The following is a 121896-nucleotide window of genomic DNA, read 5'->3' as shown; positions in this document are numbered from 1 at the left end:
TTAATTAAATTTTTGACTTGTTATCAGTCATGCATAAACTTAAAAGTAGACATTCTTAAATATGGTCATAGCCCTCTTAAATCAACAATATTTAGTACTCTGGCATGAATATGGCAATGAAGTCTTGAATGTGTACTAACCAAAAGATAAACTAAATCAAAATATGTTCTGCTTTACCATATCTCTTTTTATTTTATATTCCATCACATATCTCTTACAGGAAAAGAAGGATACACATGTAGCAATGTAAGTGTTTGTGTGTATCAAGCATTCCAAAAATGTTTCTTTGGGTCCTAGGGAATTCATCTCAAATGCTGAATTAAAACTTTCAAAAGCAGAATGAAGGTTTCTTACAAATTCTGCTGTAGAAAACAAGTTTAATAATTAACATAAAGAACATACCTTTTCAGTTACAGTGATAACCAACAACACAAAATTAAGCTTCTCCAACAAAATCAGCATTTTTCAACAGGACATTGGTAAAAAGTTATCAAATGTGTAACATCATACACCCGCAGTGTTACAAAAACAGTCCTAAAGCATTATTGTGGGCTTAGCAAGGAATCAAGCCAGGACTGGAATAAATGTGATGAAAAATGCTAGATGTTTGCAATGTGGGCAGTGAGCAACATGTGTTTGAAATGGGGCTGATTTGTACTTTTAGTATACTTGTGTAATTCCTATTTCCCCTTTGCCAGGATGCTTAATATGAAACTGTGTAGCTAAATGCATTGATTGCCACTGAGACTGAATCTTAGTAACTAAAAATAAATAAAAACAATCCAGGTCTTACCCCTATCACAAATATGTTTGCTTTACATACAGATCCCCTACCCAGAATGCACAAGGTTGTCTGCCTACAAAGGTCACAATGGTAGTTAGGTAAGGAGCAATGTAACACTTTGTAAGGGGGGATTAAAGGAGAAGTCTCAAGTGTCACCAAGTAGAGGAGCTCTGCTGTTTCCAGGAGGGTAAGGCAGAAATTTGAAAGAGAATAGCCAGAATGCCAGTCTAGTGAGCCTTTTGAAAATCAGTAAATTGAGATGCCCAGCATAGTAAGTATTTAATAATAAAGATGATGTAATGAAAAGGGACGGTGATAGACTATGTATTCCTAGGATATGCTTCAGAACCTTGTAAGAATGATTTGGGAGCTCAGGTGTTCAAGAACAATAAATTACACATTCGGTCATAAACAGAGTTTCCTTTTGTTTCCAGTGATGATAAATATAATATATTGATGATCTATTTTGCCTGGGAGTAACTAAAGAAGGATGTTTGCTTTTCATGACAACCAGGGTAGGCCTCCTTAAGGAATACAAAGTAAAGTATTCCATGAAAACCATATATTTAGTAGTTGTAAGTTACCTCCAGTAGAGAAGATGAGAGATTTTTCCATACTTTAAAAATGAAATATTTTCATATTTCATTTTCTTGAGTAACTGCTGTTTGTACCTTTTGGTGGAAGTAGAGTATCAAGAATGTGATCTTTCTCCATTGGCAGGATTGTGGCAACAGAGTGAAGCAACAATGACAGGATGAACCGACTTCATGTAGAAAGGAAACCACTTCTGGTACCTATAGGCGAAGAAACAAAACGTGAAGGAGAAAATAGTTAGTGTTTGGAAATTATAGAATTGGGGTTTTTTTTACTGGGGTGGTGGGAAAGGGAGAGTTAAAAGCAACAGGGACAATTCTGTGATCCTTAAAAGATCATCCCGTTCAATTCCACACTCAAAGTGAGAAACCAAGTTTCAACTTCAGTGGGAAATCTGATGCCTGATCTCTTGTCTCTACTTCTATGTCATTCAATGCAGGTAAAACTTTCCAAGGTCTGAAAAAGGGGGACATGCTGGGTGTTGGGGAAATTTAGAGCTGTTTCTTTGATCTAAATATAATTTCTCTTGTTGCTTGCAAAAGTTAAAAAAATTAAAATTCCTCTAAGAGGATGGGGAGACATTTGTTTCTGTCACTTCCATCCTTCAAAGATGCAGTTGGCAAGGCATTAAGATGCTGAATATTCTGTTGCCTCCTTCCTAGGACTGAGAGAGGATAACTGGCCCAGGGTCACCCAGCTGGCTTTGTGCCTAAGGCAGGACTAGAACTCATGATCTCCGAGTTTCTAACCTGATACCTTAACATTACACCAGAATGGCTCTTTATATAGCAAGAAAACCAAATAAGAATTTCCCATCCCAATTAATATATTTAGAAATAATTCCCTCTATACATCATCTGCAGTGGTGACAAATGGTCTTATGCACTGCTTGAGATGATCGGTGAATCAGTGAATCCTATGGAATTCTATTTCTGATTCCCTTTTGCTATTGATATTCTAGTAGCCACGAACTCAACTGTTTTAAGCTATCTGTTCCCAGTTGGGAATTTGATTAATGGACTTTGAAGAAGCAGGGTAGAAAGCAGGGTATCAGGGTAGAGTGAACTTTTGAACTTTGGTATTGGAGAAGACTCCTAAGAACACCACAGACAGCCAAGAAAACAAACACCGATCATCAAACAAATCAACCCAGAGTTCTCACTCAAGGAGCAAATAATCAGACTCAAATTATACTTTGGATACATTATGTGAAGACCTAGCTCTCTGGAGAAGTCTATAAAGCTGGGAAAGGTAACAGGAAAGAAGAGGGTGACCAGCAGCAAGGTGGATGAACTCAGTTACAGCAGCAATGGGGGCACTGTTGGAAGACCTGAAGGACCAGGTTGGGAACAGATCCACCTGGATGTGGTTGGTAAGAGCTGGCACCAGCTTGATGGGACATACCCAAACTTTAATGCAACTGAAGACATAAACTTCTAAAATGAAGTCCAACCTACTTTCTACTTAAGAATTAGTTTACCAGAGTTTTAAATTCTGTAGTATATAAAGTATAAATTATGTACAAGTCCCAATTTTCCATAAGTGAGTTTCGTAAGGGGATGTCTAATAACTTGACTATAGGCAGAGAGAGAAGTTCTGCTCAGTTCAGCAGGACATACTCCCATACTCCCACACTCCCACACTCCCACACTCCCACATACAGATGTATAAGATCATTCCGTATTTTAAAATGTCCATGTGAGCAACTGGATTAGCTATTGCTAGAGATGGGATTCTAGGCTACAGTAAATGGACATATGGTCTAAAATAGTTATGGATCAAAATGAATGACATATGATAGTCTGTGTTTACCCTCCAGTAGATATGGAATGTGTATGGGTGAAGGGAATATTTTATCCTAGAATGTATGCGTATACTCATAAAAACAATTATATATCTAAATCTGTAATATACGAAAATGATTTGATGAAATTAATTTGTGTATAAATTATAGAAATTTTGGTTCAATCTGAGGTGTAGTTAAAACATTCAAGGGGTCCAAAGATAATTTGGACTTCCCTCTCTGAGAATAAAGAAATAACTCCAAATTTTGTCAGAAATCTTTTTTTCCTCCCAAGAGTTTCTATAGTCTTTTCCAATATTAGAAACTCTGACATCGGAAAGATGGGGAAATGGGTATGGCAAAACTTGTTTAGGAGTATCTCAGGAAAGACTGTGGATGTTCTGAATCCAAACCATTACCAGTCCTCCATTACTATTTTGACAAGAATGTTTTAAAAAATTAAGGAGCATGAAGAGGGCAGGAATGGACAGCACACAAAAGACTCCCTGAGTGTTTCCCAACTGCTGAATTAGACTGACCCCTTGAATCGGTAGAAAACTAAACTCATATGAAATGTGTTGCTCCTATTACCAATGCCTACTGTTCACCATTTAGGGAGAAGATAGCAAAAAGGCAGTAGGCAAGGCTTATCAGGCTCTGAAATGTAGGGGACAAGCCTAGTAAAGCAGCCAATAAGGTGTGCTGTGACCCCAGCCATGACTGGTCACCTGACTTCACTTCCTTCCAATGTTGTTATACCCCATGCAGCTGCCACCGAATGCTGTTGACTGAAGAGGGCATGCATCACTCCTGGGTTTGCCATGAGATGAAAGCAACATCATAGGAACAGGGCAACAAAAGGTTGTTGCCAGGCTATGGTTCAGCATAAATAACAATAACAATAATAATTTATTCAACTTGTATAGACCTGACCTGTAGGCAGCATGCCAATGTGAATGCTGATTTGAGCATTCAGAGAAGGCCCGCCTGTTAGTCTGATTTATCTCATGTAAGTAAAAATTCACTCCGACTTTAGTTTCTTTCCATCATGGTTCCTCTGAAAAGTTGTGTCCTGTCCCATGCTTATTTTCTCTGTAACAGGTTTAACACAGTCTGAACTCCCTCCTGAAAAAATCCTGAAAATTGCTTTGGACAATTGCCTTCCCGTAGTTTCCTGCCACCATGGGATGTTTCCGGGTATGTTTCCAGTATCTTTGCACTGGAGTGTTGAGCGGTACACTCGTTTAAAGAATATTGCGAAATATTTCATGTGAGCAATGCATTTTGACTGGGAATACATAGTGGAAGAAAGTTATAGCAATTGTATCTGGTCAAAGGAGCAAAAATTGAGTCCTCAGTGTGCACTGAATGGATGTGCCATGAAGTCAGTTTTTTACTCCAGGCAGCTGCCTGGACAAATCCCGCAGTTTTCTTGGCAAGATTTTGGAAGTGATTTGCCATTGCCTCCTTCCTAGGGCTGACTGACCCAAGATCACCTAGCTGGCTTTATGCCTAGGCGGGACTAGAACTCATGGTCTCCAAGTTTCTAACCTGATACCTTAACCACTCCACCAAATTGACTCTCTCAGTGTGCACTATAGCACTAATATTTCTACAGGCCAGCCTCTGGTTCCTTCTTTACTTAAAAAAAAAAATCCGTTATTATAATTAAAAGAATGAGAAGCTGCCATACTTAGGTCCTCCAGCAGCATCTTCACTTATTCCAGGAATAACTCTAGGTCCCGAATCATCCCAAAACTCTAAAAAAATGATGAGGAGCTGCATTTTAATGTACACACTTGCCCAGAAAAAGGCTAAAGTTAAAACATGGATAGTAGAAAATGTCCTGTGGAAGAGAGAGAAGGGAGGTAGCATTTTGTTAAATTGATATTTTCCAACTGGTTATGTCCCCATGGCAGTGATTTTATGAGTTGGATCCTCCCCACAGACCTTTGTAAGAATGTTCCTAACGTGTTATCAGAATTACAAATGTGCCCATCCACCCCAAAAAATGGAAGACTCCAGAATAAAGGATTAGAGCTTTGGGCTGTGCTCCTATGATCCCAACCATCACAGGATAGTCATCCAACTTGAGAGGGGGTAACAGATATCAGATTCCTTTTCCTGTCTCGCGGTCAAATGCTAGTTGATTTCTACATCAAGACATTCCAACATGAGGGAGACTATAACTGAGGTGTGTCAAGAGGTTGGACACAGAGAGCAATGAAGCCATTCAAGCACCTCACAACCACAACTCCCACTCTGACAAAATATTCAGATTAGGCCTGGGATTGGTCTGAGTACATGCTATCACATTCCTTACAACTGGAAGACAAAGATTAAAAATCACAGTGCTGCAAGTAATGGGAAGGAAAAACATCATTGCTTTTGCATCCTCTTACTCAGATTTCTCTGAGACAAAGTACTTTGGATGGGAGGCAGGGATTATTAGACAAAAGGAGTGATTTTGACTCCAGATTAGGAAGTTAGAAAATTAAAAGCTGATATCTTTTTACATGATCTATGAGGACGTGGTCAGAAAGCAAGAACCTGAAGGGCAAAATGTCCCTGAAACAAATTTTATAATCTGTGTGTGCTATGGCCCAATACAGGAACTCCTCAGTTAACGACTGTCCTGTTTAGGGACTGTTCGAATTTACAGTGGTGCTGAAAAAGTAAGTTTATGACTGCTCCTCAAAGTTACGGAAGTTGCACCGTCCCCATGGTCACGTGATTGCAATTCAGTGCGCATTTATGATGGTCACAGTGTCCCACAGTCATGTGATCACATTTATGAACTTCACAGCCAGCTTCCGACAAGCAAAGTCAGTGGAGAAGCCACCAGTAAGTCACAAGTTGCAGTCACGTGACACCTCACTTAATGACTGCGGGTGATTCACTTAATGACTGCAGTGGAACTGACGTAAGTCAGACGCGGTCATGAGATGTTTCACTTGATGACTGTGTTGCTTAGTGATGGAGTTGCTGGACCCAGTTGCAGTTGTTAAGTAATGACTACCTGTACTGTCAGCATGATCATATGATTGAAAGCATGGGAAGAGAGGGGGAAAAATTTCCTCCCATGTATGTAAAGGTTGATTTAGAACAATAACCCCCAAATAACATTTCTGAAAGAACTACTGCCACCATTCCTGGCTTTCAGCTTTTCTCAGGTGGAATGTCCCTCATTATAACTCCATTTGTTTCCAATAACCTCTCTTGGCAACATTCCAAGAGAAGAAATACTGACGAAAGCTTCATTCCATACTGATAGATACTAAGATAAAAGTAAGACTTGAGGAAATGCTCACAAAGACTTGGGCGATGGTTGCTCATTGTTGTTATTTTTTGCTAACCTCAGTGGAAAATATGGGAGATGAAGAGCATAATAAAGAGTTTGTGCATTTCAGGGAAGCTTATGTAGTGTTCAAAACTCTGATTTCTATGAGTTTGGGTATTTATGCCTGCTGAAGATGTGAGACTAGATTCAATGTAGACAGAGGTATTACTTCAGTGATAACTTGTTTTTTCCTTCCTTCCTTTGGGCAAAATCTGGCCTGTGGCAAAGATCACCTGTGTGGGTGCTCTGGGCCCCTGACATCAGGAAGTTTTGTTTGTGAAGTCATTGTTTTAATTTCTCACAATGCCCCACTCTGGCACTGTGTCAAGTGGCCCTAAGCAGCGTGGAAAATTTAGATGGCTTGCCAGACTGGGCCACGACTGCTATCAGGTATGCCCACAACCAAGAGGGACCACCAGAGAGCACTCTGGCCAGGAATCCTTTAGTCCTGAAGCTAGTCTGAATTGCTAGCTGCTGACTCTATGGAAGGCCACATCTGTACATAATGAATCTGCTTCATTTTTTTTCCTCCAATATATAACCTATACATAGGCTTCAATCATAAGCCTTCAATCATAAGCAGTAGGGGTGTACATGTATGATGATGCTTGCACAAATTGCCGAGAGGATGGTCAGTCAGCATTGACTAGTTAGTTCCCTCACTAGTGCTCAGATATTTTAATTTTCCTCCCTCAGAAACAAAAACTCTTGAGAAAATTCAATTCAGCCCTAAACATACAAGCACTGAGGTGAACATATTAATTTAAAGCGGGGTTCATGACCCACAGGAAAATGGATCACCGGTTGTTAGAGATCAAATCATTGTTAATGTCAGCAGAAAACTATTGAATATTCAGGGATACCTGGGAGGATTACTGCATTGTTTCTTCCTCCTCCTCCGCAGCATCCCTGCTAAGATCAGGAAACCAGCAGTCTTGAATAGGATAACTGGGAGGAAATTGACTTCATACCCTCTGGGAAGTTCACAGGGAAGTAGGGGTGCCCATACTGGGCATGACGTAGGATAAAATGAATATGTTTGAAACCTCACTTTTGGATTTCCATACTTGCCCAAATATTGAATATGGATTGATGTCTAAGAGTATGTTGGGAGCAAGCTTGTGAGGATTTCTTTTTCAGGGTCTCTGTTTACTATAATTTTTATTGACTTATAAAGTGTACAAATAATCTCTGTAAGGAAAACTTATTAATTTTAATCCAAGCTATTCAAAAAGAAGCTATATATTTAAAAAGAACAGGACATAATATAAAAGAAAAAGATACGTCAAAAGAAAAAGAGAAAAATAAAGATAAAATAAATTAAAATAAAAAGCAAACAATACAAAAAGAGAAAACCACAATAACGCCCTAATATTTCAATGCTTTTGTACAACAGTGATAATACTATCATGGTTGTATAAATCACTATGAATCAAATTTTAAAATGAAAATTGAATCTCGTTCATATAGAATCAAGTTGTCCAATCTTTTTCCACCAATAAAAGGCCAGTTCAAAGGCTGAGTTGATGGATTTCATCAAGCCACCCTTTATAAACTTGTATGCACATGTTCTTTCAAGAATACCAAGCGCTCTATATCCAAAGTGTTCATGAACAGCTGAGTTCCAAATTTTTGGTTTATATTTCAACAACACATTAATATTGTCCAACCTTAACTTCCACTCAAGGACTTGGTTCATCATCATAACATATAGAGAAGATCAGAATGGGTACACTAATATCTCCAGCATAAAAAGGATGATAACCAACTTCTCTTGAACATCCATTGAAGAGTCTAATGAGCCCCCAAAAAATTTCTGTTTGAGCTAACTAGTTACTTGATGTTTCTTAAAACCTGAGATAATTGTTTCTCATGCTTTAAATCCATAGCCATTTACTTGCATAGGGCCAAGGTAAGCTGCAAATTAAGAAGTGTCTGTATTGTAGATAGGCAAAATGATAATCTTCTCTAGCTGTGATAATTCTAATGCTGGATAAATTTAGGGAGGCAAAGGAAGAAGGGTTGAAGCGTGGCTGTAGCCAGCTAGGAAGAGTTAGATACCTGATTTCCAGCACTACATATAGCTGCTTCTTTTTCTGCACAGATTATCCATGTCTCTATGATGAATATCAATAAGAATCACCAAATAAGCTCATTTTTTCAGTGCAGTTCTGATTCTACACTGCTCTGCTTTTATTTAACCATTTCTGTAACATAGCCTTTCTTTTTGTATTTTCAGAGCTGACTCCGAGACCGGTGGAAGAATTGCCTCCTCCACCCAAAATAGACAAATACAAACTTGCAAGATTTTTAACAGATAAAGCCATCAGGGTATATACAATAGCAATATTTTAAAAATAGTATTCTGTATTATAGCATGTCTATCCCATTTTTGGCATTAAACCATTTAAAAATATTTCACAAACATGTTTAAATAAATATGGCACTACTGTTCCTGAAATAAGAAGAAAAAGGGAAAATACTGAATGAACAAATAGAGTGTCGACAAAAGTGAGAGCAGGGTTGGCATCTGTATTTTTAAATACAGCTCTATATTTTTACTAATTATTCATGCTCAGTATAATGTCCATATTTTTTCTTTCTTCTAAAAGGTTCTTAAAAGCAGGAATCTTGCCAATTTTTTCCCCTCAGAGACTTTAAAGTGATTTGAAAAGGAATTCTTACTTCAGTGCATTCTCCATGTTTTCAGATCTGTCAAACGTCCGCAAGATCTAATTAATCAGAGATGACGATGGGCGAAAAAGAGTATCTGCGTATATATTGTAGGATGGTTCTGTCAACTGATGTTCAAAGTTCTTCACGTTTGCTCTCTGCCCCCAGCAAATTGCCATTATGTGTCGGTGAGGTGGCGCCTGAGCTAATCTAGATTGGCTTTGAGGTCCCTTTCTTCAGTGACTCCTATCAATGCTTCGCTGATAGCATAGACTCAGAATCAGGCCTGAAAAGATCCAGCTGCCCTAAGTATCCAATGATATCACTGGGATATCATGTTGGTATGGCAAGGATACATAAATAGGAGAATTTAGCTCTCCCTGGCATGCTGTCCCCCTCAGATGACTGTCGATGGCAAGTGGAACATGAGAGGGAAAGGACCCCACACCAAACCTGCTTCTTATAATCTCACGGACCCAGATGCTCACTTGCAGCTGCAGACTCCCCAATCAGGTTGGGATTCTTCCTTGTCCTGATGGGATTCTTCTGTGTATAGCTAATTTTGCATTTCTGGAGAGAGGAGTACCCTACCATAATGATTTTGGGACAAGAAAAGTATCATAGCAGCTGCAGCTTTGCCCTCACCTACAATACACAAAAACTCAAGCATGTATGTTTCCTGGTTATTATCTGTGAAAGCTGCACACAGCTTGGGAGCAAGAACCTCTGACTCTTCCCTCAGGTACTGCTGAACTATAACTCCTGATATTCCTCACTGGCCATCTGTCTTGGGACTGTTGGGAGCTCTACTTTAGCAACTTGGAAGGCCACAGATTCCCCATTCCTATTATAGTTAGTCCTCATTACAGCATGTATTATTTTATTTTGCCTTTCTTCAACAGAGAATGATTTCTTGTTTGTGGAGAAGGAAACAGAGTCCTTCTTACTCACCACACAGAGTATCTTGCTTTCTGTGATGGCTGTCAAGTACTATAGTTCCCATTCACTTTTATAACTATCAACCAGCCAATCCAGCTTGATACCCATCTCATGCCTTCTGATATTTTCCCACCTGAGTGCCATCACCTCATCCATTTCACATGAGATTATCTTTGGTTTTGAGGGTTGCTTTGTGTCTCATAACCATCTCTTGTCTGAGAACTTTTGTGTGTGTATGTGTGTCTTCTTAGAGTCCTCATTCTGATAGGTTTTTATGTGCTGACATGTGGGAAAGAGAAGAGGACATCTACCAGCACAAAGACTTCTATATCACCTGTTTTGAGTGGTTGTCATGTATTCCATCTTTCATATATATCTCTTCATACTTTCACACAAATACATGGTATACAATGCACAGTATAGTTGCAGACATATAGGGCCAGCAACACTGGTAACAAGATGGTGACAACTCCATCTTGGGAGTTGAGGGGATTTAGATTGGAGTCATGAGTGGCCCAACATCCTTGGAGGCAGTCCCAGAGATGTCCAAAAGTTGTTACCAAATGGTTTCTTTTAATGTGACAGAAGGGGTAAATTATTATCCATTAACCATAATTTTATTAGGTTTAATTTTAATTAAATTACATTTGTAAAAAATCCATTTTAGTTAGAAAAAAAAGAAAACCTATCTCAAATTAAGTTTTTGTCCTGGCTGTGTGTGCTACTCTTTGGCCCGATAGGCCATCACAGTCCAAGTGGAGCCTTCAGCCAGTTTAGGGCAACACTAATCTGCTTGGAAGCATTAAGGGCAATACAGTGGTGGCAGAGAATCTGCAAGGTATGGTAAAAAAGGTTAAGATGCCACCCATGATAGTGCAATCAAAGCTTCACAGTTTTTTATGTGCATTGAAGATTTTTTTTTGAGAGACTTTTTAAAAATTAACTAAATACAAAAAACAAAGAAAAAGAACACATCACTGCAGACCTCTTTTGACCACTGCTTTATATTAACATCGGCTCTGAAACCTATTTCTTTATGATTCCAGGAAAAGAGAATTTTTACCATCTGTGGTCCTTACCCAGTAATCCGCTCCTCTTTAAGAAAGAGAGGATGGGTGGAAAGAAAGCTCATTCTTAAATATGACACTCAGGGCCACAAAGATGATGGAAATGAAGCAGAATGTGACAACAGTGATAAAAATGGTAATAGATCTTTTAACTGTTTTTTTCTTTTTTCTTTTTTTTCTTTGCTTAGAAATGCATAGTAGTTGATTTGAATTTCCTTTGAAATAAGCTTTTCTACTCTACTTTCAGGGTTGGTAACCTTTAATGGAGACAGCTGTCATGGAAAAGTGGAGAATTCTTTGAGATTCACTTTATGTCCATATGCTTTTTCAGACGTATTTCTCTCTTGACCCTAAGCTAAGAATTGGTGGTTTATTATTTACTAGTCTTCCTTGATGATGGGTATACCTACTGTGAGGTCACAGAATGCTCACAAGTATTCTAATTGGTGAAGAGGGAGAACTGCCAGTCAGGGAATGTTGTGAATGAGTGCAGTTGTTGGGAAATGAAAGGTTGGCTAAAAACAACTGCCTATGGACAGCACATTTTGTATGCTGTTACTGGAAACAAATTTTATATTTTCCTATAAATGAGCCCTACCATATCTGTACTGCAAAAATTGAGACAATCACGGCAACTGGATTAAAGTTTTCTCTATCTGTTTGCTGCCATCTTTAGCTACAAATATGTAACAGACCTGAATTCTATACCTTGGATTTAGTCTTCTCTCCTACTCAGTGTTGAAGCATGTAATAGTGTTCCAGTTGGTAAATTTGCCTTTTCATTTCAAAGTTAATGACAGTGGTTCACAGTCTAAAACTGAATATGGACACTAGAAAGGGATCTGATGGTGAAGCCTGACAACAAAGTTCTGATTAACCGCTGTTATCTCATGTCTTGATTTTTCTAGTAACATTTTTAGAAATAATACTGAAGTGAGGCTTTTCATTCTTGGGATATAGCTTTCAGAACATTAAAAACATTTAACGTATACTTCAGTGTTCTGTTATAGACTAACCTTATTTGAACCTTACAGAATTTTTAATTCACAACAATAACGTATTTTCAATATGCTTTGCTGCAACCTATTTAACTTTTTATTTTATTTTTTAAAGAAAATAAAGCTGTCTTGCATGAAGAAGAAAATCATTTAAACAATGCAAATGACATCCATGATATAATGGTAAGATTATAGAGATAATTATGTTATTGTAAGTTTTAATATTTTTGTCAGTACAGAAAGTAGAGTCTCAGCCCCACCAACCCATTTCTCCTGTCATAGCAGAGGAAAAACAACATATATTTTGGTTTCAGCCTCTCTTCCTTACACGGGGCCATCATGATAATTTAATTCAGTTGCTCAGCTACATTTATTTAAGGGATTTCATCCTGACACTTAACACAGCCCCTATGGGAGACAAAGAGGCTCTTTCAAATGAACAGTTCTTCATGTTTCCACACAAAAGATGTTGAGCAGTTATTCTACCGTTCCATTCTAATGAATTTTTCAGTGGGGAAAAATGAGGGAAAAAAGTAGAGAGAAAAAGAATACAGCAGTGTTACCAATGAAAAATGACATTGTAGGGACCTGTGAATAATTATGTTCATGAGGTAGGGCAATTGCATGATAAAAAATTTGTCTGGAAATTTTACATGAGAGTTGTGGGATTAATGTCTTAAATATTTTGGGACCAGGTCATTAGGAAACTGTTTGCATTCTTAAAATCTGCCACAGCTTTAAGATGGATATCTGAGTCCTGATCTATGGTCTTCCATGTAAGAGGTAGCCATTGGCTGTCATGGATCCAATTCCACCAGATGCAGAAATGCAAGAAGAATTCTTATCTCTCTTTCAGTTAAATCTGATTTGTTTCACTAGCCTTATCTCTATCCAGTTCCACAGAGATAGCAGTTACATACTTTATTCTGTCTCAGTAGACTAACAATTTTTCATGGCATCTAAAATACCCAATATATCGGGTAGAAGTACACTGATATGAATCATATGCTTAAATAAGCATGTGCAAGTTGTCTGCTTTTTATTTTGGCAAAGTCCTTATCTGGAATGTGCTCTCCAGCCACACTGAAAGCTCCATGCACATTTTTTGATAAAAATAACGCCATTCTCTCTCATGTCTGGAAAATGGTTATTTACTGCAAATTATATCTTTAAAGGTGAATTGCAGCCAGGTATAGGTGATTAGAACTATGTGCCTCTAATATAGTTCCAAGTTCGGCAATTGGTCAGGACTAATGGAATGTATGGAAATCCACTATAGTTTCATAACAGGCATCGCCACACAACGCTAACATAGCCACCATTCCTGTCTCCCAATTCTGCCAATAGTACTCACATTATTGTCCTGGCCGCTGAGGATCTTCTTCAGTTGATTAGTACTTTTTCCTTCTCCCCAGCTGGTGGAACACAAAAATGGACATTCCCACCAGCACTCCATCCTCCCAACTCCTTCATTGCCTCATCAAGTTTATTTTGCAATGAGGGTGGAAGGAGAAGCATGTAGTCACCTATTGTTGGAGGGAGCAGTGAATCCATCAGAATGTTCACATGGATCGCTCCAAAGTGCCCTTTCCTAGTTTCTAGTAGGGGCAACTCTTCACCCTGCAGCTCCAGAGGAAATTCTACAAAAGTAACTTGGCAGCATTTCCTCTGTAGCAGGATCTGAAGGGATGACCTTTCAAAGTTCATTGAGTCAGCTTGCAAAGACTCACAAAAGTCCCACAACATTATAGGAACACAGGTTTGGCACAGTCCTTGCACGTGAAAGGGACTGATGACTGATTGCCTTCTTTGATGATTAAGGAAGGATATAAATTTAACAAAGAAATTAACTGAACTTATTCCTTGATAGATATTCATAAAGTTTGCTGCCTGAGAATCAATATGCTTTGATTTGGAGGCCAGGCTCTGCAGTGAATCTGACTCTAATCCTGATTTCAATCCAGATCACAGTAAATTTACCACTTTCCATGGGGAGGTTTTTCTTGTAATATGAATGCCTCTTTCCATCAATCTTCCATGGTAACGTTGCTTTATTGTTCTATGTAACAACCGTAGCCTTGGATCCTCATGGAATTTCTCATTCCATAGTTACTGCACAGACAGGAATTCCTATAACATGAAATGAAGGTTTTGTTTCAATTCGTTAAATTCAAACATGGGTTATCAAAGAGTATTGGGTTAAGTGGATAATATTTTCCATGTGGAAACATAACACAGTCTTCTTTGGGCCAGTCTAGGTTGGTAAGAAATGAAGAAACTTCTTTTTACTGGACTATTAAAAAGGATGCAGTTGATTACTACAATCTCCACATTGATCAGATGCTGAACCATTATGCAAGAACTGGCTCTTTTACAACCAAAGTAAGTATGTAAATAGTAGTGGAAAGGGTAACATATCAACAAAGCGTTTAAGGTATGTTTTTTTTTAATTTAGTAAGCTTGACTCATTTCCAGAGGCATGGGAGTCAGAGTATCCTTTCCAATCAATTCAATTAAATCCTAACCTATAGAACAGTGTTTCTTAACTTTGGCAACTTTAAGATGGGTGGACTTCAACTTCCAGAATTCCCAGCTGGCCGGGAAGGGAAAAATAATCTTAAAATTATATTGTTCTTCCTTTTGGGTAGCTTAACTAGCTGACATAAGAGAAACATGTTTCTAAGGAGGCCTAGAGATCAGCCTGATAACTCCAAGGAGGTTTAGATGAACTTGTGTTGACAGAAATCATAACATGATTGCGGGGGGGGGAGGCATATAGGGTAATTTGTATATGATCTAGGGGTGCATTTTCACCATGCCCCTGGCAGCTAATTTGTGATGCATATGACAAAAATGAACTTACAATTTATGAGCCTGAGGACATGGATAATATATTTATAGCTGTCTAGTCTCCCACAGGTTCTCTTGACTCCTGTCCATTTTGGCTTATACAGACTAGGGCTGAGAAGGACTGACTGGTTTGATCTAGGACAGTAGTTCTTAAACTGGTGGAAATTACCTCCAGGGGGAAGATTTGGGCATATTCTGGGGGCAATGAAGTAATTTGTAATTGCTTGTTTGTGAATTGGAACTGCTACTTGTGTAAAACAAGAGGGTTTTTTTTGTGTGTGTAGGAGTAATGACATTATTTGAGACCAGAAAAAGTAGTAATTGAGTCAAACAGTTTTAAGAACCACTGATCTAGGAAGTAGTAAATATGTCTTTGGATAAGTGGCTGGTGATGCTGGTCTTAAAGTAGGCAGCAGTTCACCCATTCCTGAAGCAGCGGTTCCTGAATATAGGGGATCTCACCAGCTATAGTCAATCACATATACACTTTTTGGGGAAGGAGCATGTTGTATGAGAAGATGGTGTCTGGGCAACTGCAGATATTCTTGGAGGGCCCCAATTATCTTGATCATCAATCTGGTTCCATTGCCTGTTTTGGGGACTGAATCAGCCATGGTTTTCCTACTTATGTTAACCTCCTGCAGGGGAGAGATGGGGGAGCGTTACTGTTGATCCTGATTGATCTTTCAGTGGTTTTTGATTCCACTGACCATGATATCCCACTGGATTTTCTATAAGTTGGGGACTTTGTTATGGTAGTTCTGTTCCTACTTGCTGAAACAGACTCAAAGAGTAGTATTGGGTGACTATGCCTTCGCATTCTGGGAGCTATACTGGGGGTGATTTGTGGTACTATTGGGTCCCTAGTGCTATTTAAAATATATATGAAGCCAATGAGGGCACTCATCAGGAATTCTGGGTCCTGCTTATGCTGGTTACACTCAGCTCTATTCCACAGCATTTAAATCAGGAAAGGCTTGACATGCTCTGAACCTATCTCTGGATATAATGAAGGGATGGATGATGGGAAATAAAGTAGCTTTGAATCCTTGTGAATAGATGCTTCTTGGATACAGAAATTGCATGTATGTGGGAGGAGGATTGCCTGTTCTAACAGGGATTACACTTCCTTAGAAGAAGAAGCATGTAGTTTGAGGACGTTCCTAGAGTAATTGTTCTCATTGGAGCCCAGCAATCAGAAGCAACAATTAACAATTTTGCTTGGTTTATCAACTATGCTTTTGCTATTGTTGTAGTTATTATTTAATATATTTTTATACTGTTTCATATACACTTAAAGCACTTTATGCACAGTAAAAATAAATTAAAGAAGTACTTTACCAAATATAAAATATGCAATAAAATGAATTAAAAATAGTATTAAAAACATATAGTAAAAAAGGAGAGAGGAAAGAAAATAAAAGCAGAAGCCAAATTCATCCAAAGAAGACCTAAGTAAACAGACAGATCTTCTTTAATGATATCTACAGGATGTAATAGTGGCACTTAACAGATTTCAGGGGAGAGAGCATTCTAGAGTCTAGATGCCATCACAGAGAAACCTTCCCAATGATCAGTCGCTAGATGGTCCTTGAGGCATAACAGCAAAACCTCCCTTGATAATCTCAGAGATCAGCCAAGTTTGTAATTGAGAAGGCGGTAGATACTGGTCCCAAGACACTTATATATTATAAACAAAAACTTGACTCTGGCTCAGCAACTTGTCAATAGCCCAGATGCTTCAACAGATGTGGAACATGAACATGGCCAGATGCCCTATTCAGTGATCTGACTGCCAGATTCTACATCAGCTGCAGCTTGCAGACCAAGCACAAGGATAGCTCCAATAGAATGCTCTGCAATAAACTAAGCATTACTAGTACATGAACTATTTTGGTTGGTTTATTAACTATACCCATTCCTGGATAGGGCTAGTTTACTATTGTCCATATGCATTTAAACAGCAAAACACAGATAATTTATATATATATTTTATTTATAGATAGGACTATGTTTGCACATGAGAAATTTGCCATGGTATGTATCAGCGAACCCAAACAGTTTCTTTCCTCGGTGTTACGCCATCTGCATAGACAGTGAGAAATCTGATTTTATCGGTGAGTTATTTTAAATTTCCTCCATTTTAGCCCTGAAAACTCGCCAGTGGAGGAGTTTTGTTGGTGTGGCTGCCAATAGACAACAGAAATCTATAACACTCCTGCTGTTTTTACCACATGTATTAGCTGAACACCCATTCCAGTCCAATGGAAATTAGGAAAAATATTGTCATTCATATTGATGCATCAACACTACAATCTTAGTATGTTTGGGTGGAAATAATATCCACTGAGATGAATAGGATTCACTCTTAGTTAAGCGTGTGTAAAAATTGCAGCTTTCATGACATTTATTGCCTTAAAGTAAGTAGGAATGTTTTATAAGCTCACTTTAAACTGTGTACATAATTTTGCATTCTGCAGGAGATTTAGTAATTCTCATAGATTGATTTAAGAAAATAGCTGCAAGACTTAATGTTGATTTAGCACACTGATGTGGATTATACGTAATGGTTCATTCAAATAGGTAAAACGTGACAAAAATATCTACTTGAGATTATTTCTTTATATAATATGCTGTTGAAATCAGAGTGATTCAAAAAGTGACATGATTATAGAAGTTCTTAGAACCTGACAGTATCTGGATCAGAAGATACGTCTAGAACCCTAGGAATTGTAATTCTATTTGGGGATGAGGGCTATCAGTGAGAAAAGCATCTGAGTAGTTTGTAATTTGGTATGATCTATTGCTTATAGAGAATGCATTTATTTTTCTACAGCATTATGTGATCCCATGAGCTGTCCTAAAGTTCTTTAAACCTTAGATTATATTTATGTGCAAAATTGTGCACTTGGCTATGACACTATGGCTAAGGTTCTCCTATTACTTGATAGTCAAGTATTATAATCAGCTCTTGTTTTCCATGGCTGCATCCATCTTTTTTTTTTTTTTTCTTTCAAACAAAAATCCTGCAAGGTAGGAATAGCAAGAAAATGATTTTGCAGATTTGGAATGGAGAATGTGTAATAGAGACATTGGAGAACTTGTCCATGTTGAAGGTGGCTGGGCTTCTTCTTTTCTTTATTGCTTGTGATCAGAACCACTCAGTGGAATGGCCAGGAAGATCTTAAGGTCAAATGGGGGTTTGAAGTTAGGCTTTTTTTTAAATGTATCACTTAGCATTTTTTTATATGTCATCACTTTTAATGTGTATTATGGCTAGGGTCTTCAAGAACTGAGGGGCTGTGGAAATATCTGAAAGGGCCTGCTTATGATGCATTATTCCTAGCAAAGAATTGCAAGTTAACTCCCTTCTCTTAAAAGATCATTCATTTTAATAATGATTCAACATTAACGTTCATATTCCTAATCGTATTATTCTTTAGGAAAAAAAGATGTATGACTGTATTAGATATACACTTTTGCTAAAATAGATTGTACTCCGGGTTTTCTGCACCTGCATTGAATTGTTAGTTGTGTTACTCCAGACAATTTCCATTCTTGTTTTTGAAAAGAAAAAGACAAGACTACTTTAAACATTCACACTGTACTAAGATCTTCTCCTCATATGCGCAACAAGACTGAACTATACCAGTTGGCAGAGTGGATTAGACAGAACTATCATCTGGAGATGCTTCCAATTCATTTTACACTTGTAGCCATCACATATTTTCCCAGTGCTGCTTCAGATCTTAGTATTTCCTCCATAGTGATAGAAACTGAGGCCCTGTTCTCTGGTGTTCAACCAGATCCATTCCACCTGGCTGATTTTAGCATATAATGTATATAAAAAGTAGGATTTTCAGTCATACATCTCCAAGGTCACATCTAGTTTGGCAGACTGCCCTTGGGGAAATGGGGCCAAGTGTTTGATTGCATTTAATAATGGTTTTAGATGGATTTGGTGATGTTTTCACCATATCCTTCTAGTTCTGCTCTGTGCTTTATCATTTAGAAAGTTTGCTGCTTAATAGAAATGTCATGTATTTCAGATGACTTCAGAAAAACAGCAGCCTCCTGCATAATCAAATGGGTTGTCAATTTACATATTTCTGATGACTGGTCGTCTAAAGAAAACAGTGATAGAGAAGATGTGATTCAGATTACAGGTATTAGTTAGAATTGTGACTGTTACTACAGTTGAATAAATGTCCATTTGTGACAGTGTCAGTTTTGCCTTCTTATTTCAACTATTTATTTAAATGAAGTCTACCGAACATACCATTTTCTCTTGCAAATTTTGAGCTGCATATTTTTTATTTATTTATTTTATTTATTTATTTAACTTGTCCCCGCCCATCTCCCCACAATGGGGGACTCTGGGCGGCTTACAATACACTAATGTATCCCAATAACAGGGTCCTTCTAAAGAAGCCTTGAGTAGAGATAGATTGAACTGCATACAGAGTGTACATCACTGATAAGCATTTTGCCTTGAATTCCTAGGTTATGACGTAAAGAAAGTTAAGGAGCTTCCTGGAGAACTTGTAGAAATGGCATGCAAAGTGTGTGAAACCTATCTTGAGCAATTTGAACATGAAGACATTGATACAGATACAGATAATGTTCCAGTACTTTCGGACAAAGAATGGAATCAGTTTATTGACCAGTACTATTCTCTCATTCAGTAAGTGTTGACTTCCACATCTGTTGACTGAAAATTACTGTCAGTGTCATGTTCTATCCTTTATCTTGGTTTTAGTTTTACAGACCTTTCTTTGGGGAAACTAGAATCTCATACATGCAGACTATATACCATAGGGTTTTCATCGTATGGTTTTTGTTTGATTAATTGGTTACATTTCTGTATAGATAAACCTGTTGTTCAAAGGCAAAACCATATATTCTTTTGTAAAAAAATGCAGATACCTATTGACAAAGATATTTCTGAGTGTGTGAGAAATGCTTCGCTAAGAGCATATGTATCACCTGCAAATCTTAAATGTAACCCTACTTACACTGGTGAAACAAAAACATGAAGTCACTAAAGAACAGTACTTGCTGCTTTTCCTAGTTGTTTTCCTTAAACTTAAGATGGAATTCCTTCCCATGTCGGGATTTTCCAGTGCTAGAATGTGCCAGCAGTGGAGGCTGGTAGGAAGGATGGCAGGAAAAATCACAGTGGGCTTATTTGCACTGTCTTAGATGCTCCGCCACCAAGGACAAGAAACAGATAATATCTGTTTTGGAGGACAGAAACAGATAATATCAGCTTTTACTCACCTGCCTCCAACTGCAAATTCAGTTCAAATTCAAACCCACTTCCAGGTGGGTTTTCCTGTTACGTCACCTCAAGTGTTTTTTGGGCTGGAGTGCTTTACTTCCTTACAGGCTAATTCCAGCAGAAGAAGGAAACCTGAGGTATAATTTCCCTGATCTAAGAGCTTCTATTATAACAGGAGCTAAGAGTGTTACCTTGTACAGTGTGTAAGAGGTTGTCAGTCAAAACCCAGCAGAAATTTTATTACCTTCATCTGGCAAGCTTTCCTTAGCTAGCTGAGGGCTTTAAAAAAGAAAAGAAACCTGTAGGTTCCATGGTTACAACATGTTTCCAGTCAGTTGAGGAAAAAAGAGTTTCACATTGTGAATTTCATACACACACACACACACACATGCACACGCAAACACACACACACATATATACACATACACACACACACATATATACACACATGCACACGCAAACACACACATATATACACATACATACACACAAATATACACACACACATACATATATACATACATATACATATACATATACATACACACACACATCAATGTGTGCATTATTGTAAAGTAAAGCATATAATAGAGTTTAGTTTAACTGGGGAAGGTATGAAGGTATTTAGAGCTGGGGAAGGTATGAAGAGCTGTTAAGGAAGGACTTGCACAAGAGATTACACAGTCCAGAGACTGGAGGAAGTATGAAAAAGAAACTCAAAATAATCCTGCCTTGATTTGTTTGGTATAAGATGGGACAGAAGGAAACTTGGACAGATTTTCAAGAGTCTATTATTATACCCAACAACAATAAAGTAGCATTCTTGGAATCTCTGTGGTATTTGTTTCTTGACCGGGGCTATCTTGAAGGACTGACAAGCAGAATTAAAAGTGAAGCAGGTACAGTGCCAAGAAAATGCCAAGTCTTGGGCTCCCAAAATGTCTCTGTAGTTCCACATGGTTCCACAGGCATTCTTAGGAAATAAAATATGGAACTTTGTTTTTATACATGACAACCACAGTGAGATTATTAGATTATTATATGCACAAAGGTGGAAAGATTCCGTACTAGCCTCAATGCAGGAATGGTTGGTGAAGATAATGGAACTTGCAGAAATGGCCAAACTGACTTCTTTGATTAGAGAAAAGACAATATCTACATTTATTGCTGACTGGAAACCCCTTATGGACTTTTTGTGTGAAACAGAAAACAATGAACTTAAGGTTTATGGTTTTGATGATTAGACAGGATAGATTATAGAAAGAAGAGAGTTATGTTGTAACCATAGAGCCAGAGGTAAATTTATAATTGTACTTACAACTGCTGTAAAGAAAATTGGAAGCTACTTCTTTGTATTTTCTTTCTTTACTTTTGTACTTTAGCTCTTTCTTTGATCTCCTTTTTCTTTTCTTTTTCTTACTTTATATTAGTTTCTATTAGTTTTTTATTTTCTTTCTTAAAAGTTTTAATAAAATTATATATATATAAAAAGGAAAAGAAAATATGGTAACGGTTCAGTGCTACCTGTGCAGAAGAGACCACGGTCTAATAAGCTGGAATGGGGGGGGGGGGACTTTTTCTGCAGGATAGAAGGAATAACAAGGAGCATCCTTACCTTCCTGTGAATGATTACTTTATGACTTGCTAAACCTTCCAGTGCAATACGTTTGTGAAGAACAAAACCTCCTTCCCTCTCATGGTAGACCTTTTGTAAGAAAGCCTACAAGCTTTCAAAGTTGCCCGCTGCCCCAGAAATATGGGAGAACTTTGATCTGTAAAAACTTTAATATATACTTGAGCTACATTGACATCTACTCGTTTGCCCAAAGGAATGCTTGAATTGAAGCTACATCTTAATTCTCTAACTCCTTCTTTAAAATGTTATACGGTACTCCAAATAATTTGCAATTGTAATAATTTTAAATAAAACATTTGTTACATAGTTGTTTCATTTTTGTTGTTTGTTTACAGTGAAGGGGCAGTTATTTGTAATGCAGACAGTTATTTTATTCAGTGTCAAAATATTTTGCACAAAATTAGGCTAGTTAACCCACAGCAAGAGATTGATGGTCTTCACAACATCTGGATAATTAAACCTGGAGCAAAGTCCCGTGGCAGAGGTAGGATTATGGTTCTTTGACAAATAGAGATAATTTGTTTATTGTGTGGTAAACGTGTGGAAATTTTTTCTGAATCTTATATATGTTCAGTAGAGAAGCTATTAGGGAAGATCAAGTATCTGTCATTATGGTCTTATTTCTTAGGTTAGAAAAAAAGATGGTCAATCTGTTTCTACTTTTTAAAATATTTCTTCATACAGATAATACAGTTTTACAGAGGTCAATGAACATTTCCTTCTCTTTGAAGTAATTCTTTTTCTTGTTAAAAAATATTCTGTCTTCCTAGAAAGAAGATTGCATTGCTTTTAAGTTTATTCTTTTCTCAGTTACTATTAAATGTGAGCAACTGATCACACATTCCATAATAAAAAAAACCTAAGCTTTTGCAGAGCTATTTGGTGAGAATAATTTTATACCTTAAAATCAAGAAGTTGCAAAACTAATGAGAAATTACCAAAGAAATGAATGTGATACTGATAATGCTACCTAGTTAGGTAATGAAACATTCAAAAAATAAAACCAAGATCAGCAAACACCAAGATCCCAACAAAAAATGTTAAATGCTGCTGTATCCAGATCTAGACTCCTAACAAACTACATTCTAACACGATCTTCCCATTCCTGGTTTGTTAAAGAGCAACACAATAGTAATGTTAGCTAAACATTTGATTGAAAGCAGGTAATAGTGATCAGGCAGCACAATGTTTATGAATAATATGCAATATTCTTATCAATTCTGGTGTACCCTGATGTCCAAAACATAATTCTCCTGTTTTTTCCTCTTCCAGAAATAGTATGCAAAAACCGACTAGATGAAATATTGAAACTAGTTGAACCAACTGATCAGTTTCCATCTAAAGATCATAAGTGGGTTGTTCAAAAGTATATAGAGACACCACTCCTTATTTATGATACAAAATTTGATATTAGACAGTGGTTTCTTGTGACAGATTGGAACCCCTTGACTCTATGGTTCTACAAAGAAAGCTATCTGAGATTTTCAACTCAACGGTTTTCCTTAGATAATCTTCACAGGTAACCAAGAGTATATTCTAATTTTGATTGCATGACCATCAGCCATAACAGCACAGGTAACCAAACAATATGTGATTATGTGTATGGAAAATATCCTATAGAGGGATTTATTTCAGGTAAACATGACAGAATCTTGATCTTGCTTTTTTGGTACATTGGCTATTATGAAATTATTACTGCATCATTGAACCCAGTGTGGGATGCTACAGAATGCTCTTGCTGTAGCTTATCCATATTTTTAAATTATTTAGAATTAGTCTGTCTGGACTTTAGATACGCAATTGCATATGGAAGCATTCCTGACTGAATAAGAATTTCAAGTTTGATCTCATTTGTATGAAGAATGAAGATAATATTATTTTATCTTCTTAAAACTCAGCTTAACTGAGGCAAAAACATAATTGTATTTGAGCTCATGGAATCTATCCTAAGCAAGGATGTTCCCAGAAAAATGAATGAATTAGTGAGGTGACTCCCTTATTTTTAACATCCTTTTATCTTTTGTTCTATTTTGATTTTTATATTTTTAATGCATTGATTGTTTTTAGCTTTGTTGTACACTTCCCAGAGTCGCCTGTGGTGAGATGGACAGTTATATAAATAGTTTTAATCAATCTATCAATCAATAAATTAAATGCAATCAGTTTACAAAATTCTGGAGAACTAAGATATTTTGGTTCCTGAAGTAGAACGCAAATGGAAGTCTATCCTATAAGTACACCCTTAGTCCAGTTCTTTAAAAATGTCAGATGCCAATTTTTGCCTTTGTCTACTTCCCAACTCTCTACATCAAGTTGAAATGCAGAGCAAGTTGTTGTTGTTACTATTATTACTGCAAGGCAGAATTGACCCTGTTACCAAAAATGTGCTTTAAGATGACTAACCATCTCCACTGCCCCCCTCCCCTTCCAAATCACTCCAGATGCTAGATTATTTAGGTGATACAATCCCGTATCAGAAGCAAAGTTTTTCTAATACTTTAATTTTACATTACATCACAGAATAATTTAAATAAACTGATGATCACATTATTTTTTTTAAATGATGCTGAACTACAGTAGTCCTTTCTGGTTAGTACCTAGTATGGTATTTTTTTTAAGTACAAGAAAAGAATTAAGCAAATTCAATGTATCAACCTTACATTTTCTCTCTGGTATTTATGTTCATATTATATATTTTTGTATCACCTCTTTACAAGTGTAATTTGTCCAATGCAATTTCCACAGCTCCATTCATCTTTGCAATAATTCCATCCAGAAAAATTACAAAAATGCACCAGATCGTAGTTCTCAGTTACCATATCACAACATGTGGACCAGCAGCAAATTCCAAGAGTATTTGCAGAAGAGAGGCCTTGGCCATGTTTGGTGCAATATTATCTATCCATCTATGAAAAAAACCTTAATATATACAATGAAGATGGCTCAGGACCAGGTTGAACCACGGAGGAGCAGCTTTGAACTCTATGGAGCAGATTTCATTCTTGGAAGTGATTTCAAACCTTGGTTGATTGAAATCAACAGTAGCCCAACTATGTATCCTTCTACTCCAATTACGCTGGACTTGTGTGCCAAGGTGCAAGAAGACACAATCAAGGTTGTGATTGATAAGAAGCTTGACAAAAATTGTGAGACTGGAAATTTTGAACTTCTCTGGAGACAAGTAAGAAATGTTACATTTTGTTCCCTAGCTGAGTAGAATACAAAATACTCAGTTTGATTATAATTATATCTATAATCATGGTTAGAGAAATTAGAATCATGGTTTCAGAATGTAAATCTTAAAACAATAATAATAAAGACATATCAGAATCTGCTTCCAGAAAAAGGTCCCTGAAAAGCCCTTCATGCAAATCTTAAATTTCAGTAAGCTTGGAACAGAATTTTGACATATTAGAATGCCGATCTAGTGTAGGAATTACACTACTGTATTTCCCTGGCTCCCTTTAATGAATTCTAATGGTAGTGGCTTGTCTTTTTTAGGCTTACTAATATAAAGTTAAACTATTTTGTTGCTATTCTTAGCATTCATCCCATGGGGTTGGAGGTTCCACTTATTTTTGCATTGTGCTTGCCTCGTTCTTATAGCAAAACTATCAATGCATGATGCAACAAGAGGTTCTGTTTATCAGTCAGCTTGTCACAGACCCTGATGCCAGTTAGGGCTAAGAGGAAGTGACTGGCCCAAGGTAATTTAACTGATTGCCATGCCTAAAGGAGGACAAAAACTTAGGTCTTCCCATTCCTGGTTGCCTCCCTAGCTACTCCACTATGCTAGTTCTCATAAAGTTAAACTATACATTACATTAAATACATTGTGTGCAGCTATTTTGAAAACTCCTCTAAAATTAAATCCAACCCCCCAAATAATCAACTGGCACTTTTTTAATGCTCCTACTTAACATGGTTGTGGAGAAATTTTGCAGAAGTTGTGAGGAGAGGAAGTTTAAACTTCCCCCTTTGCGCATGGTGGCCTCAGACAGGTTTGGGCCCATGCATGCTTATACCAGTGTAAAAGGCATCAAACCACTAATTATTCAGCATAGTCAAATGAAGGTTAACATATAGTCTTGGCAAGGAATGATAGCTGTGATTATATCATGCACCTCTCAAAACATCAGGCCCTGGCACTGAGTATGAGGGCTAGTGCCAGGGAGATGTTTTCCAAGCTTTTGGGAAATAAATTGAGGCTGGAAAAATAAACTGGATGTTCAACAGATGTCCAGAAGAGTCCTAATTACTTTTAGATGGGAACTGACAGACCTTTTCCATCTCTACATCAATCCATATCTGAGAGAACAAGCATCTCTCAACTAATGCTTATTTTGATAAGTCAAAAGTGTAATACCAACCAACACTTTTTTTCCCCTGTAGCCCATGTTGGATCTGCCACCATTTAATCCTACAGATCTCTTTGTGGAGGGAATCAGTGTTAAGAGACTGAAAAAGCAAGTGATCGCCAGTGATTTTAATTTTCTTGAACCCCTGTTGAATGTAATGCAGCCTGCAACTATTCAGGAAAGTAAAGGAGACTCCATTCCACCTGTCAACGAGAAGCAAAACATAAAAGTGAAACATAGAAATAGCACTCCTTGCACCTTGCCAAAGACCCTCAAGAAGATGCCTGAGAAAAGCCCTAAAGCAAAAACCATCCACAAAAAACATGTCAAAACCATAGACTTTCCTCGCATAACTGATGTCCGGGAAGCAGCAGTCATGCCTGATAAAAAAAAGACCAGAGCAATTAAAGAACCCAGCCAGCAGACTGGAACTCAAGCAGCCGCCACCTTTCCAAATTCAAATTCATTAGACTGGGCATTACTTCAGCCCTCTAAAGATACAGGTAAAATGAATATGTAAATCTTATATATGTATATGTATATATGTATATGTATATATATACACACACACATTTATTACCATATATATGATAAAATCAATATTATAAAATATCACCATTGTCAGTCAATAAACTGATAAACTATATAATAGAATAAAGATTTGCCAAGCTAAAAATAAGATTGGGCAGAGGGGAGGGATTTCGAGGTAGGTATTCTGAAGCTGTTAGATATATCTGAACAATTGAACTATCTCAATTTTACTCAAATAATTCTGAAACATTTCCCAGTTCTCCCACTTAGTAAACCACCTCTGTATTGTTGCCAAGATAGCTGCATATTCATCTCCATGTAAGTCACCAGGAGTCAGGCTTGACTCAAAGTCGATATAACCTTACACGCCTCTGTATACATATCTTTAGGTGAAACATGTTGCTGTGGGGCAGAGGTCAAGCATCATCTTCTCTGTGCCACATTTCCCTCCTCCTGTCTGCACTAGGAAATGTAGAGACATCTTGTGAATTCTGCTGTGAAGCAACTACCTCCTTCATTGCACTTTCAGATTGTGAAAGTGGGAATGCCTCCTTTCCCATTCTTGCATTCCCAATCAGGTTGAAGCTCTTCTGTTTTTCTTTTCTTAAAAATATCTTAGAAGGTCCAGCCACAAATGTCCTAAAATTGCATCTGCTTTGCTTAAGACGTATACCCATAACAAATTAATATGATATCTTTCTTTCAAATAAACAAGGACATTCATAGCTGACTCGGGAAACCTCTTATAAATAAGAATGATTCCTCTTAAAGGAGAAGCAGTTAGTTCTTAGGGGAATTGCTAAATGGGATAATCCCCACTTCCTGGTTTATTGAGGACTAACTTCTTCACAATCAAGCCATTGAAGCCTGATTCTGCACACTTGCAACATGAGACTGCATCTTCATGCAGGAAGGTAATATCATTTTAACATGTGAAAAGGAGAATGTGCAAAAATGGTATTTTCTTCATGATTAAATGAAATTTTACAGTCTCCCACCTCCCTATATCGTAGACTCAGCCATGTCCTTTTCCCAATTGGCTAGAGATGCTGTGGGAAGGGTCAGTGAAACAGCACTACATTTCACTGCCCGTTATAGTTGTGGTGGTAAATTGCTCATTACTTTATTTCAGTGTTGTCCAAACTTGGCCACTTTAAGATGAGTGGACTTCAACTCCCAGAATTCCCCAGCCAGCCATGCTGGCTGGGGAATTCTGGGAGTTGAAGTCTACTCATCTTAAAGTGGCCAAGTTTGGACAACACTGCTTTATTTCTTGCATTTCCCCCAGGGGATTACTCAGGCAGCTTTCTGTGCTGTTATATCACCATCAGTAAGGATCCAACATGCATGACTTTTAAATTACATCTATTGATGACTGTAGAGATGCACTTAGACTGTTGGCAAGATACATACAAAACATCAGCCAGTTTTTCTTCCCTTCTTTTTTCCCCTTGATTGGGCAAACTCAAAAACCTGAACGCTATTTTCCAACCTTGGGTTGGATTATGACTGTATACATTACTTGTTAATTATGACAATGCTAAAAACGACTGCTGTAAAATTACCATAGGGACGTATTTGTGTGACTTGTATATTGTTGCTGTTAATAAGGCATGATGGGCTTTACTCTTTTACTGGTTCATTTTGTTGACGAAACAAAGTGCAAATCCCCATAGGCTGTCGAAGTAATAACAAAGAGGGGGTGAAGGAAGATTAGCTTCATGTGAACCATGAATAATACCATACACTGGTTAAACATGTATATGCTTGTATGGTGAACAATTAAGTAACGAGGTAGCATCTAAGCCTGGGAAATTGTTGGGAACCCAACTTCTGATAGTTAGGTGGAGAAGGCTTTATATGTATTTCATTTAAGAGACCAAACACCCTTAATCCAAGAACCATTTCTCTTTTAGACCTGTGTTTTGTAGAAACACATTAAACGGGACACGGTAAGCTATGTGGTTCAGTGTTGATGGGAGTTATTGTTTGCTCTCTATTTAAAGGTCTACAGAACAAAACCAAGAAGACTCCATGCCTAGTTTGTGGAGATGGTTTCCAGTCCGAGAAAGCTTGTAAACACTGCAGCTCTTTTTGTGCAACTGTATTACAAGGAGGTTCATACTTACCTATGAGTCCGTGTTCTCCTCCTGAAAAGATGGCAAAGGACAGGATGACTGTCCCGTGTTATGGGTTTCCAAAATACTTTTGACTCTATTCAAAGTGCCTTGAGATAGTGTTTTTTTAAAACCAATTCCCTAAAAGATAAAACAGAGCTCAAGAACCATCCTTGTGTTTTAAAAAAAGTCCTCGTAAAACACCAAACAGCCCCACCGATTATCGAATATTTATAGCCAATTCTGTGATAGGAATTTGTCAAGACATTGTTATTAATATAAATACTGCAATTTTACATCTTTGGAGAGCACCTTAAAAGCAGATGAGCCTTATCAGTATTTGGATGGATATATTTAAATAGGAAAAGCTGCTTTTAGAAAGATGATTGGCACCAGGGAGGTACTGGGCTTGGTAGACAGAAATGGTTTGTAAGGTTCTTCCACACTGAAGCCTTAAGGTGATTGATGCCTGTGTATCAACTGTCTGGAAATGAAGCCAGCTTTCCAGATTTCAGCCCCTTTGCCCACTCTGGTCATAGTGACGGCTCATGTTCTTTCTGAACCATGTTCACCATGGCTTTTGATTGGTGGATTACTCCTCTTCTTTATCTCTCTTGGAGAAGGAAGGAAGGAAGGAAGGAAGGAAGGAAGGAAGGAAGGAAGGAAGGAAGGAAGGAAGGAAGGAAGGAAGGAAGGCAGGCATGCCATGGTCAGTAGAGGTCCTTGGGAATGGGGGGTCTTGGGAATGGAGGGAAGGGGGTCTTGCTGCCACCTTGCACTGTGACCAGATGGAGTGGAGGGACTGGTCTACAGTAGGCAAACCAGACACCAGTGATTGACCTAGCATAACCTGGAAAACACTCCTTTTGACATAAAGGAGGAAAAAATGAGGGAAGATTGCCTAAGAGATTATAGGCCTCCATTAATGGTGATGCAAATCAAGTTAGCATTTTGTTAAGAAGGGACTGCTGTATTGACTTGTAGCTTTGTCAGTAGTTAATCTGTGTGGAAAAACACTCTGAGTGAGTTAGGATATTAAGAGATTGCAGATCTGCAAAGGCATGAAAAATCTGATGAGATACTGGCATACTGGTCTCTGCTTGCTTTACACTTTAGAAAGCTGTTTTCTGACTCTGCCCAAATTCCATATCTGAATTAGGAAAAGTAGTTAGGATAGAATCTTAAGTAAACAGATGAACCAGATGACAAGCTTTGATGTGACTTGGAAGTTTGGGCTTCTATTATTTCTCACTCCTCTGCTCAGACTCATGCCCTGGTCATCTCATGACTGGGCTATTGCAATGTGCTGTACATGGGGCTGCCCTTGAAGACCATATGGAAGCTACAGCTAGTACAAAATGCAGCAGTGCGAGCAATAATGGGAGTCTCCTGGTATGTCCAAGTGTCACCACTGCTATGTGAGTTGCATTGGTTGCCAGTTGGCTTCCGGGTGCAATTCAAGGTGCTGGTCATTACCTATAAAGCCCTTCATGGCATAGGGCCTGGATACCTGAGGGACCACCTACCTCCAGCTGTTTCTGCCTGCCCAATATGTTCCGGCAGAGTGGGTATGCTCCAAGTCCCTTCTATTAAACATTGTCATCTTATGGGACGGAGGAAGCATGTTTTCTCTGTCACAGCCCCTGCCTTCTGGGACAGCATGCTCCCAGAGATATAGGGAGTACCCTCTCTCCTAGGGTTCCAAAAAGCACTTAAGACCTGGCTTTTGGTTTGATTTGTTATGGTTTGATTGGTTTAGTCTGGGCTGCCTGTAGGTTTGTATGTTTTTAACTGTTTTTATTGTTTTGTATTTGCATTTGTAAGGTGCCCAGAGTCTATGGGAGTGGTTGGCTATAATATATTTAAAATAACAACAACAACAATAACAACAACAGCAGCAATAATAATAATACTGCTTTCCTATATTTCATGTGGGAATGTTTATGGTCTATCTCAAAGAGAATTTGAGGTTTAGGCTGCAAACATTTATAGGTATGAATTCATATATACACATTAATTGATTGGTCAATCTAAAATATCGGATTTCTTTTTAGTGAACCATTTGCTCAGAAATGGCAACCTTAGAATACTAGGCTAAAGCAGATAGGATAATTGATGGTTGGGTACCCATTGCACTAAACAACAACAGCTAAAGAAAGTACCATTGGAAAAGAAATAACTTTTCCTTATTTTTTATTTTCCTTTCAATAACATATCTCCACTATTATTTTTGCTGGCAGTCAGTTGAACTTTGAAATGGTGCTTCTCCAGGATTGGGGCTTTTGTTTATTCAGACTTTCTGAAATGTCTGTCCATACCATATGGTCTCCAACAGTGCAAATAGCTCAGACCTTTCCATGGACAATTGAGTCCCTTTGCACTTATCAGTGTAATAAAATTTTGGGGAAAGCTTGTACTCTTCAGAATTGTTTGGAATACAATACCCAGAATTCCCATCCCATCCAACTCCTAAATACAAAGAATTATGAAGAATCCTGGGAATAGGTCAAGTGGTCAGTAGTCAAAGAAAACCTGATAAATGACAAATAAGCCTGGATTAGTCTTTTGAAATCTGTGTATTTAATATTTTTATGCTGATTTTTCGGATATCGTTATCTGTTTGTTTTTGTACAATACAACAAGGATGGATTAATGCTTGAACTTCCTTCTTAATAGAAGACATCAGTGAGTCAAGACTGCTATTTTAAGGCAACATGTTTTCAACACGTCTGCCCTGAAAATCTGTGCCTGGTAATGCATCGGAAGTGTGTTTAGATAATTCCATCATGGTTAGAATTCTATTTATCACCTTCCACGTTCCTTGTATTACTTATATGCTGATTAACATTTATATTTGCTTACATTCAGCTGTATCAGGATCTACGAAGTTTCAGATGGCTGTCAGCACATTTTTTTAGGTTTTTTGTTACATTCTTATTTAACCATTTTAAAGATGCTGAGAATAGACGTATTGTCCTAAAGGTTCTTTTCACTTATAATATTTATTTAACTTTTAGGGTTAGATACCCTCCTCTAGTGAGAACTTTCTGCAATTGTGCAATAAATCAAGGGATAGGCAAGTCTCCATAACCTGGCTTTAAAGAACAAGGGGTTTCATTTTCTCTTTTTCTCCACCACTCTTTTGTGGGTGCCTGTTGTTCATTTAAAATGGTAAGTATACATCATAAACATTTACAGTATATGTATAATGTAGACAAAACATCTGAGAGTGATCTTCATATAAAAGGATAACAAAACTGAAAAATATATTTACTGGCTTCAGGATTAAGTCCTGAAATTTGTTTTAAGTACCAAGTCATGACAATATTTGTATTTTTAAAAAAAAAAGAAATTAGCAAAAAGTCGGGTGTATCACATGCTCTTCTGAATCATTCCTAGATTTTTAACCTTGTAGGCAATGTAAGGTTTCACATTGTGACTGGCACTAATACAGCGTGACTCTTATCACTGCATATTACTCATGAAATAAATAGATTGTCTTGAAGCAAGTATCTAGTTTGGACAGGAAGACATGTTACTGTCTGGATTTTATGTGAGACACAGACTTGGAAAAAATAATTACATGGACGTATTATGGAATTAGGCTATTTCGGATTTTCCTACAGCTAAGTTCTCGTAACCCTTTGGTCCAAAATTAGAGGTAAGGATTGAATCAGCGCCTTGTCCATTGATTGAGGACTGAGAGTCTGTATTTGTACAATACCTTGAACTACGAACCAGCCAACCACATTCTAGCCATGAGCAATGTTTTTTTCTCCCCTTCAAAACAAGTGGATTGCCACACATCAGGAATTCCGCTGCCCTTCTCCATACATATGTTTGTATTGCATTTGATCATGGCTCAGATTCCTAGAGTCTTGATTAATGATTATGATATGTTTTGCTGGTTAATCAGTTTTGAAGTGCTAAAGGACCAGAAGGAATGGTCACTAGCAAAATTCTCTCTCATCCATGAATAGAAGCAACCAAGGTAGAAGAGTGTGTGCAATGGTATGTGTATGCGTGCATGATTTTAGGGTTAGCCATAACAATCTTGAGATTTGCTCCATGGTATGCTGAAAACAAACCAGCAGAGGGCTTGTTGCTTGACTAATACAATTTCACAGAATTTCTATCAGGCCTTCAAAGCCCTGACTTTTCAAACCATGCCAGTGGTAGTGATTCGTGGGAGACACCATCAGATCCCACTGATATAAAATTTCTGTACATACTGTAAATCCCATAATGAAGATCTACCTTATTACCACTATCACCCAATATTAAGAAGTTTTTTGGCCTTTAACTAATTAATCCCTGCATTGGATGCAGCGAAGGCTCATACTACATTTAAAAGTGTTGTAAACTAAGGAATGAGCAAGAAATACAAATGACTGCATTGCTGCCAAAAAGGTTCAGATGCCTTTGACAACTAGCCTGAAGATAAACTATATTTGGCTGGGAAATGTAACCCTTTTTGTAAAACCTAAATGAGGCTTTTGTTGGAAAATTAGTGTGGATAATTTCCAGATGAGTTTGTACCTAGGGCACTCCCAGTCAATCCCTCAAATCAAGATCACAGCAAGCACATATACCACTCAATATAGCTAGCAAAAAATGTAACTTGATGTTTATTAAACATCAGCAAATATCAACACAGTTAATTAGTCTAATGGGGTAAAAGGCAGGCAAAAGCAGGGGGTGGGGGTGGAGAGTGACATGAACAACAGTTTATCCTATATCTCTCTAGCTCTTTTTCTATCTGTCTGCACAGAACTTTCCAGCACTACTAGAAACAATACAGCACTGTGGGTAATTAACATGGACAGCCCCAAAAGGAGTAGCCTTTGGTTATTCCAGTCTTAACAGTAGCAGAATGAGATGGAAAGTAGGACTCTAGGTGATCCCTCCTCTATTTGGCCCCGTGAAGAAATAATTTGGTGGACAAGGGTGATGGATCCAACAGTTTTGCTCTCTTCTGTGCAGTTCCCCTTAACCCATCTCTTTCCTCTCCCCCCGCCTTTCTTTTACCCATTTGTTCTTGAAAGAGAGAGGGAAAAATGCAAGCATTTTACAGGTCAGTTCCTTGACGGCTATAGCAACTGCTTGTCAAGAGATCCCCTCACACTGGTGAATAAGCTGCTTTATTAGAAGGCTAATTTGATTTTTGCATCTTGTTCTGGGTAAACCTCATGTTTTCACTGTAGCAGCACATTTAATAAACCTGGAATGGAAGCAGTTACTGTCACTAGTTTGAATAATGCTTAAGAGGGCTCTGGAGGATGGAGAGAGCACTAAACAACATTTGATAGTTCTGAAGTATGCAGAAGTAGATGTGACTGGTGTATTGAAGCACTTAGTTTGCATCTGCACTGTGCTCCACCTGTTTATCTGGCCCAAAATGCAAATTTACTTTATACCAGTGAGCCTCCAGAATCTTATTTCCACAAGGAACTGAAGAAATGAACAGTTAAAACAGGTGTGAGAGGCCATGTCAAGCTTTACCCCATAGTCAGAAATAAACCATTTTGGCAAGCTCACAATTTCAGATAATATTTAATGAAGAAACTAGAGAGCTGTAAGCAAATAATTTCAGCAAGTGTTGTAATTTAAGAACAAGCCTTATACATAGAAACAGTGTCCAAGCTCTTGTAGGCTTGGTTTTCCTTCTTACTGTGCTTGGCCCCTTCTTTTGAATGGGTTGGTCTTATTTTTGTAACTCTTAGATATGATACTGTGCTGTTCCCTGCCGGCTGTGAGAGAACTAATTTCCTCAGCCACCTGCCTAAGATAGCTTGGCTAGAGGAGAAGAACCCTAATAGTTGGGTTCCCACAGCATACTAGGCTAAAATGTGCTATGGCAACACTGAACTGAAATAGTGAATTGAAATAGTTCATTATCAACTGAAATAGTATCTACAACTGAATTGGAGAGTCCCCTGGGCAGAAAAATAGATTACAAAGTGGATAAAGAACACTATACTATATTATGATGAAGGAAGGAAGATGTTTCTCTTTGATTTGGTTCTAGCAGGCCCTGCTAGAGGTAGCAGGTGGGCTTTTTAGATAATAGTTGAAAGCCCAACCCTGCTGTTGTGGGATCCATTTTCTTGTACTTCAGTGAACCATGGATGGCTTAAAGTCTCTAAATGCCTCCGAGCAATATCAGTGGGGAGGTTGCATGGCACATCATGTTATAGTGGGGTTGGCTAGTTTGCAACTATATATATATATATGTGCAAATCTCATCTCTGTGGTTAATTTGTGGCTTGGACAAATCTGAATAGATTAACTCAATCTTGATTTAGTTCCCCAACATTTGCATATCTTGGGAATGCAGTTCTTAGAAAGCTCATCTCCTAAATTCTACTATCTTGCTATGTGCACCTTACTAAATATGTATATAGTAATTGAAAGAATAATAAATGCATCTCGTTTATCCCTGCCTCAAATTCCCCTGTTGTCTACTCTGAATTCTCTTAAGTTTATAAGTAGATTATGAGTCCCTTGGGGCAAGGAACTCTGCCCCTTGTCTTTGCTGATGCTTCCTGCTAGATATGCTTCTTGGGTATGGAGAGATCCAGCCCTCACTTCATTGTTCAGGGAAAAAGCACACAGTTCCAAACAACTCAGCTATCTTCACTTTACCATGAAAAAGACTGGGAAGGGCAAGCTGTCCAAGTTTTTTGGGGTAATTCTTGTTATGTCCATCAGAATTTGCTCAATCTGTAGGGCACTCATGATGTATTCTTTAGATTCAATAAGGTAGAGTGGCTAAAGTGGTAAACTAGAAGCAGAGATGTCCAGGTTCAACATTTCCACTCAGGCACTGAAGTTTCTGCTTTGCCAGACACAGCTTCTTGCTCTAACCTGATTCATAGAGTTATTGTTCAGTTAGAATTGATGGGGGAAGATAATTGCTTACAGCATCTTGAACTACTTGGGGAAAAGGGGAAATGTAAACATAAAGCAAAATACATCAAAAAAGGAAGGAAAAAAATGCAAGTGGGAAGAAACAAGTCCATATCTTTTCATGGTTACTTACAACATGGCATCTTATGGACAGCCTGAAATAAACTCTAATCATCAACATACTTAAAATAGAATGAATTCATTTTTCAGAATTTAGAAGTCTGTTCTTATTATAGCTCAACAAACATCCTTGTACAATTATATCTGTCCTTGTAATGATCTATTGATAATTATGTTAAGCTTGAACAAGAGAAAATATTTACATAGTAGCTGCAAACAACAACAAAGCAATGTTGATTGAAAATTAAAGCTATTAAATTCAGAAAAGGAGCCTAGGATGTGTTATAGCTTCCAGTAACAACTGAACTTTCCTATGACTCATCTTTGAATGCTGATTTCTAAGCAAAAGGAGGAGTTATTTTCAAAGGTACTGAGGGGGGGTGGGACTTAACACATTTCAGAGTATTTAAATGCCTTGTGAGAGTAAAACAGCTGTATCTTCAGGACAAATGGAAGTGTGATCTTTTTTAAAAAACAGTAGTCATCATAATAAAATCCAGAAAAGAAAGTAACTTAAAAAAAAAGCTTAACAATCCCAAAGATGAAGTTTAGGTGGCAGATTTTTGCAATATTTTGGGGAACATATGGCTATCAGCTCATTCCCAGGATTAAAGAATGTGGAGTCACATGTTCACAGGTATGTTACAATTTGATCTATATCTGCCGTCTCTAAATAGCATCATCTCTTGATTACCTGATTCATAGAGATACATATGTATTTGTTCAAGTCTTGTGTCTACAGAAAAAGATGTCAATCTTTGAGGCTTAAGATTTTTCTAAAGTATAAATCTGTGTGGTGCTAGAATTCAGAAGAAAAACTCATGGTTATGTTTGCAAAGAATTAATAGCTTTGTTACATTGTATTTTGGGGTTGGTAATTCTTGAATTCATATTGCTTGTATTGGATGCTACATTCTTATTAGCATAAAATATCAGTCATATTTCTAGATACTGAAAATATATATAAAATGACAAAGAGAAATCAGAAAAAGAATGTAGCACATTGTTATGTCTCCATTTATTTTGATTAATATCAAATCATTAATTCATCTGTTAGAATTTCTAAATTGAATGAAAATATCTTGATACAAATCAAAATAAAAAGCTGGATATTAAACTATTTTTACATAGTAATGATGTAAACTAGTGATTTGAATATGTAGTGCTTAGATTTGTGATCTTTCTGGGCACCAACTGTGTTGTTTTTTAAAACATATTATTTCTACTGCATTTGTCTTGAGAATGCTGGTTTTCTAAATTAGCTCCACCGGAGGGCAGTCTTGCAGATGGTTTGAATTAGGAGTCAAATGGTGAAACAAGGCTAACAGATGCTTGAAAACCAAGTTGTCAACCACAAAGTGTTTGGATGTGTTTGCTAACAGAATGCCAGAAGCAGAACTGGAAGTCCAATGCTGGTGAGGATTTTTCCTGGGAGCAGGAATGCTTCCATCTGTCCTGAAAGAAAGAAACTCACCAAGGTCATTGCCTTCAAGGCAGGCAGAGTTAGCTCTGTGGGCTGATTATTTGGTGTCATTACTTTTAGAGAAGAAAGGCTGAACTCTTTGGATTGTTTAAATGTTTGGCATCAGTTGATTCCTGTCTGGAAAAAAAAAACTGATGTGAATTATCATTGTTGCATACTAGAATGATTTGTGAGGCCCAATGTGTAGGAGTCGAACCACACACCCACATTCTGCCTTTGGTATCTCATTATGAGAGGCTGTCAGCTGAAGTTGTTGATCAACACAATTCACAAATCTCGCGTTGAATGGACCTTAGGCAATGCAATGATTGATTAATCAGTGGTTGCTGATCCACATAGGCAGTTTCATCTAGCACTACATGTGATTCAGATTAACACTGTGCACCACTTTGGATTTAAAGAGAAAAGTGATTTGGAGTGTGTCAAGACACAACTATAGTCTCTACCTGCAACTTCTTAAACCAAAAGTGTTATTTGGGATGTGCAGCAGCTGTGGAAGGCAGCTGCATGAGTCCAAGAAAAAGCAGAGATGCATTAAGAAGTGGCAAGAAGGTGCTAAACCATGCTCCAAAGAACCTTTTTCCCTTTAAATCCAAAGCACTGCCTAGTCCTATTTCAGGTGATTTTTTAATGAATTGTTTCATGTGGCTGAACCAGCTCAGGTGTGTTCTCATGGACTGAGATGTTGGAATAGGATTGGGGAGACCCAGTTTTGAGTCTAGCTCAGCCATGGAAACTCATTCCCTCTTGTGACCAACATACTTTTCAAATGTCACAGGGGACAAAAAGGAAAGAAGATTGTCCCATCAGCTTCCCTTGAGGTCCAGAAGAAAATCTGGGGATATAAATCTAAACAAACCCAAGAAATCCTTGCCTGAAGTACATGTACCTGACAAACTCTGCTCTTGCCTACAAACCTTCATGTCAGAATAACTGATACTACAGGACTTGTGCTTTTCCTACAAATACTGTAGGTATTCATTCATATAGCCACACCAATGTTGGGATGTCAGGGAGAAAGGGAGAACAGCAATGGCACCCATGGTGATCCCATGCTACTGTTTTATGTGCATTGAACATGAAAGGTACTATTGATTCAAATCTATCTGAAAGGGTCCTTAGAAAACTTTGCCAATCTAGTCTCCCTTAAATGTTTTGAGTCTGTAATTCCCTAAATTGCTAATAACCTGGAAGTCCAAATTGGGAAAGCTGCTATGTACACGATTGCATTGTTAATAAGCTACATTACCTAATGTTCTTTTTAAAACAGAACTTACAGGGAAATCCCCTGATTTGACTTGTATCCTGGTGCTGTTAATTTTGCAACTCACTTCTGGTGGACATTGTGTGGAGAATGGATGTTTTTGCTACCCTGTGATTCTTGAGACTTGGGGATGGGGGTGAGTGATGTGCTGAAAGTGATAAATGCTCACAAACATGAATTTCTTTTCCTTTATTTCCCTTGATTAAAATACATTTTTAAAGGAGGAAATAGCAATATTTTAATGGGATTTCCCTGCCAGAGGAAAGTTGATTAAAAAGTAGTTAATGAATCATGAGGGAGCTCTTTCCCAATCAGGTCTGACTTCAGTCTTGTCACCTTTGGTACAGTTCACCTTAATGACCTGTGTGTTGTAACCTGCACAATCTGAGCAGCTAGAGAAAACAGCTTTAAAGTAAAAGTAGAGCCAGATTCAAAGATTTGCCTGTAAACTGGCCTGGTGTTGATTCATGTCAGAAGTTTTTGCTGATTCATTTTGAAAGAGGATTCAGATTAAGGCTAAACACACTTACTGATCAGAACAAAGGAAAGAACTCGTTTATCATTGACTCATCAGAGTTGAACAAATCAGCCAATTGTTTGCAGTTTGGCTTTTCCAAAGGAGGGCTGGGCAGGGCAAAAAGGAAGCATTTGTAAACGTGTTCTTATTCTGATTATTCTTAGTAATGTTCACCATAATACCTCACCAAACTCCCCATCTAGGAATAGTCTATTTCAGTGTTTCTCAACCTTGGCCACTTGAAGATGTGTGGACTTGGCTGGGGAATTCTGGGAGCTGAAGTCCACACATCTTCAAGTGGCCAAGGTTGAGAAATACTGATCTGTTATGTTTCTTTGCCACTTCTTCAAAAAATGTGGAATTTAGAGTTGCAGTTTAAAGACACTGATTGGGACAGCTGAACGTATTCCCTCAGAAATCAAGTCCCATAGCACATCATTTGGTTTAATTCAGGGAGCTGCGAACTCAGTGAGAATGTAGTATTGTGAAATCTTTGGTTGTCTACTAAGTAGGATTTTCATGAAGGTGTAAAAAAATAGTTTGTACTATCCTTGTTTTCCCCAAAGAATTTTCTTTGCATGCACAAGCCCTTTGCACCTTCCCAATTGTTTAATTTCTATGCCTCCTTGCAGTTCTATTACCCCTTGTAGTACAAATTCACTGGTTTTCCAAAGGTCTAATTCTTCTAAGCTGCTTTGCTTGTTACAGTCCTTCTCAGCTTATCTCTGACTAGTAAAGTTCCCAATCTTCTGTTTCTCCTGTGTTTTTCTGACTCTCTCTCTGTTTCCAGCCTCTTCTTTCTGTTCTTTACTTTTCCCAGTGTCAGATTTAAGACTCACCCCCAGACCCTACTAAAATCCCTGACAGCATTTTGGAAGTCCATGTGGAAGTAAGTCTAATGGAATTCAATGAAGCTTCCTTGTAGGGAAGTGTGTGCTATGACACTCTAGCTGGAGTGAATGGGACTCAAATGTAGCACCTGTCTGCAACTCTTTAAAGCAGCTGTGTCTTTTTCTAGAATCAAGCATTGCCTTGCAGAAAGGCTGGTGCTTTGATGAAGAACCAAGAGCCGCTGTGCTCAGACTTCCTCTGAATCATTTTGGGAAAAGGCAAAGCCTTACTAAACATAAGGGAGATATTTAACATCCCACCTATTTTTTATTTATTTAAACATGTGCATACCACCCACTCGAGAGACTCTTGGTAATTTACAAGAACCGTAACCCATCAAACATACTGTAAGACCATCTGGAAATGAATCAATTTAAAAAGTCCCAACCAAAAAACAGTAATTAAAAACAAATCATATGAAAAAACATCATATTGGAACAATAAATCATAAGCACCAATTGGTGCCACACACTGGTTCTTAGTGAATAAAAAGACAGAAGAATTTTTAAGAAGTGCATCTTTAGTGGGGATTTTGAAATCCTTTCAAGGCCTGAAAGGATTTCTAAAAAGAGGAAAAAACACGTAACAGCAGGGGTGAACTAAATGTTACATCCTTTTGAGCAAAGCAGATAATTCCTTGTTCCAACTGCAGGCCTCAAAATTAAAAATACAAAGAATGGCATTGACTTCAGACAAGTTCACACAATGCATTTTTCTGTCTATGTGACAATTCTCTGGGTATGTGGTTATGCAGATTCATTTGGGATATAGCTTGTCTCCATGAAAGTGCTACTATAAGCATTTTTGCACTGTTTCTTCCGCATTGCTGTGTGCATTTATAGGCCCAAACACATACTCCAGAGACTGCCAGCTTTTCATCAAGAATACACATCTTCTTCACCTTTTCTCCTCTGAATAATAAACATGTATTTTTTAACAAAGAGTTATCCCAGTAATAGGGAAGGTGCCATTGTACTCATGTCTTGGTTCAGTGTGGGACCAAAGATTTAGTGAATTTGGCCAATCCAGCCAGATGGGGTGACTTGCTGCTAAATGAAGAGAGATTACATCATTAGCGTATGAGCTGAGAAAACATACGTAGAATTGGGGCAATTCCTCCTGTGGCCCCAGCTTCTGCTTGCTTGGTTTACATATTAACTTTGTGTCCATGGCCATGACTGTCATACAAATTACTTAGCAGAACAACAAGAGCATTGTGTGAGCCAGGCAAACAATTTCTGAAAATATATATATTGGAAAAATGAACACATTTCAGATCCTGTTCTTTTCAGATAAAATTTATGGGATGAATCTCATTTTAGAAAACTAGAAAACCCGTGACCCACTGGGTCATCGTTTCAGAGATAAGTCCTTACTTAAACAGAGAAACAGAATGACCAAGGGCAAAAAAGCAGTGGGAGTGTGACCGACTTGTGACTTGCTACCAGCTTCCCCATTGATTTTGCTTGCGGAAAGCTGGCAGGAAGCATCAGAAATACCCCTCCCTCCCTCCCTCCCTTCCGCCATTTGCCCTCCCCTCACGGCTCTCAGAGCCCTGGTGAAGCCGCCGCCTCCTCCTCCTCCTCCTCCTCCTCCTTGGTTGATCCATGTAACTGTCTGCCACTTTGTTGAGGGGAGGTGGAACAAAGGGAGCTGCAGACTGTGAGGAAAACTGCACTCTTGCACCCCATTCTAGTGTGTCCCGAAAGGTCCCCTCCCTCAAGGGAGGAAGAAGGCTCACCCATTGACCAGCACCCCCCACCAAGCTAGCCCTACCTCACCAGCAAGCATCCAAGTCACTCCCTCATCCTTCCCTCTTAACCACCATTAAGAGATGTCAAATTTCTGCCTCGTTTCCAAAGCAGCCAATTGCTGCTTGCCTGTCACGCTTTGCTGCCAGCTGATTGGGCACATGGGATAGAGGGAGACAGGAAAGAGGTCAGGGATACACCCATGACGATCACATAACCTGGGCTGATTGTGGTGGTGTGGCAGTGCAGCAGTGCTGAAGCAGCCACAGATTTCCCAAATTTCAATCCCATGGGAGTACGGGTCCTGGATTTTGGACACATTCTGTACGTTAGCCCATTTGAGGTACCTTGGTTCAAAAATTGTTGCCCTATGACACCCTGTTTCGCCCAGTGGAAGGTTATAGTCATGAAAGTTTTAGTAGTATATAGACAGAAAAAGGACCTTTAAGGTGTGGAATACCACGTTAAGCTGTTTACTGTAGGCCTGGAGATCTCCCCAGACATGGGACAACAAATGGCCAAAATTCAACAGCAAAGTTTTGTTTTACAGAAATAGGAAGTAAAATAGGAAGGGTTCCTGCTTTAAAAGAGAAGACACTCCAATATCTATCCCCCCACCATCCCAATGGCTGAAAATGTCAGTCCTGTGCCTTCTGGAGATGTCACTGTGACATTGCTGGGGCTCCTGCAGGCTTCATCCCACATCTAGGGTAGATGGGAATAAACAGTCCTTGGCTACCAAGAGTTGGTTAAAATATGTAAGAAGATTATCTTGGGGGCCTTTATCTACTTCTCTCTTGAAAATGTGTTACAAGACAAACTAGAAGAAACCTAGTTAGACCAAAATTCTGACTTGTCTAGAGTTACAGGGAGGGAGAGAAAAGTGCCTATTTCCACTGAATTTTTTTTATTACTGTAGAATAAGAAAACCTCCCTCTAGGCACTAGTACATCTTCAGTTTAGTGGGAAAGAACTGATGATGACCTACATTTGTCTAACATGAAAGAGAAACAGTTTTGCTTTTTTATCCTGTATATTGTTTAAAGTCACAACTGGTCCTAGAAAGGATGAGTGTTCTATGCTGCCCTTACACGCCCAGGTACTCTTTGAATCATTATGTCAATTTGGATCAGCACAAGGTATCCTCATGTTCTTTTCTTAGAACAAAATTGAGGAAATGGGATTGAAATCCACTCAGTACCTTGTGAATTTTATTTCCTCCTTTTTGATCCTACACACTAACACTTCCTTATTTTTTTGCCAAGTTCCTTCTCATTCCAGACTGCAATCTAACAGTTTATTCCCTTTGTCTAGCCTAGCGATTTATGGATCACAAAAGAGATTTTATTTTTAAACTTTGCTTTTTGCATGTAATAAGCTATCCACTTCAAAGATGAACACCCATCATGCTTTCTATTCTGACTTTTTAAAATAATATCCTGGAGGAAGATTTCCCAATCACCTAAAATACTGATCTCTGGCTTTCTGTCAAACATAAAACAATAAGAAAAAGTGAGTCTTACTTTTGTAGTGCAAACTGTCTAGTCTTTCCTAGAAACTTGTAATGTTATTGCAGATTTTATGTTTATTTCTGACTGTTTAATATCACCTGTTGCATTTTATCTCATTTTTGGTACTGTACAAACTTTTCATCTGTCACAGTTGATTGAGACAATTATTTTTCTGGCCTATTTCCTAAATTATTTTAGGAAACTCTAATTTCTTTCTGTACAATCAGAAATGGCTAGAGCATTTTAATGACCAAAAGAAAGGGAGAGGGATGAAAACTATCTGCTGAAGTTATTATTTATACAATACCAACAATGAAGACACTCATAACTAAAAACAAGAAATACATAGATCTGCATAAAATATTCCATATGTGAATTTATCTACACAGGTAAAAAAACCCCCAAAACAATTAATTGCTTTAATTTAAATAGAAATGCAATAGATCTCACAATAATAGAGAAGATTACCACCAGGCTGACCGTATATATGTACAATCTGCTATCCAGGTGGAACATATGGACAACTTCTATGTTGTTTGTCTTTCTTTTTAATGGAAATTTGATTTTAGGTGGCACTGTTTCATTTCCAGATTAAAAGCTGCTCAACCACCTGATTGTGCTAGCAGGAGAAGAAATGATGCGGTTGAGATAACAATAAAATGTGACTCCCTGTCTTGGTTTCATATCACAAGTTTATAAAAACAATCTGCAAAACATTTGTATTTGATTTATTCTTGGTAGTTGTAGTTCCAACTTGCTCAGGCCTAAAGTTGATTTATATAAGACTTTGTGGGCAAATGAATCCTCACAAATCCAGCATTGTTGACAGCACTTTCATATCTCCAATGCCACATCGGACACAATATTGTGAAACAAAGACTGACGTATACAGATTGTGAAATGATCCTAACTGAGCATTGATTCTACTTGTTCCAGTTTATGAGTTGTACCTTGTAGCACATTCCTTTGCTTAGTAGTTAGAGGCATGACCTACTGTCTTCAGGAGAGCTTATTCCCTAGGGGAATATGTAGTGGCATGCCACCTTTCCACTCTTTTGGGTAAGGTAAATTGTCTTGGACAGGAAGCTCTTATATGGCTAATCTATTTTGGGGTCATTGAATGGAGTCCTTAGATGAAATAGCAGACAAGAGACAGAGTGTATGCTTCTGAATGTGCTTCTGAGCACCATTGGTCTCTATTAGACAACTACTACTCTTTCATAATGTTGCATCTTCAGAATGATTTGGTTGCTTTAGGTGAGCTAAGTTTTGGCCACAACAGTTGACTTCGCTGGCCTGCTCTGTGAACTAGCATGGTGGTCAAAGTGGAGGCCTAGCATACTTGCTGAATTAGCTCATGGAGATAAAATGCACTGAGTTAGCACCTTTGAACTGCACATCCTTCTAGAAATTGCATTGTTACCTCTTAACTTGTATTACCATACTTCAGAATCTTTTCTTTGAAAAGGAAGCTATTTTTCACATACTATCTTTTCAAGGCTTTACAGGCACATTACTTTAAGCATTTTTCTTCATGAGTTTCTTGTGTATTTTAGCTATCATTCATGAAGAGGGCTATATTTTGTCTTGTTTTCGTTTTAAGCTTCCTGGTTTGCAGGCTATTCTTTTATTGTACTCCCCCAAGACAGTTTAAACTTGCTTCTGTATGACTTGACTTCATGATGGTAGAGAATGGTGGTAGAGGAGGTGGTGGCGCTGCAGCTCCAGAGGATCCTGGATGAAATGGATTATCTGGACCCCTTCCAGTTGGGTTTTAGGCCTGGATATGGAACAGAAATGGCATTGGTCACACTTTTATGTGATCTCTGGCGGGACCAGGATGGGGGTAGTGAATCCAACCTGGCTCTTCTTGACCTCTCGGTGGCTTTTGATACCATCAACCATGGAATCCTTTTGGGTCAGCTGTAGGAGTTGCGGGTGGAGGGCACAGTTTTATGTTGGTTCATCTCCTTCCTCCAAGGCCAGTCCCAATCAGTGTTGATAGGGAGTGAGAGGACCAGCCTGCAGCCCCTGCTTTGTGGGGTGCCGCAGGGCTCAGGGCTCTCTCTGCTCCTTTTTAACATCTACATGAAGCTGCTGGGTAAGGTCATCCATCACCATGGGATGAGGTATCATCAGTACGCTGATGATACTCAATTATGCATCTCTGTCCCAGGTAAATTAAGTGATGCTGTGAATGCTCTTTCCTGGTGCCTGGAGGCTGTGGGGGGCTGGATGGGGAACAACAGGCTTCAACTGAACCCTGGTAAGATAGATTGGCTGTAGGTTTGGGGCTCTTCTGTATCTGGAGTTTTACCATCTTTGGTTCTGGATTGGGTTGCACTACCCCAGACAGACCCAGTGTGCAAACTTGAGGAGCAGGTGGCAGTTGCGGCTAGGAGGGCCTTCGGTCCACTTTGTATTGATTTTTTCTTTCCTGGATTGGGAAGCCCTTCTCTTGGTCACTCATGCACTGGTCATCTCCTGCGTGGACTATTGCAATGTGTTCTACATGGGGCTATGCTTGAAAAGTATCTGGAAGCTGCAGCTGCTGCAGAATGTGGCACTGGAGGCAGTTATGGGTGCCCCTAGGGCTGCACATGTAACACCTCTGCTGTGAGAGCTGCACTGGGTGCTGGTTTGCTTCCAGGTCCAATTCAAGGTGTTGGTTATGACCTTTAAAGCTCTTCATGGCATGGGCCCAGGTTATTTGAGGAACCGTCTTGTCCAGGTTACATCAGCCTGTCCCTCCCGGTCTGGCAGGAAGGGCACGTTGCGGACCCTGTTGGCTAGAGAGTTTCAACTGGCAGGGTCTAGGAGGAGAGTCTTTTCTGCTGTCACCCCCACCCTGTGGAGTATCTTGCCCCCGAGGTGAGATTGACCCCCACTGTTCTGGCCTTCCAGAAGAGTGTTAAGTCCTGGCTCTGCCAACTAGGTTGGGGATCCAATGGGGGCTTCCAGCACTGGAGATGCCTGGTGACTTGAGGATGCTCTCTTTGTCTTTTAACTTTGTTTTGTAGTTTTAAAACTCTTTTTATGCTTATTTGTGAGCTGCCTAGAGTCACTTATATAGTGAGATAGGCGACGTATAAATTTGATTTATAAATAAATATAAATTAATAAATAACAAATTGAATTAAGGGACTGTCCCAAGTACTAACTGAATCTATTTTTCATTCTGCAAAGGCTGCCGTGTAATCTATACTGCCTAGTAATTTGTGGAAGGAAATTTCTTAGGATCAGGCTGTGGCAGGGTTCCCACATCTTATGTTATTATCATGATAAGAGTAAACTACAGTGGGTGGGTTCACATCTCATGTTATCCATAAATCATGGCTGGGATTATATAACATGTAGACCAAGCCAATTAAATCATACTATGGCTTAATCCTATGTTTCAACACTATCTGTAAAGCCCAGGTCAATTTAACATTCTGAAAAATTGCCCCATAATTTTTTAAAAATATAAATGATACCCACATCTTTGAGGCCACATCTTAGCTTATTAATGTTATGTGTACTTTCATGGGACTTACACCCTGCTGGCTGGGTGTGCACATTGCAGTTGGTTTAGTTTAGGCTTAGTTCAGTATATGAAGCCAGCCAATTGTAGCTTAGTCAAAAACCTACAATCATGGCTGCATATAATGAGCCATTGTGGCTTAGTCAACAACCTATAATCATGGCTGCATATAATGAGCAAGCCTGGTCAGTAAGCAAACTTGTTGTCTTTGTGATCTCAAGGGTGGGGTATGAGAGATAGAATTGTTTTGTAGTTCAGCTTTTCAATATATTTTTGGAGTTTAGGCTTAGCCACAGAAAACTATCATACACAATTTGCCTGTAATAAGCTTAAAAGGGATTAAATATAGATAGTCCTCACTTAAGGAATGGCCTGTTTAGCAACTGTTTAAAGTTACAATGCCATTGAAAAAGTAACTTTACGACTGGTCCTCGCAATTATGACTGTTGCAGCATCCCACAATCACGTGATTGCCATATGTGTGCTTCACAGCTGGCTTCCGACAAGCAGAGTCAATGGAAAAGCTGGCAGTAAAATCGCAAGTCATGGTCATGTGATGTCTTGCTCAACGATTGTGGCAGAAGTGAGGTTGTAAGCCCATCCCACCTATGTAATGTCTTGCTTAATGACTGCATCACTTAGCAACAGAGTTGCCAGTCTCAGTTGTGGTCATTAAGTAAGTTTTAAACAGTTAGATTTGTATTATTGTTTTATAAAGTATACGAGCAAGCAAAACACAGAAATACTGATAGAAAGACTGATGGAAGTTACCCTCAGATATTCTTTTGATATCACTTTGATTTGACTTCCTAACCCTGTCCAAGTGCTGCTAAATAAATATTCAGCTGGTAGATTAAGTCCACAGTGAAAAAGACTTATAATGAAGAGTTTGCACATTAATTTCATGTTCCTTAATACATCCACTTGATTTTAATATGGAATATGGTCATATTTCTCAATGAGTAATATGGGTAGCATTGATGGTAGATAGACATCATCATCATCATCATTATTATTATTATTATTATTGAGAAGAAAGAAAAAGAACAGAAGTGCTTTAACCAAAAAGTGAAAGAAATACAACAAAGAAAAAATATGTTAATCTTCATTATAACAGTAAAGAATTACAATTTTATATATACTTATCTAATGTAAATATTATTCAAGTACGTATATATTTCTAATACATTTATATATAAATAATGGTAGACAGACATAATCTGGGTGGGATTTGTATGTGTGTGTATAGATAGATGCATGGATGTGTGAAAGTGTTTGTGTATATATTTTCTTAGAAAAAGTGGCATTTTTCTTTTATAGGTTCTTTTATAGAGTGATACCACTTAACAATAGAAGAGAATATATGTAGCTCATGGTTGAACTGTGGAGTACTTGGTGCTCTCTGAACTTGATTGTTTGTATGCAGATGTTTCATTACCCAACTAGGTAACATGATCAGTGCGAGTGAGTGTGGGGTTTGCTGCTGTTACCTAGCTGGGTAATGAAACATCTGCAAGCAAACAACCAAGCTCAGAGAGCACCAAGGACTCCATGGTACCACTTAAGATATGAAACGTTGTGAACCACTGAATATGGTAGAGTATGGGAAAGGTGTAAATAATTTTGATATAGTACTACTTCTTTAAGAAATGATGGGCATATGAAATGAATGTATCTGCACATTCATTTAAATATGTGACCACAACTTTCAGTCTCTATGTTACTTGATAACATTTACTTATCAATGACCACACAGGACATGACTAAGCTGAATGTTCCATTTTCTTTACTCCACTTTATTGGCTGAAAGTTAGGGCTAAACATTGAGCATGAAAATTTCACTTCATACATCTGTTAATTAAACGTTTTTGAGAAGTTACAGAAAGAGATGTGGGTCAGTGGGTGGCTGTGTTATCAAGCCACTGGTTCATCTATGACTGACTTCCATATCATGATCTTCTCTAGATATGTTGGCCTCCAGCTCCCATGAATCCTAACCAGTAATCTGGTTGAGAAATTTAAAATGCGGGTCAACTTATTTGGAGAACAGCGGAATGGAGAAGGCTGATTTGGACTAATATGATCTATTCCAGTTGATTAGAAAACCTCTATGTCTTAGTTTCTCTTGTTCACAGAAGCTCATACTGTGCTACATTTCCTACTCTATTTTTACTACAGTTAGCTAAACAGAGTACATGGACATTACTTTAATGATTAAGTATGGCTCATGTTTTTCAACTCACTGTGTTAGGTGTTCCTAAAAGCTGAAATCATCTGTTTAAGAATCACTGGATGTGAGAGCATATTGCTGAAAACCCAAGGCAAACCCCCCCAAAACACAACAGAGCAGGAAGTATATCAAATACAGTTAATTTAATCTGTGTATGGTTATATATAAAAGGCAAATGAAATTATGTTTGAAATTCACATTTAAAATATATATAATTTAAGCGTCGCCCTGCTTAATAGGCAAGGAAATCATGGTATTTGGCCATTCCATTTTGCTTAAGTATCTGCCATGAAGAAGAACGCATGAACTTTTCCAGCTGTCTGTTCCACCATCAAATATTCCTTATCATTAAAATGCTTCTCCTTTCAAATTCTACCCATTAATGCCAGGCTTTATCTCTGAAGCAACAGTGTTCAAGTCTGCTCAACCTCTTAGGAGTCAATAGATAACTATCATGGCTCCCTTAATCTTCTGTTCCCTGGGCTATACATACCCAGTTCCTATAATCATTTTCATAGGACCTGCTTTTCAGATGCCTCACCCTGAACATGTGTCAGGTAGTCTACACAGTTCTTAAAATCTTTAAAGGTTGTACTTTGTATTCCAGATGCCTTCTGACAGGCAGAATAAAGGATGACTAACAAAATGTATATCCTCCTCATGCCTTTATTGTGTATATTTTTGTTGAACTATACTATTGACTTCAATTGCGACATGAATTATATTGCTCCTTGGTTCTTTAGCTTTTTACAGCTATAATTTCCAAAATTATCTGTCTAGCGTTCCTCCTCATGACAAGCATTTTTGGTAATGAGTTATCTCATGCCAGAAGTCTGGTGATTTCATTATAAGTATGTGGGAAGTGAAGTTGTAATGAGTCTCACATCCTCTTAGTGCCTTATTTTTAAAATCCAATAAGAAAACAATTTATTTAACGTCTCTTCTTATACCATTTAGGATTTGAATTAAGAATTAATGGAATATCTAATTCTACAACCGGCTCAAATAATGCTCATTTTGTGGTATTATTTAAACATTGCTAGGTCTGGTTGCAAATCTCTGCATGAAAATATAATCCATAGATCTGCTATAGTTGTGTGCAAAAATGGATTTATGTATCTGTCAAATCTGTATTCTGTCCATCTTGTTTCAGCTCATGGACTCCATGAGTGATAACGTGAGTGATAACCACCTGCTCTATCTATGTTATGATATTATGGATTTTCATTAGTTAGAGAGAAAGTAGGTAGAGGCATAAATCAGAGGAGGAGCTATCTCGGCTGAGCCAATAAATCATCTCATTCTGTCGGCCATTCTTCCCCAACCTGGTGTCCTTCAAGTGAGATTAACTTCAATATTTATCATTCAACATGCTGAAGGGAACTGATGGGAACTGAAATTAGATGTATCGGAAAGGGACCATTCATTCTTGGGGAAGAATGATGTGAAAAAATATGAAAGAAAGACCAATAGTTACATAATAGTAGAAAGTAAGGTTGTCCCCCACCCCCACCCCAAGAAGATATGGCCTCTCCTTTGTTGAACTTCATTTTTATTTTGCCCTCTGACTCATGAAGAATCACAACTTCTAACAATATAATCACATACTGGGTAATTCCTTGTTGAAGCCTGTTCTTAAGATTGGATCTCAGTTACTCACCTATACCCATCCAATATTTAAAGTTGCAATACTTTAAGATTAAGAGATCCTTAATTGAGGTTGAATGTGGAGATTATTCTTTCCAAACAAATATTTGGCTTGAGGGGGGAAAAATGCCCTTTTTGGAACATTTTGTGAATTGCAAATACTTTCATGTGCCAGAATTTTCAAACTCATAGTACACTCTGTTCTTCAATTATTTAATAATTATTTTTCTGAATTTTTTTTCTGTGGTTGTTTTTGTTTGTATTTGAAAAATGTTTCTAATGCTTTTATTTGAGGCTGCATTTGCATAACATGCTAAGCCACTGTAGTGGCTTAAAGAGTGCATGTGGCACCATTTTGTCTTCCATTTCATGTGACTTATTTACCAGGAGCAGAAGCTTACCTACAATGCATTGTATTGATTGTCATACTATGTTAAAGGATAGTTAATGAACAATTTGTTTCTCAGATATAAAGGACAAAAAATGCTATTTTGACAACCAGGTCAATGAGCTTTAGCCTAAAAAATTAATTTATTTTGAGAGAAGGCAAGAGTAAATGTAATCTGAAAACAGATGTTCCAGATAGAACAAAGGAACTATTGGGTGTCTGCAGAACGTAGTGAAAAGTCAAGATGGTGGGCATGATGGTGCAATCAAAACTCCATCTGTTTTTTTATATTTTTGACCATATCCTGCAGGTACCCTGGGGACTAATTTGGACTTATTGTGCAGGGTTACTTCCTATGACGTGGCTGTGCTATGCCTTTCAAATATATTGATAATTTTGAGATTGTTGTTTTTGTTACATAGAAAGCAAATGTGATTCTGAAGAAAAATGTTCAAATTGTTATTAGAGAATGTTACTGTTGGGCCCATTCAAAGCTCATAACCTAAGTGCAATCTTTTGAAATTGCCACATCTCTTTATCAACAACATGTTACAAAAAAACATGTGGGAAGATTGATGATGCTTAAGTAATTAAATTGGTATGGGGAAAGGAAGGAAAATCCTGTAGACATGCAAAATAGATGATTACTTGGTGGAATTTGGGTCTGTACTCTTGTATTTCTTTACAAAATAAAATATTTTCATTATGCTGACAGTCATTAGTGCTTTTCCGCATACTACTTTTCTGGAGTTTCGATATTCCAGTATTGATAAGTAGTATGTGTAAAATAGCCACTGTATGGAAAGGAATGTGGCAGCATTTCATGGGCTGCTTCATGAACAGTATGTATGTATGTGCATAATGGATGTAGGAGCAGAGCAAAAACTATGGTGATGGATCATAAACAGTCTGCAGGTAGTGCCTTATCAGGTACTATAATATCACTGGACTCAAGGCAGTTCTTGAACCATGCCAAGACAGAAGATCAATCTGAAGTAATCTGAGAGGGCATCTTTCTGCTTCCAGGTTGCTACAGAATGCACAATTTCTCATACTGTGGTCAGCAGTCTAAATTCCTGGTGAAGAAGCTCTGTGTTGAGATAGAGTTTACTTTACCAAGTGAAGACTTGCATTTGTGTACCTTATGACAGATTATGTGGACTCCAGCCACATAATTCAAGTGACCTCTAAGAACTAATATGTATTTTGATACGAATAATGCATGAGTACTATTTGCCTTCTTTTATTCCTTAGATATACTATTTAAATTAATATATTTTAATTTTCTCCTCCATAGGGATTTCATTGCAAACATCAATTTTCTAGTAAGTATTACATTTTCATTGTTCTTAAGTTCAGGAAAGCAAAACTTTTGAATGACTAATCAGACTGAAAGCTCATCAATTGAAATTTCCTTCCAACTTGTGGACTTTTCCATTCATCCTCAAGTGTCTTGGATCACGTCAGGATGTAAGCTTTTGCAAGGAAGGTCTAAATAGTAGGTTTGTGTCTCATAGGAACTTTTTAAAAAAATAAGGCTTGATTCTCAACTACAAAATGTATTATCACCCCTCCATGAAAACTAAACCAGAAAACTTCTACACAAGAATTTTGATTTTGTCACCCAGTGTCCCTCAAAGAAAATATCAGTACCTACATGAGTATTGCTAATGAACAATCATGGGCATACTCATTTGTCATATGTCAATGGTTTGTTTTTCTACACCAACTTTTATGGATGGAAATTATTGTACAAATAGCTATCAAAACCACTATTAAAACAGAATTTTTGGAATGGGGTAAAAGTTCTAGACCAGAGATGGAGAATATATCGAGCCCCAAAAATTACTGAACTGTACATCCTGACATCCATCACCAGTGGTCAAGCTGTTAGATGTTGTTGGACGTTCCAACTCCATTTGACTGTAACTCTTGTTATAGGCCAAATATTTAATTCAGATACAATCTAGAATGATTTGGCCCACCCCTCTCCTGAGGGGTGTGATAAGATATATTTTTGATTGTGTGTGCATGTGTATCACCACTTAAAATCGTTTTGTTACCATACAGCAGACTTAGTATTCTGCCTGGTATATTCAAGAAGATGGATATCTTTTTCTTCTTTTTCTTCATCTGTTGTGGCCTATGGTATACAAGCTGTACTATTCAGGCACAGTATAGTCTGGGGAATCAAGTGAATAAAGACAAGCACATAAAAAGATTATAGGAATTATCAAATCTTGTAAAAATTCTTCACAGCCTGGGCTATCTATGATTTTATTAGAGTAAGTTGTTCTCTCTCAGCTTTTATGCCCTTCGCTCTTCAGTTTATTTTCAGAAGTTTCCTCATTGTCTCTCTAAGGACTTTTGCTCATGGCCACTTGCAGGCGCATTCCTCCAGTCCTTCAGTCAGCAGGAAAGTATGCTGGCACAGACTGCTCTGCTTCAATTGCTGAGCCCTATTTTGTCTCAGTGATGAGGCCACCCAGTGGTGCTGTCTGTACATAGTTAATGTTAAGGAAACAGTTGGTGGATTCCCCTAGTTTAATTTCCTCCTCAATGGGGATCACCTACTGATGGGAAAAACATCCACTCATCACCATTCGTACTATGGGTTGGGACTGGGGTTGGGAGAGGAGACATATTTTATCAGGTGGCTAAACGGAGAGTGCTGACCTATGAAATGGAATGGGGTCCCACTAGCTTCACTGGGCAGTCCTCTTCTTCTAACGAAGTGATCCTCAGTGTGGCAGTGCCTGTCACCTGAAAATCAGATGAGCTGGTGGGGAAGCAAGGTGGAATGGGGGTGATCTCTCTTCACCACAAACCACCTCCTAGTGTCAGCTTTTATTTTGGCTGTATAATTAAATGGATGCAAAATATGAATAGCAATCAAATATATTGTTATAGAGATGAAGCAGTGGGAATTTCAATGGAAAAAGAATATTGTGTTCATTTTGAATGTCAGAGAGAATTGGTATATGACGTTTTATCACTAATATATTATTCTAGTCATGACTGCTAAAATGAGCAGCTCCTTTCCCCCCAAATGCTGGAAATGCAATAGATGCTGGTTGTAGATCTCCCAAATGCTGGAAATTATACAACAGATTGGATCTTTCTTTCAAATGTGGTAGCAATATAGCAAAGCTCAACAGTACTGGAAATTAATTCATTGTAGAATGAATTTTATAAGTTGTAATTCCATTTCAACTCAAGCATTTCTATTAAACCACACATTTCTTCAAAATATACTGAACTGGCATTGTATATGATAATAGCTGCAAGTATTTTATATGCTTTTATTGGAAAAGATCCTTCTTCTCCTCTATGGAAGAATGGTTAATTGAACTGTGGGAATATGTGTTGATGTCCACAATAACTTCATATCTAAAAAAAATCTTCTGTACAATTCAGTCATATTGGGAAACCATTTTTGCACATCCCAAATTTGTTGTTCTGGTTGATCAGTTTTTTGGGAAGCATTTAACCAGTGGATTTTTGATTCCCAAGTCATATTTTGTGACTTGAGAATATATTAATTAATTAATTAATTAACTAAGAGTCAGTTTGGTGTAATGGTTAACGGCACCAGGCTAGAAACCAAGAGACCATGTGTTCTAGTTCTCCCTTAGGTATGAAGCCATCTGGGTGTCTTCAGGCCAGTTACTTTCTCTCAGCCCTAGGAAGAAGGCAATGATGAACTGCTTCTGAAAATGTGGCCAAGAAAACTGCGGGGACTTGTCCAGGCAGTCTCCAGGAGTCAAGAATGACTTGAAGTCACACACACGCATATACAAAAAATGAATTGGCAGAGAAGGCTTGACCTCTGGCCACCATATTGGCCTGTAGCTGACGCATGTACAAATCATCTTGCCCAATATTGTCATATTTGGTTGTAACCTAAATTGGCCCAAGGCATTATGCCCAATGCACATACAGTCCCTTCCTCCAAGGAAGACTCTTGATTAGTCTAAAATCCTCCTTTGTGTGAAAGTATCGTATGTTCTGATGGATTATATAACTAGCAAAAGATGTGACTGAACTATGGGTCTACAGTGCTCTGCTTGACTAGTGAATGTCTGTCCTACCCTACCTATTAGTGTATGAGGGGTTATCATAGGAGCATCTGTTGAGTTTTTCTTTAATGTTTTAAGATATTATTTAGCCATTTCAAGTTTGTTTTTTACACAGAGGCGCATATATACATATATTTGGTATCTTCACAGCTGGGATTATGAGCAGTTTCTGCCGTCCTGCACCTGCCTCCATTTCTCCAGCCAATCTGAAAAACATGAAGCTTGAGACTACAATGCAGTGTGAAGATCACAGGCAATGCTCTCTCCACTTAAGTGTCAAGGGAAACCTGCAACTTGACGGTAAGTCAGATTTGACAGGGAATCTGGGTAATAACTGAGAGCTCTTGTTTGGTAGAAGAGCATGTGCAGAAAACCCCAACTCTGCTTCTAGTTCCCTAGGTAGATCTGGGAAGAACTGATGTCCAATTACCTGGAGAGTTATTGCCACTCAGTGCAGATGACAGACGGGGAAACCCAGGGCATTCTTTGGGCCCCAAGACAATCCTTTCAGATGGGGCTCCCATCACAATATAGGTAAAGAAGGTAAAGAGCTGGCAGCTCCATCTGATGGTACAGACTTGTTCTGGTGCCCAGGGCTTGCATACACAAGCTGCTCTTGGGTGTGGAGCATTCTCTTGGCACTATCCATCCCCAAGAGAATGCCCCACACCCCTAATCCTTTGCTGCTATCTAGTGATCATCCATATTCTTGCAATTCAGGTTTGGTAGTGCGAGTTATGATGCAAGTGTGAAGGGGGCATGATGCATGCGAGTGAGCGAAGGTGGGAAGGAGGGTGCGGTGCATGCAAGTGAGTGAGCTAAAGGGAAAGGAGGGCACAGTGCATGTGTGCAAGTGAAGGGGGGAAGGAGGGTGCAGTGCATGTGAGTGAGCGAAGAAAGGCCGGGTGGGCAGGGGAGACTTACCCAAGCAAGTTGCGACCTCCCCTGCCAGCTTCCCTATTGACTTTGCTTGTGGGAAACTGGCAGGGAAGGTTGCAAATGGCAATCACATGATTGCAGGGTACTTGACAACTGGTCGTAAGTGCGAACGGGTTGCTGAGCACCCAGATTGTGATCACATGACTGCAGGGGTGCTGCAATGGCTGTAACTTTGGGGACCAGTCATAAGTTCATTTTTTCAGCACCATCGTAATTTTGAATGGTTGTAATTTAAGAACTACCTGTAATCAACATACACTAAGGCAATTTGCTACAATTGCCAGCAAGCACTGAAGCAATATGAAGTTCAACAGAATGAGTTTCAGCTCAGTACCATGGGAGAATATTCCTTGGGTACTTAAGTATGCCTCCAAACCCCAGATTCCCATTAAGAAACTTCTTTTATAATTAAATGAATGCAACTGGAGAGAAATCAAGAAAGCTAGTTGTATCAAAGAAAATAAACACAGCAGTTTTTGCACAGCCTGTATCAAACAACTGTAAATAAATATTGCCAGCTTGCATGAAGATAACGTGATTCCATATAGGTATTTAATGAAAAACTCCTTTCTAGCAGAAATTTTAGCAGAGGTAAAGTAGGAGAATCATATTTCTAATCAACTTTGACCTTGATGGATTTGGTCAAGCTGGATTGGCATTTATAGACATTGGCTACTAATATATTTTTGCTCCATGAAAAGTAGAATTAAAAAGCGGCAACTATTGCTGTTTTCTCCCACATTTTGTATGGTAGAACTTTGAGGAGCACTTACAACTTTCAATAGTGAAGTGGCTCATTTGTGATTGGTCTACAGCAGTGTTTTTCAACCTTTAAGATGTTGAAAAGGTTGAAAGTTTTTTTTCAAGCTTTAAGATGTGTGGACTTCAGTTCCCAGAATTCCCCAGCCAGCTTGGGGAATTCTGGGAGTGGAAGTCCACACGTCTTAAAGTTGACAAGGTTGAGAAACACAGCTCTAGAGGTTCTGAAAGGCCAAATTATTATGCTATTTGATCCAGAGGGCTTTTTATCTCTCTGGTTCATTCATAAAGTTTTGTTTTTCTCTTTCACAATAATCTATTGGATATGGGTAATAATTCCCTCCCCTCAAAGTTTGTTTGTTTGAATTCTGAATTTGCATGTGTTTCTACACTGTTTTCAGAAAATATTTATGGCGTGCAAATTTGTTATCTCCTGTTGGTTACTCAAAAATCTAAGTGTGTGAATGTGAAGATTTCCAGGAGTGTACATGCCCAACCTGAGGGAAACAAGGTACAGATTTCAGTTGTTTCTGTCATTTTATTAGAGAGTTGAAATCTTGGAGGAAATGCTAACATTAAGTAGAGTAGGAAGAGGGTGATATGGTGGCTCTGAATATAAGGTCTGGAAGTGATTTTTTTTTTCTTTTAAGCTAATAGAGCAAAATTGTATGTTGAAAAATAAATATGAAGTTCCTGATTTCTCATTTTATTTTATAATGCTATGAGGTTATTTGCAGAACAGAATGGGATAGTGTCAGCCCTTCAAGATAGTTCAAACAAAAAGCACCAGCCATGAGTACTAACACTACTTTTATTGTAAGATTACAGTAACAGAATCTTGCAAGTCTAAAAGTACCTCTCCCCTCTCTTATTTTTACTCTCCCGCAAACTAAGGAGAGTCCCTTCTGATATGCTTTCTCCACCCCCAACTCTCCTTTGGACTCAGATTTCTTTTACTTGACGGTTGTCTAGGCTGCGGCTCTTCCTCCTGTCTCCCAAAGTCATTCCCACAGACCATTGCAGATGGGAAGATTCATGGATTCATATCTGCCAACCATCACTGAGACTGCAGACAAACCAAGTTTTATTTATTTATCTAATAAATTTATATGGCAGCCCATCTCACTGAATGTGACTCTGGGCAGCATACACATAACCCTTAAAATAATGTCATAGCTATTTAAAGAATTAAAAATATAAATAAAAGCAAGATTGCAGGAGAAGTACATCCATCTAAACACAATGTAATCATCATACAGATTCCCCATGGGATCCCCTAGGCTGCTGCAAAAGCCATGTTTTCAATGCCTTCTGAAAGGCTAACAGGGATGAGGCTAACCTCACCTCAAGGGAGATGATGTGCCAGAGGGCAGACCCACCGCAGAAAAGGCACGTCATCTGGGTACCATCAGATGGAACTCTTTAGCAGACGGGACCTGCAACATACCCGTCCTGCTGGACCTGATGGGATGGATTGATATGACTGGGAAAAAGTGGTCCCTCAAATAGCCTGGCCCCATGCCATGTAGGACTTTAAAGGTCAAAACCAGCACCTTGAATTGCACCTGGAAGCAAACAGGCAGCCAGTGCAGCTCATGGAACAGAGATGTAACAGGTATCATCCTGGGGCACACATAACTGTCCACACAGCTGCATTCTGCACCAGTTGAAGCTTCTGGATACTCTTCAAGGGCAGCCCTATGTATAGTGCATCACAGTAATCCACTCTGGAGGTGACCAGAGCATGAGTGACTGTGAGTAGACCTTTGCGATTCAAGAAAGGGTGCAATTGGTGCACAACACAAAGATGTGCAAAGGTCCTCCTAGTCATGACCATCACCTGCTCCTTGAGCAGGAGCCATGAGTCTAGAAGGATCCTCAGATTGTGCACTGGGTCTGTTTGGGGTAGTGCCACCCCATCCAGCACCAAAGATGGTAAAGACCCAGTTCCATAAGTCCCCAAAACCCAGAGCCACTCAATCTTGCCAGGGTTCAGTTGAAGCCTGTTGTCCCCCATCCAGACCCCCACAGTCTCCAGGCACTGGGACAAGACATCATTAGCATTGCTTAGTTCGCCAGGGATAAAGCTAAAGAAGTTGCTTTGCAGGGAAGGAGATAGTGAAATGCTTCACTTGCTGGTTCATCCCTGTACATGCCCCACTGCCACTAATGCTGTAGACTGGAAGGAGGAATGGATTGTGCTGAGGGGAACTGGAAAATGAAGACTGTGAAGATTGGCCCTCATGGGGCCTATGGGAGGAGTCGAGAAGGAAAAAAAGTCAACTGTACTGTGACATCATTATGCCAGTGACACAGTTCATATCATTATGCAATGACAGCATGACAGGTGTAACGTTATTTTGCCATCATCATGGCTCCCCATCTCCTGTGTTGGCTCTGGAAGTTATTTTTGGATTAGAAGATATCTATCCATGCTAGGCAGTTCTTGCATTTTAGTTTATTTTCCACAGTATTATATTAGCCAAATGGTTGCCTGGCGAAAGGAAGACTGAAAGTATTTAAATTATTTAAAATGGGATCCCTAGCACAAGTACAAAAGGAGCAAGAATTGCTCATAATTGTTCCCACATTCACTGACTGATTAATGTCTGTCTCAGAGGATATTAGATTCATGTTTGCATTGTGGTATGAAATTTACCATAATGACTATGTGTGGGCTATGCATGTTGCATGTCATTGCTCCCAGATGGATTTATTTAAAAGAATATCCCTAAAAAGATGAATAAAACCACTGTTCCTAAGAAACTTAATTATATCCCACACTACCCACTCTGCACTTTCATAGAATATATTGAGTGTCCCTCTCTTGTTTCGAAAGGTCAGAAGTTCCAACCAATCTGCCAATTCCTGAAATCTTGATTTGGCAATATACTTTTACAGACCTCTTCTCTCTCTCTTTTAAAAAAAAAACAACGAATATATTTTTGTGGTTAGGAAATATTACTATAGAAAGGACATCTAGGGATTTTCCAGAAATGCTTGCAACTCCTCAAAATACTTTGAACCTCATATTGATTTATGGTTAGAGGTTTGAAAATTTCCTCAATTAAACAAAGTAGATGCTTTTAGTATATACATTTATATCCGCATGCTTGTCTGGGCTTAGTTGAATTGATTGGATACATCATTTAACGCAGGGGCGAACAAGAAATATAAACCCAGATCCAAGGCCAACAGCAATTATATATGGGCAATTTCCTGCAAAGAAAGCCAAATCAGAGCCAATGTTGGAATGCAGCATAAACTTCTACATGTTTTACTTTGAAGTAAACCCTCCTCTATTCTTTATGGCTTGTTCCTGGGTTCACAGATGGGGGTCCCAGCTTAAGTGACAAAAGTTGTAAGGATATACCTTCACGTGTTAATATTTTAACATCAGTACATTTGTATAGTAGACATAGTGCCATTTTATCAGAATCCAAATCTCTGAGTTTAATATAAGATGCAATCCGGGTTGTTGCTCATGTATCCAGTCACATTTTCTTCAATGGAGGGACTGGAGCTGCTCCCTGGATCTTCAGTGGATGGGCAAGTCCTAGCAGTATGTCAGAACTTCCACAATTTCAAGCAGGTTGCTGGATAGTTCCAGCTGTCAAAACTCTGCTGAGTTCTGTAAAGTTGGCATTTTATCCATGTGTTGCTTGAAACGGGACGGTGTTTGGAATCTGAGAACATAATTAAGTGCAATCTGGGAAATTATTCCCCTAGATCTGCCAGAATTATTCAGGGTGAGAAAAATAGAATAAAAACTACACATAACTTCCATAAACTTGAAAAAAATAATTTTAGTGGAATGCCTGTTTCCTTGTGTTCTCATTTTGTGAAGTTGTGTATAAACTGAAAATTCCTTTCATGCCAAACAGGTGAAAGTGCAGTTCAATTGCTTTGAAGTCAGCGTGGGACAACATCTCTATGTAACCATGACAACACTTCCAAATTACTGTGGAGTTAAACAAACTCAAGAATATTATGTTGAAGGTAGGAAACAGTAAAAAATGTTGATCTTGTGTGTGTACATGCATGCATGCTAATACTAAAATGAAGATGATGCTGACACAAAAATTAGTATTTTTCACAAATCAGAGCTGTAACACTAAATGGTCCTGAACATACTTGCTAAAAAGCAAAAGTCACAGTTCTTTAGACCTTATCTTAGGATCAGGATATTGAGTTAGATGGTTGTTATTTAGTTGTGACAAGAGTATTTTGTAATCTAAAAGTTGTTGCTGTACTAATGGTTGTACCAGAAATCCCTGGGCATCTGAAGAACAACTTGTAGTTTACCAGCAAAAATCCAGTTACCTCCATGTTCAGTTAGGGCTTCATGTCAATAGAATAAGAAGAAAATGAACCTTTAATCAAGCAGATTATCTACTTCTAAACTTTAGGGTGTCCATCTTAGTAGCAGAGCAATTATCTTGTGCTTAAGTAGTAGTATTATTACTCGTGACCTTAAAAACTTGGTAGCTCAAAAATTTATTCCCATGACTATATAACGTGCATTTGGTGAAAATAAAAACAAATTGCCAGCTATTTTCACTAGAGTTTTTTGTTTAGCTTATTTGGATATACAATACTGCTTTTTGAAATAGCCGTTAAAGGCTATGCAAAGCTTTGACAGGTCGCTTTGCTTCTGTGAAGGTTTGTGCAAAGTCCCAAGAGCTATCTCACAAAACAACATGCCCCTCCACCCTTACCACCAGCTTCTAACATCAAAGGGCTGCTTTCCTTTGCTTCACCTGGGAGTTGAGGCGTCCTCCAGCAGTTCCAACTGCCAAAAGAGGCTTCTGCTAACACACCGCATATCTCCCAGCCTCTGGAATGGCTGGATGTGGCAACTTGCACATCTGGAGTTTCTCATTCTGCAGTCTAGAGCATCTCAGTGAGATGAAGCCAAGCTAGTAATGGAGGAAAGGAGACTTTGTCTCACTAAGAACTTTAAATGCAGTTTGCCCTGTTGGGGTCTGTTCCTATAGTTAGGAAGCACACATCTGATGGGTTGTGGAGAAAAGAAAGATATACTTGTCTTTGTCCTCCACCTATCATGGTCCTTCTGATCTTTCACCTCCTCCAATCCACATTTTGCCCCCATTCTTTGCAACAGTAACAGCTCCTACCACCTACCCACACACTGACTTTTATACAATGAACAATAATTTAATTGCCCCCAGGAAGGATTTAGCAATTTCTCAGAAAGATCTGTGGAAATCATAAGCAGGGAAAGAATACTGTAAACCTCTTCCTGGAGGATGACTCCCAGACTTCTGGAGAAGGTTTTTGTCCAGTGTTCTAGTGATGGGAAGGAGGGAAGCTTGGGTTTCCACAGAGGTGACAAATCCAGTGGTTGTCCCAAAAAGGAAAAGGCATGTGGTGGTGATGGGTGACTCATTGCTGAGAAGAATGGATTCAGCAATTTTACTGTCCAGACATGATATCAACAAGGGAAGAGGAGGAGGACAAAAAAAGGTTGGAGCTCTGATGGTGTTTTCAACCATATTTCCAACTGTATGTCATAACCCAAGGAAGGAAGAAAAGATTCTGGGGGTGAACTCTTGGCTTAAGGAATGGTGTCATTGAGAAAACATTGAATTCCTGGACCATAGGGTACACTATGTTCAGGAAGGACTTTTGGTGAGAGATGGGATGCACCTTACAAAGACTGAGAAGAATGAGTTTAGAAGACATCTTTCTCAGATCATCTGGCAGGCTATAAACTGAATCTGAAGGGGGAGGGAGACCAGTATCTAGAACCAAAGCCCAAAGACAGTAAACCTTATAAATAAAGGAGGATGTAGTAAGAAGGAAAAGGTGCTCAGGAATACACCAAGAGATGCAGCAACCAAACCTAAGAATGGCAGTATTAAAAGGCTTGGATGCTTGTATATCAGTGCACGGAGCACGGGGAACAAACAGGAAGAACTTGAAGTCCTAGTGTGTAGAAGCAAATATGACATTGGTATTACTGGAACTTGGTGGGATGGAACTTGGAATATAGTACTAGAAGGGTATAATTTGTTCAAAGCAACAGACCTGACAAAAGGGGAGGGGGTGCATTATACAGGAAAAATGACTATACTTGCATGGAAATATGTGACACCAAGGGTGAAAACCTTTGTGAAAGCATCTGGGTGAAGAGAAAAAGACAATAACAGCACTGTTGTGAGTGTACTACAGGCTCCCCTGTAGTATACACTGCCCAACCAAGCAGAAGATATGGAGGAAATATTTGCAAATCAGATGGCCAAGATATCCAAGAAACACACCACTGTGTTAATAGGGGATTTCAACTACCATAATGTCAACTGGAAATCAGACTCTGAATAAGTGGCAGATCCAACATGTTCTTGGTGTGTCTTGCAGACAACTTTATCATTGGAGATGGAAATTAGAGGATAAGCTATACTGGACTTAATACTTACTAACAGGGAAGAAATGGCAGAGAAAGTGGAAGTTGTAGGAACTTTGGGAGACAGCGACCATGTGATTCTAGAATTCACCATATTGCAAAGAGAGAGAGAACTTAAGGTAGCTGGATTAGTATTCTAGATTTCAAGAGAGCTGACTTCAATAAGCTCAGGGAAAAAGTAGGAAGGATTCCCTGAATGGAAATCCTGAAGGGAAAAACAGTCCAGGAGGATAGAAAATTAAGAAAAATGATATAATTAAGACCCAAACAATATCAAAGAGAAAGAAAAATGATGATGAGACTGATGTGGTTACATAAAGAGCTCTCTGATAAACTGAGAAACAAAAAGGACAAGTTTAAAAACAGGGAAGAGGGGCACGTAACAAAAGCAGAGTATCAGGAAATAGCTCAAATAGTTAAGGATGGAGTCAGGTAGGATAAGATTCAGAATGAACTGAGGCTTGTAATGAATGCCAAAAGTAAGGAAAAAAGAGGTTATTTGGGTATGTGTATGTGGAAGAGCATACACAAGAACCTGTAATAGGGTAGAACAGGAGCAAAGTCAAGGAAGTGGATGGTCTGCTCATCAGAGAAGATGCCAATATGGTGACAAACAATAGGGAGAGGTCTGAATTACTTAATTCTATTTTATATCTGTTTTTTTGCAAAAGGAAAAAGTGATTGAACCTGTCAGAAGTGGCACTATGGGGTACAAAAGAGAAATGCAGGTCAAAATAGGCAAGGAAGTAATGACAAAGCACCTAGTTGCTGCGAATGAATTCAAGATGCTGGGGCTGGATAGATTTCATCCCAGGGTGTTAAAGGAGCTGGCGGATCTGATCACAGAACCACTCTCTGTAATCTTTGAGAACTTCTGGAGTACAGGAGAAGTGCCTGGAGATTGAAGAGCTAACAATCTTTTAAAAAGGGGGAAAAGTAGAGCCAGGAAACTATAGACCAATCAGCTTGACATCAACGCTGAGGAAAATCCTAGAAAAGATTATCCATGTTATGGCCCTGCTGGATATATCCTCTGGTGAGGAGGATGGGGAGGAGGTAGAATCAGGTGCATCTACAGACGACAGTCTTGGCATAGGTGATGCTAGTAGTGGTGAAGCCAATGACCTCATTTTGGTTGAAGCAGATCCATTAAGCCCCCAGAACTCTTTGCCTGCACCCAATGACAGCCTCTCAGGATCTCAGGTTCAGCCACCCATTCCTAAACAGTGGTGTGTGATAGATTCCACAGCAGAGAGTAGAACTCTGCAGATCTGAGAGTTTTGCAAAGAAGCAAGCCAACATAAGAGTAAACTGCCCCAGCTATGTATTGAGAAGAAGCTAAGCATGGCTGATTTATTGGCCTCACTCCCTGGGAGCAGATGCTGAGAACAACTTTTCAAGTCTCAGCTCTGTCATGTTTACCTTGCCATGCCATGCTTAGCACGCTGGATTCCACTTCGCTGTGTTTCTTGTCTTGTCCCTTGGATTTGTCACTTGTTCATTGGATTCCTGGTCTTGACTTGTGCCAAGCCTGTGACTATGTTTATGGTTGCCATCTTAACATATTGGTAAAAAGGACTCTTCTAAAAGTTCTGCCTGAGCTTGCATATTGCTGGATTGTGGCAGGCATCCAGCTTGCTATCTTGTTGGCTGGCACCCAGCAGTGCTGGCACAGAAAAATCAAATAATGGATTTGCAAGCCCTTAGAAAGGAACAAAGTGATTGCTAGAAGTATTGGTGTATTAGAAATAGATTGTCCAAAAAAAAAAAAAAAACCCCAATAAATTTGACTGGCACAAAGTGATTAGATTAGAAAACCAAGGGGTTGCTGGAATGTAATGTACCTAGACTACAGTACAGCATTTGATAAAATTGACAATAGCCGCCTCCTTGATAAAATGGAACCAATAGATTTGCAGTTGGTTGAACAACTGTACCCAATGCATAGTCCTTAATGGATCTATGTGTACATAGAGAGAGAGAGATGCAGTGGGGTAATTCAGGATTCTGTCCAAGGTCCAGGGCTCTTCAACATTTTTATTAGTGACAAACAAGGAGATAGGATGCTCAGCAAATCTGCAGATGACACTAAAACTGGGTAACTCCTCAAAAGACAGCTCAAGATTCAAAAGAATCTTCATAGACTTGCACATCTATCCAACAAAATGTGGTTTAATTGTGAGAATTGTAAAGTTCTGCACTTAGGTAGGAAAAACCTGATGGACAGGTACAGGATAAATGTTCCTGAAAGGATCTGGGCATCCAAGTAGACCACAAATTAGCATGAGCCAGCACTGTGCCGCAAAAGAGCCAATGCACTCTTGGGCTGTGTCAACAGAAGTATAATGTCAGATTCCTGGGAAGTGATAATTTCACTCTATGTTACATTGGTCAGGTTGCACCTGGAATATTGTGTCCACTTTTGGTCACCACAACACAAGAAGGATGCTGAGGAACTGGAAAGAGTGCAGAAAAGCACAGGAAAGATAGTGAGGAGCTTGGAGGCTAAATGCTATGAAGAATGGTTAGCCCAAAGAAGGGAGACATGATAACATCTTGAAATACTTGAAGGACTGTGTGGAGTTATTCTCTGTAGTTCTCAAGGGTAGGACAAGAACTAATTGGTGGAAGTTTTATAGAAAGAGATCCAAACTCAAAATAAGGAAGAATTTGCTGACTGTGAAAGTTATTGAGTTGTAGAACAGCCTGGCCTCTTGCCAGCTGTGTGTACATAATCACTGGAGGTTTTCAAGCAAAAGTTGGACAGCCATTTGTCTGGGACAGTCTGAGGATTCCTGCCCTTGGTAGGGAATGGCAGTAGAAGATTTCGGAGGTCCCTTCCACACCCTATGTAGCTATAAAATCAAAATCACAGAAACAGATGGACATTTAGCATACCTTCTGCAAGTCCATAAAACTTAAATGTATACGAACCTGAGCTGGTGGTTTAGTCACGCAGTTCTGTAGCATGGCTTCTGAGAATTTCATCCATTTGCTTTTTGACTTGTTGCTCAGTCGTAAGAGAGAGGGCAGTGATGTAGAACAGCTACTTACCAAGAAGAACAAAGACGAAATACCAGCTCAGAAAAGGTTACATCGGAGCAAGTGATTGTTAGAAGCAGATTTCTTTTGCAACCACTCTTGCTTCCTGTCTATTTCCTAATGGGCAGCTACAGCAGTGCATGGAAAGTAGCTGAATCAAACCAAAAAGCTGAGTTCAGATGTAACACCAAGTCAGATTAGTATGAAAAAGCTAGGTTCAGTATGTCATCAATAAACCATGTTTTCAAATTATGATTTCTTGCCTGAAAACAAATCATGGCCTTTTTCATTAGCTGGGTTTAGATACCATAAGCCACCAATAAGCAAACCACATCATAGCATAGCATTATGGGTGAGTATAGCCAAAAAGACTTGTTGCAGAATTGCTTCAAGCTTACTTTAAGACAAGTAAGCAAAAGTTGAAAGCAGAGGAGGAAAAAAAAAGAAATTAGAATAAAAAGCAGACTTATTGTGATGTCAGTCTGTCTTACCTACCTACCTGCCTAATGATATAGGTATCAGACCCCCCCACACACACACATATCCCCATCCACATTTATATCAGATTCAAAGTCACAAACATGCAAAGTCTGAATGAACTTGTGTTGCATTCAGAGACTCTGAGTATATGCAGACTTCCAAAATCTGATTACAGCATGATGTAATTGGCAATTTCACCTTTAGTAACAAATTTATGTAATACATTTACAAAATAACCATCTGGGGAAAGGATGATGGAGATTTTCAATTTTTTAAAAATGTGCCTAACAGCAAAATGTATCTCTATATCCTATATCTATATCTGTCTATCTCAGAACAAGTGAATAATGTGATTCCATGTGAACCTACAAAATTAAGCAAATTTATTTCTCCCTACTTCCTTCTTTTCCTCCCTCCCAGGTAGTTTCACAATCGTACTAAGTTACGTTTCTATAATAGCTTAAATAAACCACATCATTAGGTTCACAGAACACACTATTCCAAAACCAGAGGAATCACATAATGGTTTAGCATAATGTGTGAATCTAGTCTCTCTCTTTCTCTCTCACACATATAGACCCAGAAGCAGAAAGACTCTAGGAATATAATTATATTTGGGAATTTTTTTTCTGTCCTGGTTGTCGCTCCAACTGAAGTCCCCTATTTATATCATATTTGAATCAATTAAATATTTGCAATCTGTCTACTATTAAAGGATTTCCACTGACATGATCAGTCCTCAAGAATATAAAGTAGCAGATGTCTTAAGAAAATAAACAAGTTGAAAATCTGTTTTATATTTTGCAGACTGCAGAAACAATGATGTGGGGGAAAATATTCCAGATTGTTTTGGTAAGTTAAAGCCTTGGAGGTCTAAATCAGTAGCATATTTAGTAGTCTATTAAATATTTCATTAACAAGAAGACATGGGTGTTTTCTACCAAATTCAGCCTGATTCCTGAAAACCGGTTCTTAAATTCTTCTTTTTCTTCTGAAGCTGGTCATCTGGAGTTGAATCAAGAGGTCCACAAGTAAGACACAATAAGGACTGGAACGCAGGTGTAGCACAACTGGCTAAGAAAATCAGGGAGCACAAGAGAAAAATGGTGTATTGACCCATTTCTCTAAAAATAATAAGGGAGATTTTCTAGTACAAGCTTTCCCATCTCCTTTCTCCAGCAGAAATTCTCCTTCAGTTGGTGAAATCTCCACCAGCAGTCTACTGCTCCTAATTGCCTCTCTGCAAAGCCAGGAGCAATTTGTTTTGCAGAGTTTCTACCTTCCATATAGACCCGCAGTCATAGAACCAGATTCTCCTTTCCACAACTAGTTACCATAGCACCCATATTCCCTATTTTTAAGATTCAAAGGGAAGAGTTACAGACCAACTGTTGCCTAATATAGATAACTTCCCGGCTAAACGGTGTTGTTCAAATTCCATTAATCAAATGAGTAACTACAGTTTGTGCTAATTTAGAAGTGATGTAGTAAACTGCCAAAACTAAATAAGAGCTGAAGATTGTTATATTTATATGTGTCTCACAAATGCACATAAACTGTTGGTATCTGGTTGTAGTTTCCTTCTAGCCAGTAACAGGAGAACAATGGAGCAATCTGGCCAGCTCGAACATGGAAGTGCCTAGACCAGCTACCTGGTTTTCTGATTTGAGCTTTGTTGTACTTTTCATCCTAAGTTTAGTTTAGCTGACTTGCAACTTGGATGTGTCTCTTTTTTTACCAGATGGAGAAGAGAGCAATGGCTGAACACCTGGTAGTACAAAAAGACAGTCCCATATGTATCTCTTGAGATTAGGGATCTAGAGTTTTACAGCTTCCTTGTCAAAAATAAATGTGATTAAAAATCTGTATGTAATTATTAAAGACCCACTTTGGTGTAATGGTTAAAGGCACTGGGAGATGGTGAGTTCTAGACCTGCCTTAAGCACAAAGACAGCTAGGTGACCTTGGGCCAGTCACTGTCTCTCAGCCCTAGGAAGGAGGCAATGGCAAATCGCTTCTGAAATCTTGCGAAGAAAACTGCAGGGACATGTCCAGGCAGTTGCCAGGAGTAACAGTGACTCAAAGGCACACACACACACACAAAGTTATTATTACAAAATGTATGTGGTTTACAGTACTTTACTTAATATTAGCCATTGAGGAACTTTCTTCTGATTGGTCATACATAGGATTGCTCTGTAAGCCATTTTTCACCTACAGTCTCAGAGACATTTCATGTCAGATGAAGAGTTTACAGCTGATGTTACAATTTTATTTATATTTACTTCTCAATACTTCCAGATAGATTTGCATAAGATTGTAGACCAACATTTTAATAATGACTGAAATCATATTTCCTACACAAATGTCACTCATATTGCAAATGTAGTTTAAAGTCTTCAATCATCTTGACCTGTATCGACACACAATAATTCTTGGCTACAGAAAATGCAAACATCAATCAGTACAATTACAATTTTTGCTTTGTTGTAAATTTCAGTGAGCAAAATGGTTTATAATGTGGACAGAACAAGAAAAACCATTTCAGTGAATATTTCAGATGTCCAAAACACAGACTATTACGTCCGTTTATGCCATCAAAGATTTGTATGTGAAGATATGGGGCCTACCACTTTGGTAAGTGCTTGAAAGAAGCTGAAATGTTTTATGAAATTAGTTCAGCTAGCAAAACATAGAGTTTCTTATCTTACTGAAGGCATTTAAAGGATAACATAATTCCATGGGGGTTCCAGGATGAACAGAAATATATGTTTTTAAAATTTATCATTTTCCCTTTTTTCTTAACACCTGCACCTTTCTTTCTTTCATCTTTTTCTCTTGCTGTTTTCTTCTCCCATTGCCTCCAGAATTTGAGGGCATCTAATTGTGAGAAGTTAGATGAACGGAAATTCTAAGGACTTCTAAATGCAAATGATAAGTTTTGGACTCATTGCACTATAAAGAGTTTATATAACAGAATGCCATTTTATAAAACTTGGTGGAAAAAATATATGGGATAGGATATAGGATAGGAATTGTTGGGAGTCAGGTGACACACAAATTTGATAAATTAGGGATGGGGAAGAGAAGAACAAGGATGCATAGGCATCATTCCTAGTGTGATCTGGATTTTGTGGCTGTATTGGAAATCACTTAGATCTTTGGTCAATATTATGAATAAGAATGCCTAAAAGACAGCTATGTTCAGTTCTGTGCAACCTATGTTAATGACTAAAGCTTATTGTGGGAATAGGATGCTTTACCTGAGAAAAAGAAAGAATAATAAAATACAAGAAAAGAGGCCCATAACATTACTCATGATGCTGAGATATTATAGAGGGAAATGTTTCTGTCTTTTGTAATATCAGAATGGGATCCTCAATAGAACTTAATGCAGGGTGATACAGGAAAAATGAAAGGAAGTATTTCTTCATTTGAACTGTAGTCAAACTATACAATTTTGTAGCTACCAAAATATACAGTGGTAGCTGCCAACTTGGCCAGCTTTAAAACTAGCTTAGATTAGTTCATCATAGGTAAGCCCATTTGTAGCTATTAGTTATGAGAGCTGTGGATTAAGGTCAATATCAGAGAACAAAAAAACTTGACCATTCTGTCTTTCATTCTTCCTTTCCTTTGGATTGCCAAGACTGCTGCTTATTCTGTCTGAGGACATACAGGAGGTCAGAGAGACCGCCTCCACCCTGATGCAAAAGATCTCTTCTAATAGGTGCCACCAGTGATTTCCTAAATCACTAGATTGGATAGATCAAAAGTGCCCTCTTCCTTAATACCTTGCTTTTCAAATATACAGAAATGAATAGCTGTTGCATTAACAAGGTTAAGAAATATTAAATACATGGTTGTGCTATTGAGCATAAACAATAAAAACATTAAGGTAAGAAAGTTAACAAAACAAGATAGTTTGTTGCTTGGTGCTGGAAATATAAATAGGATGGAACACTAGACTGGAATAAGATGTGTCAATAAATGCCTGATCTTCTCAAGGTGTTAACCTTGTCTACTTAATCTGTAATCAGTAAAGAGGGGAATTTAGAATAGTAGGCATCTTGAGCAGCAAAAATGTTAGTGAACAACCAACAAAACACACACAGAAAGAAAACATAATTGCAGCCATCTCACTAATCTTTTCCCTTACATTGGAAACTCTTCTCAAAGACAATAGGACACTCTGTTTCCATCACTCTGCCCTCTATTTCCTTCCCTCCCAATGACTTCATAAGGTTTCCTACATAAATCTTCTTTCCTCAACCAGATCTTCAACTGAGAACTTCACCCTTTTCCTCCCAATTGAAAATTCCTCCTAATTTTCAGAATTATGTGCAATTAGGAGCCTCCAACAATTTCTGCCCCCTTCTCCCAATAATGTCTTTGTGTCCTACTTATGGATTTCCCACAGTTATTCTTATGGTCAATACTGGAACATAATGATGGATTAGATAGGCCCTAGCACTGAAGATATTACCTAGCCAGGTAACGAAATGTTTGCAAGAAAACAACCAAGCTCAGAGAACCCCAAGGACTCCACAGATAGGCCCTTTGAGTCATTTACTAGATTTCTTGGCATGTTCTTATGTCAGTAAACATAGGCTGACCCTTATTCATTTTGGATTATATTATCTGCTTTTAATTTTTCATCTAATGCTAAAGAAAGTATATGCAAATACATATAACTACCACTGTTGGAAAGCAAAGATGGGCAATCCTTTGGAGGTCAGAGTGCATTTAATTTGGGAGGGAGGCTGAGGGGTGTAACTGGGGTTCAAAAATGTGAAGTGAATGGGTTCTTACAAGTGGACTAGGATTTCTCTCCATCTCTTTTGAGTGGGAAGTTGGGTTCTTCGTTCCAAAACTGTTCCGAGTCTGTTTTAGAATTACACTGTGGTTTCCCTATGTTTCTTGCTTCAAAGTAACTGGTAACTAAAATTGGAGTTGCATTTGGAGGATGTTCTTGTGGCTGTGTAAAGGGGCTTTAAGTGGCTATAGCTGTTGTAAAGAAAGTGGAACAAATGCACAACTTTGGCACAACTGCCTTTGGCACAACTGCAGAAGCATTTTCCTCCTTCCCAAGTAATCACCACAATTTAAATATATGCAGAGATTTTACTTTGAATAAATCAAAAGACAGCCTTAATCCTACCATGATCCTAGAATGATTCATAGCTAACTGCAAAGTTTTGGAATATTAAGCTTAAAGTGCTCAAGAAAACATCCTGAGCCAGCTTGAAGCACCATTGGGTGGAACAGCAAAATGACTGGAGATTTGAATAGGCACATACAAGTTTCTGAAGCTCTCCTCTCTGTGCAAAAAGTTTGACCTACCACTTGCTGTTTTATAATTTCAGATTCAGGGAAAGGACTTGGTGAAATCCGTTACTTTACAGTACACCCAACTGCTGCCTTGTCTGTGTATTGAGGTAAATGTTTCCAGGAATTTTCCAAACGCCCTTTCAGGGGTGTCTACAGGGTTTGGTCAACTTACATAAAAACCAGGCAGCACTTTGATTATGCCATTGTAGCCACAATCTTGACGTTTCTGACTATACCCTGCAGACAGCTCTGGGATCATCACTTAGGGCAGAGGGCGAATCCTAAATGGAAACACCCCTCCCCCATGACACATATGTAACAATCCTCTCATAATGGTTTGACATTAGTATTACATCAGTTTTCAATATTTAATAATTATTTAAAAAGTGCCTAAATCATGGTTTGCTTGATTATGAATAGAGAAGTTAATTTTATTTAGGTATTTTCTAGAGAATAACTGATATTTTATTTTTGATTTATTCCTGCCTATGACATATTTATGTTACTTGGATGACTACCTAACATTCCTTAGGAGAAAGGCCATATAGAATGTGTCATACGGGCAATACTTGACTGAAAATCAATTAAAAACTGATGGACATTTGAACTAATGCATGCATGTTTGGATTACAGGCATGGCCAGCGATTTTAGATGCACGAAGAATGCAGTTGTGCCCATTTAAGAATGGCAAGTGAAATGTGCTTCCTGCTTTTTTTGAGTGGTGACTATGCTATTTTACAAACATATGCTAATAGTGGCAAGAATAATGTCACATATAGTTGGCTTTTTTTTTTTTTACTAAATAATCTGCACTTGAGTCATTTGAGTGGGCAGCATAAACACATTGTAAAAATAAACAAACCAATAAATAAATCTGATTTCTTTTCTATAGATGCGTACCTACATTTGCTTGTTCAACTTCATAAGGATTTTGGAGTGAGCACTAGAAAACAAACAAAACCTGACTTGCTTTATTATTTTTTTAATAATGGGAATAATTCCAAAAATCTCAGCATTTGTGCTACTATTACTAAAACAGGCACATAACATTCACTGATCATTCTGATCGAATTGTAGAGAAGGCCGTGGACTCAGGTCAAATGCCAGAATAGGCATAGTATAGTATATATGATATCTATATCTAATGATGCCATGTAACATCAATTATACATATGAAATAGCTCAGTAGAGCATCACATTCTGTGGTTTATCCTCCTTTTCTCCTGTGCTGTGAGCAGAACTGCAGGATTTTTATTAACTTGAAATACAATAGATTAGAAATGAAACAATTGGTCTGGAAATGGCTTTGAAAGAGACTGCTGACAAAATCATCTTGAACTGTGATAGTGCAGATTGTGCATGATTTATAACATCTATAGCTAAGGACCAAAGTACATCTTAGAGAGAATTCTGAATATTTTCCCTGAAATTCTGTTTGTATATATAGATGTGGTGAATTAAAAACAAGCATTGGAGATTTTAAATTGGAGCAGAAGAAGGGAAAATAGGAAGGAGTGACTAATCTCTCTGTTCAGGTTGTTTGTCCCTCGAAGCTAGCCATACCACCTCTGGGCTGTGAAAATCTTAATGACCACCAAATGGGAGCAAAGAGTTACGAAAATGCTGCCTCTGCCACCTTCTCATGGTCATCCAGAGTTATGCAGCCCAGATATGGAACACCCACTTCAAACAACCTTTTTGCTCACAGGATTAAAAAGTAGAAGTACTCATCTTGTTCACCTTTGCTTTCAGAAAAGCAAAGCAATGAGAATGAGCTATTTCAAAGGACAAAGAGTCACTGGGGATTATGAAGAAGTCTCCCATCACAGATGCCAAGTAGGAAGTAGCAGCAAGTGCTGAAATGGTCCACACAGGACAGGAGACCCTGGCTCTTCCCTAGGGGCATCGTCAGCTGGCTCTTCCAGTAGCTACAAGCTTCTTCCAACTCTTAGAAGTGCTAGTGGAGGCTGTGGGATAATGGGACGCGCTTTGCTGAGACGAATCAAAGCCACAATGCACAAGGCTGATGCTAACTATTGCGTGCACACTACAGTCTTAAGCATATACTTAAGAAAACATTTAGGGCATAATGTAATTTATGGAGTCTCATTAAAGCCAGTGAAGTGATATAACCTGAAACATCTTTATTAAGTTAATGGTTAAGGTCATTTCTTGGTTTGCCAGAGCAGCACCACTACTGAGAGAGTTGCACTGGTGGTCAAGATGCTTGTTGTTATAGTTAAAGCCTGGCATGGGTCAGGCCCTGGATATTTGCAGGACCCTCTTTTCCCAGTGGTTTCTGCCCATCCAATAAGATCTAGTAGGGACTTCTGAATTCCATCTTTGAGGGATTCCCATCATCAGGGACCATAAAAGTGTGGTTTTTCTGAGGCTGCCCTGCCCCTCTGTTTTGGAATAGTGCTGTCCCTGAAGGTGGATCAGCACTAATCCTGTCGGCATTCAGAAAGCTACCAAGACTTAGCTCTTCTGGAAAACACCTGGGGACTGATGATAGGGTGGTTCTCCTCCCTGCAGGAGCCAGAACATCTAGGAAAAAGTTTTTGGATTGGTGAGCTGATACTTTTTAAATTCTTTCAATATATTTCTGTACCATTTTTAAACTCCTCAGAATGTTTTTGGAACTGAGTGGTGTATAAATTCCTGAAAATGAATGAATGTCCAGATATGAAATATTATAAACCCTATTTATCCCCTCTTTCCACTTTCACTCAAATAAAGTTGACACAATAAATTAAAAGCTCATTTGATATTTAGCCAGAACAATGGTATTCTAATGATTCACAAACCATGTTTTCATTGTGGACTGATTTTTATTTATTTTTTTTAGCTAGAAGAGCTCTCAGAATCTACTTGTCTAAATTGATTTAGCACGTAGCAGATATTCTTATCTCTTATGCTGTGATTTGTATAAGCTTATAAAGAGGGAACAAAATGTACTATTTGAAGTCAGCAGGTTGAAGTGTGGTATGTAAGGGTGAAGCATGATAATAAACAATATGGCTTCATGACTATTTTTTGCCACTGATAATAAAGTTTGCTAAATCAGGTTAGGCTTACTAACATTCGCAGCTGGCATAATAAAATGTGTAACAGTAATAGTAGAAATTAACTCTGAAAAAACCCTGGTATGCCTCGGGTTACATGAAGTTTTCTTCCAAAATTGTACATGCAGGTCTGCATTAACCTTTACACAAAACAAGCATGTGCTTAGGGCACCAAGGCTAGGGGGCACCAGAGTTTTTTCTCCTCGCTATCATGCCCTTAACTCTTTTACTGCCACACTCAGCTTTAGTCAGATTTTTTGTAATTGTCTTTATCTGCCATGTTTGACTTTAATCTGCATTGCTAAAAAGGTTTTCTTTGGCATAGTGAGTGACTAAAGCTTAAAGGTTTGGTTTGAAGGTGCCATCAGATACCACATTTGTTCCCATTTCATGGAGTAAGAGCTTCAAGGGGCACCGTTGTCGGGCATCAGTTGGGGTTAATCCAGTCTTGTGGAAATGCAAATAAAAGCAAAAAACAAAAACAAAGCCCCTCCATAACTTTATAAAGACCATACTTTATGACAAAATGAACTAATTCTGCAACATTATTTGATATGGGTTTCAAATTCTTGGTGATTATTACAAAAAGGCTATTTTTTTTTTCATGGCAAATCTGCTAAAATTATTAACATGGCCTGTCAGGCTGCAATGGAACTCAAGGATTCTTACACGTTTTCTGACTCTGTCAATACTGTGCAGTTAAGTTGAGACTTAATGGTCAAAGATGTGAATGCTAGTGAAGGGAAACTGCAGAGTTGCCTTTATACTCCACAATTCAGAATTTTTTGCTCTTTACTCTAAAATTGAATCACAGTGGTTTATTTCTATGGGAGAGAGTAGCTTGTTCTCATTAAGATTAAATAGCAAGTCCCACCTCCACTATTGAACAAGATCTGACAAAACAACATTCCTGAGTTTGTGGAGGTTTCTATTTATGTTCAACCAAACATGAGTTGAAGTCTTGCTTGGACATTACTCCACCAGCACAGAAGGGTGGAAATTGGGCAGGTGAGGAAACAGATGTGGAGGGGGGCAAGATTTGCATGTCCTTTGACATCCATTTCCCCTTTTAATCTTCATGAGCATAGGCTAAGTGTTTGCATAACTCTGATAATGATCAACTTCAAAGTTCTTGGGTTATACTGTATTACAAATTTTGGGTGCTTCCTTATTGATTTTTTGTGGTGGACACTCCCAACTTGGGATCCTAGTATTTCAGCTCCCATGATCCTTGACTGTTGGGCAGGAATGCATTCACAGCATGAAGCAAGAGATTTAAGGGGGAAAAATCCATTGCATGATCCCAAACTACCACACAGAAGAAAATCTCTGACCTATGTTTTTACAGTACTAATGATGAGTTCCACAAGTCACAAGTAGAGTGCATAGTTCTTTTTTCTGTGCAAGAATTGACTAGGTTCATGCTTCACAAGGTTCAGATCAGGACTATCACATCTTTGCTGCAAAAATCTAGAAGAGTACAGGATGGCAGCAAAGATATGGAAAACTCTTAATTATTTGATATGCTCTTGAGGTCATCAGGTTTTTTTAAACTCGGATATGATAGCCCAATGAAGTCACAACTTTCTCCACCCTATATTATCCCACATAATAGGCATATAGTATAGCAGCAGTTGGGAAAAATGATTCAGATCAGCATTCTGAATGTTACTTATTTTTATACTGTCTTTGTTTTCTTCATGTCTTTGTCTTAGATACTAAGACCCTGTGGGATAATATTGTTTATCAACCTGCCACACAAACACTGGCTTGGGAAGCTGCCTGTCCTGTTCATGTTACTGTCAGCCTTTGTCAACTGATGAAGACTAATGATCAGTGTGTTAATCTAGAGAACACTGTCAATATTGCCTCAGAGAAAGTAAGCAATAATAAAAAAGAAAATGTTCACTACATAGGGGGCAAACTTGTTGCCCAAATGTTGTCACACTATTGGCTGTCATGAAAGTTTCTGAGTTGCATGAAACTTCATTCAGTTCAATTGACCATTTTAGCCAGATTTACTAGACAACATTTTTAGATTGTCAGACTCCTATAATTAAGCCTTACAGAGTACTCAATGGCCCATGCAAATAAAAACAGAGGACAAATCTAGTTAAACCTATCTTTCTGATATCTGACTCAGTTATAAGGCCAAAAATACACATTCCAATCCATCCTTCTCCAAACCAAAAGGGGGAAAAAAAGGAAAACCCAACCTGGATTGCTCTAGATTGTAAATATACAGTGCATCCCCTTTGACACATCTCTTGCTTCTCTAAAATTTGGAACACACAGATATCCTGTTGTAAACAGTGAAGATACTGCATTATATTCTTTGATGTGCACACCGAGCAACATCTGAATCAAGGCACACATACAGCCAGTGCTATTTCCCTTTCACAAAACTGGCACTAATGAAAGCATTACCAAAGACTTTGAATTGGTGTGATATGCATGCAAACATAAATTGATAATGCAGAAGCATATCTGCAAATAAACATCAATTAACAATAGAGAATCTTTTCATGAGTGTAAATTACACTCTTTGTACAATTAACATACCATGCATATTATCAACTTTGGAGAGGGTGAGTCAAGATATAGGGTATGCTGAAAATCCACTATGTTTCATTCTGTTGATTTTTTAAAATGAAAAATCTGCATGGTAATGGAAGAATGATCACACTTTGTTAAGAACATAAAATAAACAAAGCACTTTCCTTCTTCGCTTTTCAAAAATGCTCCACATGCTGTCAAGAATTCTGAGCTCTCTACAAAGACTCCTACTTTATATCAATGCTTCATAAATGCCCGTGTGACTGTATGAAAACATGTACTGTATTCCTCAAGCCAGGAGAGGAACCTTATTTTGGCTTGCCTTACCATGTTGCAAGAATAGAAAGAACCTTTTCTGCAGCAGTTCTGGACTCTCCAACTCAAGCCTCCTCTTTACATATCACTTTCTGAAATGCCAGAAACAGGATAATATGACAAGGAAGTGGGACTTTCAAGGAAGCGATGATATAGAGAAGTCCACTCTATTGCTGTGAATGCAGATTATTTTAAAAGGAGAAGAATAACCCCCCTTTGCTACTTGAATACTTAACAAAGTAAATAAAACACCTGTCCCCCACACCCAGTAAACTTTAAAATGTCTTATAGAGAAATCAAAAATAGTGGGATTTCATGTGTGATTAGTATTTATTTCATTATGGGTTCCAGTGGGAACACGTTGCCAAGTTTGTATCCAATGGCTTCCATACTGCAATTCTTATGCATTCCTAGTCAATGTAGCATCTGCTTTTTCATGCCCCGCACCCTTGGTGCATAAATGATGTAACAAATGTCTCCATTGTTCCAAATTTCAACTACTCATTAGAAGAAGGTTCCCAATGGGCAGGGGGACTAATTAGTAGTGACATAGTCTACTTTGGGAGTGCTTATTTCTTTGACTTATTTAAACAGGCTTTGAAAGGGTCATCTGTTAAGGATGCCACAGTTAAAAGAGTCTTGTCTATCTCCTAACAGCAAAGCACAACCAGAAATAAAGAGTCACAATGAGTAGCTAGGTTTATTGTCAAGTACTGGGGTATTATATAAATTCTTCAAAACTGAGTAAGGACCAAAGACTAGCACTCATTTATTAGTGAATTCATTAAGGTGGGGTCTTGAGAACCTCTTTTTTCTAGAAGGCAAGTCTGAAGGGCTAACTATCCTTTTTCTAGGTGAGACTGACCTTAACATATCCCTCTGCTCATTGTTAATAATGTTTTGAGATACTCCCATTCCTTCCCTAGCTCAGAGATTTCCTTTACAAATCCTACAGCAGCGATCAGATCAGATAGCCTCCAATAGTCATTAGAAATCTAACATTCTTGTTCAAGTACTGAATAGCTTCAATGTGCATGGAGGAGTTGTGGAGACAAATACAGACATGGACTAAGGCCAGCAAATATTGATTTCCCCCTTCACTACAATTTGGTCAATATACATGATAGATCATTAAAATTTCATTGAATGTTCTTGTTCTGATGTTTGTCTTTACATGGTCGGCTAACAATCTAATAATCTTTTCCCAATCAGGTGAAATATTCCCGAGTTGATACACATCCAGGCCTTTGCATGAAGGTATATTATTTCCTAACAACTTATACATTTGTCCAATTGTCACATCTAAGTGAGAGGTTATAACCTTTATGCTGGTCTTTGACCATAATAAATATTTGATTTGATTTGACAGTTATGACCTTTGTAGTGTGCAAGCCAAAAATAATTATTTTCCCTCATCCTATCTTCCCTGTTGTTCAGTGTTATTAAAGTACTGACAGTTTAGAAGTTGTAGAAAAAGCATGGATATTCTGATTCATTTAATTGCATAATTTAATTTACCAGGATCCTAAACTGCAATTCTAAACACAGTGAGATTGAATAAACTGTACTATAAAAAGAAAAGAAAAATCTTATTTTTGTGGAAGTTTGAAAGGAGTTCCACAGCACAAATATAAACATTTTGATCCTGGATCTAGGATATCTCAAAATACAATAAATCAGACCACACTTTCTTTGAGGTATTGACAGGAAGATTGTCAAAGGACCAAATAGGATATTAAATGTGTCTACTGCATTCAAAATTCAAGGTTTTTTAAAATTGCCAATTATTTCTTCTGGAGGAGTATGAAACTGGTAATTTAGCAGATGTGGTAGGGAACTTTCTCCCACCAGGAATCCTGAGGACAGTCTCTTTTTTGAACATGGCATTTGATTTGGGTGTCCATGGTGGTGATGGGGGCAACCCTCCATTGAAATCAGTGTAAGATGGTTTTTTTGAAGCAAATGCCAGTTTCAGAGGAAGAATTTGTCTTAGCCTTATAGCAGGGGGGAAAAGAACTCCACAGCTTCTTCCCATCCTTTTGGAGCCAATTTCAATAGCTAATGCTGCTTGAACTGTACAAATGCACATGACAAGTGTAAAAAGATGTTTAGTGCCTTTATATGTTAGCGTGTAATCATCTTTCAGAGACAACTTGGAAGAAAGAAGCAGGACTATAATGCAAACCCTTCCATTGACCTAGATTGCTAATTATACATAAAAAATTGTTGTAGAAAGAGGTATCCAACTATATGGCCTGGATCACCTATTATTGCAAACAGTGGTTTAACAATTGGTTCACACAATTCACTAAGCCATAAATCATGGTTTTGCAAAAAGCAATGGGTAACTTGTATCAAATTATCACTACCCAAATCATTCTGGATAGTTTTGGCTTAGCATGATTGATGCACTCAGCTGATGTGTGCCAGAAAGCTATAGATATGGTAATGAATTGATGCAAATCATAAATTTGAATATGACATAAATAATTATTGTTATAAATCCATTATTCCTCCCACCCTTCAGTAAAATATCCAGGAAGAGTTTCACGTTTAATCCTATGGACATTTGTTTAAAAGTTTATCTGAATGGGTTCAGTGGGTTTACCCACAGTTGCTCTATTATTTCTTTGGCTTTGTGAACCCTATAAGCAGCATTGTCATTCTGCCTGTTAGGAAGATAGAAATTCAGCCCATTCAACATTTTGCTTCAGTTCATTGCAATGGCAAATTCAGGCTGGTTAACCAAACTAAATGCTAATTTCTTTTAAAACATTTTTAGTTTGCAACTGAGCACAACATCTGGGTTAAATGCCCATTCACTCATGGACAATTTCAAGGTAAAATATTGATTGTAATGTAAACCTTCTCCTACATTTGTAATGGATTAAATGACTAACAATAATCAAAGCATATGAAACTGTTTAGTCTATACCTAGCATAACATGTAACTGATTTCATTAGCTTTTTAGATTTGAAGGATTTTAAGTAGTGAGGGAATGTATCTTTTGATTTGCAATATTTTCCACTGTATAAAGTGTACCCTTTAGAATAAATCAAACATTTCTTAAGCTATGGGGGAGCTCATTAAAGCACAACTTTATTTTTTATTGTACCTCATCATCTACTGAATTGAACTAGCTGCTGGCTTTCATCATGTTCCATAAACTTACCATTCAGAATTTCCATCACAAAAACTGCAGTGAAATATTAAGTTTATTTCACCTAATCCAATAACTTCCTAACTTAAATGAAAAGTTTAGTTTATGAGTCCCCTGATCCTCTCCGTCCCTTTTAGGTAGAGTGTCCTTATAGGGAAACCAGACAGGACTCATCCATTGCCTGAGTAAGAAAGCAGACAATTTTTTAAATCTGAACAAGCAGTTAATTCAAATGATATGTTTTCAATAGATTTTTCCTCATATAAGGAACATTTTAAAACAAACTGCTTTTTATGATTATAAAACTACAAACACAGATCCACTGAGAGATAGGAATCATTTAATAAACACCTAAACTCCTATCTATTTATTTGCTACTTCTGTATATTAAATGGTTGAAGGAGATACCCAGAACCTGAAGGGCGAGTATCACCCCCCAAGATCACGTCATCTACATGATATCCGTATTATCTGAAAGAGGTCTATTCACATACATCTCTATTCCATAAACTCCCTCCAAAAACTAATTAGGGTTCAGTTTTTCATTCTAATGGAAAACATCTGTACATTGCCCACTTCAGACTGATACTGATTGTACATCAGTCATGCAAGTTGAGCTGGAATTTGCACCTAGGGAAGTTTAGATTACCTTTTCCAGTTACTCCTTTCACATGTTTGGTACATCCCAATGTGTGCATAAATTACTAATTAAGAGCTCTGAGCTTAACTTAATTTTGGGTGACATTGTAAAGTGCACGAAAGCACCACAACCACGCTACAGTCTTTGCTGACATTCACCCCAGAGCTAGTAAACTCTAGAGGGAACTGAATTTTGATTTTTTTTTTTCCAATAGCTTTCTTGGGACCACATGGCCAAGTTAGGCATTTTCACCAACTGGGTTTTAAATTAAATCTAGTTATTGAATATGGAAGTTTTAGAATGCAGATTTTAGAGTTTATGGAACTGAGGATGGCTTTGGAGATCAGTGTTCACATCTCTTCATGGAATATGATTCCCACCATAATGCTATAAAAGTATGAAAATGTTGTTATGAGTGTGTAAAACATTTTTTAAAAAGGCTTTTCACCATAATGTTGTGAGTATGCATAAAGTATGGATATTTTATTATCATTTGTAAGCATCAGCATGGAATAGACATCCAGTGTGGTGTAGAGATTAGTGCAATGTTTCTCAACCTTAGCAACTTTAAGATATGTGGACTTCCCTGCAGGCTGGGGAATTCTGGGAGATGAAGTCCATACAACTTAAACTTGCTAAGGTTGAGAAACACTGGATTAGTGAGTTAGACTAAGTCAGGGAGATCCAGATTCAATTCCACCTTCAGCCATCGAAATTCAGTGGGTGATCTGGTTCAGTTACTTTTTCTAAGCTCAATCAGTCAGTATAATAATAAGGCATGTTAGTTGAAGTATCGCTAATTCAGTTAGGATCACCTACCAGTTTCACCGGTTTCTTTCTGTTTTCAGGTTGGAAAATGCAACTTGCTGTGATGGAACAACAAATAGAAATTTCTTTCATATCACATAATGAAGCAGAGTTTTCAGTTCTTGTATGCAATAGGACCAAATTGCCTTCATGCAACTCTGTGGGAAGTCCCAAAGTCCTGTCAATGGTCTGTGCAACTTTTTATGTTTCAAAGATGCTTAAACAAATCCAGCATGAATGAGATATGCCTGCCAGATTCATTTAAATTAAAAATGCTAAGAAGTGTGGCATGGATAAGAAACATCTATGTTAGAAGGAACTATATGTGTATATATACCCTTACTACACCCACGCACACTTATTCACAATATGAACACAAGTTTATTTAAATCATAGTGAATATAAAGCTGGACTGTAGCCAAGGGATTTACTCTAAAAGTAGACATATGTTTAAAAAATCCTGACATATTTTTTAGAGCTATGCTGGGAAATGATGGTTTGGGGACAGAGTTCCCATACTGATTTTCACATGCCCCCCTCCCAAATTTTCTCGATGACTTCACAGTCAGCAGTTGCTGTTCTAAAAACTTATTTCTTAATCATAGAGTTAGGGGAATTTTAAAATCTTTTTAAAAAAAATTACACCCACATTTTTCTTTCAGTGCTTACGTGACCAGAGATGACTACACACGGGTTTTCAATATACAAAACAATGTGCAATACTGTATAGTGTTTAAAATGAAATATTTATAAAAGAAGGATTGGCCACTAAACTCTTAATTCCAGACTGATCTGAATAAATTGGTGATTCCCTCCTAGCCTTTATACCAGAGACCCAACAGAGATAATATTTGATTCGTAGAAAGAGGAAGTCAGTATGACTGCCAGTCATAGTCTCTTTTTGGCAGTCATATACAGTATATTCTCTCTTTCCTTATTTCACATCTTGGAAATCAGTGTGACTACTGGCTGGCTTCTATACTCTGCTATGATATCAATACATGGTAATTTCAGAAATTGCAAGATCAGCTCCAGAGTTTGAGAAAATAAGACATATCCCAATAGAAGTGAATATGTGTAGCTCAGGGTTGAACCGTAGAGCCCTTGGGGTTTTCTGAGCTTGGTTGTTTTCTTGCAAACGTTTCATTACCCGGCTAGGTAACATCTTCAGTGCTAGAATGGAATGGGGTTTGGTCTCAGTTTATATATTGTATAAATTTATATATCTGAATACTAAGCTTCCAGGAATTCCCTTGCATTTTTGGATTTAACTTGGTCTAAGATGCTGACAGTTTCCCAGTTAAAACTATGGTTAAGTCTGTCCATGTGTTGTGAGATTAAGGAGTTTTCATCATGTCTTCTGACTGCTAGTTGGTGTTCATGGATGTGCTCTGCAAGCCTTCTGCCTGTCTATCCTACGTAGTGGTTGTTACAGTCCTTACATTGTCTGTTGTAGATGACTCCTGCTTTTTCTTCTTGGGCTAAAGACCCAGTAGATGACTCCTGTTTTTCCTTCTTGGAGTAAAGACCCAGTATTCAGACAAGGCAGCCATCAACAGGCACACAGAGATAAACAACATCTACACGCTATTCAAAAGAGACGATAGAAAGGAAGACAAAAGACCAGAACATCTGCTCACCAGCAATCATCACCCAGATAAGCAGACATTAACACCAAGATTACCATCAGACATACAAGCAGTAAACAATACCTTAATCAAGGAACTACCAGAGGAAAAAAATAGATCAAAACAAAACCCACACCCCCACCAACACTGGCAGGGCATGCCACAATATATAAACAGAGAGCAAACCCCATTCCATTCTAGCACTAAAGATGTTACCTAGCTGGGTAATGAAACGTTTGCAAGAAAACAAGTAAGCTCAGAGAACCCCAAGGACTCCACATATTCCAATGCATTCCCAACTGTTGTGCAATTAACAAGCATCTTCAGATGGCTCTAGGATAGGAGACTGCTTGATGAACTTGTCAGAAACAGTGAAATCTTCACCAGCGTAAAGCTATTATATTTTGTGAGAGAGCAGAATGGGCTGCAGGCCACAGATCAAAAAAGATCACACACCTTTATTTCCTTAAGGCTAATTTGGTTTTGACTTTGTATTTTCCAGGGTGGATTAAGTTTACCATCTGTCAACATTTCAGGGAAAACATGTGGCTCAAACTTCTGCATTAAGGTATATCTTTTGTTATTAAGCATTCTCGTGGGCCTGCATGCAATTAATAACTAGCAGCGGGGGAAAAGATCATCTCTTCCTCATTTCCTGCTATCTCTATGGCAGAACAGACGTTTGCAAAGAACATAAGAAATATTACAAATACGCTGCTCTTACCTCCAAAAACACATCTTTGTTCTCTATATTAGGAATAGATAACATGTAATGAAGAGCAAGTATATCACAAATATAGCAAGGGTTGATTTCTTTATTATTATTCTTATTATTCAGTAAACTCTGTGTCCTCAGGTTTACAATCTAAAAGGACACAGCAGAGAAGGAAAAGTAGAAAGGAAGAGATAAAGAAAACATGATACTCTGTGGCATTGCTTCTTAATTCTCATTCTCATAATGGTTGCAATGGAAATTGGCTCTCGTATCGATTTAATTTAATATTTATTTACCTATAGCCCACTGACCACGAAATCCCTGGGTGATGCTACAAGTGCCAAAAAAAAAAAAAAGTAAATATTTAAAAGACATGAAACACATAAAGGATAAAAATCACAACATCTCACCTTAAAATACAATGAAATTAACAATCTGGCAATTGATTCAACATTTTAAATTATGCAAAGCAACACTGTAGGCCAGTTGACAAAGCTTTCTTAGAGGACAACCTGGATTCAGTCCCTGAATTGTTTGGAAGTGAAATTCCCCAGATGTGGAGAAATCACAGAGAAAGGTCAACCCCAAGTGGTGGCCAAATGTGCCAGCTGCCGCTGAAGGTGGGCAGTGGGAGCAGTGTCATAGCTAGGCAGGACTGGGCCCCAAGGAAAGGAAAGGAAAGGAAAGGAAAGGAAAGGAAAGGAAAGGAAAGGAAAGGAAAGGAAAGGAAAGGAAAGGAAAGGGTCTTCATACCACAAGGAGCATGAACTGTGGGCAATCACAACACAAGCAAAAGCAAACTCAGCAGCAAAGCAAAGCAGTTTCTTGCATTTTTAATGGCCATCGGAGGCCAAGAGCATGCACAGAGAGCAGAAATAACAAGCATAATCATACCACCTTTATAAATCAACCAACTAAATCAAATCTTTACAAATTCAAACACTAGGAGCAGTAGCTTACCTTTCAGGCAGGCAGGCAGGCAATGGCACAAAGACTTGGACAGTCCCCTTTCTTCCTCCTCCTTTTCAGTTTGGAGTGTATAATCCACTGGCCAAATCATCTGTGTTGCCGGTGTGTGTTGTGTGGCCTCAGGGCACAGCCCATCCACCATAACACAGCACTATTGTCCTTGGGTGTGTGTAGGCGGGGATCATGATAGTAGAGTTGTAAAGAGTCACTCAAATGCCTTTTAATTTGCAAAGCTTTGGCATTTCCAATTTTCTGGCACATTTCTGTTCTGCTAGAAGCACCAACAGGCCATAAGTGCTCTTTTGATACAGTATGTTGCTGCAAAGGTTTTTTTTAGAAGTTAAGTTTATTGAATTATTTCTCTGCAGCTGTCATTGTCACAGGTCAGAAAAACCAGGGCGGTCCTGTGGATGGCAGTAAACCTGATGACTAAGCACTTTTCTCTCTTAACAATTTTGGCAGCTTCCGTGTGTGTGTGTGTGTGTGTGTGTGTGTGTGTTTTAACAGTGTCAGATTTCAGCAATGACCTGAATGACCTGAGAACAATTGCCCTGGAAGTGGGTCTGATAAGCCTCTTGCTTGACCAGAAGTTCTGTATCTGCATACAGTTCCTCATCAGATGCCAACATGAGGCTTCATGAAATCTTTGTTGCCATCTAGTGATCATCTGGATATTTGCAATGCAGAAGTAGGATGACCACAGATAATAGGGCCACAGATAGGGCCTCCAGGATAGCCATGGATAGGACAAGCCCTTTAATTGGCCAGGAAGTGGGGAGGAAATGGACTTGTTGGCCTGTAGGACAACAGATGCAATTTGCCCTACTGTTAGGCAGCCTCTGGGAAAATGCCAGATTCCCTCTAGCTAGCAAGTCTTGTAGGTGGAGGCATTCTCTCAGCTTTCTGGCCACAAACCATTTAAGGCTTGTTAATCATACCTATTACCTTGTAATGTAAAGATTCCAAAACTGATATACTGTGATTCTCTAGGAAAACCCCAGATACCACCTTAGCTGCAGCGTTTTGTATGAATTTCAGAGGGTTATATAATGGCAGCTCTACATAAAACACGTTACAGAAATCAAGCCTGAATATTACCAGTAAATGTATCACAACTTAAAGGTTATTATCTAGGCGTGGGTGGACCTGGCATTATCAGCCAAAATTTGTAAGAGGAGTTTCTAGCTGCAAGGGATCAGGAAACAGTTCGCTTCCAGAATTACTCCCTGGCTATTTCTGGGAAAGTGGAACCTCATCTAGAACAGGAGCTCTCCCACAGTCCTAGAATTATGGCAGTCCCACCAGCAATGACTACCAACCCCTCTAGACCAGATTGTCCTGCTGCTCCTCCCCATATGGAGGATCTTTCCCAGGCGCTAGCATCCCTAGCTGATTGCTCCTGGTGCTTTGTGCACACACATGTGTATGTTCTTTTGTAACTATTTTGTATGGTTTCTAACACTGCAAGCTGGAGAAAACCTGAAAAGCAGGATATACATTTTAAGTAAACATGCACATTGACAATAATAAAGAGTTCCTGTCTGAACCTCCTCTTGCTTAGGCAGGGCTGTTCCACACCTTAATTTTATAGGACATGTTGCCCTTGCAGTATGCTGATATACCGGTAGACATGCTCATGCATAGCTCTGTAATAGGGAAAGGTCCCACATCTGCTAGTCTCATTGAAGCCAACATCGCATTTCAGTACTGTTGAAGAAACTATGTCTCCAACGTTCTCCCCACTCATATCAATGTCTTCAACTTACTCCTAAGAATACTCTCTTTCTCTTCCATACTACCCCCAAAGTAACTCTTTTTTATTTCCCTACCCATTGAGAGAGAAAGCCAATTTGGTGTAGTGGTTAAGCAGCAGGCTAGAAACCAGGAGACTGAGAGTTCTACTCCTGCCTTGGGCACAAAGCCAGTTGGGTGACTTTAGGCCCGCCTCTCTCTCTAAGCCCTAGGAAGAAGGAGACAAGGGCAAACCACTTTGAAAATGCTGCCAAAAAAACTACAGGGACTTGTCCAAGCAGTCGCCAGGAGTCAAGACTGACTTGAAGGCACAAATATATATGTCCACTGAGAAGGTATTCTTTCCATGCGGTCTTTGAAGTTCTCTCAAAGTAGGCGAATCCTACCCCTAGAAACTGTACTGGCCATGCTGAACCCATTTGAAATCACTCCTATGATGACTGTCCCAGAGTAGTTACCTATTCATGCTCACCAGGTGCTGTTCTTTATTGTAATGAAACAAAGATTTGCAGCTGTTGCTGTTTGATTTATCACAAGTGTCAGTTGTGATATTATATAGCTTCATCTTTGTGGAAGACACACACCGATCCTGAGTAAATGTTTTGGAGGCCTCCTATAATATAAATCGCAGGTTTACCCAAGGATTGTGTAGATCAGTGTTTCTCAACCTTGGGAACGTTAAGATGAGTGGACTTCAACTCCCAGAATTCCCCAGCCAGCATGGCTGGCTGGGGAATTCTGGGATTTGAAGTCCACACATCTTAACGTTCCCAAGGTTGAGAAACACTGGTATAGATACTAATTAGGAAGTGAAGCTTATAATTACAACATCCAGTGCCATTTTTGCAGGGTGATAACAGAGATAACCTGCCTGCCCCTGTGTATGTTTTAACTTATATTCTCAGGAGCTAAAACTCCCTTGTTAAACGTAGGCATCCAAACAGCTGATAAAACAGTGAGGCAAACAAAGGCTCACAAAATGCAGAGAATGTTTTTTTTTCCTTCCCCTTTCTCTTGCTGATATTATTTATTTCTCTCACCAACTTTTTTGGGGCCCCAGCCAGGAACAAATTCTTCCATGACAGCTTTCATTAGAGCTTTGTCTTCTTCCAGATGATCAGCCTTTTCATCTTTCACCCCTTCTAAATCCAGTTTAAAACATCTGAAATGGATCCGTGCTGTTTTGACTCTTTTTTTTTTTAGACATGTTTGGATAGTAAGGTAGTACAAACGTGGGAATATTTGAATACACACAACTCTACAGCTTTCAGAGAATGAGCAGCCAATCAGTGCTAGCCTTTTCTGGCCAAGAACTGTTAGCCTATACATGATTGGTTCCTGGTCAAGGACAGAGTAGTTCATCCTGTCTTTTCAGATCTGTGCCCACACCTTTCCCATATCATAAAATTAAGTGGATACAGGTAGTCCTTGCTTAGCGACCACAATTGGGACCAGCAATTCAGTAGTTAAGCAAAGCGGTTGCTAAATGAAACTGTGACTGTACTTACAGTCTTCTTTCAGCTTTCCTTTGCTTTACAGACCTGCAAAAGTCATCAATATGAGGATTGGTTGTAAGGTTATTTTTTCATCACTGTCATAACTGCAAACAGTTGCTAAATGAGGCGGTTGCTAAACAAGGACTACCTGTAATTTTTAGCATTGTCCTGAGTTTCAGTACTTGCCATAGTGACAAATCTCCACTGCCTTCCAAATTCCTAATGCTAATATGCTCGCAATTTTGCATTTTGATTCCTTTACCTAATTACATGAGCGTGCTACTACAGCAGGATCTTCCCAGGCATACAAAGGATGCTTGTACAGAATTCTCTTTAGTGCCTCTCCAAAACAATTTTTTAAATGGTTGTCCTTGTTTTGCACTTCAGCTGTATGGATGTGCATTTGCCCACTGAGACCAGTGCCTACACATATAGTTTTGCCAGAATTGTGATATTTTTTAAACTGGCAACCAGCAGCCTCCTCTCATGCAGCACCCTTGCGTGGTGCACAGTTGGTACACCAGGTTGCGGCAGCCCTGCTCCCAGGAGCTGCAAAATAGACAACAGCAAAATCTGTGATCAGAGCACAAAGTGCCATTTCAAGCCAAGGGAGAGGTATGTTTTCATTTCTGAAAGAGCATTCACTGCTTTAAAGCACTTTTTTCTGAATGTGGAGAGTGCCACTGACCATGGTATATCACAATTGCTTGTACAGGTAGTCCTCAGCTAACAATAGTAATTGGGACTGGGAACTCTGTTCTGAGTGACACGGTTGTAAAGTGCAATGTCACATGATCGTGCTGACTTACGATGGCAGTTGCGACAGTTTCACTTGTAGTCATTAGGCGAATCCCACACAATTGTTAGGCACAATGTCATGTGATCGCCATTTGCGACCTCCTGCCAGCTTGCCCATTGACTTTGCTTGTCTGAAGCTGGCAGTGAAGGTCACAAATGGCATGCAACATTGTAATTGCAAGCCAGTTGCCAAGTGCCCAAATCGCAATCACATGATTGTAGGGATGCTGCGATGGCCACAACTTCAAGGACCGGCCATAAGTCTCCTTGTTCAACTCTGTCATAACTTTGAACGGTTGCTGAATAAATGGTTGCTAATCAAGGACTACCTGTAATGGAAAACTTCAAATTACAATATCATGTGATCAATGGGCATCACACCCTCAACGTCTTCACTTGGCAAACCTACTTGTTTTAATCTATGTTAAACAGAGAAAACACTCTAAAAAAAAGTGTTATTTTTTTATATTGCATTCCTACATACTTATTTGCGACTAAACCTCACTGCACGTAACAGGACTTCTGGGTAGATATGATTTTAAAAAAAGGATTAAATGATAATTGGCAAATCTTTGCTTAGACCAACTGTAAATATTTTAACATTATATTTACATTACTATCATTTCTGAATAAACTGCAGTTTTTTTTAAAAAAAGAATCTGAGAATGTATGTACTTGGACTTTATTGCATGTTGTCTCTCATTATTGAGAAGAAATGTTTTATTTTCTTTCTTTTTTAACAAGGGATGGAGGACGGATGTGGACTATTCTATTTCTTCATACATCTGTGATTTGCCCTGCAGTAAGTCTCAATAGAAAAAAGGCTACTGCATGAAATCAGGCCAAATATCTGAGGGTTCCTAACAGAAGTGATTTGGGAGGCCAGCACACTGCTCTTATCATCCTTTGGTCTGGGGAGTTAGATTTTTCAACCTGTTGTGATGGATAGCTGATGCATTATGGCCTCTATCCAAGACTGTTTGCCCTGGAATATGAAGGGTTGTTCTGAGGTCCCCAGTGAAGATGTCTTAATGAAGTGAAGGCCTTTAATAAATACATATGCAGCTACTGAGATTGCCATCATGGTGGTAGCTGCAAGAAAAGAATATGCAGCTACCAAGATAACAGTCATGGTGGCCATGTAAGAGGAGACATTGACTTAACAGATGAAACCTCCAGACGTATAGGTCAAATCTGACTATAAATGTGATGGCAAGCTAAGGACAGGAGACAGTTTGGGGTAGTGGTTAAGGCATCAGGCTAGATACTGAGAGTCCATGAGTTCTAGTCCCACCTTAGGCACAAAGCCAGCTGGGTGACCTTGGGCCAATCATTCTCTCTCACCCCTAGGAAGGAGGCAATGGCAAACCACTTTTAAAAAACCTTGCCAAGAAAACTGCAGAGACTTGTCCAGATGGTCACCAGGAGTTAACACTAACTTGAAGGCACACACACACACATAGAAAAAGGCTAAGAACTTTCATGATGGTCTTCTATCTACAGGGAATGTTAACTGGCTGTTCAAGATTGAGATATAAATGCTAGAGGTAGACTGTGATTTCAGTTTGAAATTGCTATCTCATTGTTCAGCCAATTATACTGAGGACAAAAGATATGAAAGTATTTTGGGAGTATGGAGGAACTTTGATAGCTCAGTTTGGCCCAAGAATCATATAATTCTTATTCTCTATCCATTCTTGTTCTAATAGATTAAGGAAGAAAGGTTCTTTTGCATATTTTCAAAGAAAGAGGGATCGAAGCAAACAGATGATTTGAGAAGAAACATATATGCCAAAATTCAGAATTCCTTGCATGTATCTCATATACTTCAACCTTTCCTTCTGGTCCCAACAATTGAAAGATAGGATGTTTTACTACCTGGATTTCCAGTAAATTGTCCACTAGGAGGCTTTCTACATTAATGGGCTCATGTGCTGATAACAGCAATACTCCTATGATATCTGGAGTATGTTAACAAGCCATTTTAACTTCCACTGCATCTTCCAGTTTGTTGTCTGTTTGGAGCACAGTGGTTAATGGTAAATGAAATCCTTATTCATTCACTTACATGGTCCTTTTGATATGAAACTTGTCAGTCTGTTCTTCTCAACAATTGATTTGGCTTTGACAAGAACTGTCAAAATCTAATGGAAGGAAAATTATAAATTTGTATGCTGCCCAGAGTCACCCGCTGGTGGAGATGGGTGGCATACAAATTTAATGAATGAATGAATGAATGAATGAATGAATGAATGAATGAATGAATGAATGCCTAATTATTCTTAGATGAACATCTCAAATACTTTTTTTTTTTTTTATTCCAGGATCTTCTACTGGGACTGAAGACTATTATGAATATTCGTTAACTATCCTGTCTCTCATAGCATTTCTTGCCATATTTCTAACCATGTTGGCTCTCCTTGGACACAAACTTTTGTTAGGTACTGATTTACACAATGAAAATAGTCAACAATTTGGTTGTAACATTAGGACATTAGTTTTGATTGATGGATTCTAATTATACAGCACTGGCTTGGAACATTATTAGAAGCACTGACACATCTTAACTGTTGTATTTTCACAATAACAGCCAAGGAAAATTTGAATAGGGAAAATGTACAAATGGTTTCTTTTTTCTTTTTCTTTTTTAAAAGACAGCTTTTACAATTCTACCATGTAGATTTTCCTTTCAATATTACACTAAATGCTCAGGGCATTTTTTAACCCATTTGCAGAAGCGTGCTACAACCAGAATTATGCCCTCTTCAAAGTGCCCTTTGTTCTGATTGTTTTGCATTTATAATGGTTGCTGTGTGAAATCTATTTTTAAACAAAGTTTTATTGAGTTCCAATGACAGTAACAGTAAAATATTGCCTGTGAAGAAAGAGGAAATAGAAGGTAAGGATTGTGGGTGCAAAACCTTCTGGTTATAAGTTCATAATTAAACAGAGGCAATGCCTAAAGCAGGAGAAAGGTCCTTTATCATGCATTGTTTTGAATGTAAGCTCTGCAGTTGAATGATTTATAAAGGAAACAGTGATGTCCAGCCAACGCTGTCTGGTTAAAACATACACACAGGCAGAAGAAGCAAATCCATACAGGCCTGTTTTTTTCCCAAATCCTTTTAGAAAATGTCTTCTAGGGATGAGGCAGCTTTCCCATTATCAGAACACCTACCATAGCAGGTAGAATCAGTCACAAAATATCCATTTATTATAAGATAAATGTATAAGGTTGCTTTCCATCACCACCTTTAGTACCCCGGAATGCTACTTATCCTCTTAAATTCCTTTTTTTTTTTTTCTTTCTGGGCAGGTACTGTATTTCCAAACCAAACATATTCTAAGAATGCCTTTGGGTACTGTATGAGGCCCAGAGACATTCCTGAAAATTGATGCGGTATTTTTAGATATGAAGTTAATGTTGCAGTTGGCACTGTTTTGCAAATGTAGCAGCAACTGCCCATAAAAAAAAAAAAAGAATCTATTTTTTTTTTAAAAAAAAGCAAAGTGGGGCAAGAAGTCTGGGGAGTGCCAGAATTTGTGGACACTCTTTTTTCTTACTTCCCTTCCAATATGCCAAGTATCCAGAATGTCTGTAAGGAATTCTATATGGCATATTGACCATTGGATTACAAGGTGACTCCACCACATGACTGTGCAAGCCTACTAGCTGTAAATCTCTTTCAAAAGGTGGACTGATCCATTCTTGCTTCAGCAGTAAACCTTAGTATTTGTTATGACATCTCCAGTTTCGTTTACATAATCGATTTGGATTTTATACCTTAGACTTTAAGAGAAAAGACCAACATTCTGTAAGTCAATCTCCCCATCTGATACTTTCCAACAATAACTTCCCATAATCGTGCCATACTGCAAGTACCATATTCACTGGAAAATACAATGCTGACTCTATAATTCCAATGATAAAGATTGATAGTATTTCACTTCTGTTTCACACTTGTATGCATCAGTAGGTATGTTAATATGCACTTTTGCAATCATACCATAGTCTGACATTGTTCAACACTTCTAAATAAGGCCTAGACTGTAGCAGATTGCATAGAACACTTCTGCATCAACAGCTGGATTCTTGTATGTGGGTTCCCCCCCCCCCTCCCATTTTCCATTTCTGGATAAGAGATGTGCAAAGAAAAGTACCAAATAACAACATGTAATTCTGTATCCTCTTTTCAGGGCACAATGTGTTTTGTGAAGCAACTCTCAAATTGTCTTTCTAAGTAAGACTGTTCATTCAAATACAGAACTATAAAAAGCATGCCAGTTATCCTGGTAGATTTCCATGACTGATTATTATTCAGGAAATGAAGTCATAATATGAAATTGTCATCTGATTCACAATGACATGCCATCTTTCCCATAAGTTATTACTTAGTGATTGGTTAGGTAACTTGCACTGAATTGCAAAATTCACACTTTTTTTTTTTTTTAAAAAGAAAGCATTGTTTTTGAAAATATGAGTGGTAATATCTTCAAATTATATAATCTTGTTTATATAATTTGATCTTAATACTGATATTATAGTCATTGCATAGTCAAAATGGAATAAAGAAATCTCTCTAATTCTATTATCTAAAGGGTGTTTTTACACAACACTACAACCCAAATAAAATGTATGGGTTATAGGTACCGGAACCCCAGTGTGGTGTCTGGGAGGTCAATGAGTCCATAGATACCTCTTTGATTGCCATTAATCTCTCAGCCCACCTGGCTTTTTACACTGGTTTTCTTTTTAATTAAAAATTGAGGGACTCAGATGCTGCAAAGCACACCAACAGCCTTTCGTTTCATTTTAGTTTTTTGGAATTTTCTAGGTATGCCTCAGGTGGATCTCATGAGGTTTCTTAGAAAATCAAAATGAGGTACACCTGTAGATGAGGTTGTCATTCTACTCAGAAAAAGAACAGTGGCAGGCAGGAGTAGCAGAGAGCATCCTGCGGAATGGCTAGCTAGAGTGGTGTAGCAGGTAGCCTCCATGCTTTGTGAATGGTATGCCTTCCTACAGCCATTTTGCAAGAGAGCATCCATTACATGTTCTCAAAGTTTCAGATATGTCTACCAGACTCCCAATGGTTGGGAGATACTAGTTGTAGCTTAATCCAATACCATCACAATACATGCTCGGATAAGCTTTCTACAGCTGAATGGCTGGTGGATGTGTGAATTATATCAAAGACAACATGAATTCACTGTGTTGTCAGGATTAGGGGAAAAAACTCATCTCCTTATCACTACTCAGCCGTAAAACTCACTGGAATAGAGCCATATTGTTGCCACGAATTCACCAAGGAAAGACTGTGATAGCCACATCAATCAAGAACAGTATTAACTGACAACATTTATTTTTCAGCTAATTCTAGAAAGAGTCATGAAGAAAAAAGAGCAACACATGTGACAACACAGAGGTGAGCATGGGTTCTTTTTGCATGGTTCTTTGACATTCTGAAAAATCTTTGCTCTAAAATGCAAGAAATGATTTCACAACCAATCTGTCATGAATTCTTATAGCTTATGAAAATGAATCTTATAGCTTTATAATGTCAGTAAAATAAAAGGGACAAAATTATAACCAATATATGAATATGACTAATAAAGATTTCAGAGGATATTTCATAGCTATGTGACATATTTTTAGAAATGTTTTTGTAATGTCATAATATTGATGGAAGAAATGTTCCTCTGTTAGGATTTCTGATTGCACTAAAATTGCAATTTTCCCTACGAGAAATAATTTAAAGCTTCTATTCACTTTTAGGTAACACTGTTCTGGAGAAAGATATGAAGTATAAATCTCGTGCTCCTGCCTTGGTAAAATATCATGTATAGGAACTGTGTACTTGGGTTTAGGCTGTTAAAGTAGGTTTAGGACATAAATAATTGGTGGTTTAAGTAAATTCAAAGCTCATCATTTATTGTTTAAGTTTAGAAGGCCTGGGCTAATTTTAGCAATGTTTGGGAATGAGAAGTAAATTCTCTCACTCTCTGTGAGACATCTGACTTAATTGTTAAATCATCACTTATTACTCTAGGTAATTGCTCCAACCTTTTATCTAGAAATGTCAGCCTAAGAAAAGATTTGCATGACAGGGCCAAAGTTTTGGATCATGACCTTTAATCTTTACATGACTTCATGCAAAATTATTTGCCTTATTACACCTACAGTAACTCCAGCAAACTTACCTGGGACTAAATCCCATCAAACTCAGTAGGTCTTAGTTTTGGGTATTCCTGAATGAAACATTTGGTTCATGGAACTGTGTGGTATGGTGGTCAGCTGTCTAGAATTATGCCAGACAATCCAGATCTTGTAAAATTTGCCCTCCGTCCACCTTGTCCTCTAGCAGTCTCCTTTTTTACCCCCTCCCATAACTTCTCATGGGAAACAACTAGGTTATTCAGAAAACTGCCAACCAACCAGGAAAAGAAATCAAGCTGGCCTGCTCCTATACATTTGCTAGTCACTTGATCTCTAAAAATGAGCAGGTGAAGCTTTTTAAGTTATGGAGACAAGCAGGCTTTCCTGCTGCTACTAATAAGTGCCACCTACCATTATCCCTTCTTTTGGCAGAAGATTCCCAAGGCATCCTGCCATCTCCACATGTTTCCCCCTTTTTGACTAACAGTGTGCAACTCCCATCCATATTTAATTCGCCAACCTGCTAGACCATGCTATGATATAATGGGGGAACTCTGCCAGGGGAGGGGAAGGAAGGGCACTTCAAAGTCTGATTCCAGGAGACTGAGGAACAGGAAGAAGAATTCAGTGCAAGCAAGAATTCTTATAACCTAGGTGTGCTTAGGGGTAACAGATCTCAGGCATCTTAGAGATGGTAGCAAAACGACTGAGTTTTCTATTCCTCTGCCTGGTTCCCTACAGTCTAGGGGTTCAAGCCTCCTCCCAGAATCATTCCCAGGTCATTATTACCCACTGGACAACTTGGGATTTCACCAGATTTGCTGCCGCCATTAATTAAGCCAAGTTCCCCAGGTGGGCATGGGATATTCACTCAGTGTAAATGCCTGCAAGCATCTGGATGGCCTGGGTAGAATAAAACTCAGTTCCATCATGGATGAAAGAAAGGGAGAAAAATAAAAACAACCTTGATTCATAGGAGGTGTTGACAAAACTGAATTTTTAGAGCTTTGCAGTGGGTTGCTATTGCTCTGCCATTGATACCGTGCAACAGGCAGGAGTAGAGCTCTGAAAAATCTTAGTGTGGAAGAATTCAACCACTTGGCTGAAAACTGCACAAGTTGTCAATAACATTTTGAAGTCAAGGGTTCACAGTGGCATCTATAGATACGCCTTCTCCCTAAGATCATTGGAGCGAAATTGCAGCTATAAAAGCAATCCTATAATGCTCAAATGTGGGATGAAAACATAGCTGTCATTTTGTATTTGTACAAAAATCTATTTATGTGGTCACTAGGAGTTGAAAATGATTTGATGACACATAATCAATCAAATTCTGTATTTTTACTTATCTGTGTAACCTACAATCTGCATCTGTTAGCAGATCTCAGCACACAAAAATGCTAATTGGGTCCAGAATACTCAAAAATTTATACAGTCTGACCATTTATCTCAGACTATTTCTGCACCAAAGATTTATTATGTTTTATCATGTCATCCAGCCATCCCTGTGGCGCTAATAAAGATGAGTTTTATGTGACTACAGCAATGTCTGACGCTATAAGATGCTATAAATTACTTGTGTGGAAACATTCTCAGCTGTATTTAATTGGTTTGAAATGGAAAGAGCTGGAGTGCTCTTAAAAGCAGCATAAAATATATTCTGGAGTGATCCAGTTTGGCCAGGCATAAGGAATGAAAGTCACACTCCCTTTCTCTAGTTGTACATGTTTAGCATTAGTGCATTACTATTCATCACTCTCAGTTTCCCCTTAAGAGAGTTGATCCTTCCATGGTTTCATCTGATGCATTCAGTATCTTGGTTGCCAATTTAGAAATATTTTATAGACCTAGAAATCAGTAACTGTAGGAAGGATGTAATTTAAGGCCTTTCCAATCCCTTTTTAAATTTTTTCATTTGTAAAGAATGGGGAGATGGGTCTGATGTATTTTTGTGGAGGGCATTTTCCATTTGACAAATCCATAGAACATGAATGTCCTGTTTATCAATATTGTCAGGAACGGTAGCTTCTACTCCTTTTGTGATAGAATACATCAAAACTGGTTTTCTACATACATATTTCTGCATACATATTTCAATGAAAAATTATACCTTTTCTGCTTTGCAAGTAGAGAATTATTACCTATTGTCTAATGATATAAATTACAGCTACTACTGCCTGCTAGTAAAACAGATTGGTAAACTTTGTGACTGATAGAGCTGTAAATGCGCCATTGCGCTTTTCAAACCGCAAATATTTCAAGAGTCTCATGTCTTTTTCTTCTTCTTCCAGGATGAAATAGCATCCATTCTTTGCATGTATGAAGAAAAGCAGAGAACATAGCAGTTTATTGTCACTTTCGCTGTCTTACGAGTAACTGAAAGATTTCTCTATTGTAAACAGTTACCTGTGTAAATAATCTTCATGTACCAGAAGTCTTCCTTGACTTCAGTAACACAGGAATAAATGTTTGTGGGGCAAATTCTTTACACTGTGCCCTATTGCCTCCCTCCCTGAAATAATTCAATAACAAAAAGTCTTTCTGTAGATAATTTGATTTCCTCCTGAATCAGTGATAGTGCCCTTTTATAATTGTGGAACATTGTCAGTCTTACCAGGTAGACCAGACAGGAGACCTGACCAGATAAGCTAATTCTACTTTATTGTAAAGCTACATTAACAGAACCTTGCAAGTCTGAAAGTACAGTTCTCCTGCCATCACCATTACAGCCTGAGAACTTAAAGAGGGTCCCTTATGAGCCTCTTGCTCTTCCCATTGTACAGCTGCAGGCTATGCTGTCTCTTATCTGACTGTTCCCTAGAGAGCATCTCTTCCCCCCATCTCCCAAGGTCTTTCCCACATACCATTACAAACATACATGCTGCTCTAAAGCCATATCCTCCCCCCCCCCCAGCACAACAGCAAGAATGGGAACCTGGACATTTCATACATAATTGGCACCTTTGTTCTCATCCTGTTGGTGACCAATTCTATGAAAATAAATAATGAGAACAACATTGGCAGCATAGTTCATGGCATTTTTAAGCACTGTAGTGAATCCAAGGTAAAATATCTCCTGTAATGTCAAAAAATAACTGATCTCTATGGTTTTTTAATGTATTATATACCTTTCTGTTTGAAGATAATTCCATTCAGAATATTATTCCCTATTAAGAGAAATAAATATACCAGGAATATATTATATGGAAGAGATTTATAGTTTTTTTTTTAAAAAAAAAACTAATAGTCTTGTTTATAATATTTTCTAGAAGTTGTTTTTCTTAAACAATTTCTGAAAAAGTACTGCCATGGTTAGAAACCTAGCACTTAGACTAGGTTGACTAGAGAACTGGATTTATGTAACCGGAAATGACACACAATATTTCAGTATTTGAAGTCCTGGGCATACTTTAGACAGAACTGAGTTCTATTAAATTATGTGGGACACGTGCCTCATTTCAGTTCTTACATACAGGATCTGGAAGAGTAGTGATTAGTGGGCTATTCCTATGAATGATCCACCATCTGCTTCCTAGGATTTAAGCTAGCATTGTCAGACCATTTCAATGATCAGTGGTGTTAGGGTAGCACCTTTTCCAACTAACAGATATTACTGAAAAGCGTACGTTTTTGTGAGTACAGCTCACTTCATCAGATTACATCTGATGAAGTTTATGCTTCTTAACAACAATTTATTAGTTGGAAAAGATGCTACCAGACTCCTCCTGATTTTAGGCTACCATAGACCAGTGTTTCTCAACCTTGGCAACTTTAAGATGCATGGACTTCAGCTCCCAGAATTCCCCAACCAGCATGATTTCTGGGAGTTGATGTTCATGCTTCTTAAAGTTGCTGAAGTTGAGAAATACAGCCATAGACTAACATGGCTCTCCTCCTACAAGGTCTACAGAAGCATTATGGAATGCTGCAGTTACTATGTGACTTCTTTTTCTTCCAGCAGTCCTCCTAAAAGCCTTTAACCCCAGTCTACATCAAAATCTGAACTAGGGGAAGGAATGTGAGGAAAAGCAAGAGAAGTACTGGAGGAATATGGTAAAAAAGCAGCAGCTTGTAGAATACCTCAGACATTTGATGAAATTTGGATGTACCATCTTCAGCTGAGCTACCCTGACCTTACGTATGGGCTATGTGTACTATTCATATGTGATCTTTCTTTACCTCCAAATTAAACCTTGCACTAGGATTTGATTTCTAGGGTTTTAAATTATTGCAGTATTGTGCAAGGCTACACTTATCTTTCTGAGAAAATCACATTATTGGTATTGGTCTCAAGGGGATATTTGGACCATGTTTGAATAACTTTATAAAGTATTTAATATTTAACAGAAATCCAAAGGACACGTGGAAACATTATTTTATGTTTCTAAATGGGTAGCCATATTAGTGTTTTGCAGCAACAGACATCAAGAACATGTGTTAATAAAACTCTTTCTTGTCAATGTTTTATATACAACTGTCAATATTTATATTTACAAAGGAAAATAATAAAATACTCTGAATTCAATAAACTGTCAAATGTTTGTCATTTATTTCTTCTACTGTCATCTAAATACCTGTCACACATTCTTTATTTCTCATGGAAAAGGAGGAGTAAAGTTAGCACACGTGAAAATTATACTGTCTAAAACCCCAGGGGCTTTAGACTTGGGCTAGGACTGAGCTGCCCTCAGTAGTCAGACAAATAATCAACCCAGTAATCTTCCAGATTTGAAGGTAAGGGTGGGCCACCCACTACTTATTGATGTCATGCAGTACCAAAGCCCACTTGGTTCCCATCTAGCACCCCTCCCACCCCAGAAATTCTGCTGCCATATTTTGGTGCCCAGATGTTAAGGAACAGAGGCACAATTTCTCACCTTTTTAGTAGTTGTGGGTTGTGTGCATGTCTGCATATGAGACTTTATATAGCTTTATACACCCAAAACAACCCCTCAAAAACCAAGCCAAACAGTTCCATTTCTAACCAATATGCTTAGATTCAACCTCTTCCAATCTGCTACTCTGTAGAGTTCCTAACCATAATTCTTAGAAATTCTAGTTGCCCAGACATTCCTTGGCTGGACTAACTCTCAGTTCTTCAGAATAAAATTTAAAACATCAGCACATATCTGCCTCAAACTGTTCCTACCATACCATGTGTCTGATTCTTCTGTTTTTAGCAAAAGGAACCTGGAAATAATTTTCTAAATATATGGGATACTGTTTGCTTTTGGAAACCAGTGATTCCTTTGGCTTTTTGCTTCATGCACAGCTCCTGCTGAAATTATTCTTGTCAGATGTGTGTCTGTGTGTGATTTAGTAAGAATACAATGGGTGGCATTTTGCAGAAAATTAAGTGCTAGAATATCTCACCAACTACCACTTGGCATTTACTCTGTTATTCACCTAAGGGAAATATGTAACACTCTTAGATCAGTGTATCACTGAATAATTATTTCCTCAATTTATGCAAATTTCTGTTAGGTTTGGAATGGATCATTGCGCTGCCTTTCTATTAATTGCATGATCTAGTTTGTTTTTGAGAACCAAAGGTCAGGAGAGGTAGCATTTCTTTTATTCATATTTAAACATTTAACCACAAAGCTTATGTAGATTGTAGTGAATGAGCTGCATAGGGACCAGGTGAATTTTCACATCTTTTTCTAGATCCAAATATTTGCCAGGTCCACACCTTGTGACATTCCAATTATTTTTTTCAATAATGAAAGAAAGAAAACCCACCATTCCTTTAGGAACAAGTTTGTTGCATGACTATAACAAGGGAGAAAATTGCCTTTGTTGCATCTCTCTCATTCAAGTGACGTTCAGTTCATTGCACACAAGGACTTAAGATATTGCATTTGCAGTTAGTTTCTGCCCTCTACTCCCTAAGCACAATCCATCCTACATAGGCAACTTTGTGGATAGAATTTCATAGGTTCCCCCCCAACAGAATGCCTGATTTCCTGAGGTCCCACCAAGAAGCCTGCTGATACCTCCCTCTTGCATGTAGACAATGTATTTTGGCTATAGCAGAATGTACAGTTTGGAAAGGAGTTTCCTATTACTATATAGAGAATGATGAGCCAGTTTGGTGAAGTGGTGAAGGCCTCAGGCTAGAAACCAGGAGAGTGTGAGTTCTAGTCCTGCCTTAGGCACAAAGCCAGCTGGGGGACCTTGGGCCAGTCCCTCTCTCTCAGCCCTAGGAAGCAGGCAATGGCAACCCACTTCCAAAATCTTACCAAGAAAACTGCAGGGACTAGTCCACCAGGAGTCAAGACCTTCTGGAAGGTACTATATAGATAGATAGAGAATGATACTTTTATTTTATTCTAGAAATGTGAAGATAAGAACATCTGGGATTATCCAAAAGGTCCCATGTAGGCACCCTTGAGTGTCAAATGGGAATGTATATAAAAATTCAGTATTATCTGTTTATACGATTACAAATTAAAATAATTTATTTGTATAGAGGTCCAAACACAACCTCTGGCCAGTGCTTAACAATCAATATCAAGAAGCCTCGAACCATAAAAAACATAAAACAAATACAATTATCAATACATATAAAATAAATACAAAATTTAAAAATTACCAGAGAAATATATAGTAGTATTCTATCCAATCACTTATTCTCCTCAAGCCTGGTGGAAGATGGTCATTGCTGAACTTCAATTCCCAGATTTCTCAGCCACTACAATCAGTGGTGAGGGACATGGGACATTGTAGTTTAGCAGTATCTGGAGAGTCAAAAGTTGCCCATCTGTTGTTACATATGTATATTATATGTACTTTTAAAAACTTGGTTTGTGGAAGTAAGAATTATATACATTTTTATTATTAGGCAATTAATTTATCCAACTTGGCATTCCTGAGATGGGTTGGACTTCCCAGAACTTTCATAGAACATGCTGGTTGGGAATTTCAGGGCCAATCAGTTTTGAAGGATGCCAGGTTAGAAAGTCACATATAGACTAAATTTATTTTATTTATGCAGTAATTTATAGACTATCCACAAGGACTCAAGGCAGATGATGATAATGATAATGATAATACCTGGCAACAATCCAGCCGAAACTAACTAGTTAGGAAGCCCAAGTAACATCAGGAACCCAATACCCTGTCAAGAGCTAAGTCAAAAGCGAAGTAGAGCCCAGTGATAGAGCTGACAAAAAGTAAATCCATCTTGCAGGATTTAATTGGAGCCTGTTTTGACCCATCCATATTCTTACAGCCTATAGGCACCAGATTAGGCTTTTGTCAGCATTCCTGGTTTAGCCTGGGGAGGCAATGTACAATTGGATATCATCAGCACATGGCCGTTAAATAGTAAGCTTTGCCAGTGGCAGGCCATCTTATAGTTAACTGTCATCTACTCCAGCTTGCAAGCTGAAAGGTAGGGGGCACAGTCAAGAATCAGAAAAGGAGAGGAGCTGTGCATGAAACATCATATTCCTATTGAAGTAGATGCATGGTTGGGTTTAGAAAACTCTTTTTCAGCTACTGAGATCTTTTTCTTACTTTTGTCATACCACTGCCCTCTCCAGGGTTAGGAGTAAGCAATATAAGCCATTGTATCTGACTTTCACATATATCTTTGAGGCTTTTGCTGAGTTTAATCCTATTCCACCGCACAGCCATCAAAAATACCCTCTGAATTGTCAGATCTTTCTGCCGCCATTCTGTGACCAACATGTTAGATCATGTTGGTCTAATCTTCTTCTAGCTGAAAAAAAAAAATCAAATCTTACTGCTATGTTTCCTGAAATTAACAAAACAGGAAAACTGTTTAGGTCTAGTCATTTCCAAAGAACAATGATCACTTCAGTTTTGTGTTTTGTTTTTGTGATGATCAGACAGACATCAGTGCCTTTTAGAATATGTCATTCTCTTCAATGACATATTCTAAAAGGCACTGATGTCTGCCTGATCATGTGAGCAAAAAATAAATATATGGCCTGAAGATATAGGACAACCAAATATATGAGAAGTGTTTAATACGCTTTAAGAAGGAATAGTGTAATGGCGAAGAAAGAATGTAACAACACAGGCCTTAAACTGTGTTAAATCAAATGAAATAGTCATAATGGTGAAATGTTGGCTCTCATTTTATGCTATGGTGTTATTCAACTCAAGCCAACATTCAGTCACCAAATACAACCATCTCTCCCCTTGAAAATTCATCTCTCTTCCCTTCCCTCCAGTTTAAGTCTTGGGAAAAACATTGTGCATGAACAATTGGCACACTAGCAATCAAGGGACTGCATCTTCACAGTAGGTTTGCATCATATATCTGGTTGGGTGCTACTGAAGCTGTTGATGAAATATGCCAACAGCTATTGTTCTTGCTATTTTAAACCAGCCTTCTTTAACTCAGTGCCCTCCAGATGTGTTAAGACTGTAATATCCAGAATTTCCAACCAGCAGACCCAAATATATTGCTTAGGAATTTTGGAAACAGTTGCTCCAAACACACCAGATAAGATGAACTATCCCTGTTTGTGTGATATTCCTGGGTAATTCCAAGCTGATCTAAGTCATATTTCATTCTTCATTGCTAATGAGGAATCTAAAATAATTAAGATAATCAGAAGAGCAATTTTCTCTATCAGATCATCACAAGTCATTAACATTCACACACTGAGAACTGATATACATATATATTTATATGCCAAGAGTTCATCCATTTATTATTTATCTCTGTAAACATTCTATCCCATTTGTATAATGCATTTGAATTTGCATATGCAAAAAATTGTGCAGGGACTGGAGAAAAATTGTCTTTGTTCCATCACCTAGAAAGAAAGTGGAACTCTTCAGCTTAGGCTAGCTCACAGATACAATGAGTAAAAACCATGGTCTGCCAAGTGCTAGGTTATTCAAATGAAGGTTCCTTTCTGCAGTTGCCCAAATATTCTTCTGTGGGAAATCTAGGGAGACCTAGGACCACATCCACTATGTAGAGCTCAGAGGGGTGATAACTTCAAACCTTGTGTTTGAAGCTGGTTGCTAAACTAACTAATTTATCTGCCTACCAAGTTATTCAAAATTAGTTTTGGGAATGAAGGTGGGCTTTGAATATTGATAAACTCTATGCAGCAAGGTAATAAAAACAGTTACCGTATGACTTCTAAAGTTTACATTAATAAATGCTGTAAATTGGTTGAAGTACCAAGAAGGGGGAAGTCAGAAATCAAATACTTATCTATATTATTTTTAGCAGTGTTTTTTGTCCTTTTCTTTTTTCTTCTTCTTTTTTAATATTCAGTAATAATAACATAGTGGAGATTTTGGCACTAAGCTTAAAAATTTATATTTTTTATATCATAAAACAACTCATGTACAGTACTTTGCTTGGCCTGGTTTATCTTTTATTAATGTTACATTGAGCATTAATTATATAATTTCAGTAATTCTCTGTCCCCTTATTGATATTATCTTTTCTGAGAACATATATTTATTTGTTTTAAATAAACAGATAAAATTGGAAAATAAATAAATAGATACTGATAAACTCTGAACTTGTTGGAATAACATGCGTATTATCTCTGGCAGGTTGGCTAAAAACCTCCAAGATTTCTAAATAAGACTTTATTTGATTTATTGTACCTTTTCATAGTTTGCAAACTGAATACTTTCATTGTATAACTACCCCTTCCTTAAAATAGGATATCCTCCAAGGGCCATTTAGTACACAATTTCCATAAAGTTTTGGCAAGGCTAAAACGTTGTTATTCAAATCTTTTGTATGTCTTACCAAAAAGATACTGTCAGCAATGTCTGTATTTCTTGTAGAAGTTTTTCCCTCTATATCCTCTGGCAAACAAATTCCTATTTTCATCTAAAAAGTTGATTAGAGATAGACAGTTGCATAAAACTTATATGAAGGATGAAATCATATTCTTTTTCAGGCAACGGCCTATTTTTGGTATGAATATACTTCACCTCTCAGGATTTAAAGAAATTGCTACTTGGACACCTTGTTTTCACATTCTTACTAGAAAAGTTACCCCATTGCCTGCCTGATTTTGCTCCCAGCAAGTTCAATTACTTACAACAAAAATAGGAACCTATTGATTTTTAGACATTGCTGGATTCCAACTCCCATCAGCCACAGCCATTCTGCACAATGGTCAGAACTGATGGGAGTTATAACTGAATGTCTGCACATCCCAGCTCTAATATCTGTAAGGCTTCCACTTCCTCATTCCTGAGTTATGTGTATTTGGAAACCACATATTAAGAGACCGATCTGTTCAAGAACAAGGCTTAAAGGAGAGCATTATTGTATTATTTTGTGAACACTATAGAAATGATCAGAATTTAAAGCACCGCTATCATTCAGGGCATAAAGTGATGGATGAAACAAGTCTCTGCGCACAATGCAGAATGCTTAACTGAGCTATGTGAACAAGTCCTTGCTGTAGATTCTGAAGACTTTGAGGCAAGATGTTCTCCTTAGCCAACCTCCTTGCCCAGTGTGTGGCTTATAGTAGTAGAAGGTCAGTGATACCAAGGTGGTCTTGAACTGGTGTGACGTTTAACTACTTTGAACAACATTGTTGGTGCTGATTACAAATGATACCTGCTATCTTCCAAGGAAAGCCATTTTGGATGTTGTTTTGGAATTGGAGAAGTGAGAGATGGTGTTGAATTACATAACTTGCATAATTTGAGTGCTGTGTCACTGTGGTTTCTACTAGACTTTTATGGAAAGCATCCTCTGAGATCCATATGGCTTCCACCCTGATGAAGTTCTGGAAAGTCTTAAAGACCTGGCTATTTGCCCATGCCTCAGGGTAGGATGGATGGACTCCCCTGTCTGTGATGTTTTATGTTTGCTTTGTTGTTGGATTGCCATCTTGCCACGATTTTGTAGTTCTTTTTGTATTTGTTTTATATTTTGTTGGTTTTCCTCTAGAGTCTATTGGAGTTGAGCAGCATCCAAACTGAAGTAAATAAAAATTGGTTTGTTTCTCCTGCAGAAAACACGTTTCTTCCAATCTGCTAACTTTTCCTGTAGCAAACATGCAGGAAACCCTAACCAATCTGGAAACTTCAGGTGCCTGTGTTTGACTGTGACATATTTGCTGTGAGAAATGCTTTATAAGAAAGGAAGAAAGGAAATTGTCTCATGCTGGCTCAAATAATAGGGCCTCTTAGTTCAGGACTATGTACTTAGCAGCAACGTTTGGGGGTTTTGTATAGGAATAATTTCTAGTTCTTCTTGGAAATACTGGGGATTTAACTTGGCACCTGTTTCATTAAAAGTTCTGCTGCTCTGAGATGGCCAAATTGACCTGTTTGATTGGAGAAAAGGCAGTATCTACATTCATTGCTGACTTTGCTATGACCTGTTATGGACTTTTTGCGTAAAACAGAAAAAAATGAACTTACGTTCTATGGTTTTGATGATTAGACAGGATAAATTATAGAAAGAAGAGAATCAGGATGTAACTTTATAGAAAGAGGTTAATCTACAATTGTACTTATAACTGCTGTAAAGAATATCAGAAGCCACTTCTTTATATCTTTTTTTCTTTCTTTTCTATTTTTCTTCTGCCTTTTTTTTCTTTTCTTTTTGCACTTTAGCTTTCTCTTTTATTTCTTCCTTTTTCTTTTTTCCTTCTTACTCTATTTTACTTTGCATTAATTTTTACCCTTGCTTTTAAAACTCTTCATAATATTATATTTAAAAAAATGCTTGTCTGCTATAAACTTTATCTGACTTAGATCTGTCCTGAGGCTGAGTTGTAATAATCTTTTCAAAACACCAGCAAAAGCTGTGGGTATTTTTGAAAAATTGTCATTCCTTTATTGCAAAAGGGAACTATTTTTAGAGCTATGGTGGGAAATGAAGGGAAGTGCTTTATTTCTCCATGGGTGAACCATGCAGTGCCCTGTTCTTTCCTTTATAGCCCTTTTTAATGCTGCCCCTTTCATGGTTTCATGTACTTCATATACAGTCTTCAGGGAGCATATTCACTTGTTTACCTTCTCCTCACTGAACAAAAATGATACTGAATTTTATAAATAGGATAGTACCTCGTATATTGCTGAACTCTGGTTCTTCCATCAAAAGCATGTCTCAGCAGGGCCTAGCATGTGAAGGTATATGATGCAAAATCCCTGCTGAAACAAGGCAAGATATATCTGGGCAGCGTCTAGACCAGCAACTTCTTGGACCCAATGTAGGCATTCCTTCTGTTCCATCTCGGAAGAAAACCATATGTGCAATCAACTATAATAAGCCATCCAATTTAATTGCAAGGGCATCTTATTATTTATTTATTTACTCATTTACTCACTCCTCTGGATATTGGGCCATAATCACAAATCTAATTCCTGGTCAGGGGTTTAGGAAGATGCTTAGGCTACCTAAGCAAAATAATTAATCTGTAGTAGAATGTGGAATGCTCTTAGTTACTTAGTCTCAGGTCATTTTCAAATGCATGTAATCAAAATCAGGGACGAACACATTTAGACCTGTAAATGCAACAATGAGCTCCTTAAATTCAAGTCTGTAGCAGTTGGCCAGGTTCTACCACCTTGACTTACTTAATGGTAAAATGCATTTTATGGTGGTAGCAGCATGTGGGGTAGGTCAAGGTCTAAATGTAGAGGAGCATTTAATGATATCAGTGAATAGGCATTATTCTGCCTCCTGAGTTTTGTGAAATCTGAGCTGCATATGATAGGGTGTTTCTGATTAGATTTTTATCAAGTGAATTGGATTTCCACATGCTGCATTATTCCAGACACTGAAAACAATACCTAATGGTAATTTCAGAATTGTTCTTTTCAGGCCATTGTTGAAGGCTATTAGAATAGAATATCTGCTTTAAATTTTCTAAGTTAACACAGCTGATTTCCTGTACAATTGGTGGTGCTCATATTTGATAATATTTTCAAGGATAGAGGACAAGGGCATCTTTTCAGGAGTTGGGCACCATTACATAATCTCACAGCATTGTTAAATCACTGAGATCTTCTATGTCTCACCTGAAATCTCATGAGATGACATATCAGAATGTATATATGGCATAGGACTGGGTTATTATACCAGGCACTGCCTTGCAAGAATTGAATCTGTCATTCAATAAGAACGTCTTGAGGTGTTCCGCATGAGGTTATGTGGGCATGTTGGAAACTCAGATGATTGCTTTGTGGTGCCCTTGTTTCAATTTTTTACTTTGTAATATGCTGCTGAGAGTCTATAGATTGTGGGGATACAAAAACAGTAACATAAATGGATAGAGAGATAGACAGCTAGCTAGATGATAGATAGAATAGATGATAGATAGATATAGATATAAAATCCCACAAAATTTGTGATCTTATGAGATTTAGCCTATTTCTTTTTTAAAATAATTTCAGGATTCTACTGATCCCATGTACGACTTTTGACTCACCATGTTGCTGAACTCTAGTGTGTTCTATAGTATAGCACCTAAACTTCTACTGAACTGAACTGAGTTGAATCAACACCCATACCAATTCAGCATATCAAAGGTGGAAGAGAGTAGAAGCTCTCATAATTTTACTTGCATATTTCTCTGCTGGCAGGTGACAGGTTGGGATTATGCATTGGAGAAGGCAACCAGAGCTCTTCCATACTACTATCTATCTCATTTGCAACTCATCTTAAACCCGTGTCCCCCACACCTTTGTCTTCACCATCTGGGGATTTCAAATACACCAAGAATAGTGTTGACTTTGCCTTCAGCCTACTCTTCCCCTGCCTAAGTTACCCAATAATGGAATGCTGAAACCCAGACAATCAGTGTGCCAGTTACTGAATTCATCTGTGCTTCTCTTCCTTCACAGGAAGGAAATGAAGAAGAAAAAAGTACTCATGCATTTCTGGCAAACTTTGTGAAATAAGTCAGTACATAGCTAGCAAGCTAGCAAACCAGCTTTTTTGTTTTTTTTGTTTTAATTCACATGAGTGAATGCAGGGAGGAGGGCCTGCTTAGTTCCAGCAGGCAGTGAACCTTTCATATAAATATTCCTCTGCCTGTAAACTCTGTCTATAAAGTAGGAGAAGGGGAAAAAAGGCTGATTTTAAAAGGGTGGCAAAGAAGTGGGTTTTAGAGGACTTTCTAATGCATTAATACTGGTTTGCTACTGGCAATGTGTAAGCCCTGGGTGTGTGTTCAGCAGCAGAGGTGTGGTAAGATTGTTGTGTGTTAGGGCTCATAGACATTACATGCAAAAAAGGCAATTTCCAAGGGATTTCCCGATCTGATAACAGACTGCACGATCATTTGCATGTTTAGGGTAGGAAACCTAAGTATGGGTGAGACTGTAGCATCACACCCGTTTTCATCAAGTAGCAATTATTCCTCCAAGTATTATCAAATAAAGTCACATTCAGTGATATGGCCCAAGGACCTGGGCTCACCAAAATAAAACCAAGAAAATTAATTTCCAACCTGTACTTATTCTTATGCGGTGAAAACAAAGAAAACCAGAGTCTTCTCTTTAAGCATTTCAATTTTTATTTAACTATTTATTTTATTTAATTATTTATTTTACCAGCAAGGTTAAAAAAGAAAACTTAGAAGTAATTACTGAATGCAGCTAAGGCTGTATAAGAGTCATAACACCCCCCCTCTCCAAGACTTAGACTTAAAACCAGAGTTAATTAAATATATTAAAACAATGTAAAACATAAGATAAAAATTAAAAAGGATAACACAGAAATGCAATAAAATAAAAGAGCAAAGAAGCTTCATAACGTCCTCACTTTAAGATTGGGACATCTTATATCTTCTTATGGAAATTGCTGCTAAGAGAAACTTAGCATCTCTATTGCTGATGCTAGGGTTCTGATCTGCAAGTGGGAAATGGACCGCCTCTCCCAAATAAAAAAAATGGTTTTGGTTAAGAGGTGGAAATGGTAAGTCTGCATGTAAATTGGCATGAAGTGGGCAATGGAAAAATAGATGGGAAATAGTTTCAGGTTTGTTCAGACCACAAGGACAGCATAGTACTGCTAAGGATAAGATTTGAAGCAAACCAAAGGAAAGTCTCTGCAGTGTGTTGGACAAGCAAGGTTGAATAAGTAGTTTGCTGATATAAAAGTTTTCCAACTTTGAACCCACCTCTGAGGATACAGTCAATAATAAAATATTGTACAATATAATCCAGTGTTTGGAGAAAAAAAAAAACTAAGCTAAGCTAAGCCAAGGCCAAGGTAAGAGATGCAATTCTCAGAAAGTGAATTATTATTATTATTATTATTATTATTATTATTATTTTGCAGCATCAGAAGGCTGTATGATATCTTTATTTTTCTTATTTATTGAAATTTTTTCCAGCTTTTTCCCCAGTCCTATGTTTGGCAGAAATGCTTTGGCAGGGTGCTTCCTGCTAGCACTTGTTTTCTTTGTGTAGGCGGGGAATTTCTGCATCCTGGGAAATGCTGTAGATTTGTAAGTCAGGCATTTTTCATCTGCAATAGGGAATAAGTCAGGAAATCACAGGTCCCGTGTGATTCTTGCATGTTAGCAGAGGGCCTAACTTGAATTCTTCTCAAGTGTTTACATGTACTACTGTTCTGAAAAGATGCAACTTTACTGAGTTACCTTTAGGCCAGAAAATAAAGCACATATTAAATTAATCAGATGAGTGACATCTTCCAATTCTCCTGTTCTGGAAAAGAAACCAACATTCTAATCATCATCATGAGGGATGCTATTGAAGCGGAAAGAGTTTCTTCAGTTGTGAAGGAAAAAATAGCAGCAATGAACCTTCTCCCCTTGGAACAGAGATAAGTTGTCACTGCCTTTTCACTGATTTCTTGGACAGCATCTGACACAGAAATAGTCTCTTTCTGATTAATCATTTTTATATACGGAAAAAAACAAACAGCTAACATCTATATGTCATATTGCTGTTAAAGTCAAGAGGGTAAAACAATGGCAACCCTTTAAGATGATTTAAGGCAGTGTTTCTCAACCTCAGCAACATTAAGATGTGTGGGCTTCGACTCCCAGAATACTTCCAGCCAGCATGCCCCAGCCGGTTTCCCCCTTTTTGCAAAGATTTACTCAGGATCCAAACCTGAACTAGGGTTTACTCATTAGCCCAATATTTCCAGGCCTGAATTATAAACAAATCACACAGCCGTTTTTCCATAATACTAGGCTCAATTATCTGTGTCATACAAATTTACCTATAGTAGTCAGCTGGTAGCCCTGCTGAGAATTTTTCACTTAAGCCTTGAGGTTTGTTCACAAACACATTTTCTTGTACTTAACTGTGTTTCCCACCTTGATCCCCATCAGTTCAGCACTGTCATTATGCCTATCCATATCCTTCTACCTTGTCAATCATCCTTGATTCTACCATATCCATTCACGGCATGATATTTGCTTTTTGTTCTTTAAGCTTCTTATCTCTCTCTCTCTCTCTTTGAGAATCTCATCAACAATACTGAACCATGACTGTCTTGTTTTCCCATTCGCTGTAGGTTGGTTTTATCTGGATGAGGTGTACTGAAGATGCCTAGGAGCTAAGCCATGTAGAGCTTTATCATGAAAAACCTACACCTTGAATTGTACCTGGAGACTTACTAGCAAGGAATGCACTACCCACAATACAGGGTGGTTGACATGGCTCTCACTTGCCAGCACTGAAGCTGCTGCATTTTGTACTAACTGATGTTGCCTCCTTCAAAGCCTTCCCCATGCTAAGGGCATTCCAGTAATCTATTCGATGAGGGCATACTGTATATACTCATGTATAAGCCCATCCACAGATCAGCTGACCCATGAAATTGCAACCAAAATACCAGGAAAAACATAAACTTGTTTTTCCAGCTTTATTTCCATTCTACACCATTTATTCAACATTCTATTCCACAGCCACATCAGTTATTCCATACAGGTAACCCGTGCTTAACGACCACATTTGGGACCCACTCCATCCCTAAGTGATGTGGTCATTAAGCGAGACATCATGTAACCTCAACTTGGGATGCAACTTCTCTCTTTTTAACAGTAATTTTATTAAAAATTACAATTAAAAAGATAAAAACTAATACAAATTAAAAAAATAAAAGAATAAAAAAAATAGAAAGTGCAGAAAAAAATAGAAAGAAAAATAGAGAAGAAAGAAAAAATAAGGATATAAAAGAAAAGGAAAAGAAATATATAAAGAAATGACTTCCCCCTTCATCATAACAGGTATAAACAATTTTAGTAACTTATCATCTTCTCTTAAAATACAACAAATGATCTCTTCTTCCCATATCCCATCTTTTATCTATAAACAAATCCATAATGCCTCGTCATTTCAGTTCTGATGTCAGGCAAAGTCTGTTAAGAGTTACCAGAGATAACATACCTATTTTAACCTTGATCAAATAAACTGTCTTTTTATTCCTTCCTTTTACTTTTAACAATCTTGATCATTAGACCCTTTAAATAATGTCCTAGAACTTGATTTCTTTTCATTTTTTTTCTTTGTCCCTTCTTATGAGATTCTTCAGAGCTTTAACAAGTCTCTTTTGTAAATCCAATATAAGAAACTTATCCAGGCCACTTTTTTGGTTTGTTATTTGTATATCCCTTTTAATTATTAAGACATCAGCTGGTTTCATTTGTATGTTCAGTGTAGCACCTTTTTCCATATCATTCTTGTAGCCTGCCATTTTTAAATCCACTTTCAGATCAGTCTCAGTTTTGTCCAGTAAAACTTGTTCCTCTTCCATAGCATCTTTTAAACATAGTCTATCTATAGAGGCAGATACTCCTAAAATTAACTTCAGGGCCCATTATTCAAAAATATCTTTCAATATGACCAATGTTAAAATATTTTGCTCCATTCTGTATTAGTAAGTCAAATTTAAGTGTTCTTCTCCTTTAACTGCAATCTTTAGTTCCTTCTGGTTTCCTCTACTGCCCAACCTTCAAAGTCTCATCCTATCATGTTTTTTTTTAAAAGAGAATTCGAAACAAAAGCATTTTCTCATGAGAAGGATTCTTATACAGTGATTAATTCCAGAAACTTATTTCAATCCATCTGGACCCTTAGTCTGTTTGTAACTTTCCTAAATCAAAGTTTTAATCACCCTTTTGCTGTTTATTCCAAAATATTTTTTTTTAAGTCCTCAAACTTGTATTTAAAACTTCTTTTGCTGAAGATTGAAGGAAACTCACCCGGTGCTGTAAAACATGTTGATCAAAGATTGCTAATAGCTGAAAAGCAGTTAACAAGCAATTTCTGAAAGTGATTAGAAAAAGGAGTATGAGAACCCAGTGTCCTTTCTGAAGGCACTGACCATGGTTTGAGCAAAAAGATGGCTATTCCCTTGTCTCTCGGCACTCTGAACCTGCCAGAGACTGCTGTCTTGTGGTCTCCTCACAAAGAGCAACTGTCTGGGGCACTTGTGGGTGATCTCAAGTCCTCTCCTTGTCCAGAGAGGAATTATTGAAGAGCTGGTCTACTCACTGGCTCTTCATTCTGTCGCGGTTGTTGGTGCCGCTTTTAGCAGAGCTGTCTCCAGTTCTCCATTTCTTTCATTTACTGCTGGCTTCTCCATTGACTCTACTTGTCAGAAGCTGGGTGTGAAGTGCGCAAATGGTGATCATGTGACTGTAAGACATTACAACTGTCATAAATGCCCACCGGTTTGCTAAGTGCCCAAATCTTGATCATGTGACCACAGGGGATACTGCGATTGTCATAAGTGTGAGGACAGTTGTAAAGTTACTTTTTCAGTACAGTTGTAATTTCAAATGATCACTAAGCAGGGCAGCAATATAATGAGGACTACCTGTAATTCAACCCTATTCAGCTGAACATACACTTTCTCGAAACCAGTTAGTATAGAATAAATGCTCTCATTATTTTTTAGTGAGCTCGTGAAGAATAAAAATCCAGTCTACCCAACATACCTATTTTTCTTTCCTTCATTAAGTCCTGCTATTTATTGATCACTCCTCTTACATTCCAAGCCTCAATCTTTTATGTGCCATGGTTATCACCAGATGGGTCCCTTCACTACCTCTTATGGCTTTGGTCAATTGAGGTTTTCACATAACAAGTTTTAGTAAGATAGAGAAGATGTAGACCCAATTACCAGCTTTAGGCATACTTGTACCACATGCACTATTCCCCCCTAACAGTAAACCAGCCACTTTGGAACACTTTGACCAGGGGTTCACAAGCCCAGCCAAATTCCTGTTTAACCCCAAGGAATCTCAAGCTATTCTAGGTAAGGTAGGACTTCTAATCCTGGAATTACATCACAAGCCAATATACTGTTATCTACATCCTGTAGTTAAGAGGATCATGCAATGAACAGACATACACTCAGATGCCCAGCATGTGTCAGTGAAAGCAATATTTTAAACAATATTGTAACACACCAAACTGCTCCTTCAAAAAGAATATTAAAAAAGGGGGCAAGTAAGGAAGCATTACTTTGGACTAACCTTACTTCTTGATAAACGTCCCATTATGCAGTTGTTGGTGAAGGGGCCAGGAATTCTCTGTGTAGGGAGACCCCATGAAGTAAAATGGTAAGGACTTCATCAAATTGAGCTTGAATCCTGGTGACTTGGTACCTGTCTTGAAAGTCAGGGGTGAATACAAATACCAATTCCATAGCTTGCAATCAGTACAAGAATAGTTTCTTTTGAATATTTGGGCATTGGCCACACCCATGCATATGTGACCTGTTCAGGCATGCAATGAGCTGCTCAAAGTGGCCTTTGTTGCAGCAATAGATGCAAATAGATGTTGCGGAAGGTACATTGGTTCCTACTAGGCTTTTAGGTGCAATTCAAGGTGCTGATTATCACCTTTAAAATCCTACATGGTTTACTTGCAGGACCACCCTTCTCCAGTAGTTCCTGCTTTCCACCCAATTCAAGAGGGTGGTCATGCTCTGGGTCCTTTGGTGAAACAGTGCCATCTTGTGGGACCCAGAAGATGTGCCTTCTCTGTGGCAGGGGTTTGCCCTATAGAACAGCCTCCTGAGATCCAGATATTTCCAACCCTGTTGCCTTCTATAAGTCTGTGAAAACCAGGCTTTTCTCTCTGGGCCAGGCTGCTTTGGGGTTGTAGTTGCTTGTGAGGCACCTAGGTTGTTGTATTTTATTATGATTGCTTTTAATTGTATGTTTCTGGCCTGTTTTTATATTGGTTTTTGTACTGTTACCAATATGGAATTATTTGCTTAAGGTGGGTGCCCATAGATATGTTCCAAATAAATAAATAAATAAATAAATAAATGCGTGTTTTTAAAATGTGTCCTCCCTCCCTGAGTTAGCAAATGAGTTTTTTCTGTGACCACACAGAATTCTTCCATGTATTTGTATTCTCAGAAATAATTCTTTGATCTTGGCTTATAGGTAGCTTCAGGCTAACAGACTTAAGTTCTCCCATTCCTAGGCAACATTCTGAATAACAATCTGATTCACTAGCTCTTCCTTTTTACTCCCTTATTTCTGTTACTTCAGATGTTTGTACAATTCTTTGAACTTGTTTTTCAACGATAAATGACTAGGCACATTTTCTCAACAAATGAGTAGTTTAGCATGTTACTGTGAGTGCCAATTTGATATAGTGGTTAAGAGCAGTAGACTAGAAATCAGAAGACTGTCTGTTCTAGTCTGGCTTTAGGCACAAAGCCAGCTGGGTGATCTTGGACCAGTCCTTCTCTCTCAGCCCTAGAAAGCAGGCAACGGCAAACCAATTCCAAAAATGTTGCCAAGAAAACTGTATGGAGTTGTCCAGGTAGTTGCCAGGAGCCAAGACTGACTTAAAGCCATACCCAGGCCAAAAAATTACCATACTAATTAGAATAGGATTTCTTCATCTTAGATGTGGATATAGTATTCCATTTACTTTAACAATAAAAGTATGAAAACAAAAATGTGAATAAAAGGTGCAAATGGCTACAGATACTGCTTTGCAAAGGGTGGATGAAAGTTAACTGCTGCTTGAATTATGTGCTTTAGAGGGTTTGCTTAACTCTTTTCAAAGTTCTTAAACAGAGCTCCTTCTTTCCTTCCTTCCTTCTCATTTTCTTCCCTTCTTAGTGCTCTTTTCCCCTTCCTTTTGCTCCATCCTTTTCCCTGGCAGGGAAGGTTTCCAGAACCCAACTCACAAGGAAGCTGAATAAAAGGGCAAATCTTATAGCCCTTTTCCCCCACTGTCCCATTCCTTGGAATGCTCACTCCTACACTGGGATAATTAGCAAGAAAGGAATTAATGTTTATATTTACATTCATTGGAGAGGAAGGGATTATAAGAGAGTAAGCAGGCACACAATGGGGAATACATATTGAAAGCAATGCACTAGTGCTGGCAGCCCTGAGTATGCTATACAAACAGCCCAATGCATTCCTGGCGCCTGCTTACTCTCTTATAATCCCTTCCTCTCCAATCTCTCCATTCTGCAAAGGGGGGGGGAGAAAAAAGTGTTATCTGTAGGCAATCTCTCCTGTGCGTGACCTGTCCCCCACCCCCTTGAAGAGTGGAAAGATTTGAGAGGAAGTGATTAGAAGAGAGTAAGCAGACACACAATGGGGAATACACTGGGCTGTTTGCATAGGGCACCCAGGACTTGGGTTGAGCACTTGCAGGGGCCAGTGCATTGCTTTTGATGTGTATACCCCATTATGTGCCTGCTTACTCTCTTGTAATCCCCTCTTCTCCAATCTCTCTGCCCTGCAAGGGGGGTAAAAAAGAAAAAACCACAGGGAAGGCACAGGACAACCTGTACTGGTTGTAATGGCAATCACATGACTGAGGGATCTGCTGCAAAGTTCATAAATCTAGGCATTGATCATACATTTATTTTTTCAGCACCATTGTAACTTCAGATGGTTGCTGAACAAGGCAGTCAGTAAGTGAGAACTACCTGTATAGACTGTAAAGTTAAATATGCTGCTGCTGAGAGGATTGGCAATATTTGGGAAATATTTCCTTGAAACAGAAGTGTTGATTGTTTTATTCCTTGATTGACTCACTTTATACAGAATTAGGTTTTGAGGATTAATTAAATAAAACTGTTTATGGTTTTGCTGGCAGGTGTCAAAATGAAAGATGAGCACAGTTATCTCCAATTTATTCCACCCAGCTTCATTTTATAATTGCAAGAGGATTTGATTACTGTATCATCCAAATTGATTTTAAACTGGAGATACAGCATCAAAAGCATGACATAGGAACATTCTCAAGTGCTGGTCATTTCTTACACTTAAAACGACAAGATGTTTCTTTGTTTTTGTGAGGAAACAATACACAAACATATCCAAGAAAGAATAGATAGATTATATGTCTGACGCCACCAAGAGTCAAGCTCCAATCAAGAGGACTTCACCATGATTGAAAGTGGAGTAAGAAAGTTGGTATTATATCTCCCTCATGTGTTCATTCTGAACATTACAAATGTATAAATTCCATCAGAATTTATGTGCCATTTCATAGAAACAGGGAATTGGAAGGAAGGTGCCTTTTAGAGCTTCAAATCCAACTCCCTGTTCAGTGGAGGAATCCAGATGAATATGTCCTTGACCGATGGCTGTCCAATCTCTGTTGAAACAGATCTAGCAGAAAGAAGCTCACCACCATCCTCAGTAATCGGGTCTAATGTATACATCGCTTTGTATTTTATGAATGGTATACCATTTTGAAAAACAGTGGTATATGCGGTCCACTTTTCCTTAAGCTCTCAGAGGAGAAAGGTACAAATTATATCAGTTACGTCCCTGGAGTTTTACATGACTTCCACCACCCCCTGCCCTTGAAGAGGGGGAATTTATTTTTACATCTACAGTATATATCTTGTGTGGTATGTTATTAAATTTGTATACCACCAGACTCCCAACAACTATTTCAGTTACATAGACCAAAAGCAAGTCAGGCATGCTGGTTTCATCCTTATTGGGAACCATCAGATCTAGGTACCAAATGTTATTCCATGATTCAAGCCTTTTATTGGGAATTGAGTTCATGGGCCTTAAATGATTATAGGTAGTACATTGGCTTTAGGAGCTATCCAGGTTCTGGTGCTCAGTAGTTGCAGGAAGGGCTATGTAGAACCTATTAAAATGATATATAGAGTCCACCTTACCTTAAGCTCAGAGATACAGATGTTATGTTATGTCATGTGCCCATATACAAAGGTTTGTGAGTTCAATTCCCAGCAGAGGGCTTGAGCTAAGGGCCCACCCAGTACTTAATTTATCACTTGCAAGGGAAAATGAAGGTTCAGAGGGGGGGGGGCAACACTTCCTTCTTTTCCCTTTCCCTTTCTCTCAATTTGTTTTATTCTTTGTTTTATTTACCTACTACTTTTCTATCCTGTCTTCTGACCTCACTGGGGAAAGAAGAGTGAAAACAGCAATGTTTGAAGCAATGTACAGGCATTGGGGATGAAAGGATGATTTGCAAAGATAGAACGGCATGGAGAGAGATACTGATTGCTTTTGGTCTAAATGAGATTTAGCTATATTTCCTTTTTTAAGCTCCTATCTCTTTCATTTCTTCTGTTCACCATTTCTTCCTCCTTTCCTCCACTTAGCATACCACTGCTTAAGGGAATACAATAAAACCTCAATTTAATGGGCCATCTGGGAGGAAGAGTTGCCCATTAATGCAGAATATTCATTAAATCCTAAATTGCATGTTTTGTGTCATTGTACATCATTTGTCTAATTATATGATTGATATTTAACTTCATTTGTCTAGCTACATAATTACACAAATGACATAAATGAAAAAAAGTCAATTATGTCATTACACAAAGAACACAAATTACATGAATTGTGTGACCTGCTCGTCCAGACAATTGGTATCTGTGGTTTGGAGGTGAAGTCTGAACAAATATGTTGTCCACGGTATCTGAAATCTGCTGAATGGAAGTCCAGAGGATCAACATTTTACTGTAACATGATGGGTAGGTACCAAATGTATTTATGTTATTTTGTCTCTCCTTTTCTGGACAAGAGGCAGAAATAGTGACCGATCCAAGGTCATTACCAAGCTTATTGATCCAGCTGGAATTTGAACTTCCTCAGTGTAATACTCTAACCAGTAGGCTGGTGTTTCTCAACCTCAGCAACTTGAAGATGTGCGGACTTCAATTCCCAGAATTCCCCAGGGAAATTCTGGGAGTTGAAGTCCATGCATCTTCAAGTTGCTGAGGTTGAGAAACACACTGCACTAGGTAAAAATGAATCTTTAATATCCCTTCATTTCTTACTGTTCTATTTCTGATTTTCTTTTGGAATTTGAATCTTGATTCCTCCATATTTTTTCTACTTCTTTATAGGTGGGTTCACCCAGCAGAATCAACTCTAAACCCAAACACAATTGCAATAGTAAGCTAACATGCACTATTCTCCAAAATAAGCCATATGGTCACTTTTCTAAAAAAAAAAAAAAAGATAACTTGTGAAGATTTGGTTTCTCTTGGCTCTTTTTTACTGAGCCTAACATCATAACTAGTTTTAACATGAAGGAACGCCAGGTTGATTTTCTTCCTAACTCAGAAGTTTCTGAGTCCCCCAACTGGCTTCTATATTTACGCAAACGAGGGAACAACCATGTTTTACTTGTTTCTTGTTCCCAGAAAGTTTTGTGAAAGTTCTTGGCACAATTAAGCATTCATTTTATGCCCAACAGGACCTAATGCGCTTTTGTGTGTACATACATTCTCCATCTTAGTTGAAATGCCAATTGTGCATCACCCCTTTCCTCTTTTCTGGATTTTATGTTGCTTGATATGAAGAGTTCTTGAAAATCCAGATGCTTACATGCTTACTATTTCATATACTTTCACCAGATTGCCATAACATGGATTTTGGGTTCCTTTGCTCCAATGCAAACACTCAAAGTTTAGCATATGTTACACGCTGCCTCACAGCATTTACCAGAAACATTCATGGATCAATGGAAGCTTAAAAGGGAGACAGTTGGGGGGCTGACCCCATCAAAAGGGCCCCCTGCGCAGCAAGATTGTGGGCATATAACGTGGAGAAATTCCACATATTTAATCCAGGAAGGTTTTAAGAATGAACATGGTGATAAAAGGGAATGTAGCATTAGAAAGCCTGCAAGTCTCTGTTTCTACTTCCTTTTCTTCCTGCAGCCTGGGTGGGACCTCCCTGCTTTCTTGTTGATGCTTGGGAACAGAGGAAGTGTAAGGCTTCTCCATGTTGGATCTCTAGTAGTAGAGTAATGAATAAGAAAACATTTGTTGGGGAAGCTGACGGGGGCTGGAGCATGCTGGCAAAAAAGTGAGTCTAGAAGGAAACTACAAACAGAGGAGACAAACTCTCCCGTGCATTTTGCTCTGCCCAAAATGGAGAGACTATACATGATAGTAGCGATGGAGTGCCTTTCTCAAACTTGGAAAAGTATTGTAAATGGTAAGTAAAGACAGAACATTTTAAGCCTTGCTCTGAATTCAGCTTTGCATTAATTCAATGCTGAGGAAGAGGCAGAGGACCATTACATTTGCTGTGATATTATATGGTATAGGACAGTGTTGTCCGAACTTGGCCACTTTAAGATGAGTGGACTTCAACTCCCAGAATTCCCCAGCCAGCCATGCTGGCTGGGGAATTCT

General features: G+C 38.3%; 2 protein-coding genes across 2 annotated transcripts; both read left to right on the top strand.

Annotated features, from left to right (window-relative positions):
• The first annotated feature begins 1538 nt into the window (after positions 1–1538).
• Positions 1539–29046, top strand: TTLL8 (tubulin tyrosine ligase like 8). The gene is made up of 14 exons (XM_025166270.1): positions 1539–1614; positions 4263–4358; positions 8741–8832; positions 11160–11316; positions 12294–12361; positions 14432–14560; positions 17031–17145; positions 19078–19194; positions 19532–19712; positions 22281–22429; positions 23218–23464; positions 24691–25126; positions 26338–26806; positions 28841–29046. Exons 1-14 carry the CDS (start codon positions 1539–1541, stop codon positions 29044–29046), a joined length of 2538 nt encoding a protein of 845 aa, XP_025022038.1.
• A 7475-nt stretch (positions 29047–36521) lies between these two features.
• Positions 36522–93541, top strand: IL17REL (interleukin 17 receptor E like). The gene is made up of 17 exons (XM_025166269.2): positions 36522–36617; positions 52483–52510; positions 55415–55564; positions 57364–57473; positions 60847–60961; positions 67719–67763; positions 69412–69548; positions 72278–72349; positions 72876–72930; positions 77024–77187; positions 79392–79436; positions 80962–81019; positions 82829–82974; positions 84918–84983; positions 90890–90947; positions 92470–92586; positions 93462–93541. The coding sequence occupies exons 1-17, from the start codon at positions 36522–36524 to the stop codon at positions 93539–93541; spliced, it is 1542 nt and encodes a 513-aa protein (XP_025022037.2).
• The last annotated feature ends 28355 nt before the right edge of the window (positions 93542–121896 follow it).

Source organism: Python bivittatus, unplaced genomic scaffold (genome assembly GCF_059951505.1).
Source record: "Python bivittatus isolate LINGU-HERP-01145 unplaced genomic scaffold, Pbiv_v1 ctg000330_np1212, whole genome shotgun sequence".
Classification (NCBI taxonomy): domain Eukaryota; kingdom Metazoa; phylum Chordata; class Lepidosauria; order Squamata; family Pythonidae; genus Python; species Python bivittatus.
The sequence above is the reverse complement of the archived record's forward strand: the minus strand, read 5'-3'. Positions and strand labels throughout refer to the sequence as shown.

Bases quoted from the DNA above. Each gene is read 5' to 3' on its own strand.
- TTLL8 (XM_025166270.1), top strand. From the start codon at position 1,539: ATGAACCGACTTCATGTAGAAAGGAAACCACTTCTGGTACCTATAGGC. The intron at 4,359-8,740 runs GTATGTTTCCAG...TTGTATTTTCAG, and splicing joins CCACCATGGGATGTTTCCGG to AGCTGACTCCGAGACCGGTG. The intron at 19,713-22,280 runs GTAAGTGTTGAC...GTTTGTTTACAG, and splicing joins CAGTACTATTCTCTCATTCA to TGAAGGGGCAGTTATTTGTA.
- IL17REL (XM_025166269.2), top strand. From the start codon at position 36,522: ATGAAGTTTAGGTGGCAGATTTTTGCAATATTTTGGGGAACATATGGC. The intron at 52,511-55,414 runs GTAAGTATTACA...GTATCTTCACAG, and splicing joins TTGCAAACATCAATTTTCTA to CTGGGATTATGAGCAGTTTC. The intron at 79,437-80,961 runs GTATATTATTTC...AAACATTTTTAG, and splicing joins ATCCAGGCCTTTGCATGAAG to TTTGCAACTGAGCACAACAT.